This window comes from Jaculus jaculus, chromosome 12, assembly GCF_020740685.1.
Source record: "Jaculus jaculus isolate mJacJac1 chromosome 12, mJacJac1.mat.Y.cur, whole genome shotgun sequence".
NCBI lineage: Eukaryota > Metazoa > Chordata > Mammalia > Rodentia > Dipodidae > Jaculus > Jaculus jaculus.
The window spans coordinates 57363099-57485493 of record NC_059113.1 but is presented as its reverse complement, the minus strand read 5'-3'; the positions used below and the strand labels follow the sequence as shown (position 1 = coordinate 57485493).

The 122395-nt window shown below is 46.0% G+C and overlaps 3 protein-coding genes and 1 pseudogene across 3 annotated transcripts; 3 read left to right on the top strand and 1 right to left on the bottom strand.

Moving 5' to 3' along the window:
- Positions 1–8579: 8579 nt before the first annotated feature.
- On the top strand, positions 8580–23300 carry Plk1 (polo like kinase 1). Its single transcript, XM_004670198.2, has 10 exons — positions 8580–9331; positions 10020–10188; positions 11075–11219; positions 12977–13070; positions 14294–14513; positions 20794–20949; positions 21879–21956; positions 22159–22313; positions 22403–22585; positions 22792–23300. Exons 1-10 carry the CDS (start codon positions 8921–8923, stop codon positions 22996–22998), a joined length of 1818 nt encoding a protein of 605 aa, XP_004670255.2. The 5' UTR covers positions 8580–8920; the 3' UTR covers positions 22999–23300.
- Positions 23301–23397: 97 nt separating this feature from the next.
- Positions 23398–101185, bottom strand: Ern2 (endoplasmic reticulum to nucleus signaling 2). Its single transcript, XM_045130613.1, has 23 exons — positions 100686–101185; positions 44070–44224; positions 42689–42775; positions 42324–42357; positions 42032–42104; positions 41024–41096; positions 40771–40878; positions 40352–40453; positions 39224–39488; positions 36755–36833; positions 36520–36667; positions 36281–36402; positions 34854–35009; positions 34469–34634; positions 27757–27841; positions 27373–27562; positions 27200–27299; positions 26913–27112; positions 24970–25117; positions 24464–24591; positions 23864–23987; positions 23715–23782; positions 23398–23631 (listed from the first exon to the last, which is right to left on the bottom strand). The coding sequence occupies exons 1-23, from the start codon at positions 101183–101185 to the stop codon at positions 23398–23400; spliced, it is 3345 nt and encodes a 1114-aa protein (XP_044986548.1).
- On the top strand, positions 101184–104446 carry Chp2 (calcineurin like EF-hand protein 2). The gene is made up of 7 exons (XM_004670197.2): positions 101184–101250; positions 101878–101950; positions 102063–102143; positions 102239–102369; positions 102765–102826; positions 103638–103760; positions 103969–104446. Exons 1-7 carry the CDS (start codon positions 101184–101186, stop codon positions 104020–104022), a joined length of 591 nt encoding a protein of 196 aa, XP_004670254.1. The 3' UTR covers positions 104023–104446.
- On the top strand, positions 104044–122162 carry LOC123453592 (annotated as a pseudogene).
- The last annotated feature ends 233 nt before the right edge of the window (positions 122163–122395 follow it).

The following is a 122395-nucleotide window of genomic DNA, read 5'->3' as shown; positions in this document are numbered from 1 at the left end:
TTTGAGCCCAACACATATGCATCAGGTACTCTATTTTTTTTAAGGTTATATTCTTTTTTAAATTTTTTTTTTGTTTATTTGAGAGCGACAGACAGAGAAATAGAGGGGGAGCGGGGGGGGGGGAGAGGGAGAGAGAGAAACAGAGAGGAAGAGGGAGGGAGAGAGGGAGAGAATGGGTGCACCAGGGCTTCCAGCCACTAAAAACAAACTCCAGATGTGTGCGCCCTCTTGTGCATCTGGCTAACGTGGGTTCTGGGGAATCAAGCCTCGAATGGGGTCCTTAGACTTCATAGGCTAGCGCTTAACCACTAAGCCATCTCTCCAGCCCTTCTTTTTTTTTTTTTTTTTAAATGCTAGGGTTTATACTGAGTATTGGTCTTTATGTGTTTGTTTTTCACAAATGTTATCTTTTTATTATTTTTTAAATTTTTATTTATTTATGAGCGACTGAGGGGGAGAGAGAGAATGGGCATGCCAGGGCATCCAGCCACTACAAACAAACTCTAGATGCATGTGCTTCCTTGTGCATCTGGCTTACGTGGGTCCTGGGCAATTGAACCTGGGTCCTTTGGTTTTGCAGGCAAGTACCTTAACTGCTAAGCCATCTCTCCAGCCCAAGGGTATACTCTTATATCTCCTCTCCACTGTCTTCATTTCAGTGTGAGTCCCCCTCATTGGAGTTATTGGTTTCACTGTGTGGTCATGAAAACCTTAGTCAATCTGTGTATATGGGGTGCCATGCCTTGGGATATTCCTACCTACCCTTTTGCTCTTAAAATTTTCTGCCCTTTCTTCTGCATTGCTCTCTGAGCCTTGGTGGCATGTTAAAAGTCTGATTTAGTGTTGATTTCCCTGTAGCCTCTAGATTTCTGCTTTGTTGAGTTTTAGGTGACCACAGCATCTGTTGTCATCTCCCTGGAGCTGGTTGTCAGGCTAGCAGTGTTAAAATTGCTACTTCCTCTGCAATGTGTCCTGGGACCTGCTATGTGATAGGGGTGACATGTTATTTATTTATTTGACAGAAAGAAGGGGAGAGAGAGAGAGAATGGGTGTGCCAGAGCCTCCAGCCACTGCAAGCAAACTCCAGATGTGTGCACCCCCTTTTGCATCTGGCTAACATAGGTCCTGGGGAATCGAACCTGGGTACTTTGGCTTTGTAGGCAAATGCCTTAACTGCTAAACCATCCCTCCAGCCCGAGGTGACATATCTTATAGTATTTATGGATCTTTGATCTCCCCAGTATTCTCTGCTATTTATAAAATAAAACTCCAGCCAAAAGTGAGAGCAGCTTGGATTACAGGGGATAAGCGTAGTTATTGGAGAGACTTTTTTGTTGTTGTTGTTTTTTGTTTTTTGAGGTAGGGTCACACTCTAGCTCAGGCTGACCTGGAATTCACTATGTTGTCTCAGGGTGGCCTTGAACTCATGGTGATCTTTCTATCTCTGCCTCCCAAGTGCTGGGATTAAAGGCCTATACCACTATGTCTGGCTGGGAGACTTAAAATTTTTTTTTAAAATTTATTTATTTGAGAGCGACAGACACAGAGAGAAAGACAGACAGAGGGAGAGAGAGAGAATGGGCGCGCCAGGGCTTCCAGCCTCTGCAAATGAACTCCAGATGCGTGCGCCCCCTTGTGCATCTGGCTAACGTGGGACCTGGGGAACCGAGCCTTGAACCGGGGTCCTTAGGCTTCACAGGCATGCGCTTAACCGCTAAGCCATCTCTCCAGCCCTTAAAATTTTTTTTTTATTAACAATTTCTGTAAGTATAGACAATAAACCATGGTAATTCCCTTCTGCCATTCCCATTGTCTCTTTCCTCAATCTACCTCCAGTGAATCCTTTCCTCTTCCCAATTAGTTTTTCTTCTATTTTGATGTCACCATTTTAGTGCTAGGCACTGTAAGGTCTTGGATATCCAGCCAATTTGTGTCTGGAATACTGCATTATAAGCAGTCCTACCTTTCCTTTGGTTCTTTCTACCACCTCTTTCACAATGAACCCTGAGCCTTGGAATGTGTGATAGAGATGAAGAGACTTTTAAAATTATTTTATATTGTATTTATTTGAGAAAGCAAGAGAGAATGGGCACACCAGAGCCTCTAACCACTGCAAATGAACTCCAGACACATGCGCCACCATATGCATCTGATTTTTGTGGGTTCTGGAGAATTGAATCTGGGTCCTTAGGTTCTATAGGCATATTATTTAACCACTAAGCCATCTCTCCAGTCCTAATTTTTTTTGGGGGGGGGATTTATGGGTGTTTGGATGTTACCAGGGCTTCCTGTTTCTGCAAATGAATTCCAGACACATGGCACCATTGTGCTTCTGACCCTACGTGGGTACTGGGAATTGAATCCTGGATGGTGCTTTGCAAGCAAGCACTTCCAGCTGCTGAGCCATCTCCCTAGCTCCGAGAGATATTTTGATGTGTATACCCACTCTTCTTAGCCAAAGAGCAGTGAGGGCTTCTCTCTGGGGTTGAGTTTACTATCTATAGGATTCTGACGTGGTTCCTATTGTCAGGTATAAGTTCTCCCCACTGATCAGGCCTCAAACCTAATCTGAGAATAGTTGGTACCTGCCTAGGCTGTGTGTCACTGTTACGAAAGTGTGTACTTGTCTGGCTGGTTCATTTTATAGCTTGCATGATCTCTGGCTTGTTCATGCTGTTGGTGACCAATATCTCTCAGCAGGTCTCATAGCATTTTCCAGTGCCAAGAGGAAACTGGCTTCCCTCTCCGTTCTAGCATAATCTCTCAATGTCCTGTGACTGCAGCCTGTGGTGTCTTCAGCAATAGGGTCTTAATTTTTGTTTATTTATTTATTTTAATTTATTTGAGAGTGACAGACAGAGAAAGAGGCAGACAGAGAGAGAAGGGGCGTGCCAGGGCCTCCAGCCACTGCAAATGAACTCCACATGCATGTGCCCCTTGTGCATCTGGCTTATGTGGGTCCTGGGGAATCGAGCCTTGACCCGAGGTCCTTAGCCTTCACAGGCAAGTGCTTAACCACTAAATCATCTCTCCAGCCAGAGTTTTAACTTTTTAGCTTTGGCAGTGCATTGGTCTACATTGTTTTTTGGGTATTATGGGTCTCCCTGACCAATAGCTCACTGTGGGGGTGGGTAATCCAATTCTGGCCCTAGGATTTACCAGCCAGATTCCATGGTTTTAGGATTAAGCTTTCTTTACCTTCTACAGACAGTTCTGCCTGGTCCCCCACCTCTACTCCCCTTATTAAGGATTATTTCTTGTAGAATGCTTTCCAGGAGGAAGATTTCTATGGCACTGATTCATGTTGTCATTTGTTTTGTGTAGTTCCCTCCTATCCTTCCTTTCCCCCAAGACCCTTCCACCCCCTGTAGTCTTTCCCTCACTTGGCCTGTTGAATACCCCTCCTAGTCTCATTCTAGCTCTATGACAACACTTATGATGCTTACTATCCTTTACAGTCAACTCAAGCTGATCCAAGTTAGGAATCACATATGAGAGAAAACTGTAAACTTGCTTAGAATAATTTTTCTCAAGTCCATTTACTTCCTCCTCTGAATTTCATTATTTCATTTTTTCTTACTGCTGAGTAATTCCATTGTGCATATGTACCACATCTTCATTAACCTTCATCTGTGATGGGTGTTGTAGTCAGGTTTGCATTGCTGGCAGAAATTACCTGACCAAGAGTGGCTTTTGGGAAAAAAGAGTTTACTTTGGTTTATAGACTTGAGGGGAAGTTCCACGCTGGCAGAGGAAAGCAACAGCATGAGCAGAGGGTGGACATCACCCCCTGGCCAACACCAGGTGGGCAACAGGAATAAAAGACTGCCAAATGCTGGCAAGGGCACACTGGCTATAACACCCATAAGCCCACCCCCAACAATACACTGCTCTCAGGAGACATTAATTCCCAAATCTCCATTAGCTGGGAACCTAGTATTCAGAACACATAAGCTTATAGGGGAAACCTGAATCAAACCATCACATTCTATCCCAGGCCCCCATAAACTGATAACTGCACATGATGTAAAATGCAGTGAATTAATCTAACTTTAAAAGTCCCCATAGTTTTTATCATTCCCAGTGATGTTAAACATCCTCATAATCCAAGGTCTTTCAACTGAGCCATAATACCAACCCCCGCCCCAACCCATAATAGCGCAGAATAAACACAGTGCAAAAGATGGCACTGGGCATAGCAAAGAAATATTCAACCAATACAAGATTTAAACAGGGCAAAGATCAAATTTTGTAGCTCCAACTCTAGTCAGTGACAAGTCACCAAGTCCAATAATTCTAACCAGCAACAAGTCTCTGGAGTTTCAATTCCACCCCTCCAGGTAGGCTCCTCACAGTCCTGGAAAACTTTTATCAGTGGCTGGCAGCTCTCCTTGGCAGCCATCTTTTGTTCCCGGCATCTCTACTGGGTCTCCACTGCAACCCACAGTTCATCCTCAGGGTTCCATTGGGTCTCCATGCAGGCATCCAGTAAACCTGCTTCACACAGCCCATGGCTGCCTCCAAAACACAAGACCGCATTGCAAATTCATTGACCCCCTCTTTCCTGCATTTATTATACTCCATAATACCAGGTAGGGTGCCAGTTTTTTAATGGGGGGGATGGTGGGATAAAACAGACTTTGAACAGACTCTCAGGATACTCCTTGAGAACTCAGTCCCCTTCAAAAGAATCTACATTCTTGCTGTTGCCCCAGTGCAGGCCAGCTGGCCCAGTCTCAGAGGTTGTAATTTCATATAATTGTAGCTGAACAGGCAACAAGTTCTTGCCCAAAGATTTCATTTCTGTGTCATATCCCTTTGCTCACACCAGTCCATTTCTACACAATGCAACCCTGTACAAATTCTCAGGACACAGACATAACAGTAAGTCTCCCATAAACTGCTTATAGCCCAGTCCAGGCAAAGCTCTTTCTCACCCTCATAAGCTAAACTCCACAGTCCATAGTTCCTACTACATTCATGTCTTTTACCTCTGACCAGAATAATCTATCAAGCTATACTTAGAGCACTGTAGGGCATCTTTTAGGCCAAGGTTTTAAATTCCTCCCACATTCCTCTTGAAAATCAGCTCCAAAAGGCCATAGCCACATAGGTGTCTAGCAGCAACCCCGCTTCTGGTACTAATATTACTGTTGTAGTCAGGTTTGCATTGGTGGCAGAAACCACCCGACCAAGAGCAGCTTTTTGGGGGGAGAAAAAGGGTTTATTTTGGCTTACAGACTCGAGGGCAAGCTCCACAATGGCAGGAGAAAACAACAGCATGCCCAACATCAGATGGACAACAGAACAGGAGAGTGTGTCAAATACTGGCAATGGGACACTGGCTATAACACCCATAAGCCCATCCCCAACAATGCACTGCCTCCAGGAGGCATTAATTCCCAAATCTCCATCAGCTGGGAACCTAGTATTTAGAGCACATGAATTTGTGGGGGACACCTGAATCAAACCACCACAATGGGCATCTGGGCTGATGTCAATTCCTAGCTATTGTGAATAGAGCAGCCATAAACATAGTTAAACAAGTATCTCTGTAGTAAAGAGTGGAGTTTTTAGGTTATATGTCCAGGAGTAGAATAACTAGATCAGATGGTAGATTTATTTTCATCTTTTTAAGGAGTCTGTATATTGATTCCCATAATAGTTGTACAAGTTTGCACTTCCAGTACCAGTAGATGAGGGTTCCTCTTTCTCCACACCCTAGCCAGCAGCCAGCATTTGTTGTCATTTGATTTTTTTTCTGTTTTATTTATTTATTTTTGAGGCAGTTTCACTGTAGCCCAGGTTGGTCTGGAACTCACCCTGTAGTCCCAGGCTGTCCTTCACATCACAGAGATGGCTCAGCGGGTAAGGCACTTGCCTTTAAAGCCTAACAACCCGGGTTCTATTCCCCAGGACCCATGTAAAGCCAGATAAATGAAGTGATGCATGTGTCTGGAGTTTGTCTGCAGCGCCTAGAGGCTGTGGTGTTCCCATTCTCTCTCTCTGCCTCTTTCTCTGAAATAATAAATAAAAATTAAAAAATTATTAAAAGAATTCTAGTTATGGGACTTCACTGCTGTCTGAGTCCACACCAGCTTCTAAGGAACTAGATGTGAACCTGTGGGTTTTCAGGCACATATTTAGTGGGGGATCACCTGGATATAAGCCTGCCACCTCCAGATTAAGTCTCATGTTACAGGATCCCTGGGACCAGAAACAAAGTTCAATGATTGATATGTGAAGTCTTGTTGACCAATTTGATTTTACATGGCTTACAGAGCCCTTCTGGTCCACTGGGATGAGTGGTGGCTTCTGAATTACTTCTACATCAGCCAATTCATTTAGGACCTCCTGAAGTTTTCTGTTTGTTTCTTAGTCATTGATCCATCTTGAAATTTATCAATGATTCCTCCTGTTTAACACATTTCTAGAAGGTTCTCAGCCATAGAGAGTGTATATGGCTAGGGAGGTCTTTCTGGGCAAACTGCTCTGACTGGTAGGAAGCTAAAGAGTGTTCCCCAGCCATGTTCCAGGTGGCTATAACCACTCTCCAGGATAGACTGGCATCTGGCCCACGCTCGTGGTGACTATGGGTGGTCAGGTCAGCTGGCTATTCTTCTAAGGTACTGTCTGTTAAGCTGCATAGCCCTTGAAATGATGCTGGACTGTTGAGATGTGTTCAAAGAGCTGGTTGCTTCAGAACTGGTCTCAGCTTTGGGTGGGTGGATGGAGGATCTAGAAAACAAGCTAGAGTTCTCGGATGAAGGTCTCATGTAGATAGTCATCCCAGGGGTGCAAGTGTGGGTGCTGGAGGGTGAAAGGTCATCACTCACCCTCTCTTTTGATCTTACCCAGTGGAACCTACAGTCACTGGACCATATAACATGAATTCCAAGTCAACCTGGGCTTGAGTGAGATCCTACCTTGAAAAACAAACAAACAAACAAACAAACAAACCAAATAAAAGATTATGGCCAGGGCTGGAGAGATGGCTTAGCGGTTAAGCACTTACCTCTGAAGACTAAGGACCCTGGTTCAAGACTCGGTTCTCCAGGACCGACGTTAGCCAGATGCACAAGGGGGCACATGCCTCTCACATGCCTCTGGAGTTTGTAGTGGCTGGATGCCCTGGGGTGCCCATTCTCTATCTGCCTCTTTCTCTGTCTGTTGCTCTCAAATAAAACAAACAAGGAAAGATTACAGCCAGGCATGGAAGCTCATGCTTTTAATCCTAGCGCTTGGGAGGCTGAAGTAGGATGATTGCTATGAAATTGAGGCAAGTCTGGGTAAAGAGTGAGTGCCAGGTCAGCTTCAAAAAACCAAAAAACGGGAACTGGAGCCCTAGATAACTAATATTTTTAAAAGTAAAACTTCCAGCCAGGTGTGATGGCACTTGCTTTTAATTCCAGTGCTTGGGAGGCAGAAGGTAGGAGGATCTCTGTGAGCTTGAGGTTATCCTGAGACTACATAGTGAATTCCAGGTCAGCCTGGGCTAGGGTCAGACCCTACCTTGAAATAACAAAAAAAGAAAAAAAATAATGTATATAAATAAAAATCAAAAATTCCTCTTATTTATCAAACATTTAATGAGACCTAATTTCTCCAAGCATTGCTCTATGACCCGAGGACCTGGGTGGAAACGAGAACACTATTGCTAGGTCTCTCCACTTACTGGGAGAGGGTAAAGAGATGTTATAAAAATGTCAGTTTTTTCTGTCCAGGATCTCACAGGGTGCTATTGGAACACAGAGAAAGCTTCTAACTTGGGGGTGCTCTGCTAGCAGGAGCCAACAGGAAATGTAGGCCGTGGGTTTCTGGATCTCATATTTTCAGGAAAATCTTAGATTTTGATGGGCACTCTCTTTAAATGTTGTAAATACACTCAATTTTGTATGGGAGGCCAAACAAAACAGCCCTCCAGGTCAAATTTGGCCATGACTGCCAGTTTGTTGGGCACTCTGCCAGCCAGCCAGCCCTCTCTCCCTCTGAGTAAAAACTATAATGCCCACCCCACTATTTTAGGCAGCGGGCGAACCAGGCAAATGTCTTGCATTCAGGGGTGGGTGTGGGACCTCGGTGCTTCTCGAATCTCATTGGGAATCAGCTCAGTCTTCAAGGAAGGTGTGCAATGGGGCCTGAGAAATTCTTATTTTTATTTGTTTTGGACAGGGTTTTACTGTGCAGCCCAGGTTGATCTAGAACTTGGTATGCAGCTTGGGCTAACCTTGAACTCTTGATCCTCCTTGCCTCAGCCTCCCACACCACCAGGCCTGGATCCTTTGCCTTTTTAACAAGATCCCAGGTGATGCTGCTGCCAGTCGGGGGATCATTATGGCTTGTGCTGTAATACACAAGAGCTCGCGAGAAGCTTTTGTTTGAAAACGAAGCCCTGGAGGAGGTGCTCCAGCCAGACAGGCATGCTATTTTAGCTTAGGTAGAGGCGGTGCTCTACCAAGTGACCTTTTGTGGGTGTTGACAAGAGGTCTCTAAAGCCCAGAGTTTATATTTTAGAAAGTGAGGTGGGGTGGAGGAAGAGGTTAGGAAAAGCTGGCAGAGGCGCAAATGAAACCAGGACCAATCCTGTTCTCCGGGGTTGGGGACGTCCTGGGTATCCCCACGCCGAGTCTGGTTTCCCAGAGCATCCCACGTGCCTAGGGTTCGCAAGTCAATCAAGTTTTCTCGCCAGCTGGACCAGGCTTTAAAGGCGGTGGGTGCTCAGCACTCCCATGGTGCCACGCGGCGGGCGGGTTTGGATTTTAAATCCCCGCAGCCAATCAGCGGCGCGCAGGTTCTTGTAACGTTCCCAGCGCCGCGTTTGAATTCCGGGAGGAGTGGAGCGCAGCTTAGCTGAGCTCAGCCTTGCGGCTCAGAGCCTCCGCACCAAGCCCGCCAGGTCCACCCGACAGCTGTAACAAGCATGAATACCGCGGCGACTGCAGGAAAGCTGGCCCGGGCCCCAGTCGACCCTGGAAAAGCCGGGGTCGCAGGGGTGCCGGCGCCCGGAGCCCCGGCTCCCGCCCCGCTGGCCTCCAAGGAGATCCCCGAGATCCTGGTGGATCCGCGCAGCCGGCGGCGCTACGTGCGCGGCCGCTTTCTGGGCAAGGGCGGCTTCGCCAAGTGCTTTGAGATTTCGGACGCAGACACCAAGGAGGTGTTCGCGGGCAAGATCGTGCCCAAGTCTCTGCTGCTCAAGCCGCACCAGAAGGAGAAGATGGCCATGGAGATTTCCATCCACCGCAGCCTCTCCCACCAGCACGTAGTCGGCTTCCACGGCTTTTTCGAGGACAGCGACTTCGTGTTCGTCGTCTTGGAGCTATGCCGCCGGCGGGTGAGCCGAGCGTCGCCGCTGGGGGCTTGCAGTAGCTGCCCGGGGCGTCGGATTGGGGCACCCGCACCCCGAGCTGCTGGGAGGGACTTCGCCCGAAGGAGGTGCCTGGGGCTTGGAGCTGCTGGAGAAGGGGTGCTGGGAATCCCAGCTAGAATGTTAATGCTTGGGTGAGGGGTGCTTGGCACTCGGAGCTGCCTGGGAGAGGCCTCCGGATCAGGGGAGCCAGGGCCCGGTTGCTGCTGGGAAGGTGGCTCCTTGGACGCGAGGTATGTGGGTGGGACCAAGTAACGGAGCTCAAGTCCAGGAGCTGCTGCAGGGGCCCTTAGGGTTGCTGTGAACCCAGAGCTTCCGGCGTTGGGCTGTGTCCCGGAGGGGGTGGTTGGAGCCACATCTCCGAGCTTCCGGGAGAGGAAGGGATCTTTTGCTGGGAGGAAGCCACGGGAAGGAATCCATCCCGAGAGGGGTTGAAATAGGGCCCTGGTAAGGAAGGGAACTGATAAGGGTTTCTGAATAATGACGACCTGTGTGTGGGGAAAGGTCTGGAAAAGGAATAAGGGAGGGCTTCAGGGAAGGACCAAAATATGCCAAGACCACCTCTGCATCGGAGGGTCTAGTCCTGGGCTACCTCTACTTTAATCCTCTCCTTGGGCCTCAGTACCCCCTATATCCCACCTGCTTTGATTCCCAGTCTCTCCTGGAGCTGCACAAGAGGAGGAAAGCGCTGACCGACCCCGAGGCCCGCTACTACCTGCGACAGATTGTCCAGGGCTGTCAGTATTTGCACCAGAACCGGGTCATACACAGGGACCTCAAACTGGGCAACCTCTTCCTAAATGAGGATCTGGAAGTGAAAATAGGTGAGGTGCTGGGCCTGCGGGGACTTGGTGGCAGTGAGAAGCTAGGAGAAAGGGACCAGAGATTAGAAGGAGGAGGGTGGGAGATGGCCAGATGTCAAGGCTTTCCTCTAGAAAGCCCTGCAAAATAAAGAGCCCACAAGCCAATATCTTGTCTTCAGATTCGTTAGTTTTTGAGGTTTCAAACAGCATTTTTGTTTAAATATTTTACTTATTTGAAAGAGAGAAGCAGGGAGAGGAGGGAGGGAAAGGCAGGCAGATATAGAGAGAATAGAGGCGCCAGGGCCTCCAGCCACCGCAAAGGAACTTCAGATGCACGTGCCACCTTGTGTATCTGGCTTACGTGGGTCCTGGGGAATTGAACCTAGGTCCATTGGCTTTGTAGGCAAGTGCCTTAACTACTAAGCTATCTCTCCAGCCCTCACACAACATTTTTATTTATTTATTTAGGTTCTTCAAGGTAGGGTCTTCAAGGCTGGCCTGGAATTCACGATGTAGGCCTTGAACTCATAGTAATCCTCCTACTTCTGCCTCCCAAGTGTTGGGATTAAAGGCCTTTGCCACCATGCCCAGCTTCACATAGTATTTTAAAACAGAATTTGAGTTAGTCTGTGTGTGTAGAAGGGTGCCCCAAGCCCAGCCCACAGCCAGTTTCCTTGTAATTCCTTTTTAGAAGCATAGTCCTGTTTCCTAAAGGGAAATTGGGGAATGGCAGTATGGGGCCCAGTGGGAAGCAGGGCCAAGGGTTTCTGGCAGCAAGAAGGTTCTGGGAACAGCGGCTTGTGAGATAACATGATGCTGGTGCTGGGTGGTCAAGCCTGAGCCAGCTGTCTGCAGAGACAGGTGACAAGAAGCTAGCATCTGAGCATTCCATCTTCCTCTGTCCCAGGGGATTTTGGACTGGCAACCAAATTGGAATATGATGGGGAGCGGAAGAAGACTCTGTGTGGGACTCCCAATTACATAGCTCCCGAGGTGCTGAGCAAGAAGGGGCACAGTTTCGAGGTGGACGTGTGGTCCATTGGATGCATCATGTAAGTTGGGAATTCTTTCAAGAGCTCCCAGGCCACAGTAGGGGCTCTTTGAGACATCTTGCTGACTGGCTTTACCCTGTGCATCTTTGTCTTACTAAAAAGCTGTTTCAGAGGACAGTTGCCCTTAAAGTCCAATTTCCATGTTTTCTTTTCACTTTAATATAACCTGCAGGATTCCTCAAGCTTGGGTTGTGGGCACAGGGAAGGAGCCAGAAGGCCTTTATAACCATGCTCTAATCTCTGCTACTGAAAACATCGACACCTGGGCCCTTGTTATGAATGAAGACTTTCAGGACATAGAGTCCTTGCTGGTTTACAATCTGGATTTAAATAAATACATATTTTTTATTTATTTGCAAGCAGAGAGAAAATGAGAATGGGCACACCAGCCAGGGCTTCTTGCCTCTGCAAACAAACTCTAGATTTATGCACCATTTTGATCCTCTGTGTCTTTACACAGGCACTGGGGAATTGAACCTAGGTCACCAGACTTTGCAAGCCAGTGCCTTTGTCTGATGATGAGCCATCCTCCCAGCCCACAATCTGGATTGTGTGTGTGTGTGTGTGTGTGTGTGTGTGTGTTTTGAGGTAGGTTCTTGTTCTAGCTTAGGCTGACCTGGAATTCACAATATAGTCTCAGGGTAACCTCAAATTCATGGTGATACCTCTGCCTCCTGACTGTTGGGATTAAAGGCGTGCACCACTATGCCTGTCTACAATCTGGACTTTTAAATTCAATTAATTTATTTATTAGGGACAGGGGTTGGCGGGGGGAAGAGTGAGAATTGGCATGCCAGGGCCTCTAGCCACTACAAATGAACTCCAGATGCATGCCCCACCATGTGCATCGGACTTATGTGGGTCCTGGGGAATTGAACCTGGGTTCTTAGGCTTCGCAAGCATGTGCCTTGTCTCTTCAGCCCTACAATCTGGATTTTTAAGAAATATTTTTATTTATTCATTTGAGGGACAGAGATAAACAGAAAGAGGCAGACAGAAAGAGAGTGAGTGGTACTCCAAGGTCTCCTGTCACTGCAGATGAACTTCAGACATATGCACTAATTTTTGTATCTGGCTCTATGTGGGCACTAGGGAATCAAACCCGGGTCATCAGGCTTTCAGTTTTGGCAAGTAAACAAAGCTTTTAAATTCTGAGTCCTCTCTCCAGCCCCCACCCCCAATCTGGATTTTTAATGTGACCTCTGGGTGATTGATTCCCTTCACACAGTAATGCTTTGGAAGCATTGATGAGCACTGGGTAGACTTCCCAGGAGTTAGGCTGCCTGGGAAGGAGAGTATCCTGAGCATCAGGTCCAGTGGAGAAGGCTGATGGTGGATAGAGGCTTGGGCTGAGTACCAGAGACAGACAGAGCTGTAGCAATGGCTTTCATACTTCTTCCCACAGGTGCACCCTCTCTCCCCCCACCACAAAAAAAAAGCTGTATATATTCCTTAAGTGTAGAAGTCCTAAGCACAGAGCTGCTTCTGTAGGAGCAGATGTACCTCCACTTTGGTCTCTTTTGGACAGCAGTGGCCTCTGGGTCCCTTGTAGAATCCTCTGTTACTGCAGGCCAGGCCTGGACAATCCTTGGCCCCTTGGGATTCTACATAGGGTTTGTCCCAGCCATTGGGTCCTAAGGCTGCTAAGTAGACTTGGAGATTGTCTATCATGTCTGCCCTTCCTCTGGCCTGGGGGCTGTGACTTCTGCATCTGATCTGTCTAGGGCTTTGAGGAAAATCCCACTTTGTGCTTACAGGTATACCTTGCTAGTGGGCAAGCCACCTTTTGAGACATCTTGCCTAAAAGAGACCTATCTCCGCATCAAGAAGAATGAATACAGTATTCCCAAGGTGACTAGCAGCATTTAATATTTAAATTTATTTTATTTTACACCCAAAAGCTGTTTATTAAGCTCAGGTATGTCCTTGGTCTTACCATTAGTGTAGCCAGAGAGCTGGAGGGGAGTGACCGTGTGAAATTGTGTATAGAACGTGAATGTGGAAGTATTTTTCCTAGGGGCAGAGAGTGTTGAGACTCTATTAAAGATAGATTGAAAACATGTAAAGATCAGGGCTTCAGAAATGGACCATCTTCATTCAGGTGGACTGGTGCATATGGAGCAGATGGCCTGAACTGAGCTTCCCATCCATAATATTCCAAGTGCAGGAGCCGTGACAAAATCTTGCCCATGCATTTAAAGGAATAGCTTGTTTCTGGGAAAACCTGGCACGCAGCCACTACTTTGGTGTCCATGACTTGTATGAGGCAGAGCCTGGTGTGCCAGAAGAGATGGAGTAGACGTGTCATGAAGGGTCAGTTCACTGTTACAGACAGGGAATAGTTCAAGCTGACCCGACTGCCTGAGATGAGTACTGGCTCTGTCGCTCACTGATGTGCGTTCTGAGGTGAGGTACTTCCCTCCTCCACATCTCAGTCCCATCTGCAAGGGAGGCCCAGTAGTCCACACTTGGGATGCTGGAGCCGGAGGATTGCAAGTTTCAGGCCAGCCTCAGCTACAAAGAGCCTGTCAAATTGAATGGATGTATTAAATAAGTAAATAAATATATAACATAGATACAAAAATAAATATGTACATAAATAAAGCAAAAGTGATCTCTACCCCTTCTGTGTTTTTGTGAGGGCCAGAGGATTTAATCTAACAAGAAATACTTAAAATATGTTCCTGACATTTACTGGTACAGAGGTAATGCTGGGCTGTCACTGACTAGCCTGTGGTAGTATAGTCTTATTAATTCATCTTGGTGCTCCAAACTTGGTGATGCCTCCCCCAACCCCATTTAATGGTATGTATACAAAGGCCCTAGAAAGTCCAGCTAGTTTGTAGGGTTAAAAATAGGATTTAAATACAGGGCTTAGGATCTTAGGCCTGTGTTCTCAGTGCTCTAGTGAAAAATGTACAAGGAGAAAGTCTGGGGAAAACCAGGCCCTGTTACTTACTGCCAAATGGCAGGAAAACTGGTTGTTATCATCACTTGGTGATACTTGTGCTCTTAGCTGCCTGTTGTATGGGTCCTTGTCCCCTCATGCTCAAGCCTTTCCCTCTACACTCCAGCATGTCAACCCGGTGGCCGCCTCCCTCATCCAGAAGATGCTGCAGACCGACCCCAGTGCCCGTCCCACCATTCACGAACTGCTTAACGACGAGTTCTTCACTTCTGGCTACATCCCTGCCAGGCTCCCCATCACCTGCCTCACCATAGCCCCACGGTTTTCAATCGCTCCCAGCAGCCTGGACTCCAGCAGTAGGAAGCCTCTCACCATCCTCAATAAAGGTAAAGGATGGTGCTTGGGGAGACCACAAAAGGCCAGGCTTGAGGGGAGCATGTGGGTCAGGCCCCTCTTCTTGAGTCTTGCTGGGTGACCCTGTCAAGAAAGACATGGTTGGTTTAACCCACTAGGCCAAGGAGAATATGCCAAGCCTAGAAATTTCTTTTGACCACTGTAAAAAGTACTTGACATCCTTTTTGCAGGGTTCATTGAAAATCTATGAAAACTTCCAAATATACACATAGACCTTAATGCAATGTTCCCCTCCTTCATATATTTCTTTTTGATTTTTTTTCAAGATAGGGTCTTGCTTTAGCCCAGGCTGACCGGGAACTCACTCTTTAGTCCCAGGCTGGCCTCAAACTTATAGTGGTCCTCCTATCTCTGCTTCTCAAAATGCTGAGGATTAAAGGCCTGAGTACCATGCCTGCCCTCTGTCCCCCATTTTTGAGGTAGACTCTCGTGTGTCCACTCTAGCCAAGGAGACCTGTAGCTTCTGATCCTTTTTCCTCCATTTCCTAAATTCTAGGAGTACATGTGTATACTATCATGCCTAGTAAATGCCATGTTGGGATTTAACCCAGGGCTTTTTGTTAGCTAGCCTCTCTTTTTAAAATTCTTTTTCTTACTTCTCCCTTTTTTTCTCTAGGCAGGGTCTCACTCTAGCGCAGGCTGCCTGGAATTCACTAGTAGTCTCAGGCTGGCCTGGAACTTACAACAATCCTTCTACCTCTGCCACCTCACTGATGGGATTTAAGGTGTGCGCTGACACCTCCAGCTTCTGTTACGTGGTGCAGGTCTTGCCCAGTGCCTCAAGCACATTAATACTGAGGTGATTTCTTTTTCTCCTCCACTTCTGGCTCCTATATCTTATTAATTAGGATTCTTCAATAATGAAGGGGTATCCTTTCCCATTTACTTGTTTTGTTAATCATATTAGTAATGGACTCATGGATTTTTATCACTCATACTATTATTTTTATATTTTATTTGTTTTAGAAAGAGAGAGAATGGGCATGCCAGAGCCTCTAGCCACTGCAGTTGAACTTTATGCATGCCTCACCTTGTGCATCTGGCATGTGGATACTGGGAAGTTGAACCTAGGTTCATAGGGTTTGCAGGCAAGTGCCTTAACAGCTAAGTCATCTCTCAAGCCCCTTATACTATTATTAAGAATTAGTTTTGGCCAGGCGTGGTGGCTCATGCTTTTTTAATCCCAGCACTGTGGAAGCAGAGGTAGGAGGATTGCCATGAGTTTGAGGCCACCCCGAAACTACATAGTGAATTCCAGATCAGCTTTGGTTAGAGTGAGACCCTACCTTGAAAAACAAAAAACTAAAAAACAAAGAGTTTTGGAAAAAAAATTCTTTTTAAAAAATATTTAATTTATTTACTAGAGAGATAAAGAGGCAGATGGAGAATGGGCATGCCAGGGCCTCTAGCTACTGCAAACTAACTTCAGACACATGCACCACCTTGTGCATCTGGCATTACGTGGATACTGGGGACTTGAAAATGGGTCCTTGGGCTTTGCCAGAATGTGACTTAACTGCTAAGCCTTCTTTCCAGCCCATAGGTGTTTTGTTTTGTTGTGGTTTTTCAAGATAGGGTCTCTCTCTAGCCCAGGCTGACCTGGAATTTAGTATGTAGTCTCAGGCTGGCCTAGAACTCACAACAATCCTCCTACCTCTGCTGGTATTAAAGGTGTGTGCTACCACACCCTGCTGGCTTAAGTTTACCAAAGGTAGAATTGTATGATGACTCCTCATGTATTCTAGTAGTGACTAGCATTTGGACAGACCTCTTTTTTTTTTAAGTTATTATTTTATTTATCTTTTTTTCTGTCTTGTTTTTGAGGTAGGGTCTCACTCTAGCCCAGGCTGACTGGGAATTCACTATATAGTCTCAGGGTGGCCTGCAACTCATGGTGATCCTCCTACCTCTGCCTCCTGAATGCTGGGATTAAAGGCATGCACCAACACACCCAGTTTATTTATCTTATTTACTTGAGGGAGAAGGAGTCAGATAGAGAATGGGTGCACCAGGGCCTTTAGCCACTGCAAATGAACTCCAGACACATGTGCCTCCTGTGCATCTGGCTTACATGGGTCCTGGGGAATTGGACCTGAGTCCTTTGGCTTTGTAGACAAACGTCTTAAATCATTAAGCCATCTCTCCAGCCTAGGCTCATTTTTATATCTTAAATTACTATCTCTTTTTTGCTAGGTTTTTCTTAAGGTTTAGAGACACTTTACTGGATATTAGATAGAAGGAAAAAGGAGGAAGTAGAGAGCTCCTACCATAAGGGAGGCACAAAGAGCCAAACCCCACCCTTTGATGCAAATTGGGGTCATTTATAGATTAGATTGTAAATAAATGGGTTCTGAGCTAACTGGCCATGTCAAGATCAGATTTAAACCTTCCCAGAATGCTCCTTCCTAGGAAGGGGCTCAGGTTGTTTATGGAACAGGTCTAGGGAATTCCCTTAGGCAAGTGATAAGGAGAAGCTGGATTCTCTGATCTAGCAAAGTAGAGACTGCAAGGATAGGTCCAAAAACATTCCTGCATTTGTTGCTAGTTTTAAAATTAGATTTCAAATGTCTTATTTCATCCCTGAGTTCTTATATAGCATATAGTGTTTTTATTGGAAACTTATACTGGGGACTGGGGAGTTTGTTCAGTGGTTACAGATGCTTGCTTTCAAAGCCTGTCAGCCCTAGTTCTATGTCCCAAGCCACCCATGTAAAGGCCAGTTGGTGTTTGTTTGCAGTAGCAAGAAACCCTAGCTTTGCCATACACCTACACATATAAGTAAAGAGTAAAAAAAATTTTTTAAAGCTCAAAACTTATTTTGGGGCTGGGAAAATGGCTCAGTAGTTAAAGGCACTTGCTTGCAGAACCTTCCCGTCTGGGTTTGATTCCTCAGTAACTCATGTAAAGCCAAATGCAAAAAGTGGCACAAGTATCTGTATTTGCAGCAGCAAGAGAGCCTGACATGCCCCTGCACATATGCACATGTGTGTGTATGCGCGCAAATAAAAAAATAAACAACTGAAAGTTTTTTTATTAGGGGCTAGAAAGATGGCTCAGTGGTTAAGGCACTTGTCTGTAATGCCTTAACGACCCAAGTTCAATTTCCCATTATTCATTTCACATAATGCCAGATACACAAAGTGGATGGAGTTCATTTGTAGCAGTTAAGAGGCTCTGGTTTGTCCAATCTCTGTCTTTTTCTCTCTTTCTCTGCTTGTAAACAAATAATAATTATACATATATTTTTTAAGAGAGAAAGGGAGAAAGGCGGAGAGAAGGATTAGACAGGGCCTTTTAGCCACTGGGAACAAACTCCAGACTCATGTGCTCCCTTGTGCACATGTGCGACATTGCACGCCTGTGTCACTTTTGCATCTGGCTATATGTGGGACCTGGAGAGTCAAACAAGTGTTCTTAGGCTTTGCAGCTAGTGCCTTAACTGCTGAGCCATTTCTGCAACCCCTAATTTTTGTTTTTTATTTTGTTATTAATTTATTTAATTTGAGAGAGGGAGAGAGGCAGAGAGAGAGAGAGAATGGGCATGCCATGGCCTCCAGCCACTGCAAATGAACTCCAGATGGATATGCCCCCTTGTGCATCTGGCTTATGTGAGTATGCCATATCTTCTGCCCCCATTTTTTTTTCACTTTTTGATTTTTTTTTCAAATTTTTTTTATTAACAACTTCCATGATTATAAAAAATATTCCGTGGTAATAGCCTTCCTCCCCCCACTTTCCCCTTTCCATCTCAATCGCTCTCTTTTATTTTGATGTCATGATATTTTCCTATTATGATGGTTTTGTGTAGGATATCTAGGCTATTTTGTATCTGGGGGAAGCATGTTGTAAGGAGTCCTACCCTTCCTTTGGCTCTTTACATTCTTTCTGCCACCTCTTCTGCATAGACCCTGAACCTTGGAAGGTGTGATAGAGATATTGCAGTGCTAAGCACTCCTGTCACTTCTTTCCAGCACCTTGATGCCTTCTGAATCATCCCAAGGTCACTGCCATCTGAAAAGAGAAGATTCTCTACCAAAAGTGAGAGTAGCATTAATATAAGTGTGTGAACATTAAGAGAATTGCTTACTGGACAGTTTGATATACATTTAGCCAGATAGCAGCAGACATTACACCCCTAGGGCTCATGACTACCCTTATTTTAAGTTTTCAGTATCAGGGATGTATTCCCTCCCATGGCCTACAGTGCAATTAGAGGGCAGTTGGGTTTCCACCATAACAGACGTGCCACTATTGTACCCGTTGGCTCATTTGGCCTGGCTGGCCAAATATAAGGCGTGCAGTGTCCACTGTTGAGTATCTTCACTGATGTCTCTTTATCCCATTGAACTGCATGCAAAATGGCTTCTTCCAGCTTTCTGTTAGCTGGTCTACATGGAGGAGGTTATCAGCTCAGTTCCAGCAGGATTTCTCAGTGGCCTTGCAGCCCAAGTATGTGGAGTCTTCAGCAATAGGGTCTCACCATCTATTCCTGGTGGGAAGCCAAGGGCCTCGGCAATGGCCTATAATGTTTTGGGGGCATCAGGGACCTCCCTGGCCAACAACTCACTGGGAGGTATCCCATCCCTGGCACTGAAAATTTTCTACCAACAATCTATGGCTCATGTGTGTTCCATTGTCTAAAAAAGTAGGTTTCCATATGATTTATTTATATCTTCTTAGATTTTGGTTAGCCCTCCCATCACCTTTCCTTTACTTGATCTCTTCCCCTGACCTCACTTTGGGCCTTTTCACCCCCATTAGCCTATTATCCTCACATATATGCAATACCATCCTATTAAGTCCTTTCTCTTCCCTTTATATCTATCTCTTTTCTAGTTTACTGGCCTTTGCTACTGAGTTTTCTTCCTACTCACATGGAAGTCCAATTATCTGTAGCTAGGATCCACATGTGAGAGAGAACACATGATGCTTGGCTTTCTGGGCCTGGATTACTTCACTTGGTATAATCCTTTCCAGATCCATCCATTTTCCTGCAAATTTCATAACATTTTTCTTTACTGCTGAGTACAACTCCATTGTATAAATGTGCCATATCTTCATTATCCACTCATCAGTTGAGGGACATCTAGGCTGGTTCCATTTCTCAGCTATTGTGAATTGAGCGGCAATAAACATGCTTGAGTAAGTATCTCTAAGGTAATGAGATGAGTTCTTAGGATATATGCCTAGGAGTGCTATAGCTGGGTCATATGGAAGATATATTTTTAGCTATCTTAGGAACCTTCACACTGATTTCCACAATGTCCAGCCCCCATTTTTTTTTTTTTTAAGATTTCTTTTCTTTTTTTTGAGTTAAGCCCAACAGACTGTCTTTGGTTTTGTTTGTTCGTTTTTTTGGGGGGGTGGTGGGTTGAGGTAGGGTCTCACTCTAGCTCAGGCTGACCTGGAATTCACTGTGTAGTCTCAGAGTGGCCTGAAACTTATGGTGATCCTCCTACCTCTGTCTTCCAAGTGCTGGGATTAAAGGTGTGCACCAATATACCTGGTGGTGGCGGCTGCTGCTGCTTTTTTTTTTCAAGTAGTTAAAAAAATTATTTATTTATTTGAGAGAGAGAGAGAGAGAGAGAGAGAGAGAGAGAGAGAGAGAGAGGGAGGGAGGGAGAGAGGGAGGGAGGGAGAGGCAGATAGAGAAAATAGGCCTCTATCCACTGCAGACAAACTCCAGTTGCATGTGCTGCCTTGTGCATCTGGCTTACTTGGATAATGGGGAATCGAACCTAGATCCTTAGGTTTGGCAGACAAGCACCTTAACTAGTAACCCATTTCTCCAGACCTAAAAACGTATTTTTATTTATTTGCAAGTAGAGAGAGAAGAGGTGGGGGCGGGGGTCAAGTAAAGGCACACCAGAGCCTTTAGTTGCTGCAAACCAACTAGGTGCATGTGCCATCTGGCTTTACAAGGCTATTGGGGAATTGAACCAGGGTTGTTAGGCTCTGCAAGCAAGTGCCTTGAAGCTGAGCTATCTCTCCAGTCCCGCCTTTGATTGTTTGCTTGAAACTGGGCAGCTCTGAGAGGCTGGTGCCCTTGGGCTTTTTCCTTGAGGGGACAGGTGGTGTGCTGCAAGGCCATGCTGTTGAGTCCAAGCAGCTCCGGCCTTGTGGTGGGCACCACACACCTGTCTCTGGTGCTTCGTGGTTCGTATACTAGTTTCCACAAAGCACTGATGGCTGACCATTTTCTCTGGAAGATTACTAGCTGTGGCCTGGCCAATGAGCACATTATCTTCTTAGGTATGGAGAACCCTCTGTCTGATCGTCCCCGAGAAAAGGAGGAACCAGTGGTTCGCGAGACGAGTGAGACGGTAGAGTGCCATCTTACTGACATGCTACAGCAGCTGAATTGTGTCAATGCCTCCAAGCCCTCAGAGCGGGGGCTGGTGCGACAAGGTGAGTACTGTTGGGCCTGGCATCTGGAGAAGGTAGGGAGTATCTCAGCCAGCACAGTGTTGGTGGTTTTCTATGTCCTTGTCTCCATAATGCCTTTGCTTCCCCCATTTCCTATGGATTAAATTCCAAGTAGGTTATCCTGCTGAGACCTTCTTTGGCATGACTCCTCCCCTTTTCTGCTCCATGTCTTCTTGGTCTGCGTCGTCTAGGTGGTCAGTATGCCACCCCTATGGCTGGTTTCTACCCAGTGAATTCCTGTCAGTCCTGAGACCCAGACCAGCTCCAGCCTCAGGGCTTTTGGTCCTATTACCCCACTCCCAAAGCACTTCCTTAACTCTGCTGGCTCATGGTTTTGCTTCAAGTATCTGCGCCTTACACCCTCTGCTGGTAACTCCCTACCCCTTTACCTGCCTTACAGTTCTCTGTAACACTTGCTAACCTGCACATAGTGAATTGTTCTTGTTTAGTGTATTTGTAATAGAGATTTGTTCATGCACTGAATGTAGGGTTTGTATCTAGAATTTTCGTTTGTCAGTTTCTTTAGCACTGCATACTGGAGCATCAGATGATCATGAGCCACTGACCTCTCACCATGACAGAGTGATTTAGAGATTGGGTCCATATGTATCCTAATTACTCTTTTTCCCTACATTGGGATGTAGCTAGTAGCCCAGGATTTTCCTTTGTTCACTGCACCTCCTAGGGTCTGTCATATAGTCGGCCTTTAGCTGGTGTCCCTTGAATGAACAAGTGCATGGGTCTTGAAGTGCTGAGCTGTAATTCTCCACTTGGTTGTCTGGGCTTGTCCATGGCAGAGACACTGCCATGCTCTTGATGCCCCAGTACAACCTCCTGAAGTGGGCTGGCTGCCGGAGTAGACTTGAGGGAAAAGGCTCGTCTGCCTGATTGGTGTTCTGTTTTTGTTTCAGAGGAGGCTGAGGACCCTGCCTGCATCCCCATCTTCTGGGTCAGCAAGTGGGTGGACTATTCAGACAAGTATGGCCTTGGTAGGTTTCTTCCTGAGTGGTGGGAGTGGGAGGCAGGTGCTTCCAAGCGAACCCCCCCTCCCCCGGGGCACTGAAGATTGAAATTTGAATTTAACGCCCTGGGCATACTAGGCAAGCACTCTCCCACTGTGCTACACCCCAGGCCTCCCATTCTCGTACCGTTCTTCCATCCCTTCTGAGATCTTCCTTTACCTGCCACTAGGGTATCAGCTGTGTGACAACAGCGTAGGTGTGCTCTTCAATGACTCAACGCGCCTCATCCTCTACAATGATGGTGACAGCCTGCAGTACATAGAGCGGGACGGAACCGAGTCCTACCTCACTGTGAACTCCCACCCCAACTCCTTGATGAAGAAGGTGCGTACTGGTTGCTGTAGGTGTGGTGGGCATGGGGCTGCAGTGGATTGAGACCCCCGCTCTGGAATCCCTCCCTGGCTTTCCACCAGATCACTCTCCTTAAGTACTTCCGCAATTACATGAGTGAACACCTGCTGAAGGCGGGCGCCAACATCACCCCTCGAGAAGGCGATGAGCTGGCCCGGCTGCCTTACCTGCGGACCTGGTTCCGCACACGCAGTGCCATCATCCTGCACCTCAGCAATGGCACTGTCCAGATTAACTTCTTCCAGGTATGCAGGGGTAGAAGGGAGGCATGGGGTGGGATGTGTTTGGGGTAGCCATGTGAGTTGTGAGGGCCTGCCTTCGTGCCCTTGGCAGCAGGCAGGAAAATGGACCAGCTGGGGTGTCTTTCACCCTCTGTCCCCTCCAGTTCCAGACGCTAGCAGTTGGGGTGCCTTCTCTACCCAATGGGGTCTCTCTCTCTCTTCCCTTCTAGGACCACACCAAACTCATCTTGTGCCCGCTGATGGCTGCTGTTACCTACATCGATGAAAAGAGGGACTTCCGCACATACCGCCTGAGCCTCCTGGAGGAACATGGCTGCTGCAAAGAGCTGGCCAGCAGGCTGCGCTATGCCCGCACTATGGTGGACAAGCTACTGAACACACGCTCTGCCTGCAACCGCCTCAAGGCCTCCTCCTAGGCCTCACTTCCCGACGGACTGGTGCTCCTTCACTCCACAAGCCCTGGGTCTACACTGGTGGACTCCCCGGGCTGCTGTTGCTAGGCACCCCCTGGCCCTGGGGGCTGGGCAGGGAGCTGCGCTGTCCTTGCAGGTGGGGTTGCTGTGTAAGTTATTTTTGTACATGTTTGGGAGTGGGCTCTACAGCCTCTTCCTTGCCCTCAACCCACTGTATGAATTGTACAGATATTTCTATTGAATTTGGGATTGCCCTTTCCTTAGCTTTATATACATTAAACATATACAGATCCTTTTTGTTCTGATTCCCTGAGGGTGCCAGGTTCCAGTGTTTCTCTGTCCCGGCAGTTTCTGGCTGTCAAGCCATTGCTGGTCCTTTCAGATGCTTCCAAGGCCTCAGGCTCAACTCCTTGGCCCACCTCTGAAGCCTTGGCTACCTAGCTCCTTGTGGCCTCTGGCATCTGAGTCTGGCACATAGTAGGGCAGGAAGAGGCTCTCAGAGGCACAGCTTCTCATGGCGTGGTGAGTGTGGAGTAGCAGCCGTGGGAAGCGGTGTGTAAAATACTGCACGAAGCCATTAGGGACCTGGCCTAGTGCCTGGCGCACCTCAGCCGGGAGTTCTCTGTAGTGGTGCTTCTGGGGATGGGCAAAGCAGGGCACTTGGCTCAGCTGAGGCAGGCCTTCTCTGATCCGGGTCCCACCCAGGCTCTAGAACACACCTTGTTCCTCATGGCACGGAGCAGGTCCCGTACTGATGTCCCCTTATAAGACCGGAACTTCCTCAGATCTGTGGGCAAAGAAATCATCTGCAGAGGTGTTCCCAATGGGTCCCTGAAGCCCTTGGGCTCACCCCAAGTCTAACCTCTACCTGCCTGCAGTGGTGCTGAGATGTGTTTGTGCCAGTTGTTCCGGACAACCTCGGTGCCTCTCGTCTCCAGGGCCATCACCAGTGGCCCCTGCTCTGTCTCCTTTTCCAGCCAGTCACTGACATCCTAGAAAGCCACAGAGCTCCTGAGCCTTGTGACCAGTCCCAGAGGCCCCAAGGCCAGTGCTGTCTAGTGTGGCTCTAGTATGTGGCTGCAACAGCCTCAGGATGATGATGAGGACCATTGCTCCTGAGTGGCTTCTCTGTGTCCCACCTCCAGGATCCCACCCACCTGGAAGGAAGCACTGCTGTTTCTATGTCCAGTGAGCAATGTGCAGCTCGGACATGGGCCCTGGCTTGAGGTCACAGAGGGGCATTGCCAGCATGAGCAATGATGTAGGTGGAAAGGAGTGGGCTGTTCCCACACAAGGGCTGCTGGACCTGGGAAGGGCCCAAAGGCATGGACCCCAGAGTGCTAAGGGGACAAGTTCCAGGCTGCCCAGTGGCTACTCCAGTTTTCCCCTAGTCGCTGACTTCATCTTATTAGGACTGACACTTAGAACTTGGGGGTGGGGGAGAGGCTTCGCAAGACTTCAGACTGACCTGGAAGAATTGCAGCTGCTTGGCTTTGCTCCAGAAGAGGGGGTGGGCCAGCACACACCTGGCCGAGGGGCGTGCCAGGGGCGCTAGGCTCAGCATGGCTTCTACCAGGTCCCGGGCCACAACTTTGTCTGGAAGGCAGAAGGGAAGGGATAACTGGTTTGTGTCTGCCCAGTATCACACATCCTTTCTCCTGTCTCTGTGGGGCCAGTTCACCCTCACTGGTGGTTTAGATCAGATGTTCCCATAAACTCGTGTTCTGAATGCTTGTTCCCAGGCTGATGTCGACTCAAGAGGTGGACCCTTGCTGGAGGGGTTGTGTTGTTGAGGGCAGGCTTTGAGGTGTTAGAGCCAGCTCCCCCTTGCCAGAGACTGACTTGCTCTCCTGCTGTGGGCAGAGGTGATGGCCACGCTTTTCCTGAGACTGTAAACCAAAATAAAATCTTTCTGCCCACCCACTGCTTGTGGTCAGGTGTTTTGTTCCAGCAACTCGATGGTGACACACTCACCATGGTCCTCTTCTTCCAGATGAGCCAGACAGGGAGTCCCTGCTAGGATGTTAGCCTGGCGAAAGAGACTGTCCCCAAAGGGATGGCTGCCACTAGAGAGCACGTAATAGAACACACAGCCTGCAGAGAAGATATCCACGGCGCTGGTCTGCAGGGCAGGAAGAGGGGAAAGTGAGTATGGCTGAGTGTGGTGAGATGGCAGCATCTGGACTGTGCACCCATCACAGGCCACCATTATCATTTACCTTTGCCCCTCCATTTGGCCTTCTGTTCCCCAGCTGCCTTCCTGCCAGGTGTAGAAGTGCTGAGGCTGGCTGGGCACTGACAAGCAGGTCAGGGCCCTCCATTGACTGTCAGCCAGGGTGGCAGAGTTGTTTTTCAAGTGAATTTAGCAATTGATATTTTTATTTTGCCAGTGTTAAACTGCTAGCTACTAACTTGGGAAAATGCACTGAATAGGCTCATAACATCAGTTGAGTGCCTGGGTCCTTGGGTTTCTAAGCTACCACTTGGAGCTTTCTTTTGTCTTTAGGAGTGGCAGTGCCTTGGCCTAGTGATTGTCCTAAGTGGTTAGCCCTTTATGCCCATGACTTTCCTTTCCACGCATAACACTGTGTCCTGGGGTTCCCTGTGCTTCCCACTACATAGCTCATTTGGGGTAATTATTGACTCCAGGTCTTCATTAAAATCATCTGGGTCCCTACCCCAGTTAATTAGATCAGATTAGCCGAATAGGGTGAGGGAGAGGCCTGGCCTGGTTTTTATTGTTTAATTTTTCTGTTTTGTTTTGTTTTTTAATAGTAGAGAAAAGCCGGGCGTGGTGGCTCACGCCTTTAATCCCAGCACTCAGGAGGCTGAGTAGGAGGATTGCTGTGAGTTTGAGGCCACTCAGACTACATAGTGAATTCCAGGTCAGCCTGGGCTAGAGTGAGACCCTACCTCGAAAAACAAAACAAAACAAAAAAATAGTAGAGAAAGAGAATGGGTGCCCCAGGACCTCCTGTCACTGCAAATGAATTCCAGACACATGTGCCACTTTGTGCATCTGGCTTTTATGTGAGCACTGGAGAATCAAACATGGGCCGTTGGGCTTTGTAAGGAAGTGCCTTTAACTGCTAAGCCATCTTGCCAGCCCCTGGCTTGTGTTTTGAGACAATATCTCCTGTAGCTTAAAACTCAGAATCCTCCTGCCTCAGCTTCCTGCATGCTGAGATGACAGTCATGTGCCACCTTACCCAGCTTTTGGGTGTTTGGAGTTCAATGATTATGAAATATGATGAGACAGTAATTTTCTACTGGTCAGGTGCTTTAACCAACTAAGCTACAGCCTAACAACCCAGGTTCAATTCCCCAGTATTTATGTAAAGCCTGGTGCACGAAGTGCATGCATCTGGAGTTCGTTTGCAGTGGCTGGAGGACCTGGTGTACCCATTCTCTCTCTGCTTGCAAATAAATAAGTTTAAAAAAAGAAAAAAAAAAGGAGAGATGGTTTAGTGGTTAAGGCACTTTCCTGCAAAGCCAAAGGACCTAGGTTCAATTCCTCAGGACCCACGTAAGCCAGATGCACAAGGTGACACATGCATCTAGAGCTCATCTACAATGGCTGAAGGTCCTGGCACACCCATTCTGTCTGTTTCTCCTTCTTGCTCTCTCGCTCTCTCTCTGTCTGAAATAAAATATTAAAAACAAACAAACAAAAAAAACTGTTTAGTAGCATTCCTGGCCACCCATCAGATACCAGGAGTCAAGCATATGGAAATGCCCCCAAACATTGCCTAGTGTCCCCTGAGCTGCACACTTCCCTGAGACTACTTTAGGAGAGAAGGGACAGATGGTCCCTTGGGAATAGATGAAGGAGCAGGCTTAAGGAGTGGGTTTATAGTCATACAGAGAAGTGGGACAGGGAGGGAGCCGTGTGGCCCAGGGCTGGCGAGCAGACTCACAGGACTATCTGAGGGCAGGAGCTCTAAGAGCTCAGGTGCCATCCAGCCTTCCGTGCCTGGGATGCCTGAATGGAGGCTAAAGCTGCAGTGGCCAGCAGGCAGCTTCTTGCAGAGGCCAAAGTCAGAGAGGACCACCCTGCCTTGACCCTGGCTGTCAGGCCCCACGATGAGAATGTTGCCAGGCTTCAGGTCTCGGTGCACTGCAAGAAGGGAGCAGAGAGCAAGCCGATGGATAGGGAATACAAAGGCTTGAAGAAGACCAGGGATGGGCAGGGGCTAGCTGGTACCTATGTGTAAGGAATGCAGGTGGGCCAAGCCGGACATCATCTGCTGTAGCACCATTATGGGCTCTAAGCCCCAGCGGTCCAGGTTAGGGTTCTCTACATACTGAATAGCAATGAGGGACAAGATGTCAGTCTTCAGCCAAGGACCTCCCTCCCTCCCTGAGCTCCCAACTCACCTCCTGCAAGGAGGCCTGGCAGAGCTCCAGGGCAATATAGTGGAACTGGGGACCCCGCTCAGTGCAGAAGTAGCGGAGAACGTTGGGGTGCCTGTCAGACTCTTGCAGCAGCCGAACCTCCCGCTGGACCAGGCTGACGCATTCTCGGAGGAGCCGTTTGACAGCCACAGGCCGCCCCTCAAACTGTCCCCTGGGAGGTGGGGGGGGGGGCAGAGGTGAGGTTCAGAGAGGACAGGCAAAGGCAAGGGTCAGACTGGTATGCAGAAAGGCCAACCTACCCAGCTTGGCCTGTGAGAGTCTGGAAGAGTCACGGTTCTTTGATCATTTATTGTCAGAAGGGCTGGAAATGCCATGGCTGCTGCCTAGGCTCCAATAACCACTTACCGGAAAACAAAAGTCCCGCCTGCTCCACGGCCCAGCACAGCCTTGGGGTTGAAGGAAATCTTCCCCACCACAGTGAGCTGCTCCACTGTGAGAGGTAAGGGTATCAGTGTTGTCTCCACTCGCTGCCCACAGCCATCCTCCCCTGCTCGTCTCTGCCAGCCACAGCCCAGATTCACCCCGTCTTGGCTTGTCTCTGTGCTCAGCCTGATGTGGTCAGCGAGAGAGCAAGGACCCAGGTGTACTTCGACAAGTTGCCTCACCACTGTGCCCTTCATTTTCTGCGATGTGGGGCTAATGTCACACCATATTCATGTGAGGATTAAGTAGATATAAGGAGAGAGGGCGTGGCTGTTTGCTATGTGGTCCTCTGTTGGCATCTTCTGTCCTGCTTTCCTTCCCTTCTTTCTGTTCTTATTTCCACCTCCATCAGGTGTAATTTGATTCTTTTTTTTTTTTTTTTTTTTAGGTAAGTACTCGCTCTATCCCAGGTTGATCTGGAACTCACTATGTAGTCTCAGGCTGGTCTTGAACTCACAGTGATCCTCCTATCCCTTTGCCTCCCGGATGCTGAGATTAAAGGCATGTGCCACCACACCCTGCACCATTCTTTCTTTTAAAATATTTTATTTATTTATTTGAGAGAGAGAAAGAAAGAAAGAAAGAGGCAGATAGAGATAAAGAGAGAATGGGTATGCCAGGGCCTCTAGCCATGGCAAACAAATTCCAGTTGCATGTGCCACCTTATGCATCTGGCTTATGTGGGTCCTGGGGAATCAAACCTGGGTCCTTTGGTTTTGTAAGCAACCACCTTAACCTCTAAGCCGTCTCTCCAGCCCCCGTTCCAAAGTTAAATCAGGTGAATTTGGCAGTTAGAGGCAATGATGAGTATGGTCATAGGAAAAACTGCTGAGCTGGGCATAGTGATCATGTGACCTCAGCACTAGGGAGGTGGGAGCAGAACTGTGACTTGGAAGCCTGCCTGGGCTATACAGCTAGACCTTGTCTCAAAAACAAATTGTGTGTGTTTGTGTGTGTGTGCATGTGTGTGTGTGCGCACACAAGAGAGAGACAGAGACAGAGAGAGGGAAAGCAGTGTGCATTGAATAGCTACATGCCTGGGGGCTGCTAGTTTCAGGGCAGCAGGGATCCCTGAGGAGGCCTTGGTTTGCTATGAAGATGTGAGGGCTGGGGAGATGGCTCTGTAGTTAGGGAACTTTCTTGCAAAGCTTGTGGCCCCAGGTTCGATTCCCCAGTACCCACGTAAAGCCAGATGCACAAAGTGGCACATTTATCTGGAGCTCGTTTGCAGTGGCTGGAGGCCCTAGCACACTCATTCTCTCTTCTCTCTCTGCCTGCAAATAAATAAAAGATACTTTTCTTAAAAAGGCCAGGGTGAGGGGTGGAGAGTTGGCTCAGGTGAACAAAGACCTGTAGGTGTGGATGGTTGGTTACTGTTCCTCCTTGTGAGTGTCCTGTGAGAAACTTCTCTCCCTGACCCAGGCTTGTCTGGACAGATGGTGCCCTGCTCAGGTCCAAGGGCTGTGGTTCATACAGCTAACTGTAGATGGTGCCCAAGTTCTCAGCAGCACTGAGAATAGTCTGCTCAGGAAAAGCTACTGGCTTGTCTCTCACCAGTTTTCAGAGAAGCAGAAAAGCCTATGGAAATCACCTGAGGGAACCATGAGGAAAAGGCACCTTGCCCTGCCATGCCTCGGCAGCACCCTGTGTTTTGCCTAAAAGGCAGGAGATATCATAACTGGCATATTCTACCCTCTGGGGAGTACATGGGTGGACCCTCTCCCCTCAAGATGGTGCTGGAAGTACTTCACCTCCTCGCCCCCCAACCGTCTCCACCAGGGCAGAAAGCGGGGACAGAGCTGTTTGAAAACCTAATGATGTCTGCTCATCTGGCTCTGGGGGAGGGTCCCCTTTCCATCCTCTCTTTTCCATTGTCTCTTTGTCATGTGTCTTTTGTCTTTTTGTTGGTTCTGTTAGGATTCCGTTCTGTGTGTACCTGCCTTTCCTGTTCTCAGTGCCCTTGAGGTGGGACAAACACTGGAGGAGTCAGATGTTCAGTTGTACCCTTAGTTGGCTAGACAAAGGTCAGTCATGTGGTCACAAAGGGCTTGCACGCAGAAATAATGATCAGTGGGAAGCTTGGTCTGCAGACACTTGTCAGCCTCCTGCATCACTCCAACAGAGAGAGGGCAAAGGCGAGAGTTGATAAAGCCACCAGAAGTGTTAGACAGGGGACATAGTGCACATCACAAGACCTCTGGAAATCCCAAGGGTACAGGACCCCTCTTCTGCTTCTTTACACAGGATGGAAACTCTTGAGGCATTACATTTGTCAGCCAGCATTCCAACAGGGGTGGTACCCTGCAGCAGCCCCCTAAGAGCCCATGCTGGAGCCATGAGTTCTACTGAGTAGCTTCGTGGGTCTGGGGTTTGGGAGTTACTAAGCCTTTCTGCCTTCATGTCTTCTTCCTTAGAATAGGTGTTATAACAGCACCCATGTCACACCACTGTTGTGAATACAGTATGCGTGTATATGTGCAGAAGTGTTTAGAACAGTGGCTGGGTGTGGTGGTGCACACTGTAGTACCGGTACCTAGGAGGTTGAAGCAGGCTCATGACTTTGAGACCAACCTAGGTTGCATGGTGAGACCCTGTCTCAAAAATGATTGTGGGAATACTGGAGAGTTGGTTCAGCAGTTAAGGCGCTTTCCTGCAAAGTCTAATGACTTGGTTTGATTTCCCAGTACCCACATAAAGCCAGATGCACAAAATGGTGCATGAATCTGGAATTTGTTTGTGGTGGCTGGAGGTCCTGCTATGTCCATTCTCCTTTTCTCTCTGTTTCTTTCTCTCTTCTCTGTCTCTCTGTGTGCAAATAAATATTATTTAAAAAAAATGAATGAACAAATGAATGAATAATGCAAGGCAGTACCTGACATACACTAATCACTCTATAATACTTGCTGTGGTTCAGGCTTGATTTTGTCCACTTGCTGTTGCATATGTGGCCCAGTTAGCAGTTCTGGATGCCCAACCAAGCCCAAGGAAGCTGAATAAGAGTAGGAAAGGACTGCTCTCTGGCTCTTGTGAAGCAGAGGACATCTATGAGGAATGTTCTCTCCCCTGCCAACATAGAAGGACCAGGACTGCCAAGACCAGGGTCCCTGAACTGGGGTCCAGATTTTCATACATTGGGCTCCAGAGAAGTGGCACACACATGAGCCAATCCCAGTCTAACTATAAGCCTCCTTTTCCCTCACATCTTCTGATCACATATTCATTCTAGATCTACTTGTAAGAAGTGCTATTTTAGTTTACTGACACTACAGTATCAAATATTTGTTACTGAGTCAACGAATAGTTTGTGAGCCCTGCCCTAGGCCAATGTGTCATAGCAAAAAGCAAGATAAGCCCAGACACTGTGGTAAACCAGTGGGCTGACTGTCCCCTCTTGGCTACAGGCCCCACCACTCCTCACTGGCTCTCCTATATGGCTACTTCACCATCCACCTCATCCTCCTGGCTGAGCCTTGTTCAGGGGTTTGCAACCTGACTTGCAGTTTCAGGACAGTGTGCCTGCCCTCTTGCATCTGAACTTCTGTCTGTGCTGTGTGCATCACCGTCTCTGTTCAGTGGGTGAGTCCTTCTGTTCCTTGAGTTGTCAGCTTAGATATCACCCAGGACACTTGCCATTTCCCCCAGTCTGGGCTGTCTGTCTCTTCTCTGCTCTCACAGATCCTTACATGACCCCACCTGCCATCGGGTCTTAGTCACGCTCCATGATAATTGCTCTCTCTAGGTTTTGTCTAGAGGTTAATAAGATACCAAAGCAATGAGTTCATGAGGAGTTTAAGGCAAAGAAAGTGAAAGAGGGCTGGGGAGATGGTTCAGTGTCTAAGAGCCTGAGGGCTGGATTGCCCCTGAGTTCGATACCTCAGCACCCATGTTAAGAACTGGTTCTGGCCACATGTGCTTGAAGCCCCAGTCCAATAAGGTACAGACACAAACTCAGAGGCCCTGGCTTGAGAGGTTCATTTGCTGTCACTACCAGTGATAAGTGTCCCAAAGACATGTCTGGGACTTAAGCTCTTCTTACCCAATTTTTTTTTTTTTTTTTTTTGTCTTTGGTTTTTCGAGGTAGGGTTTCACTCTAGCTCAGGCTGACTTGAAATTCACTACATAGTCTCAGGGTGATCTTGAACTCATAGTGATCCCCTTACCTTTGCCTCCCAAGCACTGGAACTAAAGGCGTGCACCACCATGCCTGGCATCATCCACATTTTAAATATTTTTTTAAAATTTATTTCAAGGAGAGAGAGGAAATGAATGGCATGCTAGAGCTTCTGGCTACTGAAAACAAACTCCTGATGCATGTACCACTTTGACGTGGGTTGTTAAGCTTTGCAGGCAAGCACCTTAACCATAGAGCTATCTCTCCAGCCCTCCTCACCCACTTTTTAAAAAATTTTTTGTTCATTTTTATTTATTTATTTGAGAGTGACAGAGAGAGAAAGAGGCAGATAGAGAGAGAGAAAGAGGGAGAATGGGCGTGCCAGGGCTTCCAGCCACTGCAAATGAACTCCAGATATGTGCGCCCCCTTGTGCATCTGGCTAACATGGGTCCTGGAGAATCGAGCCTCGAACTGGGGTCCTTAGACTTCATAGGCAAGCGCTTAACCGCTAAGCCATCTCTCCAGCCCCTCCTCACCCACTTTTGATGATGGGTGTTAAACCTGAGGCCTTACACCTAGTAGGTAAGTGCACCACTTAACTATTCCTAGTCCAAAGCCTCCTTTCTTCCTCCTTCATTCCCTTCTCCAGAGGATACAGCTACCTGCTGACTTAGGTAAGAATTGGGAAGACTTCGTGAGGTGGAACTCCTATGCCATCCATGGTTGTGGATCTAGTGAGTGAGAGCAGTGAAAAATTACAGGGCCTTTGACAAGAACTGCCATGGGGACAAGGGAGTCTGGGTCGTCTTCAGAAAGACAAGTACACTCCACTCCAGAGAAGCAGAAGCGAGGATGACACCCAGACTGACCGGAGCTATAGCCACAACGTCCCCATGCTCGGTGCCTGCATCCCCACCGTTGCAGTTTCCTCCTCCTTGCCGGCTCAGAGCACCTGACCAAAAGCAGCTGATGGGAGGAAAATTGTTTATTTCGGCCTATAGTCTCGAGGGGAAAGTCCATGACGGCAGGGAAACATGGCATGAGCAGAGGCCGGACTTTACCTCTACCACAACGGGGGGAAACAGGAGCAGGGAGTGAGCTGAACTAACACCGGCAAGCTAGGGACCAACAAAGCATCAAGGTCAACTCCTCCAGCAAGCTACCACCTCCCAAACTGCTGTCATCTGGGGACCACACATTCAGAACACAGGAGTTCATGGGGAACACCAAAGTCAAACCCTCACACTCTTGCCACCACCGTGCCAACAGAAAGGCTGGAGAGCAGGCCCAGGTGAAGACCCACAGGCGGTCTGCTCAGCCTCCTTCTCCCCAGCCAGCGCCCAACCCTCGCCAGCCTGCACAGAAGGGAGAGGAGATCCCAAAGAGAGAAAGGGGAAAGCCAATGCTGGCAAGGACAGGGACAGCCCTGAAGAACATGGCACTGCCAAGGCAGGCCAGCTGCAGGAAGCTGGGGGTGCTGCAGATGCTGGGTAAAGCATGTGCATTTGGGATAACTGTGGCTGTCTGGTGACTGTAGTTTGAAATACCACTTTCAATCAAGTTTCAGAATTTTGGGCTGGAGAGCTGGCTTAGTGCTTAAGGCATTTGCTTGCAAAGCCTAAGGACCCATGTTAGACTCTCCAGGTCCCACATAAGCCAGACGCACAAGGTGACACAAGCATATAAGGTCACACATGTGTACAAGGCAGCACACGTGTCTGGAGTTTGATTACAGTGGCTAGAGGTCTGGCATGCCAATTCTGTCCTTCTCTCTCTCTCTCTTTCTTTCTCTTGCATAAAAAGAAGGGCTTACCTCAAAAAAATAATTACACAATTTTGTCTTACTTTCTTTTGTTTTTAGGAAGTAGGGTCTCTCTCTTGTCCAGGCTGATCAGCTAAGCCATCTCTCCAGCCCAATAATAATGTCTTTGAAATATTTTATTTATTTATTTGACAGAGAAGGGGACAAAGAGAGAGAGAGAGAGGAGGGGGAATGGATGTATCAGAGTTTCTTGCCTTTGCAAACGAACTTCAGATACATGTGCCATTTTGTGCATCTGGCTTTATGTGGATACTGGGGTATAGAACCTGGGCCTGCAGGCTTTGCAAGCAAGCACCTTTAGCCAGTTAGCCACCTCTCTAGCCCCTTAATAATAATGTTGATGTTAACTTCTCACAACATGCATTGATGTAATGAGGTGGGTGCTATTATTCCTATGTTGACAAATGAGAAAGCTGAGGCTCAAAGGCATTAAGCCACTCTTCAAAATAATCAGATAGTACTGAGTTTGATCTAACTCCCAATTCTCTGTACATCCAGAGGTCTTGAAAATAGCGCTAAAGTCACAATGGGAGACACTCAACAGTGCTCCACTACTCAAAGCCATTAAAACACCCTCTTGTTACCTTATTTAGGCTTATCATTCCACTATTGTGGCTTCTAAGAAACTGAAGTCAAATTATATCCCTCCCTCCCGCTTCTCTGTCCTGGACACTCCCTCTTATGGTTCACACAGACTCACCTTCTGAGTCACAGGATGACTGGGTTTGCTCGGAGGGGCTTTTCAGTCTCTTCTGGCTCTGTGAGATGGCCCTTGAGGCTTGCACCTGAGCACCCTGCGAGATGTCAGGAGGGCTTGCAGGTGCTGAAGGGATCTGTTGCTGCTTCTTTTCCAGTTGCTGCTGTTCCTGAAAGACATGGGTTTTAGAAAGCTCAGTCCCAGCGAGGTTTGCACCACAGGAAGCCCCACATGTGTGCGGTCTCACACTGGAGCTTGAACTAGGGTCTGCAGGAGCTCCTGGGAGGGAGGCAGTGGGCAGTGTGAGCTGGGTGAGGGACGGAGAGAGGAGAAGTGGCAGTCCCTCTGGGAAGACCCTAAGATGGCAAGTTCAGGAGGATGGGCTAACCTGCCTCATCAGGTAGAGAATCCAGACTCCCAGGAGGAGGGCAGCGAGGCTACCTGCCAGCAGGTCATGGGATCCCAGTCCTGGATAAGAGTCTGGAGTTTTCTCTTCGGGATGCAGCGCTGGGTCCCAAGATTCCTCCCTACTCAGGCTCAGGAGCTGGGGATGAAGAGGCTTTTACTCTTGGTGATTCCTACCGTGGAACCTCTAACTCTTCCTTACCACCATTTAGCTGTGGGGCAGGACTTGGCAATGGTGCTGAAATATCATGGTACCAGGAGAGTGGCTTGCCAAACCGAGCAGAATGGATGTCATTAAAAATACAGACAAAGCCGGGCGTGGTGGCGCACGCCTTTAATCCCAGCACTTGGGAGGCAGAGGTAGGAGGATTGCCATGAGTTCGAGGCCACCCTGAGATGACAGAGTTAATTCCAGGTCAGCCTGGACCAGAGTGAGACCCTACCTCAAAAAACCAAAAAAAAAAAAAGACAAAAAAAAAAAAAGAGAAGTCTCTCAAATAAATAGAAAAAACAAAAAAGTATATACAAACATTCTTGGGCTGGAGGGATGGCTTAGCGGTTAAGGTGTCTGCCTGCAAAGCCAAAGGACCTAGGTTCGATTCCTCAGAACCCAGGTTAGCCAGATGCACAAGGGGGTGCATGGTGTCTGGAGTTCGTGTGCAGTGGCTGGAGGCCCTGGCATGCCCATTCTCTCTCTCTCTCTCTCCCTCTTTCTCTGTGAAATAAATAAATAAATAAAATAAAATATTAAAAAAATACAGACACTCTGGCTGTAGAGATGGCTTAGCAGTTAAGGCACTTGCCTGTGAAGTCTAAGGACTCAGGTTTGACTCCCCAGAACCCATGTAAGCTAGACGCACAAGGTGGCACATGCACACGAGGTGGATCACGAGTCTGGAGTTAGATTGCAGAGGCTAGAGGCCCTGGCACAAGCCACTTCTCTCTTGCTCTCTCTCTTATAAATGAGGTATTAAAAAGACAAATATTCACCTCTAGAGATTGAGCTTCCAGGATTCTCATGAGCAACTAGATTTGAGAATTACTGCCTCAAAGTACAGCAATTTATTCTAACCTTGAACTATCTGTTGTTTCTTATCCAACTCTCTCCCAGGAGATCATTCTTTTATAGGTTTTCTGTTTCCAATCTCTCACTTGATGAATGTTTTACAATGTTTACACTGAAGAATAAGGAAAAATATATGAACTATGCTTCACAATTTAGATACCCAGTATATATTTTTAATACTTCTAACATGTGTAGCAGTAACAGCAGCAACAACAATAAATGCTTGGTTTCTGGAAACTTGCATAAGAGCAAACGCACCACCACATAGCAACCAGAGAAAAAGTCCGGGAGTGGCATTCCCATCTTCTGGGTCCACCCGTGCCCTCTGCCTTTTCAGCACTGACCTCTGAGAAGACAGTTGAAGCATGGACGTTCTTTGAGTGCCTTGTCTCAGCAGACTCTCTTCCTGGGGTGGGATGCACCCTGAGCATGGTGGTATGCAGGACTGGGGGTGGTTCGTGGTGTCCTGAGTGGTAAGGACAAAGGTCATAGGGCAGACGATAACTTCAGCCTTTCAACTCAGACACTGGCCTTACAGATGCGTTATCTTCATCTACTCCAAATGTGAGCCAGGGGATCTCACCGATGAGAAGCCACTGGCTAGGGAGGGTCACGCTGCCTGAGGGGTATCTCACAGCAGTGCTGGGGGAGCCCTCACGTTCCCCTGAGACTTGCAACGTCACCTCATCCGTTGTGGGGCCGTCCATGGGGGCCAGGGCCAGTCCACGAGGCTGCAGCAGAAGACGGGGAGTCATGAGTGAACTCTCCTCTTGTTCCAGCCCTCTCGTTCCAGCCCACTCAGAGACTCCCCCTCTCACCACGAGGGCCACCCCTGTGTGGACCAGTGCTTTCGTGACATAGAAGCCAGCTTCATCTTTCCCCACATACAATGTCATCCTAACTCAGGAAAAAAAAAAAATAAACAAGGTAAGTGATAGCCATGTATGACTTTAGCATTACTGTGCCCATGTCCATTTCTAGTTTTCTTCCATATTGAGTCTGGAATTGACCCAGTAACTTGCTCTAACCAATGAGACAATGGCAAAGACGACAAAGCAGGCCCTGTGCATTGAGGCCAGCCCTCTGATGCCACTCTTCAGAACTCGAGGCTGCTGTGTGCAGAGCCTCATCTTTCGTGACACATGAGGGACTGACTGTACTGTATATGGAGAACCCTTTGTACTAACACCTCCTGGGCCAAGCAGTCCACTCGGTAGATAAGTGAGGCTTTCTCAGTTACTGGCTCTGCCAACTTAGCAGCTTACTTGAGAGATCAGGAAAGTCACTAGCAGACCCACAGAATCTTGTAAAACAGCAAATGTTTGTGGTTTTTAGGCCTTAAGTTCTGGAGTGGTCTGTTACAAAACAAAACTGACTGGTACAAAGTTTATAATCACAATTTCTAAATATACATCTAGCCAAAATCCTTTTCTTGATTTTCTTTTTTTGAGACAAGTTCTTACTATGCAGGCCAGGCTGGCCTTAAACTTGTTATGTAGCTATCCTGGCCTTGAACTCATGATCCTCCTTCCTCAGCTTCCTGAGTGCTGGGGTTACAGTTGTGCACCTCCATGCCTGTTATAAATGCTCAGTTCTTAAAAGCTGAGCTCTGGCTGGAGAGATGGCTTAGTGATTAAGGAGCTTGCCTGCAAAACCTAAGGATCCAGGTTTGATTCCTCAGAACCCATGCAAGCCAGATACCCATGGTGATGTGTGTGTCTGGAATTCATTTGCAGTGGTTAGAGGCCCTGCCATACCCATTTTCTCTTTTTCTGTTTCTAATAAATAAAAATAAAACACGGAAAAAAAAAAGCTGGACTCAAGGCTTCCCTCTTTCCTATCTTTGGTTTCTCTCTCCCTTCTCTTCTAGTTCTTAACCTCTGAAGATGACGGTGTCGGGAGCTTGCAGAACCTGAGTGTGTGGACGCTGACTCCTTGCTCACAAGTGCTACGCCCTTCTCATCACCCAGTTTGTGCTGATTTCTCACATTACTGCCTCTCACCCTCTACTAGTTATATTGCTGTAGTCCACAGTATCTTCTTTGGCCTGAACTAATGCAATCTCCTGCAAGTGTCCATATCTTCCCCTACATCACTCTGAGATATTGTTCCTGTTGCAATCAGAATGCTCTTTCTGAAATGAAAACAGAATGGCATATCTCTATCACTCCAGCAACAGTCCCTTAGCCTTGGAAGAAAATGCCCAAGTTCTTCAAATGACTGTGAGATTCCAGCTTTACTTACAGCCTCAGACATGATCCTCTGCTCAGATCTATGACTCAGCCTGCCTCCTTCCCTCCCTTCCTCCTTCCCTTCCTTCCTTCCTTCCTTTCTCTCTTTTTCTAAAAATTATTTTGTGCGTGCACGAGAGAGAAAGAAGTAGGCAGGGAGAGAGAGAAACAGAGAGAGAGAAAATGAGTGCACCAGGGCCTTCAGCTGCTGTAAACGAATTCCAGATGCGTGTGCCTCCTTTGTGCGCATGTGCGGCATTGCATGCTTGCATCACTGCATCTGGCTATGTGGGACCTGGAGATTTGAACATGAGTTCTCAGGCTTTGCAGGCAAGTGCCTTAACAACTGAGCAATCTCTCCAGCCCTCAGCCTTACTTCTTTTTCTTCTTGTTTCCTGCATACCATGTTTTCTCCTATTGCCTATCTGTCCTTTAGGCTTCCACTTAGAGGTCCCTTCCTCTGGGAAGCTTCCCATGACTACCTCCTATCCCTTTTCATTTTGGGTTTCTTTTCTACACATTGCTGTCACAGCCTGTATGCATCCTCTCCTTTATTGTACTGTGTAATAATTGCCTCTTTTTGTACATCTGTTCCTGTCTGAACTTCCTGTAGGCAGGACCAGTGGCTCTATTGTTTCTTGTTGCAATCCCAGAGCCTGGCAAGTGAGTGGCATGCAGTAAGTGCTTGATTAGCATTTGTGGAACAGATAGAATGAATAGGCACCCCCTGATTTTTCTAGGCTTTTTCTGGGTACTGCAAGTTGAGGAGACTAAAGTAATGGTGAAGGGAAGTGGGTACTTAAAGCATTTGACAATCAGCATGGTGCAGCATCTTCTAATCAGAACAGGCTGAGGCCTGGAAAGTCTCTGAGGACAGACTTCACCCAGTCAGTTGCTGGACAGTGGACATACAGGGGGTCCTAGGAGTACTTGAGGTTACAGTTTGCCACCTGGGTCAGCTGCATCAGTGGGTCATGGATGAACAGCATGCCTGGCCATTGGACCAGGGCTGTGATACCTTCAGAAACTCCCTGGGCCCCAGGTGTGGACACCTACAGAAGCTGGGTGTCCAAGGCAGAGAAGTGGGTGGCTGGGTCCTGGGGGTCCGAGGCAGGCAGCCGGATGTGGCCCCAGCGGAGGGCGAGGAAGTGCAGGGTGTCCCGAGCCAGTGTGAGATGGGGTAGTTGGCGCAGGCCGTCCTGGTGCCAGACGTACACACCCATCACAGGCACACCCAGGTCCTGTGTCCACAGCACTGTCCCACTTCCAGGGTCCACAGTGAGCAGAAGGCCCATCCCACAGGATGCCAGGTGGCTCATGTCTGTCAAGAGAGAGGGCTGGGGAGATGTCAGTGCTGTCATGGGTCACACCTAAGGCATCCAAGGTGGAGGGTCATTGAGGTGTATGGAGGATGAAAGCGGTCACATGGAAGGTTACTGGGATATAGGTCAGCTGGAGTTTATGGGGGGATCACTTCAAGCAGGAGGCGATCAGTGAGGATCAACCAAAGTTGACTAAGGAGAGGAGAGGGGGGGAGAGAATTGAGAGTCAGTCTAGATCATTTCAGAGAAAAGTCTTGGTCCTGGTTGGATCAATGTTCACTCAGGTGGGTCATCAGCATGGCTCAGAGATATGTAGGACTCTTGGCAGGTACTTGGAGTGTGAAAGGGTTAGCTAGAGGGCCCAGAAGGGTCACATGTGATGTGTCAGGGTTACTTGCATGGTATCTCATGTAGAATGATGGAGTCAGGACTTGAGGGGGTCACTTGGGAACACTTGTGAGGCCTTTCAGGAAGTTGGGAAAGGAGGTATGATGTCAACAAGGAAGTCAGAATTACATTGGGGGTTCACTTAGTGTCAGCCTCATCTCACCATGTAGAGGTCAGTTAGAACCTGTGGGGATAGCTCAGGGGACTTGGGGTCACTTAGGATACAGGGAGTTACCTCAGGCTACCGGGTTGGTCATTAGGAGTATGGAAGAATTTGAATGCTGAGGCATTTCTCAGGGTGCGTGTCAGCCTGGGGGCTGGGGGGTCACCAAAGATTATGGGTCAGGGTGTGTCATTCAGCATATGAGGGGCAAGTGGGCCAATGTATGTATGGGACTTGGTCATGATGCCACTCAGGGCTACCTAGACTGGGGGCTTTGTTCCAAAGTAGGGGTCAAAGAAAGGTACCACTCACATTTCCCACGTGAACCATCCATGGGTGGTGCTGAGTAGCGACGGTAGGTGGCATTCCAGCGCAGGCTTGGGGCCCTTGGGTCATGCATGGTAACTGTGTACTCTGAAGGGTCCCCAGAAGCAAGGTTACCAGGAGCGCCTATGCGATGCTTCCCACCCCAGCGGCTGCCCCTTTTGTTGCACCGGGGACTTCTCAACCACCCAGCTTGGAGGCCTGATGATCTTCATGATGGCCTAACCAAGCCTATGTTGTTTATTACTATATCCATAGCTCCTTGTTCAATGATGTGGTTCAGTAAAATGTTCGTTGATGACTGAAAGATCAGTGAATGGTCTGCTTTTAACTTGGAAAGCAATCATCAGGCCTGGATAGAGAAACAGGGTGGGAGGTGCCCAGAGCTTGGGGAGTGCATGACTCACGTGTGCGGCCAATGTAGAGGCGGGGGGTAGAAAACCCCTCTGTGCTCAGTGTCATCCGAGCCTCCCCTGACTCAGGGTCCACCACAAGCCAGGCATCCTGCTTCCGGCCTGCAGAAGTGGAAAGCCTACCAGCTTTCAAGATGGCATGAGCAAGAGTGTATGCATCCTTTTGTTATGTTCCTGTGTCTGTCACGACCTCTGTTCCTATCCCCGCTGACTGGACCTGGACCCCACAGGCAGGGAAGATACTCACCTGTGTAGAAGACCCCATCTGAGCTGCGGCAGGGAGAGGAATGAACCAGCTCTGGGATAGAGAATGGCAGTTTCTAAGGAGAGGGAAAAGGTCCAAGAAGGAGTAAGAGCAGAAGTGCATACATGGCACTCACTGTGCCAAACACTCTTCTAAGCCTAACCCATAACAACCTTTTCATTGGGCACTGTAATGGTCACGTTTACTTCCCAGAACAGAAGACTGGAGATCAGAGAGACTAAGTAACTCAGCTAATGTTACTGAGCCAGAAAAGCTTTAGAGCCACATACTTAACCACTTTGCTATACACCTCCTCAAAGTATTGCAGACAATCCCACACTCAGGGAAAAGAGGCCACACAAGCCACCTGACCCCACCTGATAAGTTCAGAGGGACTTAAAAAATGTTAATTGCCATGAAAGAGCCAGAGAGGTTGAGGGACTGTCGCGGGATAAAGGGATCCTGATTCAGAGTTGACCATGAGTGCAGATTTGCCCCCTTCTCTGTCCCTTTCTCTCTGAAGTCAGATTTGCTAGGATTATCTGTAGTGGATGCCCTGGACTCTGGCTTCCTACTGGGTTTCAGTAATAAGGACAGGGTGAGATGAGGGTATGTAAACCCTAATCCCAGCTAACCATCAACCAACGATCAGAAACAGGTGTCCAGCTGACCACAGGTACCTAGCAAGCTCAATGCGGGCTAGTGGAAGACCTGTCCAGCTGAGCCCAGCCTAATTTTGAGTTGTTTTGGGTTTAAGCCATTTATTTATGAGGTAATTTGTTATTTGGAAAAGCTGATGCTCCAAGTCCTGCAGATGTTCCCATGATAATGTCAGAGGCCTGCCAGACTTTGGTTCTCCCCCATTTTAGCAGGCAGCCTTCCTTGATGCTCAGAACCCTCCCTTACATCTTTGCAAAACACCAGGTTCTGACACATTGTTCCTCTGCCAGTCAATGTTCTGGCTCATGGAGGATTGTTTCCCATGCATCCCAGCAGTACATGAACACATACCATCAACCCCTGTTGTTTCTGGGTCCCCAAAATGTATAAGCTGCCATCAGCTGGGTCAGAGAGAAAAGCCATTCTGTGGGGCAGAGAGGAACATGGAGATGGCTGGGCACATGACCCTGGTTCCATAAAGGCCCTCATTGCCTTCCACTTTCTCAGCTAGCAGAGCCCATCCAGGAGACATTTTGTTACACCCGGACTCAATCCTCTTCCCTTACTTCCAACATACTTTTCCCCAACCCCTCTAGACAACTATGGCTCTTCCGTCTCCTTAAAAGGCCCCAGCTTCACTTACTCTGTGACATACATTGGTCCTTGGATGATGGGATCTGCAAGGAAAAGGCATGGTATGTGGGTCCAATCTGGACTCTCATTGAGAAGCATAGATCCTATGCATCAAGAGTTTATTGGGTGCCAGACATCAAGCCCAGAACACTACAGAAATGCAGTGTTCTCCTCCTCTCTGTCCCATTTTGCAGGTGAGGTAACTGAGGAGAAGTGAGATGACTTTCTCATGTACCACATAGCTGGTACATGGTGAAGCTGCCTATGCAACCTGGCTGGCTGGATTCTAGTGCCCAGGTTCTGATCCTCTATGCCCTCCCCCACCACCATTAGACTAGGGGCCTATGGATAGGGAAATGACTGTTCCTTCCTCACCATCCTTGAGGGTCCACTTCAAGTCCCCCGTCCGCTTGTTCAGTGCGTGTAGACTTCCATCCAAGGTAGACACAAGCAGGAGACTCTCTGGTGTGAAAGTCTGAACCTGGCATGGCAATCAGTCAGGTCCTCTGAAGGTCCTGGGATCAACTTGCGTATGTGGCAGTGTCTCCTCTTTTCCAGAGGGAGACTGAGAGGGGAGGAAGGACAACTGGCCTTCCTCATCATCTACTTGACACTCTGGGTGAGTTACTTGGGGGAGCAATGAGGTATTGGGGGGGGGGCTTTGCTTCTCACGTTCTGCTCCCCCCGCCTCAGTTCCTTTTGTTTTCCAGTAGAGAGCAAAGGCTTTCACCAAAGGACTTCGCTGGCATTCACAGACTTCTCACGGAATGGGCATTAGGAGTCTCCCCATTACAGAAAGGTTAGGTGATTGGCCCAAAGAAACACGGATAATAAATGGTACAACGGGGACTTGAAGCTACATCTCTGTAACTCCAAGACTTAGTTTCTTTCTCCCTAGCCACTGAGCTACCTCTTTTCGGAAGACCCTTTTTCTGCCTCCCCAAACCTGCCCAGCTGCTTTTGGTACCAAGCTTCACCTGGTCCCATTGAACCACAACTGGAGGTGACTGCCTGCGCTCCCAGACATCTGGCCCCTGTTGGGCCAGCTTGCCAGCTCGGTCCCTCCTTAAGCAAACAGGGTGAGGCTGAGCTCACAGCAGGAACCCCGACATCCGGGTAGCCCAGCCACCCCAGCAAGGGCCACATCCTGTTTCGGACCCTGAGCCTTCGGACCCAGCCAGGAGGTTGGGGGTAGGGAGGAATCCAGCCCTGTTTTCTAGGCCTAGGTTTTGCTATTAGCGACGCCGCAGGAAGGAAGGTAGCCAGAGAAGAGGCTGCACACTGCAAGGGAATTTTGTTTGATCCTTAGATTGTTTGAAATTTTGCTTTTAATTAACTACTTTTTTAATTGGGAGAGTTCATTTTGTTTTTAAATCCAGATTTTCCAATCGTTGTCATTTGTAATGTTTCCAGAACCATCAGATCTGGCCACATGGGCTCCCGTTATTAGCAGCTGTGGATGGAGCCGCGAGCTGGAAGAGGGGCTCCCACCAGCCTCAGGGGTCACGCTGCCCTCTCCCATTGTCCAGACAAGCGCCGCTCCCCTTTCTGGGACGCCTACCTGCCCCTGTCCAGCTACCAGGTAGTAGGGACGAGTAGCGATTCCGCAACGTTAGGAGGGGTTCCCTCGCTAGGGGCAGTCTTGGGGTGATCAGGACCTGAGGTAAGGAGGGAGAGGCACGTCCCCCCACCCCCGACCCGCTGCGCCCTTGCAAACCAACTGCGTCCGTCCGTCCGTCCGCCCGCCCGCTCTCACCTGTGCCCAGAGCATCCCAGACAGCGCCGCCAGCAGCAGCAGGGGCCAGAGCCCCAGCCTGGACCATCGGGCCACGCTCGACATCGGGCGGGGGCGAGGGCAGCCGCAGGGTCGGCGGTCCCTCCGCACAGTCTGGGGACCGCAGGGCCCCCGCTCTGCGGGGAGGAGACTCCGCCCCGGGCTGGGCCCCAGAGGCTTGGGCACAACCTCAGTCCACAGCCGCCCTCGCCCTTCCTATCGCGCTCACACCCGCATGCCTCCCAAGGTCCCTTCCACCCTGCCTCTGGGCGAGGGAGGGGTTTACTAAGTGGGGCCGGTTCTGGAGAGTTGGCACGTGCCAACTCATCATCTCCTCCTTTCTTCATAGTGCTCCCCGAGGCCAGGCTTACTCAGGACTGGAATCAAAATGTAGATTAGGTTTGACCTCAGAGCTTTTTATTATCGCATTAAATGATCTCCACTGAGCTGTTATGAAACACATTGATGTTTTCACTGATTTATTCAATAGGTATTTACATGTGCATTATGATCTATTATATGGTAGCCTGGTGAGAAAGAAAGCAATTCTGTATGCAGCCTGTTGGGAGAGAAAAGTCATCAAGGGTCTTAAGCAGCGGTGGACACTGCAAGTTTCAGGGCTGGCCAGCCAGGCTTTTAAAGGTACCAACTGGTGCAATGATGGCCTGTCTGTCATGGGAGAAACTCAATGCTCTCTGATTGGACTTGAAGCCCACTCCACACGGAAATTTCTGCTTGGTACTGAAAATCCTAATCAAAAACCTATGGCAGGGAAGGTTGTTAGCCCTAGGGGGGAAACTACTACTTTTGTCTGGCTAAATGGATATATTATGCCCGATAAGCTATTCTGTAAACACTTTATGTTTATTTATGCCCATGTATTAATACTACTCACTTTAAAAAATATTTGCTATCCTTTTAACTCCAACACTTGATTTATTTAAAATATTTTACTTTTATTTATTTATTTATGAGAGAGAGAGGAGAGAGAAAGACAGAGAATGGGTGTGCCAGGGCCTCTAGCCACTGCAAACGAACTCAGAAGCATGTGCCACCATGTGCATTTGGCTTATGTGGTTACTGGGGAATTAAACCTGGGTCCTTAGGCTCCACAGGCAAGAGCCTTAACCGCTAAGCCATCTCTTCAGCCCTTATTTATTTATTTTTTGATATTTATTTATATGAGAAAGAGATAGAGAAGGAAGCATATAGAAGAAAGAATGGTCATGCCAGGGCCTTTACCCATTGCAAAGGTACTCCAGACACATGCGCCACCTTGTGCATCTGTCTTATATGGGTCCTGGGGAATCAAACCTGGGTCCCTAGGCTTCACAGGAAAGCACCTGAACTGTTAAGCCATCTCTCCAGCTCTACTCTCACTTTTTTTTAAAATTTATTTTTGAGAGCAACAGACACAGAGAGAAAGACAGATAGACGGAGAGAGAGAGAATGGGCGCGCCAGGGCTTCCAGCCTCTGCAAACGAACTCCAGACGTGTACGCCCCCTTGTGCATCTGGCTAACGTGGGACCTGGGGAACCAAGCCTCGAACCGGGGTCCTTAGGCTTCACAGGCAAGCGCTTAACCGCTAAGCCATCTCTCCAGCCCTACTCTCACTTTTTAAAAAGAAATATTTTATTTATTTATTTAAGAGAGAGGAAAGAGGCAAATAGGTTGACACATATATATGTACACACACACACACACACACACACACACACATATATGGGGAGAGAGAGAGAGAGGGAGGGAGAGGGAGAATGGGTGTGTCAGGGCCTTCAGCCATGGTAAACAAACTCCAGATGCATGTGCCACTTTGAGCATCTGGCTTATGTAGGCACTTGGGAATTGAACCTGGGTTCTTAGGCTTCACAGACAAGCACCTTAACTGCTAAGCCATCTCTCCAGCCATACTCTCACCTTTTGTTAGAGAAGCTTCTCTTTTCAGATGGTGGTAACCAGTTGGTACAGGGGCCTGGGGAAACTCAAAACTCATCAAAGTGTGGAGAAGAGACAGTGGAGTGTTCAGCACTAAGTGAGACATCTCTACCACACCTTCCAAGGTTCAAGGATCTTGGCAGAAGAGGTGATGGAAAGAGTGTAAGAGCCAAAGGAAAAGGAGGAGTGATTTGTAATACTGTCTTCCAGACACAAAGGGGCCTTGGCATTCATAACCCCACATTGCTGGTACTACCCACACAAGACCTGCATAACAGGAGGGAAAAAAGGATGACATCAAAATATACCAGGGACTAGCTGGAAAGAAGGGATTTAGTAAAGCAAGGGGACATAGAAGAATGTGGGAGGGGATCAGGACACATTGTGTATATGTAAGGAGGTTATCCATCAAGTTTTCAAAAGGCAGCTCTCTGTCTTTGTAGAGTTTATAAATTCACAAGGCTAAGACATCAGACAAAGCTGGGCATATCTGGTCATCCTGGGCTGCATTATGAGTTTGAAGACATCTTAGGTAGCCAACTGCGTGAGACCCTGCCTCACAGAACAATAACCACCACAACAACAACAATAACAATAAGAAGACCATACATGGGCTGGAGAGATGGCTTCGTGGTTAAGGTGCTTATCTGCAAAGCCTAAGGACTCAGGTTCAATTACCCAGTCCTCATGTAAGCCAAATGCACAAGGTGGCACATGTATCTGGAGTTTATTTGCAATGGCTGGATGCCTTGCCATGCCCATTCTCTCTCATCTGCCTCTCTTTTTCTCTGTCCCTGTCTCTCAAATAAATTAATAAAAATAATTTTTTAAAAAGAAGGCCATGCAGAATGGAAGGACATCTTGCTATGTCTATGACTATCCTTCACGTAGACCTCCTTACGTTGGTTCAGGGAGGGCCTGTGGAGGTCTTTCAATGTAGGCTCCATTGTATGTTCAAAATTTGGCTCTTTCACCAAAGGAAGGGTAGGACTGCTTACAATGCAATCGTTCAGACAGGAACTTGCCTTGATATCTATGACCTCACCAGTGCCTAGCACTACCTTCACAAGACCCTCACAATAGGAAGAAAAGATGAGGGCAGCAAAATAAAAAAAAGAGAGCCAGGTGTGGTGGCACATGCCTTTAATCCCAGCACTCAGGAGGCAGAGGTAGGAGGATTGCCATGAGTTCAAGGCCACCCTTGAACTACATAGTGAGTTCCAGGTCAGCCTGGGCTAGAGCGAGACCCCACCTCGAAAAACAAAATCCAAAACCAAATCAAAACAAAAGAAAGACTGAGAGAGGGAGGGGATACGATGGAGAGTGGATTTGCGAAGGGGAAAGTCGGGGAGGCAAGGGAATTATCATGGCTTGTTGTCTATAATTATGGAAATTGTCAAGAAAAAAAGCTTAACATTTTTTGGTTCTTTCATTTTTCTTCCATCTTTGTGTAAAAAGCTCTGTTTGTTTCAGGGTCACACAGCCTGGCTCTGCCTCCTTCTCTCCCTTGCCTTTGTAATCTGAGCCCTTCCTGGTCATGCCCCTCCAGGCACTGAAGACTTGGTACTGCCCTTAGTGTCCATCTTCCTCCTCGATTCAGTCCTTGACACTGATGCGGTCAGCGGCCACAGGAACAGCACAGCCAGCATTGCAGCCTCTAGGTTAGTGACCTTGATTTCTAGAGATCTTACCTCTGTACCAGAGCTTCTCTTCCTCCCCTTGTTCTTCTCCTCCTCTTTTTGGAGGCAGGGCCTCACTGTAGCCTAGGTTGACCTCATACTCATGGTAAAGGCCCTTGCCTGTGAAGCCTAAGGACCAGGTTTGATTCCCTAGTACACAATAAGTCAGATGGATAAGGTGGCACATGTATTTGGAGTTTGTTTGCAGTGGCTAGAGGCCCTGGAGTGCTCATTTTCTGTCTAATAAAAGTATTAAATAGACCCATGTGTGGCAGTCAGGTTCACATTGCTGCCAGAAAATACCTGACCAAGAGCAGCTTGTGGGACAAAGGTTAATTTTGGCTTAGAGACTCGAGAGGAAACTCCATGATGCACAGGAAAATGATGGCATGAGCAGAGGGTGGACATCATCCCATGGCCCACATAAGGCAGACAACAGGAACAGGTGAGTATGCCAAACACTCACTGGCAAGGGGAAACTGGCTATAACACCCATAAGCCCACCCCCAACAATACACTCCCTCCAGGAGGCATTAGTTCCCAAATCTCCATCAGCTGGGAACCTAGCATTCAGAACACCTAAGTTTATGGGGGACACCTGAACCAAGCTACCACATTCTGCCCCTGGCCCCCATAAACTGATAACCACACGATATAAAATGCAATGCATTCATCCGACTTTAAAAGTCCCCATATGTTTTATCAATTCTAATGATGTTCAAGATCTTTGAACTGAGCCATAATACCAAAAAATTAAATAAAACAATTAATTGTAATTCAAATATGCAGTTGGTCCAAGGTGTTCCTCATAGCACTGGACCATGCTGCCTGGTGAACTTAACTGCAGCCTTGCTTCTACACACACAACACGTGCGCTTGACACTGTACATGCCCTCATGCCACAGAGTCAGTGAAGGCTGCCTGTGACACTTGACTCGTATTCAGCACAATTGTACATTATAAACTGCAGTGTTTTCATAGTTCAAACAAAGTTTCTTACTCTTATAGAAACATAACAGTTTAATTACAGAAAAGCAAGACATTTTCCTGGTATTATTTCCCCGAAAGTATTAATTCAGTCTATTTTTGGATTGTACTGTTTGTTAGAGTGTTGAATTTTAAAAATTGTTCTTGGGCACAGGAGATGGCTCAGCAGCTAAACACACTTGCTTGCAAAGCCTAATGGCCCAGGTTTGATTCCCCAACCCCCATATGAAGCCAGATGCACAAAGTGGCTCATGTGTCTGCAGTTTGCAGTGCTAGAGGTTCTGGTGCATCCATTCCCTCTCAGCCTCTCTCTCTCCTTGCAAATAAATAAATATCTTAAAAATCATTTTTTTTTGAGCCGGGCGTGGTGGCGCACGCCTTTAATCCCCAGCACTCTGGAGGCGGAGGTAGGAGGATCGCCGTGTGTTTGAGGCCACCCTGAGACTCCATAGTGAATTCCAGGTCTGCCTTGGCTAGAGTGAGACCCTACCTCGAAAAACCAAAAAAAAAAAAAAAAAAAAAAAATCATTTTTTCTTTGAATTACTGACTTGAGCTTCATTAAAAAAATCATTAAATTGACTTGAGACATAATTTCTTTTTTAAACAATTTTTTTATTATTGAAAACTTCCATAATTATAGACAATAAACCATGGTAATTCCCTTCCCCCTTGAGACAGAATTAAAAAAAAATATTTTTATTTATTTATCTGACAGCGACAGAGAGAGAGAGAATGGGCACGCCAGGGCCTCCAGCCACTACAAACGAACTCCAGATCATGCACCCCTGTGCATCTGGCTAACGTGGGTCCTGGGGAATTGAGCCTCAAACTGGGGTCCTCAGAGTTTACAGGCAAGTGCTTAACCACTAAACCATCTCTCCAGCCCATTGAGACAGAATTTTTAACCATTTCTGAAATTACATGACCCCATACATACTTTTTATAGTTTTGTATTATGTGTTTACATGAAGCTGCATTCTGGGCACTGATGATCATAAAATCAAAATGTTTGTGTCTGACTAAATGAATATATGTGTATGAACATTAAGCCCAGAAGTGCCCAGTAGCACTTCTCTTAGTGTTCATACTCATATATTAATGCTACTCTCACTTTTGGTTAGAGAAGCTTCTCTTTTCAGATGGCGGTAACCTTGGGATGACTCAGAAGTAATCATGGTGCTGAGAAGAAGTGACAGAGGAGTGCTCAGCACTGAAAAATCACTATCACACCTTTCATGGCTCAGGGTCTGTTGCGGAAGAGGTGGTGGAAAGAGTATAAGAGCCAAAGGAAGGGTAGGACTCCTTACAAGTTGCTCCTCCAGACACAAAATGGCCTGGATAACTATGACCTCACAGTGCCTGACACTACCTACACAAGACCATCGTAATAGGAGGAAAAAATGATGGTTCTAGGTCATAATAACCTATTGCATATTTATGTACTTTTAAAAAATGTTTTACTTATTTTTATTTGAGACAGAGAGGGAGAGGGAGAAAGAGAGAGAGAGAGAGAGAGAGAGAGAGAGAGAGAGGGAGAATGTGCATGTCAGGGTCTCTAGCCACTGCAAACAAACTCCAGATGCATGCATCATCTTCTGCATTTAGCCTACATGGGACTTGGAGAATCGAACCTGGATCCATAGGCTTCACAAGCAAGTGCTTTAACCACTAAGCCATCTCTCTACCTTCCTATTGCATATTTTATGAAGAACTGGAAGGAAGGGGCTCAAAGATGAAACCAGAAATAATGAGGAAGTGGAAATATTAATCATATTGATTTGATTGGTGCATATTGAATTTATGGATTGAAATACATGGTATATAGTGCTGGAAAGTGCCATGGAGGCTGCTCGGGGAGAAAAGCCATCAATAGTCTTAAACAAGCAGTGGATCCTGCAAGCCACACAATCACCAGCCAGGCAACGTGTGTCCACTGGTGCAATAGTGGCACATAAGTTATGTAGGTAACCCCAATTTCTCTCTGATTGGATTTGAGGACCATTCAGTGGAAGGAAACTCATGCCTGGTACTGAAAACTGAGTTAAAAGCCTATTGCTTGAAAGGTTAGAGGACCTTGGGGGAAGTTACCACTGTTCTTCCACTAAATGGAGCCCATCAAATTACCTTCTAAATGTACATGTTTATACCCATTGACTAGCGCTGTTCTCACTTCTGGCTAGAGGACCTTCCTTTTCAGATGGTGGTGAATAATGGGCAGACCCAAGACTCATCACAGCGATGAGAAGATAAAGACCGGCGCCGGATCTCTGTCACACTCTCCAGGGCTCAGGGAACTTTGCAGAAGAGGTAGTGGAAAGAGCGAGAGCTGCTCTCAGTGCCAGCCAGAGAAGCTTCTCTATAGAGGTGGCAGTAGGCACTGAGGAGACTCAAAACTGATCAAAGCTAAAAATAAGAGGTGGTTGAGAGCTCAACACTAAATGAGGCATCTCTGTCACACTTTCTTTTCTTTTCTTTTAAAATTTTTTTGGTCTATTTTTATTTATTTGAGAGCCACAGACAGAGAGAGAAAGAGGCAGAGAGAGAGAGAGAATGGGCGCACTAGGGCTTCCAGTCACTGCAAATGAACTCCAGAAGCATGCGCCCCCTTGTGCATCTGGCTAATGTGGGTCCTGGGGACCTTGAACCGGGGTCCTTAGGCTTCACAGGCAAGCGCTTAACCGCTAAGCCATCTCTCCAGCCCCCTATCACACTTTCTAAGGCTCAGGGAACATTGCAGAAGGGGAGCAGGAAGAATGTGAGAGCCACAGGGTACAAAGGAGCACTTTGGAGCAATGTCCTCTAGACGTCAATTGTCCGGTGCATTCGTGATCTCACAGTGTTATCTCTACCCTGTGAGATGTGCACAATACTGCATCAACACTTTGACATAGGTGATGAAGAAGGGCACAGAAATGAGACCTCCAGACAGAAGGACTGCTTGGAAAACGGAGGGGGCTCAGTAGAATAGGAGTGGACAAGGGGGACTAAAAAGGGCAATAGGAGAAGAATAAGGCAAATTACAGTAAATTCATGTTTTAAAATTCTCAATAGGGCTGGACGATGGCTCAGCAGTTAAGGCACTTGTCTGCAAAACCTAACGACCTTGGTTTGATTCCCCAGTGCCCACTCAAATCCAGATGCAAAACGTGATGCATGCATCTAGAGGTCACTTGCAGTGGCTGGAGGCCTTGGCCCACATATATTCTTTCTCTTTCCTTGTGAATAAATAAATAAATAAATAAATATTTTAAACAATTATCAATAAAAATACATAGTATACCCCAAAACATGTACAATTAGTATAGATACCTTGGGTTCGCTTGTTTTTCAGCTCATGCTGAGCTGCTCCATTACCACTCCTCAGTAGCCTAAACGTCACAACAAAAGCCATTTCTTGCCACATTAGAAAGTAACCCTGGCAACTCACGTGTGGCTGAACTTTCCCTCAGGCTTCATATTTCGCCACTGCACATTTGGTTCAGTGAGTATTTTATTTGTTGATTGGGCTTAGACTCACAGTCATTCTCAGGCAATAGGTATAGAAACTACAAATAAACTGCAATAAATTAGCTCTGTGTGATGGCAAAGTAAAAAGAAAAACACATTCTAGAAACTTTATAACATTTAGAAAAAATAATAAGAAAGCAAAATCCACTCATGGTTTCACCTCCTGGACACCAGCACCTGAATTCGTTTCCTCTCTATTTCCTCTATGCCTGTGCACCTGGTGAGACCCCATGCTCGCTCAGAGGAACTTCCCTGCTTCTACAGGGACAAAACTTTTCTTCTATCCAACCAAGGGCTGCTCTATCTTTACTGCCATAGGGAAGGGATAAAAAAACAGAAAGAGGGCTGGAATTAGGACTTCGTGGTTAAGGCACTTGCCTGCAAAGCCTAACAACTCAGGTTCAGTTCCCCAGGATCTACATAAATCCAGATGCAGTGGCACATGCATCTGGAGTTCGTTTGCAACAGCTGGAGGACCTGGCATGCCCATTCTCTCTCTGTCTGTCTGCTTCCTCTCTATCTCTCTCTGCTTGCAAATAAACAAATAAAAATACTTTAGAAAAGACAAAAAGAGAAAAGATTCTAGCTTTTGAGTGATCAAAGAACTCAGATTTGAAAGAATACATGATGGGACCAGAAGATTTTCCAGACTTGAGGAGGAAGCTCAAGAAGGAATAAGGAGAAAATTTTGCAGGTCTTTCACCCAAGGATGGGGCTCATGAAGGCTTATGAGTTCCAAAGCAGGGAGATCTATGTCTGGCTTCCTGGAGAGAGCCTGGGCAAGGAGCAGGAGACCAGAGAAAAGGCTGCACTTTAAGAAGGGCATGTTTGGGAGATCCCCACTGTCTGGTGCTATATAGAAATGGCTAGGGCTGGAGAGATGGCTTAGTAGTTAAGGCACTTTCCTGCGAAGCCTGAGAACCCAGTTTTGATTCTCCAGGTCCCATGTAAGCCAGATGCACATGGTGGTGCATGCATCTGGAGTTAGTTTGCAGTGGCTAGAGGCCCTAGTGCACCTATTCTCTCTCTCTATTTTACTGTCTCTCTGTCTCTAATAAATAGATTAAAATAAATTAAAAAAAAGAAGTGGGTAGATGCTACTACATGCCTGGGTGGCTTAGAAGAGAAAAGAAAAGAGAAAGGAAGGGAAGGGGAGAGGAGGGATTTGATAAATTTCTGGTTGTCAAGTTGACAAGATTTAGAATCACCTTAGAAACAAACCTCTGGCCATGTCTGTGAGAGATTTTTCTAGATTAAATTAGTTGAGGTGGGATGACTCACTCTAACGGTGGGTGGCACCATCCTGTGGGCTTGGTTCCTGGATTGTATAAAAAAGGAGAAATCTACTACTGTTGTCTGACTAAATGGATATATTATACCCACCAAACTTCCCTCTACATACTTATATTTATGTCCATATATTAATGCCACTCTCACTTTTGGTTAAAGAAGCTTCTCTTTCAGATGGCAGTGACCACTAGGGGGATGCACTCATCAAAGTGCTGGGAAATGACAGAGGAGTGTTCAGCACTGAAACATCCCTATCACACCTTCCAAAGCTCAAGGACCATTGTAGAAGAGGTGGCAGAAAGAATGTGAGAGTCAAAGGAAGGGAAGGAGTGCCTACAATACGGTCATCCGGACACAAAGTAGCCTTGACATTCATGACCTCGCAGTGGCTGACACTACATACACAGGACCTGCATAATTGGAGGGAAAAATGATGACATCAAAGTAGAAGAGAGACCAGTTAGAAAGAAGGGATTCAGTGGAGGAGGGATTCTGGAGGAGGAAAAGGGAAGGTAGTAGGAGGGAATTATGTGATCATGTTATATTGTCTATATGTATGGAAGTTGTCAATAACTAGTTAAAATAAGATAAATTAGCTCAAAAATAATGAAAAAATGAAAAATGAATTTAAAAAAAGGAGCCAGGGGCTGGGGAGATGGCTTAGCAGATAAGGCACTTGCCTGCAAAATTTAAGGACCCAGGTTTGATTCCCTAGTATCCATGTAACTTAGATGCACAAGGTGGTGCATGTGTCAGGAGTTTGTTTGCAGTGGGAGGAGGCCCTGGCACACCTATTCTCTCTCTTTGTCTGTCATTTCCTCTCTCTCTCAAATAAATAAATAAAGTATACATTTTAAAAAGGATCTTGGCATGGTGGTGCATACCTTTAAGCCCAGTGCTTGGGAGAACTATGAGTTCAAGGCCACCCTTGAGACTACATAGTGAATTTCAGGTCAGCTTGGACTAGAGCAAGACACTACCTTGAAAAACAAAAAACAAAACAAAACAAAACCACAAAAAGAAAACTAGCTGAGTATTGAGCATTCACCCCCCTCTCTACTTCCTCTCTGTTGATGTGATAATGTAACACTGTCTTCCTGCTCCTGCCATGCTTCCCCACACATATCAGACTTGGAAAATGTAAGCTGAAAATAGACCTTTCCCTCCCTTTCTCCCTCCCTCCCTTCCCCTTTCTCTTTCTTTCTTTCTTTTTTTTTTTTTTTGAAGCAGAGTCACACTTTAGCTCAGGCTGGTCTCAAACTCACAGTGATCCTCCTGCTGAGGGAGAAATGCCACAATTCTGGGAATTATATGCTTATGATTGGCTCAGAGACTGAGAAACTACACTGTTGGCTGTGAATAGCTGGGATTCTAGGAGTCCACCAAGGCTCTGGGAGTTCATCCAAAAATATTGTTGCCAGGGAGGCTCAGTTGAGGCTGGCTGCTGCTAACGCTTCTCTGAAGTCAGCTTGCAGGCTCACTTGTTCTTCCCCTATTCAACAGTCCAATTAGAAAGATCGCCAGGTTACTAAAAAACTTTCAACAGATAATTAGTCAGCTGAGGACACTCTCAATTACGGATAGAGAAAGCCCTAACATATGTAAACCCCCCTAATCCAGCCCTCAGTTGAGTTTTCCACTTTTGGGGACTTCTGTCCATGTCAATACATGCTTTATTGCTTGTCTGATGTTTCTGACTGTACTGTATCTCTGAATTCTGTTTAATAAACCATATTATATTCACTAATTCTCTCCTACTAGCCTTTAAAAATTTTAGTTATTTATTTTTTTGTAAAGAGAGAGAAAGAGATTGAGAGAGAGAGAGAGAGAGAGAGAGAGAGAGAGAGAGAGAGAGAGACTGGGCATGCCAGGGCCTCTAGCTACTGTGAAGATACTCCAGAAGCATATCTGGCTTTACCTGGATACTGGGGAATTGAATCCAGGTCCTTAGGCTTTGAAGGCAAGCACTTTAACCACTGAGTATTCCTACTGGCCGTTTGATTGTCTTGGAGATGAAAATTCTTTGTTTTCTCTAAGTAAGTATCCAGTTCAGCAGAGCAGATTTATTTGCATCTCATTTCACTACCTCGGCCTCTTGACTGCTGGGTGTGTGCCACTATGCCCTACTTTTCCTTCCTTCCCCCTTCCCTTTCTTCCTGCCTTCCTTCTTTCCTTTTTCTCTTACCTTTCGTCCTTCCTTCCCTCCATCCCTTCCTCTCCCTTCCTTCCTCCCTCTTCTTCTTTCCTCTCCCTCCCTCCCCCCTTTCTTTTTTTCTTTCTTGTACAGAGATAGTGAGAAAATGAGAATGGGTGTGCCAAGGCCTAGTGCCACTGCAAATGAACTCCAGACTAATGTGCCACTTTGTGCATTTGGTTTTACATGAGTACTGGAGAATCAAACTCAGGCCCTCAGTCTTTGCAAGCAAGTGCCTTTAATCATTGAGCCAACACTAAGATATGTTCTGAGCGATTCTTTCTCTCTCTGCTGTGGATGTATGATGAAGTGAGCTAGTTTCTTCCACCATGATGAAGCTTCACCCCATTTTTTGGAGATGCTGTCTTTTCTCCAGTTTACATTATTGGTACCTTTGTCAAAGATCAAGAAGCTGTAGTTACTTGACCTAAGGTGTGGGTCTTCAGTTCTGTTCCATGGGTCCTTGTATGGGGCAGGTGCAGAGTGAGTAGGCCAGACCCTTGTTTCCGGGCTCCTCCCACCTCTCCAGTCTGAGTTCTTTGCTCAGACAGAGTGTGGGCAGGTACAGCGGTCTGGAGTAAGGCCAGACCACTGTTTCCAGGCGCCTTCCACCTCCCTGGTCTGGGTTGCCTGTACAGACAGTGTGCAGGCACTCACAGTAGTATGGAGTGAGTAGGCCATACTCCCAATAGAGAGGATAGGGCTTGGGGGAAGGAAAAGGGTAGTGGTGGAGTGGACACAAAACTGACCCAAATTGAACTGGTACCATAGAATCTTGGAAGTTAGACTAAAAGGTGGAACCCTCAAGAGGACCTTAGGGGGAACACCTGAATCAAGGGGCCCCAGAGAGGGTGAGATGAAACCTAACCTCAAATTTCTCCTTTTTCTATTTCTTCTCTGTCTTTTTCTTTTTTCTTTTTCCTTGGTGCTGGCCTGTAATTCCCTGTATCAGGATGGTCTACATCCACAATGAGCTGTTGATCAGAGAGACCTACTAGATCTCCCAAAACAAATACAACAGACTTCTGTCAGAGAACTTGATTACCCACCAGAGGTTAATGTTAAGACCCTACTGCTGAAGACACCATATGCTGTCAGCATGGACCATGGAGAGACCTGGTTGAAATCCAGAGGAGAGCCAGTCCCCAGACAATTAGCCCATCTAGTGTGGAAGGCGCTACATGAGCTACCGGGGAAGTGACCAACATCTGTCCAAGCAACTGAAAGTCTAAGTGACTCAGAAGCAAACAACCTGACCTGATGAAATAGTGACATAAGACCATGGTGAGTAACCTACTTCTCTTGGATTGGCTAACAGATGTACTCAGTGGAAAGGAAACCATATCTGGAACTGGGAAACAAGTCAGAATCATATCCAGATTCTGCTTTCCATTTTCAAGCTCCCACTAACCTTAGACTATGAGAGGGTCTATACCCTTTTAATTCTCTCTAAATTAATAATGGTTATCCCATTTAACTGGTGTTGGCTTCATTCTCCATTGGAGAATCTGTTTCTCTTTTTCAGAAGGGAGCTGGATCTGAGGAGATAAATGACCCAGTACACTCCACCTGCCCCCCAGCTGAAACCACAGAGGAATTGGGGAAATAAGCAAGAGTGCTGCTTTCTTAGTGAATCTGATATCAGCACAAGGGTGATGGAGATAGATACTGAGGACACTCAATACCTACCAAACCAGAGATCCAGAGACTCCTAAGTGCCCATCACTGACGTAGACTTAAAATGCTCCTAGCATGGCTCAGGGAATTTTGCAGAAGAGGGGGCAGAAAGATCATTAGCTCCACAAGTTGGGACATTTTGTACAGAAACATTTCCTCTCTCCTCTCCTCTCTATAATGCATGGCCCACAATCCCCATGGGGTTGACCTGCATCCCTAATGAGGAAGGTCTCTTCAGAAAAGGGGAAAGGAGGAGGGAAAGGATGGTACCAACATGTGTTGTTTACATACTAAATATGCCCATATCTAATAAAAAATTAGAGTAGCATTAATATATGGGTATGGACATTAGGAAAAGTGCTTAAACGGCAGTTTGAGTGAGCATAACATATGCATGTAGCCAGAGACCAGCAGGCCTTACACCCCTAGGGATCCTGACCTCCTCAGTTATAGGCTTTTGACTAGGTTTTCAGTACCAGGTATGTATTCTCTCCTGTGGAGCGAGCCTGTAGTCCAGTTAGAGAGTGGTTAGTTTCCCCCATAATGGACATGCCACTATTGCACTCATTGGCTCATTTGGTCTGGCTGGCCAAACTTAAGGCTTACAGTGTCCACTGTTGTTTATCTTCACGGATGACTTCTTATAGGGCTGCATGCAGCACAGTTTTTTCCAGCTTTCACTCAGCTGGCTCTCAGGGAGGAGATTTTCAGCTCATCTCTTGCAAGATTTCTCAGTGACCTTGTAGCACAAGCATGTGGAATCTTCAGCAATAGAGGCTTACCATCTACTTCTGGTGGGAAACCAAAGCCTTGGCAATGGCCTGTAATGTTCTGAGGGCATCAGGGACCTTCCTGGCTAACACTTCACAGGAAGGTATCCCATCCCTGGCACTGACATTTTTCTACTAACAATCTATGGCTTCTGAGTGTACCACTGTGCAAAAAAGTAGGTTTCTATATGGCTTATCCATAACATGTTAAATTTTGATTAATCTTCCCCCTACCCTTCCTTTACTCAATTTCTTCCTCTGACCCCACTTTGGCCATTACACCACCAGTAATCTATTCCTCTACTTACATATATATAGTACCCTGTCCTTAAGTCCTCCCTTCTTCTCCCTCCATTATAGCCCCTTTCTACCTTACTGGTCTCTGCTACTGATTTTCACTCCAACTCACATACAAGTCTAAACATTTGTAGCTAGGATTCACATATGAGAGAGAACATGCAAAATTTAGCTTTTGGGGCCTGGTTTGCCTCACTTAGTATAATCCTTTCCAGATCCATCCATTTCCTTGAAAATTTCATTTTTCTTCACCACTGAATAGAACTCCATTGTACAACGCTTTCATTATCCACTCATCAGTTGAGGGACATCTAGGCTGGTTCCATTTCCTATTGTGAAAGAACCACAATAAACATGGATGAGCAAGTATCTCTAAGGTAGTGAGACAAGTCCTTAAGTGGTATAGCTGAGTCATGTGGTAAATCTATTTTTAGCTGTCTCAGGAACCTCCACACTGATTTCCACAATGGCTTTCCCAGTTTACATCCCTACCAACAACGGACAAGGGTTTCTTTCTTTCTTTTTCTTTTTTAAATTTTTAAAATTTTTATTTATCTATATAAGAGTGACAGAGTGAGAAAGAGGCAGAGAGAGTGAGACACAGAGAGAATGGGCGCGCCAGGTCCTCCAGCCACTGCAAACGAACTCCAGATGCGTGTGCCCCCTTGTGCATCTGGCACTTTGTTTTCTTTTTTTTTTTGACATCCTTGCCAGCATTTATTGTCATTTGTTTTCTTGATTCTGACAGGAATGAGATGGAATCTTAAAGTAGTTTTAATTTGCATTTCCCTGATGGCTAAGGATGTAGAACATGTCTTTAGATGCTTATAGGCCATCTGTACTTCTTCTGAGAACTCTCTATTTAGTTCCACAAACTATTTATTTATTTATTTGACAGAGGAAGAGGGAGAGAGAGAGAGAGAGGGAGGGAAGGAGAGAGAATGGGCGCGCCAGGGCTTCCAACCACTGCAAACAAACAAACTCCAGATGTGTGAGCCCCCTTGTCCACAGCCCACTTTTTGATTAGATTGTTTGATTTCTTATTATTTAGTTTCTTGAGTTATTTGTAAATCTTGGATATTAATCCTCTGTGAGATGTATAGCTGGCAAAGATTTTCTCCCATTCTGTAGTTTGCCTCTTTGCTCTATTCACAGTGTCCTTTGCTGAACAGCTATATATTTTTTTAAAATTTTATTTTAGTTTTGTTTTTCAAGGTAGGGTTTCACTGTAGCCCAGGCTGACCTAGAATTCACTATGCAGTCTCAGTGTGGCCTTGAATTCACAATGATCCTCCTACCTCTGCCTCCTCAGTGCTGGGATTAAAAGGCATACTTGGCCAAATTTATTTATTTACATTTTATTTATTTGAGAGAGTGAGAAGAGGAAGAGAGAGAGAGAGAGAGAGAGAGAGAGAGAGAACGAACACTAAGACCTTCAGCCACTGCAAGTTAACTCCAGATGCATGCACCACCTGGCTTAAGTGGGTACTGGGAAGTCAAACCTGGATCCTTAGGCTTCATAGACAAGTGCTTTAACAGCTAAGCCATCTCACCAGCCCCCAAATTTTGTTTTAAATATTTCTTTGAGAGGAGGAGAAAGAGAGGGAGAGGGAGAGGGAGGGATGGAGGGAGGGAGGGAGGGAGGGAGAATAGGCATGCCAGGGCCTTGTGCTCCTGCAAGTAAGCTCCAGAAGCATGTGGCACTTTGTTCATCTGGCTTCATATGGGTACTGGAGAATCAAACACAGGCCATCAGGCATTGTAAGCAAGCACCTTTAACCACTGAGCAACCTCTATAGCTCAAATAGCCAGGAATTTTGATGTCCACGAGGATCCTGGAACTTCTCCTATGGATGTGGAGGAGCTGCTGTATGTACATCAATGACTTTTAAACTAGAAATATAAATGGGCATAATAGTCTAATCATCAGAGCCAAAAAAAAAAAAAAAAAAAAAAAAAGGAAATGCTTAGCAATCAATTTAACTGGAAAGGCACAGGCTCCACATAAAGAAAATTATAAAATTTAATGAAGAACATAAAATAAATGTGAATAAATAGAAAGGTATGACCCTGAAGGAGATGTAATAGAGTTAAAATGCCAATTCTCTTCAAATTGAAATTCTTATGAAATCAAGTTTTTTTTTTTGAGGCAAACCCAACAGGATGGCCTTTTTTTTTTTTTTTTTTTTTTTATGACAGAGAAAGTGCAAGTAAGAGAGAGAGTGCAACTGAGAGAGAGAGAGAGAGTGAGAGATTGGGTGGGCTAGGGCCTCCAGCCTCTGAAATTAAACTGGTGTGCATATGTGACACTGAACACTTTCGTTACTGTGCATCTGGCTTATCTGGGACCTAGAGAGTCAAACAAGAGTCTTTAGACTTGGCAGACAAGCACCTTAACTGCTAAGCAATCTCTTCAGCCCTGGAATTTTTATTGTTTTGAGACAGGGTCTCATTCTAGCTCAGGCTAACTTGGAATTCAATATGTAGTCTTAGGGTGGCCTCAAACTCAAGACAATCCACTCACCTCTTCCTCCTGAGTGCTGGGATTAAAGGTATGCACCACCACACCCTGAAGAGAGAGAGAGAGAAATACACAGAGAGAGAGACAGACAAAGAGAGAAAGAATAATAAGTCCAGAAAAGTGTGAAAATGAAGAATTCTGGGAAGAGGAACTGGTCTTTTCAGAGACTAGAGCACATTATAAAGGCACAATGTTAATATGATTTTAGCATTGAAGCTGACAACAAGGTAAACTATTATAGTTTGGTTATGAAATATCTCCTAAAATTGGGATCACTTAGAAGTTGTGGTCACAGCTGGTGGTGCTATTGAAGATCAGATCCCAAGGACTTGGGCTGACCAAATCAGCAACTCATTAATACAAGATGGGATGGGTTGTTGGGAGGAGGTGGGAACTAGGAGATAGGGCCAAGTAGGAGGTAGTAAGTGACTCTACGTGCCATTGAAAGGTCTGCCTTGTGCCCGGGAGCTCCCCATCTCTCCCTATTTCATGTCTGTTTTCCTGTGCCACCACTTCTCCAGGGTGTCTCTCCCTTGTCCCCACCTGCCCTCTCTCCAGGGTGTCTCTGTCTTGTCCACCTGCCCTCTCTCCAGGGTGTCTCTGTCTTGTGTCCATCATGCCCTGTCCACTGGAGTGAATCTGTCTTTCACAACCATGGAGCCATCAGCCTCTTAAACTGTGAGCCTCCCCACCAAAACAAATCATTTTGGTCTTGAGTTGCTTATCTCAATGTTTTTGTCACAGCCATGAAAGAGTTACATGTAAATGTATTAGTTGGATACAAAATCTTGAAATATTCATCTCTATATGTGAGAATTCAATAAATGACAAATGTGATATTTTAATTCATTAGGATGGACTAATGCCTTATCACACACAATGGGCTGCACAGTGAGACACTGACTCAACGGCAACTAAAACAAAATGACAAGAGTTATTATCTTGGAATCAAAAGGCTGAGTTTGGCTCAGGCAGATCTTTTGTTCACAGGCCTCCCAGGACTGCAAATTTGGTGTTCAACAGGGCTGTGGTGTTTGAAAGTATGCACCAGGCGAAGAATGACCTGCAAGCTCCCTCTGGTGGTTGTGGGCAGATTCAGGTCCTCATGGGCTGTTGAACTAAAGACCTAAGTTCTTTATGAGCTGTTGGTTGGAGGCTGTTGTCTTCCTTGCTGGCTAGGATTCTCCATAGGGTTGTTCATAACATGGAAATTTAATTCATCATACACATGTGCACACGCATACACACACACACATACACACAGAGAAGGTGGGAAGGAAGAAAAGAGAAAAAGTGGTAGGGGAGGGGTGAAAAAATGAATGAGAAGGGAAAAGAGATGAGAAAGTCTGAGACAGAAAGAACAAAGCTGGCAAGATGGAGATCACAATCTTGATGGCACCATCAACTTTGGCATGCTCTGTTTGTCAGCAGTGGGTCAGTCCCAGCTTCCACTGATGGGGTGCAGATCACACAAGTCCTGCTTACAGGCAGGTGGGAATCACTGGGGACACCTTAGAAGGCTGTCTAGCACAATATACAAAGTCTGTCTTACTCTCCTCTTCCTCTTCCTCTTCCTATTCATCCTTTTTGGTGGTATTGAGGATTGAACCTAGGACCTTGTGGATGTTAAGCAAGTGCTCTGCCACTGAACTATATGCCCAGCATATACAAAAGGCATTCTGATAAATTATAAATTGGTGTAAACATCAAGATTCTCAGGGAGTGGGACTGGAGATATAGCTCAAGTAGTAGAGCACTTACCTAGCATGCCTGAAGACCTCGTTCAGTTCCTGGCACTGGCCTGAACTGAGTGTGGTGATGTGCACCTTCAATCCCAGCGCTAAGGAGGTGGAAGTAGGAGGATGGGAAATCCAAAGGTCATCCTTGGCTACGTAGTGAGAGGTCAAGGCCAAACTGGGGTGCATGAGACTGTCTCAAAGAAATGATTCTCAGAGCTGTGATCCTGATGCAGGAGTTTTGGGTTCAGAAGGAATTCCTCAGAATTTATGAACCCCACACTTTGGGTTCTGTTCTATGTTTAATAAAGAATTAATAATGACATACTCAAGAAGGAAAAAATTATGAATTATTCAGTTTATTTAGGGGGAAATCACAAATCGTGGGGTTTATCTAAGGGAGATTGGGAGCTAGGGAAACTGAGGCTTTTAAAGAGGAATTTGAGTGAAGCTGCTGGCATGTGGAAAGTGGAATCTAGGAGCTTGTGTAGGGAGATTTAGGACGTATCTGCAGGGCCTCTGCCATGTGCTTTTTGAGGAGAGGACAAATGGTAAGGCTCAAGGAAAAGGTGAGATGGCAGATATCAAAGCAGAGACCAAGAGATTCTGATGAGAAACGAGTAATGAAGAGAGTTACACTCATAGTTAGCCCAAGTTTAAAGAAATTACGCAAGCATCAAGCCTAGGGTTGGTGAGAGAACCCACGTGGTAGATCTGGAGTATAAGATTCAGAATCCAGAGGAAAACCATGCATGTAATCAAAGCAAGAAGTTACTCCAAATTATAAAGCAGAGACAAGCAGAAATGTTCTCCCAGAACAAGACACAGTTTTATGCTCCCCCCCGCCCCAGCCAGGTTGGGTGATGGGGAAACCAGACTCACATGTGTCCATGTGTCTTTGTGACCCAAACTCAGAGAGGCAGGCAGAGCTGAGTAGAGCCAGCAAAGCAGAACTGGTCTGAGCTGAGCTGAACAGCAGAGCAGGGCAGAGTCCGTGACAGGAAGAAGACAGGAGCTCATATAGGCAAGGGAGGACCCAGTTGGCTGGTAACTTTGGAGGATGGGTCCCAGAGCAGCCCCCTTGGTGTCTTTCTAGGTAGCATGCTCGACTGTGGACAGTACGGAAAACTGTAGGTCAGTTTTGATCAGTCACATGGAGCTGGGGACCTGAACTCAGGCACTCATGCTTGCATTGCAAGTTCTTTACCGACCGATCTGTGTCCCCAGTCCTCATGCCCTGATTTCTTTCCTTCCTTCCTTCCTCCACCCCTCCCTCCTTTCTTTCCTTCCGTCCTTTTCCTTCTCCCCTCCCTCCCTCCCTCCCTCCCTCCTTCCCTTCCTTCCTTCTCCTCCACCTCCTCTTCTTCTTCCTCCTCATTCTTTTTTTGGCAGAGTCTCGCTCCAGCCCAGGCTGACCTGGAACTCACTCTGTAGTCCCAGGCTGGTCTTAAACTCACATCAATCCTCCTCCCTCTGCCCCCTGAATGCTAGGATTAAAGTCGTGTGCTGCCACTCCCAGCAAATATTTTTATTTATTAATTTGCAAAGGGGGGGGGCATGAATGGGTGCACCAGGGCTTCTTGCCACTGCCAACAAACTCCAGACACATGGACCACTCCATACATCTGGCTTTACATGGTACTGGGGAATCGAACCCAGGTCTTTGCAGTTAAGCTTCTTAATCTTTGAGCCCTCTCTCTCTCTCTCTCTACACACACACACACACACACACACACACACACACACACACACACACACACACAATTTATATATTTATTTGCATGTGTGTGTTTAGTATGGGTGGGTCAGGGTCTCTTGCCACTGCACACAAATACCACACATATGTGCCACTTTGCATCTGGCTTTATGTGGGTCCTGGGGAATTAGGCTTTATAAGCAAGTGCCTTTAACTGCTTAGCTGTCTGCCTAGTCTACTGGTTTTAGTCTTTATATAAGTGAATCTTTATATCCGTGCACTCTTCTATGTCTTGCTTTTAAAAATAAATTTTAAATGTGAGAGCCATGTAATCCAATGTGATTGTAATTCATCCTCATTGCTTTATAGCATCACATTGTATAAATCTCCCATAGCTCACTTCTCCATCCTCACGTTGCAGGACTTTAGGTTGTGTTTCCCCCCCCATCAGTTTTTAGCTTTTTTTTTTTTGAGGCAGGGTTTCATTCTACCACAGACTGGCCTTGAACTCACAGTGGTCCTCTTACCTCAGTTTCCCTAGTGCTGGGATTAAAGGTGTGTACCACCACACCCAGAAACTCTTGGCTTCATTTTTTGAGACAGGATCTCATGTAGGCTGGCCATGATGTCACTATGTAACTGAGGATGACCTCAAATTTCTGATTCTCTTGCCTCCATCTCCTGAGTGCTGGGATTACAGGCATGTGTCATCACACTTAGCTTATTTTGGGCTTTTATGAACAATTATGTGAATGCTCTAGAACTTGTCTTTTGTTGAGCATATCTATTAGGGATATATATTATTAAAAACTTTAGAATGCAGTCTGAGGAGATTGCTCAGTGGTGAAAGGCTCTTGCTTGCCAAGCCTGTTGACCTTGGGTTTGATTCCCCAGTACCTACTGAAAGCCAGATGCACAAAGTGGCACATGCATCTAGAGTTTGTACACAGTGATAGGAGACCCTGGCATACCTATACTTTCTCTTTCTGCTTGTAAATAAATAAATAAGTAAATAAATAATGCTTTAAAAATTTCAGAATGGTAAAAGACACTGTAAAAAAATTATCTTAAAAAAAAAAAAGCCAAAGCTGGGTTTGGTGGCGCACGCCTTTAATCCTAGCACTTGGGAGACAGAGGTAGGAGGATTGCCGTGAGTTCGAGGCCACCCTGAAACTACATAGTTAATTCCAGGTCAGCTTGGACCAGAGTAAGACCCTACCTTGAAAAACAAGCAAACAAACAAATAAAAAGCCAGTTGTACTGGTGCATGCCTTTAATCCTAGTACTTGGGATGTAGAGGTAGTAAGATTGCTGTGAGTTTGAGGCCACCTTGGAACTACATAGCAAATTCCAGGTTAGCGTGGGCTAGAGTGAGACCCTACCTCAAGAAACTAAAAAAAACAAAACAAATCAAAAAAACCCCAAACAAACAAAAAGACTGTAAAAAAATACAAGATTAGAAAATGTTGGTGGGCTGGGGCTGTAGCTCAGTAGTAGATTGTATGGTAGCATGTACAAGACCCTATGTTTAACCTCCAGCAAAACAGAACAATGTCTCCTAGTACATATAAAAAGAAAAATATTGGTCACACTGATGATAAAGGATTAGCATCTATGGTACACAAAATGGCATAAGTTGACAAGACAACTAAGAAAAATTCGATGTCTATGAATAGACACTTACATAAGACAAACTCCAAACATGTGACAATGTGTCCAAAGCTCAAAGCCAGTAGCAGGCAGAGAAATGCAAAAACACGGTTAAAAAAAGGACTGGCAACTATATCACTTTTTGCCCATGAATTTGCAAAAAATAAGAAAAGAGTTCTATAAAAAATGTCAGAATATTGGTAATTGCTAAGGTGAAAATTTGGAGGTTCATTATTCTATTCTACTTGCCTTTAACATGTTTAAAAAATGTCTATAAGTAAAACAGAGGGCTGGAGAGATGGCTCAGTGATTTAGACACATGCCTACAAAGCCTAAGGACCCAGGCTCAATTCCTCAGTATCCACATAAAGCCAGATGCACAAAGTGGTGCATACATCTGGAGTTCATTTACAGAGGATAGAGGCCCTGGCATACCCATTCTCTCCCTCCCTCCTCTTATTAATAAATAAATAAAATATAAAAAAGAAAAGAAAAAGAGAAATCTCAAGCAAAAGCAAAAAACAATGCTAAGCCTATTGCTACCTGGCCCTTGGGGTGTGGTTCATTGTCATATAGCTCTTGTGGGAACACAAATCATTAGAGATTTGTTGGACTGTTACCTTGAACAAATATCAGAAACAAAGACAATGTGGAACTCTTTGACCTGGAGATCTCACTCTTGGAGACATTCCCAGAATAATCACCACACCAGGTTTATAATGGCAGAGGAGTGCTTTTGGCCACACCATTCTCTGGCAAACAATTAGACATGAAACAAGTCCTTTATCATTGAGAAATAGTTGACTGAATTACAGACCACCTGCTCTTGGAAGTATGATGTAGCAACTAAAAGTGATAAATTAAAATACACTCATTAACTTGGAACACATTTGATGAGTTATGTTGAGATGCAATATGCAGAAAACAGACTTGCAGGAACTGAGTTTTGTAAAACTGTGGCCATGTATCTTTGTAAATTGTTTTCATATGAACTTGGAGAAAAATACAAAATGTAGTATACTAATTTGTTAATGAGGGTTTTGTGATAGGCTAGAGGAAGGATGTTATAATCATGAAGGCGTAAGACAAGCAAAAACGCCCCACATACTTACTCAAAAATAGAAACTAAAGGTGGGTGTAGTAACCTATGCCTATCATCCCAGCACCTGAGAGGCTGAGGCAGGAGAATCATGAGTTAGTTGTAGGCCTTCCTGGGCAATATAGTGAGATCCTGTTTTAAAAACCAATTCATAATTCAACCACACAAACAAATAAAAAAGGGGAAAAGGGCCGGAGAGATGGCTTAACAGTTAAGGTGCTTGCCTGTGAGGCCTAAGGACCCACGCTTGATTCCCCAGTACCCACATGAAGCCAGGTACACATGGTGGCACGTGTGTCTGGAGTTCATTTGCCGTAGCTGGAGGCTGTGGTGTGCCCATTGTCTCTCTCTATTTGCCTCTCTCTCTTTCTCTCTGTCTATCAAATAAATAAAAACAAATGTTAAAAAAGAGGTTTATGATTTGACAGGCTCCGTGCCCAGGAGAGTGGTATTGGGTGGTGGTAAGGCTTTTAAAGAGGTGGGAGCAAGCCAGAGGCCCTTAGGTCAGTCGAGGCAGGGGTGGCCTAGGAAGGAAACAGGAGACTACAGGCTCTGACTTCCTGCTTTGAGATGTGCCCTTTTCTCTTGGATGCACCCCACTATCTGTCATAGGGTTGCTAGAACTTGCTTTGTTTGGCTTTCCAGACTCCCAAACTGTGAGCTCAACGAACCTCTTTTGTCTATAGACCCAATGGGCTTCAGGTATTTTGCAATAGTAGTCAGAAATGGAGCCGTGCATCCATGCTTGTATTCCCTGCCAGTTCTGCGCACTCTACAGTGCCTTTGGAAACAAAAACTTACCTTTCATGCTGAGTTTTAAAAGTCATTGTTAGGCTGGAGGGATGGATTAGTGGTTAAGGTGTTGGCTTGCAAAGCCAAAGGACCCAGGTTTGATCCCCCATGACCCACATTAGCCAGATGCACAAAGGGGCGCCCGCATCTGGAGTACATTTGCAGTGGCTGGAGGTCCTGGCACACCCATTCTCTCTCTCTCTCCCCCTCCCTCTTTCTCTGTCAAATAAATAATTAAGTAAATAAATAAATAAAAAAGTCATTGTTGGGCTGGAGAGATGGCTTAGTGGTTAAGGTGTTTGCCTGCCTAAGGACCCCGGCTCGATTCTCCAGGTCCCACGTAAGCCAGATGCACAAGGGGGCGCATGCATGCATGTGGAATTCGTTTGCAGTGGCTGGAGGCCCTGGTGTTCCCATTCTCAATCTCTTTCTCTCAAAAACAGTCATCGTTAAAAGGATATCTAAAGCCCTTTTCTTGCTTCGCACAAGTGTTCATCTGTTAACTAATGAGAAAGGGAAGTTTCATTTTCCTAATTTACAGACAAACTAAGTTTCAGATACGTTAAGTGATTTGCTCAAGTTCCTAAAATGATGAGGCAGTGGGGATTCAAGCCCAGCTCTGGTGGTCGCAGCGTCTTTGAACTTGGCTTTGTCTTTCCCCCAGTCTTCCTTTCAAGTGTTTTTCAAGGATCCGCCTCCTCTAGACCTCATGAGCAGAGCAAGGTTAGGTAGGAGCCATGGAGGCAGCTGTTACCTGCGGAAGCAACCCTCCTGGGGCTAATTCATGGGTCAGACACGCCAGGGTTTCACGCTGGGTTCCTTTGCCCAGCCTTGGTCCCCTTTGCTGCCCTGGGACTATTGTGGCTCTGAAGCTTCCCCGGACTTAGCCACGCCCAGATCCGTTGCGCAGGCATTTCTCAATGTGCAGCCACCTGGGGCAGGAATACCCAGCCTGTTCCCTACAGGCTGAGCCAGGCAGCAAAGTCCGGCAGGAGCCCCCTGTCTTCGCCCCACGAAAGGCCACTAGTGGCAACATTTCAAACTGCAGGCTGTTCAAGTGGGGAACTGGTTATCCCGGGGAGTGAGGGGGACTGTGGGCCAGGGGCACGAAGGAGGGTTCTGGGGGTCCGATCGCCGTGTGTTTCTCGAATCGAATGCCTGGAAAGCTTTTCTGTACGTATTTCAGAGTCTGTGCCCTACAGCCAATGGTTACATTTTCAGTGAGCTGTTGCTTAGTCACCCCTGTCAGGGTGTGGTGGCACATGGTGGTTATCTCAGCACTGGGGGGAATGGGAGGTTGAGGCAGGAGGATCAGGAGTTCGATGCCAGCATGGGCATCGAGCACTGTCTCAAAGCAGTAAAGATAAATAGGTAAATAATCACAAGGATGATAACAGGAGCACCTCATGGTTGACCCTTGCTAGGCACTGGGTCTATATAGACACTTGCAAAAGTTCTCACAATCCTACAGGAAAAGTCATTACCACTGTCCTCACTTTGTATATGGCTGAACTGAGTCACAGACTTTAGAATTAGTTTTCCCCAGACACACTGATGAAAGCAAAATTACAGAGCCAGGCTAGGTAGCTTCCTTCCTTCCTTCTTCCTTCCTTTCTTCCCTCCTTCCCTTCCTCCTTCTCTCCTTCCCTCCCTCCTTCCCTCCCACCCTCTCACCCTTCGTTCTTTCTCTAGGACAAAATAATATTGCTTTGAGTTTTATGTTGTTTGGGAAGCAGGAAAAGAATGATTATGGGGTAGTGTTTACAGGTGTTGGGTTTTTTTTTAGGGGGGTCGTGATAGATTGGCTTTACTTAGACTCTAGGGCTGTGCTGGGTACACTTGCCTGTGGGCTGACTTCCATTTTTTTTTTTTTTTCTGATGACATATACTTCCACTTTTTTTCCCAGGCTAGAGAGATGAGCAAATTTTCCAACCTCAAAAGGATATTTAGGTTCAAATCTGCTCAAAATTTGAGGAATATGTGTGAAGACCATGAATTTCTTGTCTTTAAATTTCTTATACTGACGGTTATCAAAAGTAGAACAATAGGTAATTAGCCAATTTGTTGCTTAACAAATTGTGGGCTGTGCTGTGTTTAATAGGTCCATCTGTGCTGGCCAGTGCTTGCATTTTTTTTATTGACAACTTACCTAATTATAGACAATAATCTATGGTAGTTTCCTCCCTCCCTCCACTTTCCCCTTTGTTTATTTATATATTTTCAAGGTAGGGTCTCGCTCTAGATCAGGCTGACCTGGAATAATAATTCACTATGTAGTCTCAGGGTGGCCTTGAACTCGTGGTGGTCCTCCTACCTTTGCCTCCCAAGTGCTGAGATTAAAGGTGTGCACCTCCACTCCTGGCTGCACTTTCCCCTTTGCAACTCCACTCTCCATCAAGGTTTTCTCTCTCTATCAGTCTGTCTTATTTTGATGCCATCATCTTTTCCTTCTATTGTGATGGTCTAGTGTAAGTAGTGTCAGGCACTGCGAGGTCATGGATATCCAGGCCATTTTGTGTCTGGAGGAGCATGTTGTAAGGAGTCCTACCCTTCCTTTGGCTTTTACATTCTTCCTGCCACCTCTTCTGCAATGAATCCTGAGCCTTGGAAGGTGTGATAGAAAAGTTTCAGTGCTGAGCACTCCTCGGTCATTTCTCAGCACCATGGTGCCTTCTGAGTCATCCCAAGGTCACTGCCATCTGAAAAGAGAAGCTTCTGTAACCAAGTGAGAGTAGCATTGATATATGTGTATGAACATTAAGAGAAGTGCTTACTGGGCAGTTTGATGAGCATAGTATATACATTTAGCCAGACAGCAGCAGATGTTACACCCCTAGGGCTCATGACTACCCCTGTGTGGGTTTTCAGTATCAGGGATGTTTTCCTTCCCATGAAGTGGACCTCCATTCCAATTAGAGAGTGGTTGGTTTTCCCCATAACAGACATGCCACTATTGCACCTGTTGGCTCATTTGGTCTGGCTGACCAAATTTAAGACTTGCAGTGTCCACTCTTGAGTATCTTCACTGGTTACTTCTCTATCTTCCATTGAACTTCATGCACTGTGGCTTTTTCCAGCTTTCTGTCAGCTGGTCTACATGGAGGAGGTTTTCAGCTCAGCTCCAGCAGGATTTCTCAGTGACCTTGCAGCCCAAGTATGTGGAGTCTTCGGCAACAGTGGCTTACATTTTTGCTGGGTTCCATCTTAGAATATTATATGACATGCTATGACATTAGAATGAGTTCTTGATTGTGTGTTATACTAATACAGAACTAATACTAAACAGAACTAATGAGCTCACTGAATTGAGAAGTGCTTGGACATGACAATTAAGAGATTCCTGCAAGGTCCATAAACGTCTGCTTGTGGGGTCTCTCAGAGCCCAGGGTTTCTGCAGCTCTCTGGACTTCAGCCAGAGTTGTTTTCCTATATATATTTTTTCATGTGCATGTGTATTAAGTGTGGTATTGCAGTTACCTTCTTGTTGCTGGGACAAAGCACCCAAAAGCAGCTGATGGGAGGAAAGATTTTTTTGTTGGCTTATAGTCTCCAGGGGAAGTTTCATGTGGCAGGGGAAAGCATGGCATGAGCAGAGGCTGGACATCACTTTTGCCACAGCTGGTAGAAACAGCAGCAAGAGAGGAAGAGGAAGCTGGCTATAACACCCCCAAGCCCGCCTCCCAAAACACTCCCCCTCCAGCAAGACTCCATCTCCCACATTGCCACCATCTGGGGACCAAGCATTCAGAACACATTAGTCTATGGGGCACAGCTTATTCAAGCCACCACATTATTGTATGTGTGTGTATGGTGTATGCACGTGTGTGTGTGCATATGCATTCACCCTGAGTGCATGTGTGTGCATTCCCTTGAGACAATGTCTCACTCTGAACCTGGGGCTGCAGTTTTTACTAGCCCCAGTGATTCTCTGATTTCCATTCCCACAGGATAAGGGTTACAAGCATGTGTGGTCACGCCTAGCTGTGTGGGTCCTGGGGACCCAAACTCAGATAGCCTCAGGCCTTCAGGTCCTCATGATTGCATGAGAAGTGCTCTCTTGTTCCAGAGCAAGTTTTTTTTTTTTTTTTAAATTGTATTTATTTGAGAGGAGAGAGAGAATGAGAATGAATGAATATGGGAACACCAGGGTCTCTTGCTGCTGCAGATAAAATTCAGATAGTTGCACCATTCTGTGCATCTGGCTTTCTGTGTTGGGGAATTGAACCGGGACAAGCAGACTTGGCAAGCAAGTGCCTTTAACCACTGAGCCATCTTCCAAGCAGTTCTTACAGTAAGTTTTCCTTACAAACCTGGCAGAAGTGACCCTTGGTTTAAAGCTCCGAGTTACCTGTAGAAAGGATGGAGGGTTTTTTTCCACCCATACCCTCCCTGGTACTGCTTTCAAGGTAACTGGGAGAGGTTTCACGTTCAGTTTGGCCTACTCTCATCCCTGTGCGAGCGCGCGTGTGTATGTCGTTTAGGTTTTGATTCTAATAATAGTTTTTTTTTTTTTTTTTGAAAAATCCTTTGTTGTGAGATTCATTTTTGCTTGTCATTAAAACCGTGGGTGGTAGTCTGGAGAAGGTCAAGGGTGTAATAAAACTTACGTACAGCAGGGGGCAGTAGAGTGTAGCAGTTATGTGGCTGAGGCTGTAACTGGGCTCCTCTGAATTTGTGATTTCTTGCTTCTCAGAAATTGTTTGAATATGCACCAAGTACATCTTCAGTTATTCACAAATTTAATACATAATTATTATCTTAGCATTATATATGTATGCTTACAAAAATAACAACAATGAAATTAAAATAAAAAATGGAATTCACTTAACAAACTTTATTGAGATATAATTGATAATCAGTTGCACATATTAAAAAAACAGTACTTGGTGACTGGGGAGAGATGCTCCAGTGGGTAAGAGCACTTGTCATGCAAGTATGATAGACTGATCCGCCTTGAGTTTTTTTTTTTTTTTTTTTTTTTTTGAGGTGGGGTCTCACTCTAGCCCAGGCTGACCTGGAATTCACTATGGAGTCTCAGGGTGGCCTCGAACTCATGGTGATCCTCCTACCTCTGCCTCCAGAGTGCTGGGATTAAAGGCGTGTACCACAATGCCCAGCTCCTGCCTTGAGTTTGATTCCCAGCATCCTTGCAAACAGCTGAGCATGGCCCCACACACATGTAACCCTGGTCCTGTGTAGACAGGGCACCAGAGAGTTGCTGGGGCTTGCAAGTCAGCAGTTTGACTGAAAATGGCAGCTCTGCTTCAGTCAGAAACTTTGTCTCAAGGAAGAACACAGAGGAGCAACAGAGATGACACCCAGTGTTCTCTTCTGGCCTCTGCATGTGCACACAGGGTGCGTGCATCTGCACACACACGTACATGTACAACACATGCACTCAACAGACCACACATACAAATACACGTCTTGATACGTTTTGGTAGTCATGAAGTCATGCCAATCGTGGTAGTGAGCGCATCTGCCAGACCCTAAGACTGTCTCCCCCCCACCCCAAAGTCGGCCTGCTGTCCTGTCCCCAAGCCACCACTGGTCTTCTTTCTGTCCTTTTGGGTGAATTTGCAGTGTGAGTTTTCTACACATGGCATCATATGACACAGATTCATTTTGTTGTTCTGTTTTTCTTCACTCAGACGATTCTGAACTTCAATATATTCATGAATGAAACTGAGGATGAAAAAATTATGTAAATTTTGTTTAATAGTATAAGTAAGTTTATACTTCAATTTCATTTTCTTTCAAATCAAATGTAATTTCCCTTTTTTTTTTTATTTTTCAAGGCAGGGGTTTCACTCTAGCCCAGGCTGACCTGGAATTCACTATGTATTCTCAGGGTGGGCTCAAATTCAAGGCGCTCCTTCTACCTCTGCCTCCCGTGTGCTGGGATTAAAGGCGTGTAACACAATGCCTGGCTAATTTTCCAAAATGTATTTATTCTTTGTTTTTTAAAGGATAAAGTCTCACTGTGTAACTCAGACTGGCTTCGAACTCACAATCTTTCTCCTCTGTCTCCTAAATGCTGGGATTGTTGTCATGTGCCACTATACCTGTCTTAAAATTTAGTTTTTGAACATTCGCTACTCAGATGCAAAGGTGTGATATGGATAGACTCCTTTCAACAGCTATCCACACCCACATACCCTCCTATCTTCCAGGTAACCATTTAGATATCTTTCAGATTCATTTGTACATGGGTACTTTTTGTTGTTCCCATAGCAGTTACAGAAAAGGTGCCATATTTATTCAGAAGGGCAAGCTCTGCTCTGCAGCTGGCTTTTCTCACTTGCTGTATCCTGGAGATCTGTCCATATGAATTTGTAGAAAGCAGTTTTTTTTCCAGCTTCCTCATATTTCATTAACCTAATGGACACTTGGGTAGTTTCCAACTTTCTGCTGGAAAAAAAACAATGTTGCATTAGGTAACCTTGTGCACATGTCATTTTACAAGTGGGTAAGGATATCCTTAGGGCAAATTCTTAAGAGTGGCATTACTGGATCTAAGAGTACATGGTTGCGATTTTGTTAGACATTACTCAGGTGACCCCACAGGGTGATGCAAAGCAGCGCCTACCTGCATCACAGGAGATGGTCTGTTTACCTAGAATCTCACCCAAGCCCTGGAGTTCTACCAAGTTCGGAAATGAAAATTAGCACCTCAGTGTACTTTTAATATGCATTTCTCTTAATAGGACTGAAGTTGAATTGTGTGCTTTGCTTTATTTTTAAGTGTCTTGGTAATTGTGATTGCTTTGTAAACCGTTACCTACTATCTCAAGATAAGAAACACACTAAGTCTGATGTACAGATGATTTTCTAGAATGGAGATGCTTTAAGTGTCTAGATTCTGATCAACTGGTGGTATGCCAAATGCATGTTTATTTAACTTATTTAAATCTAATTCTTATCCAATCCTAAAACATAGGAAAAGTAGTAGTTAAAATTGTATTGTGATGGGATGAGGTGTATCATCTCTCAGAGAGTTCGTGACACTGTTTCTTATAATCTCATCAAATGATATAAATTATTTAGTTAAATTTACAATAGGCAAGTTATGGAGTCAGCCAATATGCTCATCCAGAGATTAACGCATAGGGAAAATGCGACACAGATACAAGTTTTTTTTTTTGTATAAACAGTGTTGAAAACTTTATTTTATGTATTTGATTTTATTAAATATTATACAATATATTTTGACAAAATAGGTATATTTTAAATGTATAGATATCTGAATCTAATTCAAATATAATTTTAATACAAGTTTTTACTTAGTCTTGCTGTGACAGGATACCTGACAGAGCCATTTAAAAGAGGAAGGGTGTAGTTTCTTTTAAAGTTAAAAATTTATCTATTTGAGAAAGAGAGAGAGAGACAAAGAGAGAGAGAGAGAGAGAGAGAGAGAGAGAGAGGGAGAGAGAGAGGAAAGAATGAATGAATATGGGTGTTCCAGGGCCTCCAGCCTCCGCAAATGAAATTTAGATGCATGTACCACCTTGTGCATCTGGCTTACGTGGGTGCTGGGGAATCGAACCTGGCTTGGCAGGCAAGCACCTTAATTGCTAAGCTATCTCTCCAGCCCAGGAAGTTTATATTTTGACTCATGGTTTCAGGGGCTCTCTGTCCATCATGATGGGACAGTGTTATGGCTGAAGTGGCCCATGCAGGAGCAGGAGGTGTGAACTGTCCATATCTGGGTGGATCAGGAAGCAGAGCACTTAGGTCAGAACCAGAAGCAGATAGAACCATCAGGTCTCACCTCCAGTGATCCACTTCTACTAGCTAGGTTACAGGTCCCAAGGGTCCCATTACCTTCCAAAGCAGTGTCAAACACATAAGCGTGGGGGGGGGGGCATTTTAAATTCAAATTATAATAGACAAAATGGAATTTTACTCAGCCACAAAGAAGAATAAAGTTATACCATTTGAAGGAAAATGGATGAAACTGGAGATCATCATGTTAAGGGAAGTAAGTCAGACTTAGGAAGTAAAACATTACATGTTACCTTCATATGAGGAATCTAGATTTAAAAATAAAAATAGAAGAGCCAGACCCTACCTTGAACCCCCCCCCAAAAAAAAAACAGATGAAAACAGGCTATTTGGGAAGAGGAAGGCAACCAGTGGGCGTAGAAATAAGAAAAAGTAATGGGGAGTGGGGAACAGGATTAAAGTACTTTACCTAGTGCCGGGCGTGGTGGAGCACGCCTTTTAATTCCAGCACTCGGAGGCAGACGTAGGAGGATCGCTGTGAGTTTGAGGCCACCCTAAGACTACATAGTGAATTCCAGGTTAGCCTGGGCTAGAGTGAGACCCTATCTCAAAAACATAACAACAAAATAGCCCCCCCTCTCTATCGAATCTACTTTTTATCAAAATGTCATATATGCTAATAAAAATGAAGAAAAATATTCAGTTAGATATACAGGTTAGCACACAGGATTATGAACCCCAAACCACATTGGCTTTTGCACACAAAAGCCATCGGTCTTGGCTCAAATATGTCAATGGGTAATTTTGACTATACTTAAAAACAAAACAGTACATGTTGACTTAGGAACTTGATTTCCTGTCAAAGCACAGCCCATTGTCCTGGAAAAAGGGGGCCATTTCCCTTGGAAAGTTAAAGTTTCGTTGAATGCCCATTTTATTACATATTGTCTACGGCTCCTATCATGTAACAGTGGTGGAGCTGAGGAGGTGCGATGCAGATGCCCAGCCTGCATTGCTGAAGTGTGCTGCCTGTCCCTTCCCGAAGACGCTAGTGGTTCATGTCTGACAGCAGGGATTTCACAACGAGTATACTGCCATTGAGAATGGATGAGCTTCCTTTCCTTTCCTTTCCGCTCCGCTCCGCTCCTCTCCTCTCCTCCCCTCCCCTTCCCTCCTCTCCTTTCCTTTCCTTTCCTGTCCTCTCCTCTTCTCATTTTCCCTCTTTTTCTCTCCTGTCTCCTTTCCTTTGATTTTTTTTTTCCCTCCCTACCCCTTTCAACAGAGTTTTACTGCATAACCCAGGGTGGACTCAAACTTGTGAACCTCTTGCCTCAGCCTCCTGAATGCTGGGATTGTAGCTGTGCTGATGAAAAAGGATTTAAACTTTAGCACATATATACATACATACAGGTTTTAGAAATAACTAACATTTGGTTTATGTTAGACCTAAAGACACTTTTTTTTTTTTTTTTTTTTGCAGAGGGGGAATACATTGCTGGGTGAGCCCCTTCCTTTCACCCTCAGTTTAGCAAATGTCCACCTATGAAAACTGTGCAGTTACTACAATACTGAGGCACATGGGCAGGCTATCTTGTGTCCCAATGCTGGTCATTCTAATGACTGAGAGAACTGGAGAAACGCTTTCCTAAAATTTCTCTCCAGGTTTAAGTTGCCACATGGCCCTTAAGAACCTTTCTGCTGACTCAGGCTTGGCCTGTTGGGAGAGTTCTGCGGCTGGGGTCAAGTCACCTGTACAGTCTGGTTGGGATGGTGTGCAGGAAGTGTGTGTGTGGGGTCAAAGTGATCAACACTAGAGCAAAAGGACTGACTCGAATCCTTGAAGCCAAGGACTGGAAGGATGGTACCTGCTGGAGGCTAACCAGGGCGCCTGTGTGCTGGTGTCTGTGGACTCCAAGGGAGAGCCTCCTCAGGGCAGCCAGGGGACACTCTCGGGGCTTCTTCTCTGTGTTTACCAGGCAGAGAACTCTGCTGGAGCCTTGCTCTGGCTTTGTGATGGCCAAGGGAGAAGGCTGTATCTAGGATCCTGTGGTGATTTGATTCAGGTGTTCCCCATAAATGTAGTTGTTCTGAATGCTAAGTTCCCACCTGATGGAGATTTGGGAATTAATGCCTCCTGGAGGCAGTGTATTGTTGGGGGGGGGGGCTTATGGGTATTATAGCCAGTTTCCCCTTGCCAGTGTTTGGCACACTCTCCTGTTGCTATGGCCCACCTAATGTTGGCCAGGGGGTGATGTCCACCCCCTGCTCATGCCATCGTTTCCCCCTTGCCATCATGCAGCTTCTCCTGCCTTGAGTCTGTAAGCCGAAATAAAGTTTTTTTTTTTTTTCCTCACAAGGTGCTCTTGGCTGGGTGATTTCTACCAGCAATGTGAACCTGACTGCAACAGCTCCCTTTGACCTGGAGTGGCTGATATGGGGTGAGACATCCCAGGAGCTCTGCTTGGCGGAGGGCCCAGAGGCACGAGGGCTCTGCAGCAATCGCCATGATGGTCAGAAAGGACTTTGGTACCTTTCTTGAAGATGCTTGAAGAGATCCTCAGTATGTAGCTCAGGCTGGCCTTGAACTCATGATCCCCTATCTCTTCCTCCCAACTGCTGGGATTTCAGATGTGTGCTACCACACCTGGCTTGGGGATATATTTCTGCTCTCTCCTCCACATTCTCCTTCCCTAGACACTTCCTTCTTCTCTGGGCTGTTCATATTTCCTACAGACACACCCTTCTACTGTTCTGTTCTCCCTTGTATTATAATGACATGCTAGGTAGAAAATGGCTCCTCAAATATGTCCTAGTCCCAGGATCTTGGAGTATGCTACCTCACATGGCCAAAGGGACATTACAGATACCACTGGGCTGAAGATTTTGCGATGTGGAGGTTAGCATTTCCCCATGAGACCAGTGGAACATATGGATCCTTGTAGGTAAAGGGGGAATGCACAGTAGTCAGTCAGAGATGGGGTGACATGGTTCTGGCTTGGAGGAGGCGAGAAGGGGCACAGGCTAAGGGATGTGAGCTGAAAAAGAGCTCCAAGTAGATTCTTCAGAGATCTGCCAGAAGGAACACAGCCCTGCTGACCCCTTGATTTTAACCCACTGATAAATTTGCATTGTTAAAACCAGCCCCACTGTTGCCCACCAGAACTAGATGGTGAGACCCTATTGCTGAAGACTCAACAATCTTGAGCTACAGGTCACTGAGAAATCAAGCTGGAACCCTGTTATGATACTGGAAAGAGCTATGAAACCTGTGGGGGGAGAAAAGTCTTCAATGGTTTTAACCAACAGTGGACCCTGCAAAATCTATGACTGGACAGCTAGGCCAAATGCACCAACTGGTGCAATGGTGGCATGTCTGTAATGGGGGAAACCAGCTGCTCTCTGACTGGACTGGAGGCCCACTCCATGGGAGGGAATTCATGCCTGGTACTGAAAACCTAGTCAAAAGCTTATGTATGGTTGGGGAGGCCATGAGCCCTAGGGGAGAAACTACCATTGCTGTCTGTCTGTCTGGCTAAATAAATATATTATGCCCACCAAGCTTCCCTCTACTTATGTTTGGTTAGAGAAGCTTCTCTTTTTAGGTGGTGGGGACCACTGGGGAGACTCAAAACTCACCAAAGTGCTGAGCAGAAGTGACAGTGGTGTGGTCAGTATTAAATGAGAGATGTGTAATCACACTTTCCAAGGATCAGGGATCATTGAGGAGGAGGTAGCAGAGCCAATGGAAGGGAAGAATGCTTTGCAATTCTGTCTTCTAGACACAAGTGGCCATGGTATTCATGGCCTTATAGCAACGGACATTACCTACACAGGACCTGCATAACAGGAGGGAAAAATGATGAAGGGATTCAGTGGAAGGGAATTGGGGACTTTGGAGGGGGAAAAGGGAAGGTGGTGTGAGGGGATTATGATTATGGTATATTGTTTATATATATGGAAATTGTCAATAAAAAGTTAAAAAGAAAAGCCATTAGGTTGGAGAGATGACTCAGCAGTGAAAGGTGGTTAAAATAATTGTTTGTCATGGTGCTGAGAAGAAGTGACAGAGGAGTGCTCAACACTGCAATATCTCTATCACACCTTCCAAGGCTCAGAGTCCATTGCAGAAGAGGTGGCTGAAAGAATGTAAGAGCCAAAGGAAGGGTAGAACTCCTTACAATGTGCTCCTCCAGACACAAAATGGCCTGGATATCCATGACCTCACAGTGGCTGATACCACCTACACAAGGCCATCATAATAGGAAGAAAAGATCATGATAGCAAAATAAAAGAGAGACTGATTGAGGGGGAAGGATATGATGGAGAATGGAGTTTCAAAGGGGAAGGTGGGGGGAGGGAGGGAATTACCATGGTATATTGTTTACAATTATGGAAGTTGTTAATAAAGAAAACTTAAAAAATATTTGCTTGTAAATCTTGATGGCTGGGATTAGATTTCCCAGTACTCATGTAAAATCAAATGCACAAGTGGTGCAGGCACTTTCCTGATTCACCCAGTCTCCCTCTCTCTGCTTGTAAATAAATAAACAAATCAATATTTAAAAAAACAAAAAAATGAAAAAACTCAGGCATTAAATTTGTGGTAATTTGCTATAGAAGCCATTGGAAGTGAATTCCTTCTGTAAAAATGATTACTTGAAATTTCATCCTTCTTTTGTCCCAAACCTCCCATGACCTTCTGCCTTATTCCATAAAAGCAAGACTCCCCACACAGACCCACACGCGCTTCTCACGAGGAGCTCTCTACGCTCAAGTCGTCACACCTTCCCCTTCATCCATTCATTCATTCCTTTTCACATGTTCCACACTCACTACAAGCCAGGTAGGCTTTTGCATGTGGACCCCAGGACCACTGAACATGCCATAGTTCTCTTTCTGCCTGCAATACATTAAAAAAAAAAAGCTGGTCTAGATTTTTGACATTTTTATTTTCCTTTGTGGGTATATGGTGTATGTGTGTGTACGTGTTCATGTGTGTGCACATGTGTATGCATGTGCATGCATGTGAGCATACATGTGAAGGCCAGAAGTCAATGTCAGATGTCTTTCTTGATTGGTCTCCACATTGTTTTCTGAGACAGTCTGTCATTGCACCTAGAGCTCTCCAGCTGGGCTAGACTAGATGTTTAATAAGTCCCGAGGATCCTCCTGTCTCCACTTCCCCAGCTCTGGGATTACAGATGTATGCAGCAGTGCCTGGCTTTTTACATGCATGCTGGAAGCCTGAACTCAAGGTTTCATGCTTGTGTGGCAAGCACTTTCCCAACCAAGCCACCTCCATGTCACTTGACATCCAAGTCTGCTCAATTATTACCTTATTGTGGTCTGCCCTGACTGCGCTACTAAAATCGCAAATGTTGTAATCCACATGAGAGAATTACAGACCACCACACTTCTTAAGCCAATTGAGAGTCCTTTTCATTAAGCCGGTGGCTGAGAGGGGCTCACACCAGAAAGAACTCTCAGTCTCGAAGCTCAGGGTCATAGTGTTTATAAAGGTAAATCCCACAAAAATCATAATGACCTCAGTGCCAGATGTAGGTCAGGCTAACTTGGAGCCATCCTTATGTTGATTATCCAGCTGCACTTATTTTGGTTCTACATCCTGGAGTTATTTTGGTTATACACCTGGGCCATGGTCAGGGTCATAGAAAGCCCTGAATGTGCTGCCCATGTGGACGTGGCTGTCCAGGGGAGTTACAGGCTGAAAAACGCCTGAGCAGGCACAATATGAAGTCAGGGCCCAATTCAGACAAGATGGCGTTACCTTAGCTATTTCACACACTTCCAGCTCTTCTCTTTCCTTGCTTTGCTTTCCTCTCATATCTATTACAATAATCGAATGTACACTCCAACTATTTGTGTGTGTGTTGACTGTGTCCCCACTTCAGAATGTAAATTTCATCAGGGGAGGTTGCTGGGTCCTCATTCATGCTTGTACCCTCAGCTCCTAACCCAGGGCCTGAGTGAGTGCTCAGGGAGGTTTGGTGGACATGTCCAGTGCTAGCTCCTCCTTCTCTGGGCTCCATGAGACTGTGTCTGCTATTCTCTCCTGTATTCCCACTCTCCACACGCATGTGCTCAGTGCATGTTTCTCAAGTGAGGAACTGTCAGGAACAGAGTTGGGGACCTGCTGTTTGAATCACCAGAGGCTGGTGACATACTTACTCTTCTTCCCCTGGTCCCACGGAGCTGCTTCCCTCCACTAGTTTTGTTCTTCCCTCCTATTCTTTCCCTATATTTTCTTATTGCTTTAATATTTTTCTTTGTTTTTCTCTTATTTATTTATTGGAGACAGACAGGAGAGAGAGAGAGAGAGAGAGAGAGAGAGAGAGAGAGAGAGAAAGAGAGAGATTGACAGAGAGGGGGAGAATGGGCATTCCAGGGCCTCTAGCCACTGCAAATGAACTCCAGGTGCATGTACCACCATGTACATCTGGCTCATGTAGGACTTGGAGAATCAAACCTGGGTCCTTAGGCTTCGCAGGCTTCATGCTTGTGTGGCAAGCACTTTCCCTTAACATCTTAGCCATCTCTCTAGCCCTTGTTGCTTTTTTAAAAAAGTCTGCAGCATATTAAAACAACACATTTTTGTTTTTGTTTTTATTTTTTAGATAGTGTGCAAGAGAGATAGAGAGAGAATTAGCATGCCAGGGCCTCAGCCATTTCAATTGAACTTCATAAACTTGTGCCACCTAGTGGGCATGTGCAACCTTGCTCTTACCTTACCTTTATGCATCTGGCTTACATGGGATCTGCAGAGTTGAACATGGGTCATTAGGCTTTGCAGGTAAGCACTTTAACCATTAAACCATCTCTCCAGCTCCCTTATTGCTTTTTAAAATTTATTTTTTTATTTTATTTTATTTGCAAGGGGTGTGTGCATGTGTATGTGTGTGTGTGTGTGTGTGAGAGAGAGAGAGAGAGAGAGAGAGAGAGAGAGAGAGAGAGAGAGAGAGAAAGAGAATATGGGTGCACCAGGACCTCCAGTCATTGCAAACTCTAGATGCATGCACCACTTTGTGCATCTGGCTTTATGTGGGTACTGGGGAATTGAACCCTGTTCATTAGGCTCTGCAGGCAAGGACCTTAACTGCTGAGCTATCTCTATAGCTCTCTTATTGTTTTTTTTTTTTTGCCATTTTAAAAATAAATTTACTTTTGGGCTGGAGAGATGGCTTAGTGGTTAAGCACTTGCCTGTGAAGCCTAAGGAGCCCGGTTCGAGGCTCGGTTCCCCAGGTCCCACGTTAGCCAGATGCACAAGGGGGCGCACGCATCTGGAGTTCGTTTGCAGAGGCTGGAAGCCCTGGCGCGCCCATTCTCTCTCTCTCCCTCTATCTGTCTTTCTCTCTGTGTCTGTCGCTCTCAAATAAATAAATAAATAATTAAAAAATATATTAAAATAAATTTACTTTTTTATTGACAACTTCCATAATTACAGACAATAACCCATGGTAATTCCCTCCCTCTCCCCTCTTTCTCCTTTGAAACTCCATTCTCCATTATACCCCTTCCCCCTCTCAGTCTCTCTTTTATTTTGATGTTATCATCTTTTCCTCCTATTATGATGGTCTTATGTTGGTAGTGTCAGGCACTGAGAGGTCATGGATATCCAGGCCATTTTGTGGTTGGAGGAACATGTTATAAGGAGTCCTAACCTTCCTTTGGCTCTTACATTTTTTTTTAAAAAATTTATTTACAACTTCTATCCTTATAGACAATAAACCATGGCATTTCCCTCCCTTCACCTATTTTCCCCTTCACAACTCCACTCTCCATCATATCCCCTGCCTCCCTCCATTATTCTCTCTTTTATTTTGATGTCATTTCTTTTTCTCCTATTATGAGGGTCTTGTGAAGGTATTGCTAGGCACTGTGAAGTCTTGGGTATCGAGGCCAGTTTCTGTTTGGACAGTTGCATTGTAAGGAGTTGTACCCTTCCTTTGGTTCTTACATTCTTTAGGCCAGCTCTTCTGCAATGGACCCTGAGTCTTGGAGGGTGTGATAGAGATGTTTCAGTGCTGGGCACTCCTCCATCACTTCTTCTCAGCACTATGTCACCTTTTGGGTCATCCCAGTGGTCACTGCCATCTGAAAAATTTCTCTAACCAAACGTGAGAATACCATTAATATATGAATATGAACATTAAGTGTAGTGCTTTCAGGGCAGTTTGGTGAGAATAATTATGCATTTAATCAGACAACAGCAGGCTTTACACCCCTATGGCTCTTACATTTATACCCCTATGGCTCTTATATTCTTTCGGCCACCTTTTCTGCAATGGACCCTGAGCCTTGGAAGGTGTGATAGAGATACTTCAGTGCTAAGCACTCTTCTGTCACTTCTTTTCAGCACCAAGGTGCCTTCTGAGTCATCCCAAGGTTACCACCATCTCCCTGGCCAACAACTCACTGGAAGGTATTCAATCCCTGACAGTGAAAATTTTCTAGTAACAATCTATGGCTTCTGGGTGTTTTGTGAATTCTCTATTTAGCTCCATCTTCCCTATTTTAACTGGGTTGTTTGATTTTTTATTATTTAGTTTTTTGAGTTCTTTTTATATCCTGGATATTAATCCTCTGTCAGATATATAGCTGGTAAAGATTTTCTCCCATTCTGTAGGTTGCCTCTTTGCTCTATTCACAGTGTCCTTTGCTTTATAAAAGCTTTGTAATTTCATGAGGTCCCAGCAGTTGATCCATAGTTTTATTTGCTGAACAACTGATGTTATACTCAGAAATTCTTTGCCAATACCAATATGTTGAAGGGTTTCCCCTATTTTTTTCCTCTAGCAGTTTCAGGTCTGATATTAAGGTCTTTCATCTATTTGGGCTTAATTATTGTGCACGGAGAGAGATAAGGATCTATTTTCATCCTTCTACAGATATATATCAAGTTTTCCCAGCACCATTTGTTGAAGAAGCTGTCTTTTCTCCAATGAGTATTTTTGGCATTTTTATTGAATATCAGGTGGCTGTAGCTACCTGGACTTATATATGGGTCTTCTCTTCTGTTCCATTGATCTACATGTCTGTTTTTGTGCCAGTACTATGCTGTTTTTGTTACTGTGGCTCTATAATATAGGTTCAAATTTGATATGGTGATACCACCTTATTTTGTTGCACAAAATTGTTTATTGTTTTAGATATTTGAGGTTCTAAATGAATTTTAGAATTGTTTTTTCTATTTCTGTGAGAAATGCCATTGGAATTTTGATGGGGATTGCATTAAGTGTATAGATTGCTTTTGGTGAGAGGTTTCCATTTTCACAGTATTCATTATTCCAATCCAAGAACAGGAGTGTCTTTTCATTTCCTAGTCTGTTCTGCAATTTCTGTCTTGAGTGTTTTTACGTTTTCATTGTAGAGATCCTTCACTTCCTTGGTTAGGTTTATTCCAAGGACTTTATTTTTTTGATGCAATTGTGAATGGGAGTGATTATCTGGTTTCATCATCTGTGTTTGTTGTTAGCATATAGGAAGGCTACTGATTTCTGTGTGCCTATTTTGCACCCTGCTGTACTGCTATGGGTGTTTATCAGCTCTAACAGCTTGCTGGTAGAGTCTTTAGGGTCCTTTATGTATAGAATCATATCATCTGCAAATAATGGCAATTTAATCTCTTCCTTTCCAATTTGTATCCCTTTTATGTGTTTCTCTTGCCTTATTACTGTGGCTAAGACTTTCAGTATTATATTAGTTAAAAGTGGGGACAGTGGATACCCTTGTTTTGGTCCTGATTTTAGTGGAAAAGCTTCAAGTTTTTCTCCATTTAGTATTATGTTGGCTGTAGGTTTATTATAAATAGCCGTTACTATGTTGAGATATGTTCCTTGTATTCCAAGTTTCTGTAGGACTTTGATCCTGAAGGGATGTTGGATTTTGTCAAATGCTTTTTCTTCATCTATTGAGATGATCATCTGAGTTTTGTCCTTCAGTCCATTTATATGGTGTATTATATTTATTGATTTGTGCATGTTTAACCATCTCTGCTGCATCTCTGGGACACAGCCTACTTGGTTGGGGTGAATGGTCTTTCTGATATATCCTTGTATTCTGTTTGCCAATATTTTGTTGAAAAGTTTTGCATCTATGTTCATGAGGGAGATTGGTCTGTAATTTTCTTTTCTTTTTTTGTTTTGTTTTGTTCTGTTTTTGTCTTGTTTTGGTATCAGGGTGATGCTGTCTTTGTAGGAGTTTGGTAGGATTCCTACCTTTTCTATTTTATAGAAAAGTTTGAGAAGCATTGGTGTGAGTTCTTCCACAAAGGCCTGGTAAAATTCACCAGTGATCCATCTGGGCCTGGACTTTTTTTAGTTGGGATATTTATTATTATTATTATTATTTAGTTTTTCAAGGTAGGGTCTTACTGTAGCCCAGGCTGACCTGGAATTCACTCTGTATTCTCAGGATGGCCTCGAACTCACGGTGATCTTCCTACCTCTGCCTCCCGAGTGCTGGGATTAAAGGTGTATGCCACCATGCCGGCTACTTGGGAGATTTTTGATAACTGCTTAGATCTCCATACTTGTTTTAGATATTTTTAAGTGCTTAACCTTATCTTGCTTTAATTTTGGTAGGCCATATAAATCAAGGAAATCATCCATTTCCTTCAGATTTTCAAATTTAGTACAATATGTGATTTTTGAATATGTCCCTGTGATTTTTTTGAATTTCTCTGGTATCTGTTGTGATGGTGCCTTTTTCATCTCTAATTTTGTTACTCTTTGTCTCTTCTCTCTTCTGGCCAGATTTGGTAAGGGTTTATCAATCTTGTTTATTCTTTCAAAGAACCAACTCTTTGTCTCATTGATTCTTTGGACTGTTTTTTTGTTTGTTTCGATTTCATTAATTTCTTCCCTAATCTTTATTTTTTCTTCCCACCTACTGATTTTTGATTTGCCTTGTTCTTGTTTTTCCAAGGCCTTAAGGTAAAGCATCAAATTGTTTATTTGTGACCTTTCTAATTCCTTTTCTTTTCTTTTTTCTTTTTTTTTTGCTTTTTTGAGGTAGGGTCTCTCTCTAGCTCAGAAATCACTCTGTAGTCTCAGGGTGGCCCCGAACTCATGGCAATCCTCCTACTTCTGCCTCCTTAGTGCTGGGATTAAAGGCGTGCGCAATCATGCCTGGCCTAATTTCTTTTTCTTTTTCTTTTTTTTTGTTTGTTTATTTTTATTTATTTATTTGAGAGCAACAGAGAGAAGGAGGCAGAGAGAGAGAGAATGGGCGCGCCAGGGCCTCCAGCCAACGCAAACGAACTCCAGATGCGTCCGCCCCCTTGTGCATCTGGCTAACGTGGGTCCTGGGGAATCGAGCCTCCAACCTTAGGCTTCACAGGCAAGCGCTTAACCACTAAGCCATCTCTCCAACCCCTAATTTCTTAATATAGGCACTTAACGCTATAAATTCCCCTCTTAGGACTGCCTTCATTGTGTTCCAAAGGTTTTGGTATGTTGTGTTCTCACTGTGATTTGATTATATGAAGTTTTAAAATTTCCTTCTTGATTTCTTCATTGATCCATTCATCATTTAGTATTGTTTAGTTTCCATGATTTTGTGTATGCTATATAGCTTTTCTTGCTATTGATTTATAGTTTGATCATATTGCGATCAGATAGGGTATAAGGAATTATTTCCTGTATTTGTTAAGATTTGCTTTTTGTCCTAATATATGGTCTATTTTTGAGCATGTTCCATGTCCTGCTCAAAAGAATGTATATTTGGCAGCATTTGGGTAAAATGTTCTGTAGATATCAGTTAGGTCCATTTGTTTTATGACCTCATTTAATCCAGGTGTCTCTCTGTTTATTTTTTGCTGGGATGAGAATAGGGTGTTGAAATCATCCACTACAACTGTGTTTGGTGTTATCTGTGACCTTTGTTCTAATAGTGTTTGATGAAATTGGGAGCCCCATGTTAGGTGCATATATGTTTAGGATTGTAATGTACTCCTGCTGGAGTGTGCTTTTAATCAATATAAAGTGACCCTCTTTATTTTTTCTAACTTATGTTGGCCTGAAGTCTACCCTGTCCAATATTAGGATAGTAACACTTGCTTGTTTTATAGGCCCATTTGCTTGAAATACCATTTTCCAACCTGTCACCCTAGGATAGCATACATCTTTTGTGGAAAGGTGAGTTTCTTGGAGGTAGGAAATTAAAGGATCCTGCTTTTTTTTTTTTTTAATTTTTATTTATTTATTTGAGAGTGACAGACACAGAGAGAAAGACAGATAGAGGGAGAGAGAGAGAATGGGCGCGCCAGGGCTTCCAGCCTCTGCAAACGAACTCCAGACGCGTGCGCCCCCTTGTGCATCTGGCTAACGTGGGACCTGGGGAACCGAGCCTCGAACCGGGGTCCTTAGGCTTCACAGGCAAGTGCTTAACCGCTAAGCCATCTCTCCAGCCCAGGATCCTGCTTTTTAACTCAATCTGCAAACCTGTGGCTTTTGGTTGGGGCATTGAGGCTGTTGATATTGAGTTATTATTGAAAGGTATGTATTTATTTTTGCCATTTTTCTTGCTTACTAGTTCTTCTGGTTTTACCTTTTCTCTCTTGTATTAACTAGTATTTGAGTATGGTTTGTTTTTTCCAGGTTTCTTATTGTGTGCTTTTCTTTCTCTTCAGGATGGAAGATACTCTCAAGTATTTTCTGTAGAGCTGGTTTGGTCTTCATATATTCCTTTAGCCTGCTTTTTTGTGTGGAATGTCCTATTTCTCCATATATTTGAATGGATACCTTTTCAAGATAAAGTAATCTTGGTTGACAGTTGTTATCATTCAGAACTTGGAATATATTATTCCAAGCCCTTCTGGCTTTTAAAGATTGTGTTGAGTAATCTGCTCTTATCCTGATGGACTTGCCTTTGTATGCAACTTGATTTTTCTCTCTAACTGCTTTCAATATATTTTCTTTGGGTTGTGTGTTTTGTAGTTTCATTACAATATGACAGTGAGAGGTTCTTTCATGATTTTTGTCTGGTGTTCTATAGGCTTCCTGTATCTGTATTGGCATCACTTTTTCTACTTGGGGGAATTTTTCTTCTATGATTTTGTTGAAAATACTTGTTATGCCTTTGGAGTGAATTTCTTCTCCTTGTACTATGCCCTGAATTCTTGTTTGCTCTCTCCATAGTGTCCCAAATGTCTTGAAACTTATGCGTTCCTATTAGTTTGTCTTTTTCTTTGTTGGAGTATTTTAGATCTGCCTCCTGGTCTTCTAGTTTAGATATTCTGTCTTCTCCTTGATCCATTCTACTGGTGAGACTTTCTCCAGAGTTTTCTATTTGGCTTACTCTGTTTTTCATTTCTTGTATTTCTGATTGGTATTTTTTCATTATTTTATATTTCTGTACTCATGTTTTGCATTGACCTACTTATTTCATTAAGTTGGTTTCCTGTGTTCTCTTTGGATTCCTTCAGGAATTGGTTTTCTTCTTTGATTCTTTTGATTTCCTTGAGTATAGATATAATCATTTTTTTTGAAATCTTTGTCAGGCATTTGATCTAAAACAGTCTCACTGGAGGTCATTCCTAATGGATTTATAACTTTTGGTGGGATTGTATTGTCTTGATATTTTGTGTTTCTTGTATTATGATGTAGAGATTTTTGTATCTTGAGTTAATTTGATGCTTAGGTTTTCTAATTATCTGCAGCGTTCTGAGCCATAAATCTGAGTTTATATTTCGTCAGTGTATGAGTTTAAGGTGTATGTTTTATACTCCAAGAGAAACATCAGAAGTGACCCAAGGTATTGAGTTTGCCTGCTATTCAAGTATTGTAGTAAGACTGGGTGAAGCAAATTACTGGCATCTGCTAAAATTCAACTAAGCAACGTAGACATTCAATAAAACCCAGCACAGAGCATTTATACAAGTGTGGGGATTAAACCGAACAGATGATCTGGTCAAGCCAAGGTCCCTAAGGGTGTGTGTTGCCCCACACCCTTAATCCCATCAAAGAGGTCACAATTTCTAGTCTGAAAGTGGTTCCAACTCAGCCTGGGGCCAGTCAGTCCCTTCCCCCAATAGTGACTTAAGAAAAAGACAAAGGCCCTAAAAAGCAGGAAACATCGTATACAACAATAGTCAACACCAAAATACAGCTTATTTGAGAAGGGTAAAGCCAACCAAGGATATATCAGTCAAATGTAATATATAACCTTTCCTGACATGGAAAGAGAGATTAACACTTCCAGTGCAGGCTTATGTAGCTGGCTTTGTATAAATAGGCCCTGTTACCTTTTTTAATGGCTTCCATTCTCACCAGTGCTCAGGTGTCCAGCTTGATCCCTCCCGGTGCTGGGTGGCCTTCAGCAGCAGCTCAGCTGGTCTCTGCTGTCTTTCTTTTCAGGTTTCTAGCCTTTTCAAGCAGGCTGATGTGAGTGGAAAATCTCCTCACCCTGTTTCTGTTCCTGCCGCCTGCGCTGCCCACCAGGCAGGCTCATGGATCAGGGCTGCCAGTGTCTCAGTGGGATTCTGGACGGTTTCTTCCTTTCTGGATGATCTTGGTCTCACCTGCTTCTCTGCTGTGGTTGATAATAACTTATACACCTTCACTTTTCAGTAGAAGAGTGTATGTTGCTGTGTTTCTGTTTACTTCCCTCCCTGGCCTGCTTTGTCGTGGCTAGTATGCTGCCATCTTACCCAGAAGTCTTTTTGTTTGTTTGTTTGTTTTTGAGATAGGGTGTTGCTCTAGCCCAGGCTGACCTGGATTTCACTATGTAGTCTCAGGGTGCCCTTGAATTCATGGCAATACTCCTACCTCTGCCTCCCAAGTGCTGCAATTAAAAGCATGCACCACCACATCCAGCTCGCCGCAGCTCGTCATTACTTTTTTTACTTTTTTTTTTTTTTTTTTTAAGGCAGGGTCTCACTCTAGCCCAGCCTGACCTGGGACTCACTCTGTAGCCCAGGCTGGCCTTAAACTCATGATGATCCTCCCACCTCAGCCTCCCCTGTGCCAGGATTAAAGGTGTGTGCCAACATACCTGGCTTTTATTGTTTTGTAGGAGATAATCCCACACTGGATTTTTTGTTTTGTTTTTATTTATTCAACATTTTTTGGTTTATTTTTATTTATTTAAGAGCAGCTGACAGAGAGAGAGAAAGAGGCAGAGAGAGAGAGAGAGAGAGAGAGAGAGAGAGAGAGAAAATGGGCGCACCAGGGCCTGCAGCCACTGCAAATGAACTCCAGATACATGTCCCCCCTTGTGCATCTGGCTAAAGTGGGTTCTGGAGAATTGACCCTCGAACCGGGGTCTTTAGGCTTCACAAGCAAGCGCTTAACCGCTAAACCATTTCTCCAGCCCTATTCAACATTTTTTTTTTTTTTTTTCGAGGTAGGGTCTCACTCTGGCTCAGGCTGACCTGGATTCACTATGTAGTCTCAGGGTGGCCTCGAACTCTTGGCGATCCTCCTACCTCTGCCTCCCAAGTGCTGGGATTAAAGGCGTGCGCTGTAGGAAAAAACCCCCACAGGGGGTCCCCACGCTCTGCCCGGATAAGGCGACACCCCAAATCACTCACTCACGAGAAGCGGTCTTGATGCAAACTGCAAGAGGATTTTATTCCAAGCGCGCTGGGGCCCACAGTCGTACACTGCACAGGGGTAGAGGACTGCAGAGCCCCGAATGCAGGAATGGGACAGTTTTTATAGGGTTTCTAACAAAGCCTGTGTCTTAGACCAATCATTTTCTAATATTAGGAGCCCCGCAGGGTGTTAGCCAGTCAGTTGGTGCCACCCCATAGTTTCTAAGCCAATTAGTTTATGACCTTGGTGGTCAGCGTTTGCGCAGGTCCTTGGGTGGGAGTAGCAGAGTGTGGTTCCAGTCTCCTGTGACCTTGGAGGTCAGCACTTGTGCAATTCCTTAGGTGGGGTAACAGAGTATGGTATCAGCCTCCTATGACCTTGGTGGTCTGAGGCAGGCTGCTACAGCCTATGGTGCGAGTTACTAAGGCTTACAGTGTAGGCTACTAAGGCTTACAGTGTGGGCTATTAAGGCTTATGGTGTAGGCTATTTACAGAAACCAAATAAGTGGTTTACTTCATTACTCATTTCCCATCCTTGAGGGCTATCTCATGCCCTTTTACCTAGTTTTATATTAGGAGTGGGCTCTGATACAATGAGAAGAGGGATTCTTTACTTGCTTCTGACAGAGAGTAAAACCTGGAGTTTGAGGTATGCAGGTGGCCCGCTTAAGCTCCCTTTGGAGCGTGATAGTATTTCTGAGCTTCTGAATTCTTGGGCCTTTCAGCGCCACCACGCCCGGCCTATTCAACATTTTTTATTAGTTATGTACACAGTGTATACTGTCATGTTGGCACCATTGTTAGCTTCCTCCCCCCTCCTCAGGGACCCTCCTCGTTGGAGAATATGGGTCGTGCATTGTGGGGTTAGCCATCAGTTATGGACAAGAGGCAATGTCTCTGTGCATAATGACCCAATGTGTGGCTCTAACATTCTTTCTGCCTCCTCTTCCACAAAGTTCCCTGAGTTATGTTGGATTCATTTTAGGTCTGCTTCAGTGATGAGGTCTTGGGAGCTTCTGTGTCTCTGGATCTCTGGTTTGGTAAGGGTTGAGACTTCTCTGTGTCTATCTCCTTCACCCTTGCACTGGTACCAGGCTCACCAAGGAAGCAGCACTCTTACTCATTTCCCCAAATACTCTTAGTTTCAGCTGGGGCCCTTTTGAAGCCACACTGAATTTTTTTGTTCCCTTTTGTGTGTGTGTGTGTTTTGTTTTGATTTTCATGCTGAGGACAAAACAAGGACCTTGAGCTTGCTAAGCAAGCACTCATCCACTGAGCTAAATCCCCAATTCCCAGATTTTAGATTTGCTATCTACTGTCTGCCCCTAGACCTTTGCCAGCTTGGATGGGGCTCCTGGCTGTAGCACTTTTTAAAATACCAGGTGAGGCCTGAAGAGATGGCTTTGCAGTTAAGGCACTTGTCTGCAAAACCAAAGGACCCAGCTTCAATTCCCTAGGACCCATGTAAGCCAGATGCACAAGGTAGCACATGTCTGTGGAGTTCATTTACAGTGGCTAAAAGCCCTGGCATGCCCATTTTCTCTCTCTCGTTCTCTCTCTCTATCTCTCTCTCTCAAATGGCTAAAATAAGCTTAATTAAAGATAAAAAATAAAATAAAATAGCAGGTGAGCCAGGCATGGTGGCACAAGCCTTTAATGCCAACACTTGGGAGGCAGATGTAGAAGGATCACAGTGGGTTTGAGGCCAGCCTGGGAGTACAGAGTGAACGCTAGGTCAGTATGGACGAGAGTGAGACCCTACCTCAAAAAAGATCACAAGAAAAAGAAAAGCCAAACCCAAACCAACCAACCAAAGAAACAGAAATCTCCTCAAAAACCAGGTGATTCCAGAACTGCATATTTCCTTGCTTGGGATGGTTTTTGCATGAGTTCTTGAGGTAAACTGCAAATAAGATGTGAAGGGAGGGCAGTAGGGAGGGGCTTCTAGAAAAGGGCCATTTCTCTTATAAGGTCCCTTATTTCTCTTCGTGTGTTTGCATGAATAGCTCAGGAAAACTTGCAAGACAGAAGTCAAAGTGGTTGCTCAGGATGAGGATTTGAATAGGATGTGAAGAACATTTTTCATTATGCCCCTTTACTGTCTGCATTATCTTAGACAATGTGCATGTGACACACACACACACACACACACACACACACACACAGTGTAAGTGGTGTGCCTTGTGTGCTTGCCCGTGGTGGCTGGAGGAGAAGGTTGGGTGTTCCCTCCATCACTCACTGGCTTATTTTAGATGGAATTTCTTACTAATTCTTGAGCTTACTATTTGGGAGCCCCAGCATTTCTCTGGCCTCTGCTCCCCACAGTACTGGGGTTACAGGCATGCAAGGCCACACCCAGCTGTTTACACAGGTTCTGGGGATCCAAACTGGAGGTCTCAGACCCCCTTCAGGCCCTCATACGTGTTCAGGAAGTGCATTTAGCTGCTGAGCCACCTCTCTAGCCTACTCAAATAATCTATCTTAGCTCCTAATTGCACCCTAACACTCTGTTGAAGTTTACTGAAACTGTAAACACTCTGTCCATGTAAGCCCTAGTGAGAGGGATCTCTGAACTGGATTGAGTCCTTCCAGGAGCTTCTGCCTGTGTTTCTTGCATAATCCATCGCACGGTTCACAGTTTCTGCCAGGTCTCGTGCTCCTCTGCTTGGACACGGGATGCCGTGAGCATAAACACGGTGTTATGACGGGTCTCTCCAGTGACATCTGTTGTTTAGTCTGCCCTGAATCCTTTCTTCTTTGCTTAAAAACTAAGTTGCTTTCAGGAACTGACTCTCCCTGTCACTAAGGGCCTGCAAACTGATCATATGGTCTATCTGTCCCTCCCCATTGCAAGGTGAGTGGGGGCAAGACCCCAGCTCAGCCCTCATTGGGTATGGGTTCTTTGTTCAGGCTGCTTGGATGTCAGGAACTATAATTTGAGTGTGTCGTTAAGGTTCATGTGTTGAACACTCAATCTTCAGTACGGGACTGTAGGGACTGGGTTCTAAAGAGGGGGCTCTGTCCTCATGATCGGTGCTGTTATATGGGTGTGGGTTAGTTATTATGAAAGTTGGATGTTTCTCCTTGTCTGTCTGTCACACCTTCTTGTCCTTCTGCCATGGGATGACACAGCATGAAGGCCCTGTCAGATGCCAGGGCCTTGCTCCCAGGCTTCCCAACCTCCAGAAGCGGGAGCCAAGCACATTCCTATTGTTTATAAGCTGCTCTGTGTGTGGTATCCTGTTCTAGCGGCACAAAATGGGCTCAGATGCTAGGAGAGGCAGAAACTTCCTGCTTGACGGGTGGAGGTGATGGGAGCCATCTTTGTAGTGATGTGGAGAGCTTTCAAGAGAAAAAACACAGTGTCTTGATGATGTGGCAATGCTTGGACTTCCTTTGGGTTTCAGCTAGTCAGCCTCTTCCCTAGTCTCTGCTGAGGTTGGTTTCTGCCACTGGAAGCCGAGTTTTCTGAGTCATTGGCTAATGTGATGCACTGATTTCTTTTCTAGAGCCCTTGGGCCGCCATATAAAGATTGATTGCAGTGAGAAGAAGGCAAGAGTGAGAGGTGGAGGTAGAAGCTTAGAAGGTGTTGATGATGGCTTAGTAGTTAAAGGTGCTTGCTTTCACAGCCTGCAGGCCCAGGCTTGAATCCCCAGTACCCACGTAAAGCCAGATGCATAACAGGGTTCATGCGTCAGGAGTTTGTTTGCAGAGACAAGAGGCCCTGAGGCATGCATACTCTGTCTCTCAAATAAATAAATGAAATATTTAAAAGACAAAAGGAGATGTCAAGCTCATTATGGGTGGCTGATAGCATCCTGTATGGGATGTAACCACTGCAGACTTAGTATTTGTCCCCTACCCCTGTTCCAGTGTAGAAGCCTAAACCTGGGTGTGATGTTGCCAGGTCAGTCAGGCCTTTGTGAGGTAACCAGCTCATGAGGTGGGGGGACCTTGTGAAAAGAATTAGTGCCTATTTAGATCCTGTCACTGTGACAAACATCTGAGTTGAATCACCTTAAAGGGGAAAGGTCTATTTTGGCTAGTGGTCTCAGAGGTTTAAGTCTGTGGTTGTTTGGTTCAATTGCTTTTGACCATGTGGTGGGAACTGTGTGGTGGACAAAGTTGCTCAGCTCATGGTGGTGGGGAAGTGGAAGGGAAGGAGAATCTGGGGACTCAATATCCCTTTAAGGGCAATGACTGGACTTCCTCAACATAATATCCATAACCAGTCTCAATGCAGACTTTTAGTTTTCTTGTTCATTTCCTCATCTCTGCTTTTTTCTTTCTTAACAAATCTTCGCTTTTGGGGCTAGGAGCATATAGTAGACAGCTTCAGGCTCACTGAGATAAACTTCCAGACAAGGCACAGTTATGGAGGAAGGGATATTTATTGAAACTTACAGATCCAGGGGAATTTCCATAATGTCAGAAGAAGCTGGCCTGCTTTCACAGGTCCAAGCAGAAAGAGAGAAGCCACAAGCCAAAAGCCACACAGCACACTTGAGGAGCTCCAGGTGGAACTAGGCACTTTGCATATCTTTAGATTGGAACCTCAAATCCACCACCACACTTTAGGGCTGGACCCAAAGATCCACCTCTTCTAGCTAGGTGGCTGCAGGTACAAACTACAAACTAATAAAACACTGGGTATATTGGGGGTCATCTATTCAAACTACCACAGGGTGCTTGTTTGCAAAGCCTGATGGCCTGGCTTCAATTCCCCAGCCACCCACATAAAGCCATATGGGTATTCATTTGCAGTGGCAAGAGACCCTGATGTAAATACACACACACACATACCACCACCACCGCCACCATACCACGCATACACACACATGCAAAAAAGTCCATCATTAGTCAATTAAAACAAGAAAGAAAATCTGAGAAACATATGTGCACCAAAGCAACGATAGTACTCCATCTGACAACAGCACCGTACACATTCTTCTGAAGTGTCATGGAACATTCTCCAGGTTAAACCATATACTAGACCATGAAATAGTCTTAACAAATTAAAAAGGATTGAAATAATATAACGTACTTTTTTTCTTTAGTTAAATCGAATAATGAATCAGTAAGAGACTACACACACCTTTGGGTTGGATCCCAGGACACGTCCAGTAACACCCCGTATAATCAGGTAGCAGGAGACCCAAGTCACAAACTTTAATACAACACCATAGTCTATGGGGAGCACATATTCCCACTACGACACTCCTGTTGAAGACGAACCAAATATAGCCCAGATTCCTTCTGGTTTTATATGGTTTCATTTTTCCTTTAAATTTTTATTGCCTCTGGGATTTATTTTGTCTAAGAAGATAGGGGTACAGCTTTATTCTTCCCTATAAAGGATGGCTGTCCCAAATGACAGTTATTGAATAAATCATGTTTCTCCACTCTTTCTTTTAAACTTTTATTGACAGCTTCCATAAGTATAAGCAATAAACCATGATAATTCCTAACCCACTTCCATTTCCCCCTCATATCCAACCTCCAGTGAATCCTTTCTTCTTTCCAAGCAGTCTCACTTCTATATTGATGTCATCATCTTTTCCTCCTATTATGAGGGTCTTGTGTAGGTAGTGCCATGCACTGCAAGGTCATGGATATCACGGGCATTTTGTTTGGAAGAGTGCACTGTGTGGAGTCTTACCCTTCCTTTGGCTCTTAGATTTTTTCTGCCACCTCTTCCACAATGGCCTCTGAGTCTTGGAGGGTGTGATATAGATGTGTCAGTGCTGAGCATTCCTCTGTCAGTTCTTCTCAGCACTATGATGACTTTTGAATCATCCTACTCCATTGATTTTTTTTTTTGTTGTTGTTTTTTTGAAGTAGGGTCTCACTCTAGTTCAGGTTGACTTGGAATTGACTATGTAGTCTCAGGGTGGCCTCGAACTCATGGCGATCCTCCTACCTCTGCCTCCCAAGTGCTGGGATTAAAGGCGTGCACCACCACGCCCAGCTTTTAAATATATATATTTTTTAACGAACAGGCCAGGCATGACAACACTTGAATTCCAGGTCAGCTTGAGCTACAGCAAGACCCTACCTTGGACAACCAAAAAAAAAAAAAAAAATTATTAGAGAGAGATAGAGAAAGAGGCAGATAGAGCAACAGAGAGGGCACGCTAGGGCCTCCAGCCACTGAAAATGAACTGCAGATGCATGTGCCACCTTGCGCATCTGGCTTATGTGGGTACTAAGGATTCAACATGGGTACTTAGGCTTCACAAGGCAAGTGCCTTAACTGATAATCTATTTCTCCAGCCCTCCATTGTTTTTTCAAACTATAGTTTTATTTATTTGAGAGAGAGAGGTGCTGGGTGTAGTGGCGCACACCTTTAATCGAGCACTCGGGAGGCAGAGGTAGGAGGATTGCTATGGGCTCGAGGCCCTCCTGAGATTATATAGTGAATTCCAGGTCAGCCTGGAATGAGACCCTACCTCAAAAAACCAAAGAGAGAGACAGAGAGGGTAAGGAAGAGGGAGAGAGGGAGGGAGGTAGGGAGGGAGAGAGAAAGGAAGAGGAGAAAGAATGGATGTTCCAGGGTTTCCCACCACTACAAGTGAACCAGATGCATGCATCACTTCACTTTGTGTGTCTGGCTTTATGTGGGTTCTGAGGAATCAAATCTGGGCAGTCAGGCTTTACAAGCAATTACTGTAAACCACTGAGTCATCTCTCCAGCCCTTGTTTTCATTTTTTGAAGCAGAGTCTCTCTGTAGCCCAAATTGATCTGGAGTTCACTCTATAGCCCAGGCTGGCGTTGAACTCATGATGATCTTCCTACCTTTTGGCCTCCTGAGTGCTGACTCAGAGAAGGAGGCTGAGGACCCCTTCCTTCCAAGATCAGCGTTTCACCCTGACCTAAGGTGACAATTGCAGCTTGTCAGGGACTCTCACTCCCTTCTGGGTTTGGAAGTGAACTCAAGCTAAGCTCCCAGCCTGACTCTCAGCTCTGGCCTGGAGTGACTGTGAGCTTCACGCTGGAGGAGCGTGGCTTCCCACATGCCCTAGTCCTTGGGGGATCCTGAAAGGAAATGAAGCATCTCTTCTGTCTGTTGTTTAGTCCTTGGGGCATCTGAAAGAAAAGAAAGCACTTGTTAGATCAATATTCTCAAAGCTTTTCTAATGCAAGTCTCTACCCTGGGCTGGAGCATTGTGATCTGTTTCTCCAGAGTGGATATGAAATTGAACCCTTGTTGTATTGAAATTTTCAGTTCTCCCATCCCCAAGAAATTTTATGTGTATATGTGATTATAGTGGAGGGAAATTTTTCAAAACTTGCCACCTGGGCTGGAGAGATGGCTTAGCAGTTAAGGCACTTGCCTGCACAGCCTAAGGACCCAGGTTTGATTTTCCAGGTCCCACATAAGCCAGATGCACAAGGTGGTGCATGCCATTGGAGTTTGTTTGCAGTGGCTAGAGGCCCTGGAGCACCCATTCTCTTTCTCCCTCTCCTTTTTTCTCTGTCTCAAATAAAAAAAAAAAAAATAAATACTAGCCACCTATGGTGCTTGTCTTCTTGTCCCCTTTTACTCTTTTTTTTTAAAAAATTAATTAATTTATTTATTTGAGAGCGACAGACACAGAGAGAAAGACAGATAGAGGGAGAGAGAGAGAATGGGCGTGCCAGGGCTTCCAGCCTCTGCAAACGAACTCCAGACGCGTGCACCCCCTTGTGCATCTGGCTAACGTGGGTCCTGGGGAACCGAGCCTCGAACTGGGGTCCTTAGGCTTCACAGGCAAGCGGTTAACCACTAAGCCATCTCTCCAGCTTTTTTTTTTTTTTTTTTTGGTGTTTTGGCAGTGCTAGGGCTTGCACATGCTCAGCAAGTACTCTCCCACTCAGCTACATCCTTAGTACTCTTTAATATTTTTTTTTTGGTTTTTGAGGTAGGGTCTCACTCTAGCCCAGGCTGACCTGGAAATCACTATGTAGTCTCAGGGTGGCCTCAAACTCATGGCAATCCTCCTACCTCTGCCTCCCGAGTGCTGGGATTAAAGGTGTGTGCTACCACACCCGGCACAGCTAATTTTTAACTAGAGACCCCGTCTCACTAAATTGTCCCGGTTGGCCTTGAACCCACTCTGGACACCTGACAGGCTTGAACTTTCAATTCTCTAGTCTCAGCCTCCTGTGGGCCTGGGATTATAGATCTGCACCCCCAGATTAGGCTTGGTTTGTGGCTTTTTAAGAACAGTAAAACGGACCTGAGAGGGGATACTCTGCTGGTCTTGCTGTCTGATGAGCAACACTGTGTCAGACGATGCAAAGAGGCCTCACTGGCGAGGAAGATCCCACCAAGTGCAGCCACCTGCTTTGGGCTTCCCAGTCATGAGCTTTATTTGTTATTATTTATTTATTACCTATTTATTTTTACTTATTGTCTCAGGTATGCTAGACTGGCCTTGAATTGACAATGTAGCTAAGGAAGACCTTTAACTTCTGATTTTCCTGCTGCCATTTCTTGTTTTTGTTACTGTTTGAGATAGATCTCAATCTGTAGCTTGACCTGGCCTGGAACTCATAGCCCAGACTGGCCTCTACCTCTTTTGTGATCCTCCTGCCTCAGCCTCCCAAGGGTTGGGGTTATAAGCGTGTACCACTATATCTGCCAATCTTTATTCTTTATAAGTTATTCCGTCTGTGTGCTCCATTACAGCAACTGAAAATGGACCAGGTCAATGTCCTTTGAACTAGTGCATCTTAAATATGTAACAAAGTCCTGGGAACAGTGTGATAAGCCAGAGACCTCGTTATTATCATTAGTATTTAAAGAAATATTTACTTATTTGAGAGAGAAATAAAGGAGAGGGAGAGAGTAGATGGGCCTGCCAGAGCTTTCTGCCACTGCAGACGCATTCATCACTTTATGCATCTAGCTTTATGTGGGTACTGGGGGATTGAACCTGGGCAGTCACGCCTGAGCCATCTCTCCAGCCCTACCATTTAGTAATTTAAGTCCAAGTCCCAGGCTTAGTAGACTGTCAAAACTTGTAGGATTTCCCCAACCCAGTGCTGTGAATCGAACCCAGAGCCTAGGGCACGGCACCAAGTGCTGTACCACTAAACTACACCCCCAGCTCCAGGACTTCCTGGTGTCTGCGAGAAGCTAGCAATCTGGACTTTGATAAAAATTATGGCTCCTTCTTTTTTCTTTTCTTTTCCTTCCTTCCTCTCTTCTGTCTCTTTCCTCGCTCCCTCCCTCCTTTCTTTCCTTTCCTTTTCAATCTCTCTCTCTCCCCGCCCCCCCCCTCTTCTTTTCTTTCCTTTTTAATTTATTTTTTGGAGACAGGTGCTGCTGTGCAAGCCAGGCTGGCCTCCAACTGGTGCTTCCAGTCTTACTTCCAAGTATTTCTACTCTTCTTTCGCGGGTCTTTCGTGTTGACGACAATAACACTCTGTGGGTCAAAGCACCAAGATGGGACTAAGATGCCCGGTTTGTCTGGAGTAAGAACAGTTAGGATTCGCACCGGAGAGCGAGAGGAGTTAGAGCTCCTGGGGAAAGGAAACCTCCCCACTCCTCCAGGATCCTCCCGTCCCCTCTGCCGGCCCCCTCTCTCTTCCTGTGCCCGGACTGGAACAGCCCCTCCCTGCCCAGCAGGACTTGATCTCTCCCCGGGCGTCGCTGGGCGAACCGGGCTCCGGGAGGTCCGGGAGGTCGGGGTGGAGGAGGAGGGTGGATGCCTGCCCCGCCCCCGTCCGCACCTCCATCTCGGGGCTGAAACGACTCGTTGTTCGCAGCCTCCCCTCTGACCCGCTGCCCCGGGCATTGTTTTCTGTTCTCCCTGGTGGTAGGTGGGAGGCGAGGAACGCCGGGGTTCGGGAGCCCGGCCGCGCGCCAGGCCGGTGGCCTTGGGCCCCGGGGCACTGGACGGCCGTGCCTCCGCCTCCGCCTCCGCCTCGGGCCGGGCGGGGAGGACGCGGGGTCCCCGCCGCGCTGACCGCACCCCGCGCCCCGCGGCTCCGCCATGGGCTCGCGCAGCTCCCACGCCGCGCTCATTCCCGACGCCGACCACATTCGGCGGGAGACCGGCTGTGAGTGCCCGGGCTCTGCCGGCCGAGGGGTGGGTGTTGGGGGGTCCCCAGCTTAGGGCTTGGATTTGTCATGTTGGCAGTTGGATTTACTAATCCCCGGGGTCTGCGCGGACCTGAGAGAGTGAGACCCAAGCGCTCGGGATCCAGGGACTTAGACGCCCCGGAGTCCAAGGTGGAGGAGGACCCAGATTCTAGGGCTTTGGGGACCACACTCCGGTGTCCCCGAGCTCCCGTGGGCGCTGAGCTGCCCGCGGACGCGGGGGGCTGACTCTGGTCTCCTGGGGGGATCCCCGGAGCCTCCCGGGTCTCCGCGCTTCACCGGGTCAAGCTCGCTTCCGCCCCGCAGCCCAGCTCCCCGGCGGGCAGGTGTAACCAGTGCGCCCCTCCTAATCCCCCACCGTGGGTCAGCTTCTTCCCCGCGGAGGATAAAGGTGGAAACCCCTGTCTGTCTGTGGGTGGGAGGGGGGCGTTACCGAGGGAACCCCCAGCCTGCCCTCTGGGTCCTCCGCCCGTCTCCCCCGCCGCCCACCCGCCGGTTTCTGCTGCGCGCTCCGCGGGGCTCAGGACCAGCGGCGTCCGGGCACCTTGGCTTGCGGGGGGATCACCCTGCCTCCTTCCCTCTTGCAGTCTCTCAAGCCAGTCTGCTCCGCCTCTACCATCGGTTCCGAGCACTGGACAGGAACCAGAAGGGCTACTTGAGGTGAGGGGAGCCCACCGGATGACCTCTGGCTTCTGTCTCTGGCCCCCTTGCTCCTTCTTTGACGCCCCCACGTGCGGCCTTTGCCCACCACTTTCGAACTTCGTCTCCACAGCCGCGTGGATCTCCAGCAGATCGGGGCCCTGGCCGTGAACCCTCTGGGAGACCGTATTATAGACAGCTTCTTCCCGGATGGGTGAGGTCCCGCCGGGGGTGCGGAGGTGGGAGGGAGGACAGGTTTCAGCTCCCGACAGTGGCAGGCAGGCTGTGATGACCTCTGTCCCTCCCCAGGAGTCAGCGAGTAGACTTCTCAGGCTTTGCCAGGGTCCTGGCTCATTTTCGGCCTGTAGATGAGGAGGACTCAAGAATCCAAGACCTCAAGCAGCCTGAGCCCCTCAACAGCAGAATGAACAAACTTCGCTGTGAGTGTGTGAGGACCTCCCCAAGTGACATCCCCAGATTTAAAAATGCCCACACTAAGGGGGAGACTCCAGGGGTCTCACATCCTCCTGTGAGCCTAGTCATGTCCTTCCATGTCTCGCCTTCTCTTAGAAGAGAGCAGGAAGGGCTGGAGAGATGGCCCAGCAATTAAAGACCATTGCTTGCAATGCCCAACTGTCTGGGGTTCAAGGCCCCAGTGCCCACATAAAGCCAGATGCACGTAGTGGTGCATGTGTCTGGAGTTTGTGGTGGTGGGAAGTCCTGGCATGCCCATATACTCTGTGTGTCTGCTTGTAAATAAATAAATAAGTAAAGTAAAATAAAAGGACAGCAAGGAAGATCCATCGTCCTCTCACCTGCTCCCTTCTCTCCCCAGTTGCATTCCAGCTCTATGACTTGGACAGAGATGGGAAGATCTCCAGGAATGAGATGCTACAGGTTGGAAGAACGTGGGCCCATGAGATATGATGTGGGAAGGCTGGGACTGTAGGTGGCAGGTGCAGTTGAGTGGGGCTGGATTGCGTGGGACCTGGGAATGGGTCATACGGCTGAATAGGTTTGGGCACATTCAATGCTGAAGGGAGCATGGGATAGGCACAGAAGGAGGTTGGCTGGTGGAGCGGTGGGCGTATTAACTAGGGGATATTAAGAAATTGAGTTCAGGGCTGGAGAGATGGCTTAGCGGTTAAGCGCTTGCCTGCGAAGCTTAAGGACCCCGGTTCGAGGCTCGGTTCCCCAGGTCCCACGTTAGCCAGATGCACAAGGGGGCGCACGCGTCTGGAGTTCGTTTGCAAAGGCTGGAAGCCCTGGCGCGCCCATTCTCTCTCTCTTCCTCTATCTGTCTTTCTCTCTGTGTCTGTTGCTCTCAAATAAATAAATAATTGAAAAAAAATTAAAAAAAAAAAAAGAAATTTAGTTCAGCCAGGCGTGGTGGCGCATGCCTTTAATCCCAGCACTCAGGAGGCTGAGGTAGGAAGATAGCCATGAGCTCAAGGCCACCTTAAGACTACGTAGTGAATTCCAGACCAGCCTGGGCTAGAGCAAGACCCTACCTTGAAAAGCCAAAAATCAAAATCAAAAACAAAACAACAACAAAAAACCTCAAAATCGAAAATACAAAAACCAAAAAAAATTCCCCCCCCAAAAATAGAAATTGAGTTTGATGGGATGAAAACTGGGTGATGGAAATTGGTGGTACAAGGTTGCGGGGACGGAGGAGCAGCCTTTGCGCTTCTTCTGTCTCTCCCAGGTCCTCCGGCTGATGGTTGGGGTTCAGGTGACAGAGGAGCAGTTGGAGAGCATCGCAGACCGCACGGTGCAGGAGGCTGATGAAGACGGTGATGGGGCTGTGTCCTTCCTGGAGTTCACCAAGGTCAGGGTGCTTTCCGGGCTTGCACAGTTAAGATCAGGAGTCCTGAGACAGGTAGACATGAGAAATGAAGTTCAAAGAGGGATGGAAGGAAAATAGGTGTTTCCTGAGGATGTGGGGTCCCTGGGTAATGTGAGGACCCTGGGGAGGTGGTGGGAAGCATAGGGTAGCAATTCAAGCCTGCTAAGTTGGCCACACTCCTCTCTCCCAGTCCTTAGAGAAGATGAACATCGAGCAAAAGATGAGCATTCGGATCCTGAAGTGACCACCCGGGCCTGGCCCAGCCATGCAAACCAGTGCCTGCTTAAAGCCCGTCCTGGAGCCCCATGGAGTGTCCGCCTGGGCTTGGTTCTCCCCTGCCAACCGGTACCTGCTTGGGCTCCATTCTCAGGCCACATGGAAGCAGATCCTCATAAACTATATTCTTACTTCAAAAATGAACCCTACCTAAGGGCCCAAGAACAAAAACTATAGGGGTGTATGCTAAGATTAGTTTATTTGATCTCTGCTCTGTGAATAAGACTGAAAATCCCTGACCCCCACCCCAGCACAGCTGGTTCCCGTGATCACATGTTGTTATCAGAATTGAGTTTTGTTACCTGCATTTCTCAACTCAGCTGTGTTCCAGGTTGGCATCATTTTTTATTTCTTGGTGGCAAATGGCCACCAGCAGCTCCTGGCTACACCATTCTAGCATAGTGTCTCCGGGGGAAGAATTTCTTAGTTCTTTTTTTTTTTTTTTTTTTTTTTTGCTTAGTTCATTTATTTATTTATTTATTTATTTGAGAGCAACAGACACAGAGAGAAAGACAGATAGAGGGAGAGAGAGAGAATGGGCGCGCCAGGGCTTCCAGCCTCTGCAAACGAACTCCAGACGCGTGCGCCCCCTTGTGCATCAGGCTAATGTGGGACCTGGGGAACCGAGCCTCGAACCGGGGTCCACAGGCTTCACAGGCAAGCGCTTAACTGCTAAGCCATCTCTCCAGCCCAAGAATTTCTTATTTCAAGAACTCCAAGCAAGGGGAATGGGACATTCTAATTTTCTAACTGGTTATGCCTGTGTCATATATTCAGGATCAGATGAGAAGTGGTTGTTTTAAGGAAAGTGAAGTGCTGTTATCCATGGTGTGTGTGTGTGTGTGTGTGTGTGTGCCTGGAACTGCTTGCTTGACCAAATGAAAAGAACCTTGCAATTTGACCTCCGAAATGGATTTTCACCAATGCCCTGGATGTACAGTAGTGTGGTAGGAGCCGTGGACAGAGGGGAGAAAATGTATCAACAATAAACAGTACACACCTTCCTGCAGTGTGTAGTCATTCAAAGATTTGTAGAGCAATTGTGCATGGTGTGAGGTTCAAACATGATGAATTGCAGACTGGAGTTCTAAAGTCACATGGAGCCAGACAGAAAGAAGGGAAGGTTAAAGGGACATGGGAAGGGAAAGGAGAGCCTCACTTTGGAGTCAGGTTGAAGTCTCTCACCAGCTGAGAGTCAAGACCCCAGCACAACTAACCGCATTCAGTGTGGAGTTAGCTGGCACAGGGTCAGTCTTCCTTTTATTTGGAGATATTTAAAAAAAATACTTTCATTTATTTATTAGAGAGGGAGAGAGGGAGGAAGTGAGAAAATGGCCAAGCTAGAGCTTTCTACCACTGCAAACAAACTCCAGATGCATACACCACCATGAGCTTTTGGCTTATGTGGGTCATGGGGAGTTAGGCTTCACAGGCAAGTGCCTTAACTGCTGCTAGGCCATTTCTCCAGCCCTGGAGTTATTTTATTTTTCAGTGCAGCCTATTTTATTTTATTTTTTTCTCAATTTTTATTAACATTTTCCATGATTATAAAAAAAATCCCATGGTAATACCCTTCCTCCCCCCCACTTTCCCCTTTGAAATTCCACTCTCCATCATACTCCCTCCCCATCTCAATCAGTCTCTCTTTTATTTTGATGTTGTGATCTTTCCTCCTCTTATGATGGTCTTGTGTAGGTAGTGTCAGACACTGTAAGGTCATGGATATCCAGGCTATTTTGTGTCTGGAGAAGCATGTTGTAAGGAGTCCTACCCTTCCTTTGGCTCTTACACTCTTTCTGCCACCTCTTCCGCATTAGACCCTGAGCCTTGGAAGGTGTGATCGAGATGTTACTCAGTACTCCAGTCACTTCTTTCCAACACTATAATACCTTCTGAGTCATAACAAGATCAATGCCATCTGAAAAGAGAAGATTCTCTACCCAAAGTGAGAGTAGCGTTAATATAAGGGTATGAATATTAAGAGAAGTGCTTACTGGGCAGTTTGATAAGCATAGTATATACATTTATCCAGACATCAGCAGATGTTACACCCCTAGGGCTCATGACTACCCCTGTCTTAAGTTTTCAGTATCAGGGATGTATTCCCACCATGGAGTGGGCCTCCAGCCCAATTGGATGGCAGTTGGTTTCCACCATGATAGACGTGCCACTATTGCACCTGTTGGCTCATTCCTTTTATGTGGAGATATTTTGGTGTTTTTTTTTTTTTTGATTTTTTGAGGTAGGGTCTCACTCTAGCCCAGGCTGACCTGGAATTCACTATGGAGTCTCAGGGTGGCCTTGAACTCATGGCAATTCTCCTACCTCTGCCTCCCGAGTGCTGGGATTAAAGGCGTGCGCCACCACACCCGGCTTATGTGGAGATATTTTAAAAAATACTTTCATTTATTTATTAGAAAGGGAGAGAGGGAGGAAAGGAGAAAATAGTCAAGCCAGAGCTTTCTACCTCACAGATGGTCTCTGAGGTGCCCTGGGTAGGACCGCAGCTAATAGGGTAACACCCTAGGTCACTCAAAAGGGGCAGGGGGTACATGGGATTAAGATATTTGTTTTTGTTTTGGTTTTTGTTGTTTGTTTGTTTTGAGGTACAGTTTCTACCTACACAAGACCACCATCTGTGAGGTAACAAACTCCAGATGCATACACCACCATGAGCATCTGGCTTATGGGGAGTTGAACCTAGGTCCTTAGGCTTCACAAGCAAGTGCCTTAACTGCTGCTAGGCCATTTCTCCAGCCCTGGAGTTATTTTAAATAAGAATGTTAAAAAGCAGCAGCCAGGTGTAGTGGCACATGCCTTTAATCTCAGCACTCAGAAGGCAGAGGTAGGAGGATCATCATGAATTCAAGGCCAACTTGAGACAACATAGTGAATTCCAAGTTAGCCTAGGCTAGACTGAGACCCTACCTCAAAAAAAAAGTTAAAAAGCAATGAATTGTGTTTGGCTGAACATATACAACCTTCCAATATATATGGCCTTATCCTTTTCCCAGATGTTTTTAGGGACTCTCACAAACAAGATTATGAACATTTTTTTCAAAGATTTACTTTTATTTGAGACAGAAAGAGATAGAGATAAAGACACACACACACACACAGAGAGGGGCGGGGGAGAGAGAATGGGTATACTAGGGCCTCTAGCCACTGCCAACGAACTTCAGATGTATGCACCACTATGTGCATCTGATTTATGTGGGACCTGGAGATTTGAACCTGGGTCCTTTTATTTTGCAGGCAAGCATTTTAACTGCTAAGCCATCTCTCCAGCCCGAGATTATGAACTTTTTGTTTTGTTTTGTTCTGTTTTTGAGGTAGGGTTTTGCTCTAGTCCACGCTGACCTGGATTTCACTATGTAGTCTCAGGGTGGCCTTGAACTCAAGACAATCCTCCTACCTTTGCCTCCCAAGTGCTGGGATTAAAGGTGTGTGCCACCATGCCCAACTGGATTATGAACATTTAAAAAATATTTATTTGAGAGAGAGAGAGAAGAGAGGCAGATAGAGAGAGATTGGGCATGCCATGGCTTCCAGCCACTGCAAACTCCAGATGCATGCTCTACCTTGTGTATCTGGCTTTATGTGGGTTAAGGCAAGTGCCCTAACTGCTGAGCCATTTCTCCAGCCTGAACTTTTCGTTTTGAAGCAGGTCTCACTTTATCCCAGGCAGATATGGAACTCTCTGTAGCTTCCAACTCACAGTGATCTAGTTCCTTTGCCTTCTAGTTCTAAGACTAAAGGTGTGTGTGCCATTATGCCCAGTTAAGACTATGAACCTTTGTCTCCAATCAAAATATCTTAATCCCAAACTGGGCATGGTGGTGCATGCCTTTAATCCCAGCACTCAGGATGCTGAGGTAGGAGGATAGGGGTGAATTTGAGGCCACTCTGAGACTACATAGGAATTCCAGGTCATCCTGGGCTAGAGTAAAACCCTACCTCAAAACAAACAAACAACAAAAACCAAAACAAAAACAAATATCTTAATCCCATGTACCCCCTGCCCCTTTTGAGTGACCTAGGGTGTTACCCTATTAGCTGTGGTCCTACCCAGAGCACCTCAGAGACCATCTGTGATGGCTTGAATGTGAAGTGCCCTCCCATAAGCTCATGTGTTAACACTTGGTCCTCGGCTGGTGGAGGGTTAGGGAATCTGTAGGAGGTGGAGCCTTGCTGCTGAAAGTGAGTCTCTGTGGGCAGGTCTTGAAGTTTTAGAACTCTTTGCACATGCTGTTTTTCTCTCTCTCTGTTTCCTGTCTGTCTAGGTGATTATAGCTTCTGGCTGTGGCCCACCATAATGGACTTTACCCTCTTAGATTTTAGGGTTTGACAGCTTCTTGAATCCAAGACTTTATTGTAATAAGGAGAAAAAGGGGGCAGAGAGAACGAGTGAGAGAGAAAAGGGGCATATGCACTAGGGAGAGAGAAAGAGAGAGGGAGGGAGGGAGGAAGACAGGGGGAGACAGAAACAAGCTGCTGTTGGTTGGGTATTTTCTGGCAGCAATACGAACCTGACTGCAACAGTAAAGTTGGTACCAAGAGTGGGGTCATTTGCTGCTAGACACCTGGTTGTGTGGCTTTGACCTTTTGGAGCTGATTTTCAAGAGGAATGTGGAAGGATTTGAAACCTTGGCCTAAGAGACACCTTGCAGTGCTGTAAGTACAGCCTGATGGACTATTCTGGTCAGAATTGAAAGACCTGAATGCAGAAAATACTATGGACTATGAGGTTTGTCTTAGGAGGGTGAGAAAGAGCTTTGCTTGGGCTGGGCTAGAAACAGTTTGTGTGACAGGCTTGCTGTTAAGCCTGTGTCCTGAGAACCTGTACAGTGTTGTAGTGTGTAGAAACAGACTGTTATGTGCAGAGGCCCTGGTGTGCTCATCCTCTCTTTCTCTCTCTCTCTGCCCCTGTCTCTCATAAAGAAATAAATATAAAATCTCTTCCTGGGGCTGGGGGAGATTGCCTAGTGGATAAAACACTTGCCATACAAGATAAGAGTACCTGAGTTTGGATCACCAGACTGCGTATCAAAGCCCAGTGCAATAACTGGCCTCAGCAATCCCAGGACATCTATTGTGAAAAAGGAGGCAGGAGACTCTCCCAGAAGCCTGTGTGACAGCTAGCCCGATGAGCACAGCAGGGAACAATGAGAAGCCCTGCCTCGAACATGGGGAAGGCAAGGACTGACATCTGAAGTAGTTCTCAGACCTCTACCTGTGTGCTGTGGTGCACACACGCTTTGCTCACACACATGAACATGCATGCATCCTCTGAGTCTCTTCCTAGGAAACTCTTTAACAACTTCACCCTGGATCGTCCTGAGATAGTTTTCTTTGGTAAAGTCCACAATGTTGGTTCCACTTGCATGGAGGTCTCTGAAAAGCACACTCTGTGCAGCAGCGCGGAGCTGCGACTCAGGCCCACACCCTGTGGCTGCGGCTGCGGCTGCGGCTGCCAACCTGAACCAGAGTTCTGTCTATAGCACATCACTGAATGGCCCCGGAGGAGATGCTGTTAAATGCCTGCCCATCTCCTTCGTGGTGCTGGAGCTGACCTGTAGCCACCCTGACCAGGGGACTCTGATTTCCTGCCTCACTGCCCCTCACCCCGGGGGCTTCCTCTGTCCATGTGGTTAGCGTGTACACTTCCACTCTCTCCGTCTCGCCTGGTGGTTAGTTTGGATGCTTCCTCTCTCTCCGCCTGTCCTGGTGGTTGGCGTGCACGCTTCTGCTCTCTCTGCCTGTCCTCCTCTGTCCTGGTGGTTAGCGTGTACACTTCTCTCCATCTCTTGGTGCTTAGTGTGTACACGTCCACTCTCTCTGTGTCTGGTGGGTAGTGTGTACACTTCCACACTCTCCTTCTGCCCTGGTGGTTAGTGTGTATGCCTCCACACTCTTCTTGTGTCCTGGTGGTTAGCTTGTATATTTTCACACTCTGTCTGTACGCAGCCCCCATGTATCTATTGGAGCTGGCGAGGTTGGAGACCTTTTGCCGTGTGGGTGAGGGCATCAGTCTGGCACTGTGAGATAAGACACTGGCCCCACTGTCGCCATGCCAGCTCTGACACAGAGTCCATGGACTTGTTCTGAGAATGGACTGATGATACCAGTGGGGAACCCCAGCTTTTATCTCTATGTGTATGTATGGGCACACACATACCATGACATGCTTATGTAGGTCAGAAAACAACCTCTGGGTTTTGGTCCTTCCTGCCTTCTGCCTTGCTTGAGACAGGATCTCAATCTCTCTTTCTCTTGCTGTTGTAAATACCATCCTGCCTGGCCCACGGGGGACCAGAATCTCCTGACTCAGCCTTGGATTGTCATTGCCACTCTTGGTCACAGTGTACTGCTGTGGTGGTTTTGGTTCTGGGAATCCAGACTCCATTCCCCAGCCCCAAGCTTGGTTTAGTGACTTGTTTACCACACTCATTGTGTTTCTGTTCAGTGCTTATTGCCAGTAACATCATTTCCTTATGACAGCCTGGGCATCCCTTGTCTGAAATACTTGGGGATAGATGTGCTTTTTTTTTTTTTTTTTTAACTTTCTTTTCAAGTATTGGGATACTTGCATCTGTATAAGGGTATCTTGGGAATGGGACTTGAGTCTATTCATGAGCGTTATTAATGTTTCTTATACAACTCTTGCACAAAGCCAAAGGTACTTAAATTTTTTTTTTTTTTTGAGGTAAGGTCTCACTCTAGTCCAGCCTGACCTGGAATTCATGATGTAGTCTCAGGGTGGCCTCAAATTCACAGCGATCCTCCTACCTCTGCCTCCCTAGTGCTGGGATTAAAGGTGTGTGCCACCACGCCCAGCTTTTTTTTTTTTTTTTTTTTTTGAAGTAGGGTTTCACTCTTGCCCAGGCTGACCTGGAATTCACTATGTAGTCTAAGGTAGCATTGAACTCACAGGGATCCTCCTATCTCTGCCTCTGAAATGCTGGGATTAAAGGCATGCACCACCATGCCCGGCTGAAGGTACTTTAGTATTACACTTTTAGTGCCTTGACTTTGAACCATGTGGTTGGCTGTAAATTTTTCTACTTGCCTTAATCACTGGGCACATCAAATTTTAAATTTATAGCTTACCCATATCCAATATGTATTTGTGTATAACTTGAAATGCATATATTTAAAATGCATATATTTGAGTTTACAAGGGAATCATATCTCACTCCTATAAATGCAGGCCAGCCATCAGTTGAGGGGTTTCCCAGATAGGGATGGGCAGGCATTAGAATTGTCCCAGCTCTTCTACTGGGACTGCTGGAAGAAGCGTTGACTGTTCTGAAATTTACTAGAAGAACCTTTTCATATATCCCAAAGAAGAGATAGAAATTCCAGAGGGAGCTCTTTTCATTGTCTAGAAGACCAAACCCAAAACACATGCCTGGGAAGTAAGACAAAATAAAGGCAGGAGCATTGTGTAGACCTGGCCTGGACTATTTCTAACATGTAAGAATTTTGACCTTGACTCTCAAGTAGAAGACAGCTTTGCCTATCCACAGTTTCACCTGAAGAACACCAATCAAACTTTCTTCTCATTGTATTTATTTATTCATTTAATTTTTTGAGACATTGTCTCCATAGGTAGCCTAGTTTGGCTTCAAACTCTCAATCCTCATGCCTCAAACTCCTTGAGTGCTTGGATCACAGGCATATATCACTAAGTGCCTGGCCTTTGTCTTGATTCTTTTAAAGTAAAGCAAAGGAGATTTTATGGGGAAAATGGTGAGAAATTAAGTATTCTTGGGGTTTGGGATTTTTATCCAAAAAAGAGATAGAAAGAGAAAAGAAAAGTTATGCTTTTTAAGTTAGAACTCAGCAAAACAAAACAAAAAAATAAATTAAAAAAATAAAGCCAGGCATTGGTGGTGCATGCCTTTAATCCCAGCACTTGGGAGGCAGGGGTGGGAGGATCACCATGAGTTTGAGGCCACCCTGAGACTTCATAGTGAATTCCAGGTCAGCCTGGGCTAGAGAGAGACCCTACCTTGAAAAGCCAAAAAAAAAAAAAAAACACAAAACAAAAAAACTCAGAAAAGCAAGCAAGCTCATCTCTTAAGAGTCAACATACATATAGTCTTGATCATGGCAGAGACATCCCTGCAGGTCAGCATAAGCAGGGTTTACTAAAAATGTATGGAGCTTTGGGCTGGAGAGATGGCTTAGCTACCTGCTTAACGTCCTTGACTATGAAGCCCAAGGACTCAGGTTTGATTTCCCAGTACCCATCTAAGCCAGATGCACGAGGTATCTGGAGTTTGTTTGCAGTGGCTAGAAGCCCTGGTGTGCTCATACTCTTTCTATCTATCTTTCTTTCTTTTTTTTTTTGTTTTTGTTTTAGTCTTTTGTTTTTGTTTTTTTGAGGTAGAGTTGCACTCTAGCCCAGACTGACCTGGAATTCACTATGTAGTCTCAGGGTGGCCTCGAACTCACGGTGATCCTCCTACCTCTGCCTCCCGAGTGCTGGGATTAAAGGCGTGCGCCACCACGGCCGGCCTTCCTCTCTCTTTCCATGCTTCTCTCTCTTTCAAATAAATATAATATTAAAAAAATAGGTGAAGTGTTGGACTCCTGTGTGGGTTCAAATCTGAGCCCTTTTTCCTACCTGTCGTACCACCTGTACTTTGCACACCTTTGCTTCTGCCATGTAGAACAGAGCTGATAACAGCTTCTACCCTGGAGAGCTGTTGCAATTGTCTTTCTTTTTTCCCTGAGTTATCTCAGTGGAGGCACTTGCTCCTATCTGTAAGTGTGGACTCTGGCCTGTACCAGTTGGGAGTCCTTCAGTTGTTAATGAGTATAAGAAAGCATAGAATTTTATTGGTTTATATAACTGAAAGTGAAATCTAAGGGAGGTCCAGGTGAAGAAGTGTCCCCAAGATTTGATGACATCATTAGAAATTGGGCTTTCCATTTTGCAGCTCTGAGATCCCATGTTGGCTCCACTCTGAAGCAGGGATCCCAGTGAGTGGAGCACCCCTCTTTCCCACAAGTTCTGCTTGGACCTCACTGGGCTGCCCATAGTAGCCAGACGAAGGGAGGAGCTTTCGGAGTGATCAGATCTGTTCACCTGTTGTTCCTGGAGCTGGTGATTTCTACTGACCACACAGGTTATTTTTTTGGTCATTCTGAGAGAGAAGATAATTTGGCTCACAGTTATAGAGGTTTTAGTCCATGGTCATCTGGTGGTGTTGCTTTGGGCCTGTGGCGAGGTAGAATGGAGGTGACTGCTTACCCCATGGTGGCTGATGTCAAGAGCAGTATCAAGAGACTGGGGACAAGATATATCCTCCATCGGCACACCTCCTCCCCTCCCTGTCACCTACTTCTTCCAGCTAGGTTCTACCTCCTAACAGTGCATGGAGATACGCATTTATCAATGGATTATCCGTTGACTAGATTGGAACCCCAAAGACTTAATCATTTTTCTTTCTTTTAAAAAATATTCTTCATTATTATTATTATTATTATTATTTTTTTTTGAGGTAGGGTTTCACTCTAGCTCAGGCTGACCTGGAATTCACTATGGAGTCTTAAAGTGGCTTCAAACTCACAGTGATCCTCCTCCTACCTCTGCCTCCTGAGTGCTGGTATTAAAGGTGTGCGCCATGATGCCTGGCCCACTTATTTATTTATGTGCCAGGAGAGAGCAAGCGAGCAAGCGAGCAAGAGAGAGAGAGAGAGAGAGAGAGAGAGAGAGAGAGAGAGAGAGAGAGAATGGGTGTGCCAGGGACTCTAGCCACTGCAAACCAACTCCAGATGCATGTACCACCCTGTGTATCTGGCTTTACATGGGTTCTGGGAATTGAACTGGGGTTCTTAGGCTTTGCAGACAAGTGCCTCACCACTAAGCTATGTCTCTAGGTCCTTTCTCTCTCTCTCTGTCTTTTTTAAAAAATATTTTATTTATTTTCAAGAGACAGAGAGGGGCAGATAGAGCGAGTGAGAGAGAATGGATATACCAGGGCCTTCAGCTGCTGCAAAGAAGTTTCAGATGCATGCATCTTACTTATGTGGGTCCTGGGGAATTGAACCTGGCTCCTTTTTGGCTTTGCAGGCAAGTACCTTAACCACTAAGCAATCTCTCTAGCCCTCTTTCTGCTTTTTTTTTTTTTTTAACATTCTTTTTTTTGTGTGTGTGTATGAGATGTGTGTGCATGTGAGTGGATGTGTACATGTGCAGGTGAAAGTGGAGGCCAGGTATCAATGACAGAGCTCTCCCTCAGTTGCTCTCCACCTTTAATGAGACAGGGTCTGTGGTTGAACCTAGAGCTCACTGATCCAGCTGGACCTGCCAGACAATGAGTCCCTGAGGCCCCGATTCCCTGCATCAGCCTCTCCAGATCTGGGATTACAAACTTGTGCTACCACCATTCCTGGCAATAAAGCTACATGGGAACTAGTTTGACCCCAGGTCTTTATGCTTGTGTAGCAAGCACCTTAGTCACTGAACCATGTGCCTAGACACCATCACCTTTCAAAAGCTCATGGGTGGGCTAGAGAGGTGGCTTACGAAGCCTAGGGATCCAGGTTTGATTTGCCGGTACCCATGTAAGCCAGATGCATAAGGCAGCACATGTATCTGGAGTTCGTTTGCAGTGGCTAGAGGCCCTGGGCACCCATTTTCTCCCTTGTGCTGTTATGAATAAATGAATAAAATATTTTTAAAAGCACAGGAGCATTTCAGATCCAAATCACGCCAAGGTAGCTGAGAGGGTGACGAAGGCAATGAAAGACAGCTCCCTTCTGGGAGGAATATTAGCTTTACCTGTCATTGGTGAGTACCCAGCTCCAGTCCTGCCAGGGAAGCTTGGGAGATGAGAATCTCTGGTTCTTTCAGACTGTATCATGGGGAACGGGCTTTACCAAAAATGATGAAAGGAGAGGGAACTAGAAGCCATGTAGTATATTATTCAGGTTTTACTAAGTGTGGCCCTGGCAAAGACTACCTCCAAAGCTCAATGGCTTACAACAGTCACAGTTTATTCGTTGCTTAAGCTGTGTGGTGGAAATTGTGGAGTGCAGCTCTGCTTTGCGTGGTTCCCTGTCTCTGGAGCAGACCCAGCAGGGGGAGGCCACCTTGTGTAGAGGGAAAGGGCAGAAACTGCAGGAAACATTGGCTCTTCTAGGTGTTTTTTTTTTTTTTTTTTTTGAGGTAGGGTCTCACTCTAGCTCAGGCTGACCTGGAATTCACTATGTAGTCACAAGGTGGCCTGGAACTCATGGCGATCCTCCTACCTCTGCCTCCGGAGTGCTGGGATTAAAGGCGTGTGCCACCACCCCTGGCTGTTTTTTTTTTTTTTTTTTTTTGAGTTAGGGACTCACTCCAGCCCAGGCTGACCTGGAATTCACTATGTAGTCTCTCAGGGTGGCCTTGAACTCATGGCCATTTTCCTAACTCCATCTCTTCTTCCTACCTCTGCCTGCCTCCTGAATGCTGGATTAAAGGCATGCATTACCACCCTGGGGGGAGAGAGAAAGAGTGAGAAAGGGAGAGGGAGAGAGAGAATGGGCATGCCAGGGCTTTTAGCTGCTGCAAATGAACTCCAGATGCATGTGCCACCTTGCTTCTGGCTCTGCTGGGTACTGGGGAGTAGAACTCTGGTAACTTAGCTGCTGAGCCATTTTTCCATTTCTCTCTTCAAGGTTTTGCTTAGACCTGATAACATCTGATTTATGTTTTTCGAGGTAGGGTCTCATTCTGTTCCAGGCTGACCTGGAATTCACTATGGAGTCTCAGGGTGGCCTTAAAATCATGGCAATCCTCCTACCTCTGCCTCCCGAGTGCTGGGATTAAAGACGTGCGCCACCACGCCCGGCCTTAAAATCTGATTTTATGATAAAAGATCAAATGTTCAATCTCAGTGTTGACTAAACTATAAGTAAAACCATGACACTTTTGAGGATCAGACTGGTTTTATACAACAAAACAGTTAGAAATGGGTGTGCTGTTTGTCTCAGCCATTCATTTGTAGGAAATTATCCTAAGCAATTAAAGATGTGACAAATGATTGGCCTGTCGGGTACTTCTTTAAGTATGACCAAGTGGGGACGGGGGTCAGCTGACTGCGTGCCAACGTGGGTGGAGTGGCTCTGGATGTGCCACTTGGAACTCCTTACAAGAAGGAACTTGTTCTCCAGTTTCCACGGCGCTGGCAGCCGACAGATTTCAGCTGTTGCCTTTTAGGACCTGCCTGATGGATTGTGCTGCGGCGCTCTTCCCAGCCCCAGGCAAGAACTGAGCAGCGTCCTGGGTCTGGCGACTCTGCTCATGGTGGCTCTCTTTCTCTGTGTCTTTCCACTTGTGTGCAGGTGTGCGTGTGTATGGAGGGCAGAGGACCCCTTAGGTGTTCTCAGGAACACTAGACACCTCCTCTGAAACAAGGTTTCTTTCTTTCTTTCTTTTCTTTTCTTTTTTTTTTTCCTTTTGGTTTTTCGAGGTAGGGTCTCACTCTGGCCCAGGCTGACCTGGAATTCACTATGTAGTCTCAGGGTGGCCTCGAACTCATGGGGATCCTCCTACCTCTGCCTCCCAAGTGGTCATGTGCCACCACGCCTGGCTTGGAACAAGGTTTCTTATTAGCCTGGTGAGCGGTAGGGATTCACCTACCTCTCTTTTCCCATTGCTGAGTTTACAGGTGTGTACCACCATGCTCAGCAGTTTTACATGGTAAATGACCAAACTCAGGTCTTCATGCTTCGAGGCAAGTACTTTAGTGATTGACTTATCTCTCCAGCCCTCCTTATGGGATTTCTTTAGCAGGAAATATTCTAGAATAATCTTTTTAAATACACACACACACACACACACACACACACACACACACACACACTTACTTCAGAGAGAAAGAGGCAAAAAGAGAGAGAGGCAGAGAATATATGGGCACATCAGGGCCACCTTCCATGCAAATGAACTCCATATGCATGTACCACTTTGTGTGTTTGGTTTACCTGGGGAATCAAACCTTGGACCGTCAGGCTTTACAAGCAAGTATCTTTAACCACGGAGCCATCTCTCCAATTCCAGACCCCTCCTTCTAGTTGGCTAACACTGCCAGATCCACATCACCATCTGTGGTGCTCAGGACACTCTTCCTTGCTCATCATTGGACTTTCCACAGACAGTACTTCTAACACTCCTCTCCTTCTGATACCAAGTATCTTACTAACTAACTTCAGAAAATGCAAAAGCAATGTACATGTTACCAAGAGTATACGTGAATATTAATGTCACCTTGAAGTGGCATTTTCCCATAGAACCTGATTAAAACACAAAGTGTTAGCATTTACCTGGAGTTTGTATTTGTCTTTCTGTTACTGTAACAAAGTGCTCAAGAATGAGTACTTTATTAAAAAAGAGATTATTGGGGACTGGAGAGATGGCTTACCGGTTAAGGCGCTTGCGTGCAAAGCCAAAGAACCTTGGTTCGATTCCTCAGTATCCGCATAAGCCAGATGCACAAGGTGGCATATGTGTCTGGAGTTTGTTTGCAGTGGCTGGAGGACCTGGCATGCCCATTCTCTCTCCCTGCTTGAGTCTTTCTCTCTCTCAAATAAATAAAAATAAATGAAATAAAAGTGTTAAAAAATGAGATTATTTTGTTCACAATGGTGGCTAGAGGATCCACCCATCACGGCAGTGCCCCATCACTATGTCATAACATGGTGGAGCAGTATAAAGAGAATTGGATGCATGCAAGAGAAGGAGGGAGAGAGAGAGAGAGGGGGGGGGGAGAGAGGGAGGGAGGGAGAGATCACATAGTAAAATAGGAAGACAGAGTTCGGGCAGGGACCTTGTTCTTTTTTGTAACTTGGTCTCATGGGAATTAACCAGGGTTCCAAGAAAAGTAGTCCTTTCCAGAGATGAAAGGCTCCTGTAACCTAACCCACGTGTACTAGGCCCCACCTCTTCTTAAAGGTACTGCCATCGTGGCTTCTAGCACATGACCCTTTGGTGTACACACTCAAACCACATCCACATCATCAGAACGTTTGATCAGAGGGTCAGAGTCACTGCCCCTGACATGTAGTGAGGGGCTGACTATGGGAACCAGACTTTATGCAATCGGGAGCCTCAAGTGGTTAGAAAGAAAAATTACATGGAAAGAATCAACAGGAACCTGTGAGTGGCATATGTGTCTGGAGTTTGTTTGCAGTGGCAAACAACGTGGAAGCCACAAGGACAGGCTGGACCTCGTATCTGTTTCCACTTCCATTGTTGATGATGCAGGTGACTTGCAGGAGACTCTAGTGCCCATAACCTGCACGTGGCCTAGGGTTTGGAGATACTGAAGGAGACCAGCGGATGGGAGGAGCTGGCCACTTCCCTACAAGGTGAACCAGTGATGGCCACACTGCCTGTGAGAATGGCATGCCCTCTCCTTCAGAGCACAAAATGCCTTCTTTGTTTTCATTTGTCAAATATTGCAACAATTTTCTTGTGTCAAATACAACCCGTACCATAGGGAAGGGAATTTTTTTTTGACCATGTAATTCCCATTTACTAACTTGAAAAAGAATGAAGAGGTCCCAATGGGATGGGTTAAGAATAAAAGGATCAATTCAGCCAGGTGTGGTGGCTCACCCCTTTAATCTCAGCATTCAGGGCGGTCACCATGAGTGAGCTGCATCCAGGTCAGCCTGGGATAGAGTGAGACCCTGCTTCAAGCCCTTCTCTAAAATGATAAATTCATAAATCTAGATGTTATATAGTTCCTTTAAATGGTACTGCACACTAGTATTTATTGTTATTAAGGAGCAAGATGGGCCATTCTGAGATGAAATGAAGACTGGACGGTTGTGTGTGCCTTGGCTGCGTCTGCCACAGTTGGCTTCTCCCCAAAGCCCCCAGGAGTAGGAGATCCATGATCTCTCTCTCCCCAACCCTGGAAAGATGGCACTTTCTTAAAAAACTTTTTGTTTAATTTTATTTATTTATTTGAGAGCGACAGACAGAGAGAGAAAGAGAAGGATAGACAGAGAGAATGGGCACGCCAGGGCCTCCAGCCACTGCAAACAAACTCCAGGCACTTGTGCCCCCTTGTGCATCTGGCTAACGTGGGTCCTGGGGAATCAAGCCTTGAACCAGGGTCCTTAGGCTTCATAGGCAAACGCTTAACTGCTAAGCCATCTCCAGCCCTAAAAATGGCACTTTTGATCTTCATCTACATTTTGTTTTGGTTTGGTGAGGAACCATTTCAAAAAGATAATGGCTAGCCATGCCACAAGACAGACCCTTGCTCCATGAACTCCTGAATGTTCCCTGGGAGTTTTAACAGTTGTAGTTAAGAAGTCCTATGTCGAGCTGTGTGTGGTGGTGCATACATTTAATTCCAGTACTCAGGAGACCAAGATAGGAGGATTGCCGTGAGTTCGAGGCCACCCTGAGACTTCATAGTGAATTCGAGGTCAGCGTGGGCTAGAGTGGGACCCTACCTTGAAAAAACAAGCAAAAAAAAGAAAAAATGACAACAATAACGAAAAGTCTTATGTGGAGTCAACCTTCTCAAAGTATGGCAACACTGTGAGTTGCTCTGTCCATAAGGATTTTGCCTTCATCCAGTATGTTAATAAGAGAAATGCCCAGGCTGTTTACTGTAGCAGCAGAGGAAGGCAGAGTGATGGTGGGTCAGGCTATACATATGTATCTGGCCGCACAGTTAACAGTGAACTGAGGAGGTGTGCAGGAAACGAACTACAGGAGATGTCCCAGCATCTCATCTGGCTTGGCCTATGACTTTCAACGGCATTATTATGACAGAATGCACAATCATTCAGCTGATGACCCTCCTCTCCCTCCTATTACCTGGCTGTGGTGCCCTCTAAATGCTGGCATGAATTGGGACATATTTCTCTAAGGGACAGCAGTGCCTTCAACTCTAAAGTAGACAATGGGGATCTTCTTCCAAGATGAACGGAGAAGACCTGCAGGCCATTAAGGAGGAGCTGTCTCAGATAAGAGGAAGAGTAGATTCTCTACTGGAAAGCCTGGAAAAAATTGAGAACAAACATGAGGAAACAAGCAAGAGAGGGTCTGGGAGGAGGCTCAGTGGGCAAAATGCTTGTAAGCATGAGGACCTGAGTTCTGATCGTCAACATCCATGGAAAAGCCAGGTGAGGTGGCACAGATTTGTAATCCCAGCACGGGGAGGCAGAGCCAGGAGAATCCCGAGGGTTTGCTGGCTAGCTCTTCTAGATGAATAAGTGACCACTGGGCTCAGCAAGAGATCCTGTCCCAAAAATAAGGTAGAGAACAACTGAGCAAGACATTCATGTTGACCTCTGGCTTCTACGCGTGTGTTCCCACGTACACACACGTGTAAAACAAAAACAAAAACAAAAACTCAAGAAGTAGAGATGAAAACGGTGAGAGGAGCAGCAGAACTGTGCAGAAAGATGAGACTAATGTGAAAATGGGCCTTCAGCAGGGGCGGTGACGGCTGGCGATGACCATGACCATGGGGATGATTGGCTGGAACATGGAGGATGAAAGCACTTGAGGAAGGAAAGGAAGACAGAGATGGCTTCAATAGTGAGGATGACTGTTTTTGGTTTTTCGAGGTAGGGTCTCACTCTGGTCCAGGCTGACCTGGAATTAACTCTGTCATCTCAGGGTGGCCTTGAACTCATGGCGATCCTCCTACCTCTGCCTCCCGAGTGCTGGGATTAAAGGCGTGCGCCACCACGCCCGGCTTACTTTTTTTTTTTTAAACAAGAGTTTTATTTATTTATTTATCTGACAGGGAGAGAAAGAGGCATATAGAAAGAGAGAGAATGGGAGGACCAGGGCCTCTAGCTCCTGCAAATGAGTTCCAGATACACATGCCATCTTGCGTATCTGGTGTTACATGAATACTGGGGAATTGAACTCAGGTCCTTAGGATTTGCAGACAAGCACCATAACCACCAAGACATCTCTCTAGCCCTATTCTTCTTCTCCTTTAAAAAAAAATATTTTTGTTTATTTATTTATTTGAGAGAGACAGACAGAAAGAGAGAGAGAGAGAGAGATTGAGAGAGAGAGAGAGAGAGAGAGAGAGAGAGAGAGGGAGAGAGGGAGAGAATGGGAGCACCAGGGCCTCCAGCCACTGAAAACGAACTCCAGACGCGTGCGCCCCCTTGTGCATCTGGCTAACGTGGGACCTGGGGAACCGAGCCTCGAACCGGGGTCCTTAGGCTTCACGGGCAAGCGCTTAACCACTAAGCCATCTCTCCAGCCCTCCTTTATTTATTTTTTAAACAGATTCCCACCTTCCCTGAGGGCTATCTTGAAGGGGGTTGTTGGTGTTTATTGTTGGGTAATTAAGCTCTGTCAGTCTCTTTTTTTTGGGGGGGGGGGGTGCTGGGGAGGCTGCCTTCTTTCCTTCTATCCTTCTGAGACAGAATCTGTCTTACTGCTGCTGCTAGTGAGCTCCTGCGTTCTCCTGGCTCTGCCTCCCAGTCCGTGGGGTGTTGGGATTGCAGACTCGTGTCACTTTGTGTCTAGCTCTGCACTGTGTGCTGAGGCAACTGGGGTTGGCAGGCTGACAGAAAGTGTCTTTAACTGCTGAGCCATCTCCCCAGTCCCATGCCTCTTGTCTTTGTTGGGTGCCTCCTGCAAAGGGAGTCCTACTAGAAATGCTGAGTGTTCTCTGGAACCAAGTGAATGCCAGGCTTACTACCACAGAGGGACAACTGAGTTCAGCAAGCAGGGTTGCTGTGGCACTCCTGACTGGAACTACTGTTCAGAGCAACTACACTCACAAGGCATCGCCTGGTCCAGCGGCTTGTTACTGAGGCTGAAAGGCACAGCCTCCTCGGAGGGCCTGTAAGGAGAACTAATGCTGGGCTAGGAGGGGCTCATCAGGAAGAGATGGAGTCACATCCTGACTACCCACTCAGATGGCAGCAGTATCTAAGGAGGTCAGAAAGCCTCAGGGTACACTCTGGGGAGATGAGCGGTACACTACACTGGGAAGATGACAGAGGGGTGTACTCTTACTGGGGCAAATCCCCAGTGGTCCAACATGTTTGTTGTAGGCTCCACCTCCTAATGCCCCCCACCTCCATTGCCCCAGGCTGGAGACCAAGCCTTTAAGATAGGGATGATCATTTTCAAATCAAACTCCAGTAGGACTAATGTATATAAGGGCTCTAGTTACAATTACACTTGGGGATTACACTAAGTTTAAAACCTTAAAAAAGCTAATTAAGGGCTGGAGAGATGGCTTAGCAGTTAAGGTGCTTGCCTGCAACACCAAAGGACCCATGTTGAACTGTCCAGATTTCATGTTAGCCAGATGCATAAAGGTGAGGCAAGTGCAAGGCTGCACATG

Coding starts and splice junctions, on each gene's coding strand:
- Plk1 (XM_004670198.2), top strand. CDS start 8,921: ATGAATACCGCGGCGACTGCAGGAAAGCTGGCCCGGGCCCCAGTCGAC. Junction 21,957..22,158: donor TTCAGACAAGTATGGCCTTG/GTAGGTTTCTTC, acceptor ACCTGCCACTAG/GGTATCAGCTGTGTGACAAC. Junction 22,314..22,402: donor CCAACTCCTTGATGAAGAAG/GTGCGTACTGGT, acceptor GCTTTCCACCAG/ATCACTCTCCTTAAGTACTT.
- Chp2 (XM_004670197.2), top strand. CDS start 101,184: ATGGGCTCGCGCAGCTCCCACGCCGCGCTCATTCCCGACGCCGACCAC. Junction 102,144..102,238: donor GACAGCTTCTTCCCGGATGG/GTGAGGTCCCGC, acceptor GTCCCTCCCCAG/GAGTCAGCGAGTAGACTTCT. Junction 102,827..103,637: donor CCAGGAATGAGATGCTACAG/GTTGGAAGAACG, acceptor TGTCTCTCCCAG/GTCCTCCGGCTGATGGTTGG.
- Ern2 (XM_045130613.1), bottom strand. CDS start 101,185: ATGGCGGAGCCGCGGGGCGCGGGGTGCGGTCAGCGCGGCGGGGACCCC. Junction 36,668..36,754: donor ACACAGGGGTGGCCCTCGTG/GTGAGAGGGGGA, acceptor CTTCTGCTGCAG/CCTCGTGGACTGGCCCTGGC. Junction 27,113..27,199: donor CCTGCATTCCTTACACATAG/GTACCAGCTAGC, acceptor CCCTTCTTGCAG/TGCACCGAGACCTGAAGCCT.